This window comes from Mauremys mutica, chromosome 14 (genome assembly GCF_020497125.1).
Source record: "Mauremys mutica isolate MM-2020 ecotype Southern chromosome 14, ASM2049712v1, whole genome shotgun sequence".
Taxonomy (NCBI): Eukaryota; Metazoa; Chordata; order Testudines; family Geoemydidae; genus Mauremys; species Mauremys mutica.
The window spans coordinates 7,499,570-7,639,095 of NC_059085.1; the positions used below are offsets into that span (position 1 = coordinate 7,499,570).

Here is a 139,526-nt window from a genome sequence, read left to right on the forward strand (position 1 = left end):
GGAACGGTGCCGGGACGTCGGTGCCGGCTGCGAAGTCCGAGCAGTGTCGGTACCGGGGCGGCTCGGTGCCACTGGTGTGCTGCGCGCCGAGGACGATTTCGGTGCCGCTGGGGACGGTGCGGGAGGTTGAAGTGCCACCTCCGTAAGGAGCTGCTTCAGGCGAGAGTCCCGCTCCTTTCTGGTGCCCGGCTTAAACGCCGTGCAGATCGGGCACTTATCTGTTCTGTGGGATTCCCCGAGGCAGCGCAGGCAGGAGTCGTGCGGGTCCCCAATGGGCATGTGCCGCTGGCAAGCCACACAGGGCTTAAACCCCGGTGCCTTGGGCATGAGCCCGCACCGGTTGTGGAAGAAAAGGGGCTAAACCCCTCTAATTCCCTTACTATACTATATCTAACTAAACTTATTCAACTAATCTAACAACTAAACTAAGTTAACCAACTATGTACACTGAAGAAATGGAGAAACGCTAGGGCTGTGGAGGTAAAGGAGCACTCCACTGTTCCAACTGGCCATCACGGGCGGTAAGAAGGAACTGAGGAGCGGACGGGCCGGCTGGGGTATATATTCAGCGCCATGGCGGCGCCACTCCAGGGGGCGCCCAGCCGGCCCGCCGGAGTTGCTAGGGTAAAAATGTTCCGAAGAGCCGTGCACGCATGGCGCGCACACCTAACTGGAATGCATAGGAGCAATCACTCGAAGAAGAATAGCTGTTACTACGCAAAAAAGATCTTGGAGTCATTGTGGATAGTCCTCAGAAAACATCCACTCAATGTGCAGCGGCAGCCAAAAAAGCTAAGGGATTGTTAGGAGCCATTAAGAAAGGGATAGATAGTAAGACAGAAAATATCCTAATACCACTATATAAATCCATGGTTCGCCCACAGCTTGAATACTGCCTGCAGTCCTGTTTGCCCCATCTCAAAAAAGATACATCAGACATGGAAAAGGTGCAGAGAAGGGCAACAAAAGATTAAGGGTATGGAACAGCTTCTGTATGAGAAGAGATTAATAAGATTGGAACTTTTCAGCTTGGAAAAGAGAAGACTAAGGGGGGATATGATAGAGGGCTATAAAATCATGACTGGTGCGGAGGAAGTAAATCAGGAAGTGTTATTTACTCCTTCTCAGAACACAAGAACCAGGGGTCAGCCAGTAAAAGTAACAGGCAGCAGGATTAAAAACAAACCAAAGGAAGTATTTCTTCACACAACGCACAGTCAACCTGTGGAACTTGTTGCCAGGGGATGTGGTGAAGGCCAAAACTATAACTGGATTGAAAAGAGAACTAGCTAAGTTCCTGGAGGGTAGGTCCAGCAATGGCCATTAGCCAAGATGGTCAGGAATGCAACCCCATGCTCTGAGTGTCCCTACGCCTCTGCCTACCAGAAGCCAGGTCTGGATCACTGTTATTGCCTGTTCTGTTCATTCCCTCCGAAGCACCTGGCATTGCCGCAGTCAGAAGACAGGCTGCTGGGCTTGATGGGCCATTGGTCTGACCCCGTGTGGCCATTCTTTTAACACATCCCCATGAGATTGAGGCTGAGTGAGGCTCCCCTTCGTCTCCCAGAGACTGGGGAAGCAGCATAGGCCCCTGCGTTACTCATGAGCAGCTGCTGGCCCCTGCTGTGTTAATTTCTATGGAATACATGATACCAGAGAGTCAGTGTTAACATGTCCCCGTCGCGGGCTGGCACACAGGCCTCAGCCTGCTTACTCCCACCGCAAACACACCATTGACAATCCTCTTAACCTTTTATTAAAAGATACAGAAAAGAAGGAAAAGTTAAAGCATTTGCAACGTCAGGCTTTCCTTGTAACAGGCCTCGTTCCTTTTCCTGTTAGCTGGAGAGGGTCTTTAGAAAGATGCCCTCCCCCCCCGGTGTTAAAGATGGTAATTACTGGGGTGGGGAAAGAAGGTATATGTGGCCTCCCAGCACTCTGAAAACTGGCAGGGGCTCAGGCAACATGCTACAATGGTACTGAGCTGTGGCAGGGAACACAGCAACAAGGATGAATGGGCCAGAGAGCAACTCCCCAGCAGGCACCCCAGAGACTGAGAAGGGAGGCTCTATGTGGAGTGAGGGGTCCTGCTAGGCTTAGGTGCGCCAAGCTGCCACAAGGATTGCTTTATGGCACCGTTAAATGCTGGGTGGCTGGAGAGAGCCCAGCCCCACCCCGACCTGGCCTTTTTCTCCTGCCTGCTGGCTCGCATGGTATGGTGCAGTTAAGAGCTTTCCAGATCACACACCTTTTCAGGACCCTAATAACCTAAGTCACTTTTTAAAATGGGATTGAGGCTCTTAAATCATTTAGGCACTTTTGAAAATTCTCCCCCTGGTCCTACTGCCATAGATTTTTCACTGATACTTTTAGCTTCCCTTTTCAATTGTCTGCATTTCTTACCTGCTATGTACTCCATGGTATCAGCTTTCCCATTTTTATATGTATATTTTTGCTGCTTCTTTCACCGCTCCTTTTCACTAGGATTTTTTTTTTTATTGATGAAGCCTTCTTTTGTGATTGCAGACAGTGTCTGTTTATTTTCACATCTAATAAAGCATTCTTAAACCATTCCCAATCATCGTCCACATTTGCATGTTTAAATATATCCTCCCCCTCAGTTTTGCTCTTGGTTGTTTTCACTTTGCGGAAGTTGGCCCTTTTAAAGCATCAAGTATCTATATTCCTGGATTTGACTACATTCTGTTTGGACCTAGTAAATGAAATTGTCATGATCGCTTATACCTATGCAACCACCAAATTTAGTTCTGTGGTGTCCAGACTACGCCCCTTCTACTCCCTGTCATGTGACTCCTCCCACCAGGGGCAGGGGTCAAAATCATAGCCAATTTCTTTTAATAACTGAGTAATTCCTTGTTTATGACCCGGCTTCCAGCACTGAGGGTACCTCCACTGTACACTCCGCTGCCTTACTATATGCAGTGTTTTTACTCCCAGATGACCCACTCGGCCACCCAGCCAAACCCCTTGACTTTCCTCCCACAGACAACGGTCCCCTCTCTGATGTCCGAGCAGAGATGGAGCTGAGATGTAGCACTGAGGGCCTCACTTGTGAGCATTAAAGAGCCTGTGGACACTTGCCTGAGAATTGTGTCAGTTACGCTCCATGTCCGCGAGGGCCGGCTGCGGTTTCCTACGACTGAACACTCGCCCTGCTCTGTATGGCACAGTTGGAATTTTCTGAAATATTTTTTTATAAATTCTATGCGTGCCTCAGTTTCCCTCTGTATTTTGCTACCCAGTGGGTGCCTCCTGCCCAAGTGACCAACTGCAGCACTCAGGTAAAACCCCCCACCTTGGGTTTCAGTGCACAGCTGGTCACCAGTGGGAGAAGGGTAAGGAAGGATGCCCGGCCCTGATCAGCAGCACAGCCTGGCCCAGACAGGTGCACTGAAAGGCCCGAACTCTTCACCAGACTTCACACCCCCTCCCCCACCCATCATGGTTTCCAGCTGGGCTCTGGACTCCCTGTGTAACCTAGCGGCCTTGCTGCTGGAGGGCTGCACCCAGTGCCCCTGCTGGCTGTGGGGAACGGGAAAAGCCCTTGGGCTTGCTGGGGTAACGACCAAACTTCTGTAGCATCACCGGCCCCCAGGGCCAGCAGACAGCGACACCAGGACAGACCCTCTCTCTAGGGCCTGACAGCCTGACTCCTGGGCTCGTTGGAATGGTTCTATGAGCCTCCCCCCAGAACCCACCTCCAGCCCCTCTGCCACGCCAGGCCGGGCTCTGCAGGGAACGGGGGTGGCCTGGAGACGACTTTTCCTGGTGCCACTCAGCACACCCCCTGGCTTGGAGCAGGCACCACTGGAGTAGGTCCCTCCTCACCCTGGCCTCCCCATGCCTTTCGTCTCAGCACCCGCCCTCCCCGCACAACGCCCGCACCAACAACCCCAGGGGCCGAAACGCAGCTGGGCTCAGGGAGAGGGTAGGTGCCGCTGGCGGGCCCCAAACGCAGCCCCTGGGGGATGGGAGCATAGCCAGCGACCCACGGCTCAGAGGGGTGGGACGAGGAGCTCCCTGCACACCGTCGGGCGACCGGAGCTCAGTGAGCCGCTGGCCTTGCACACAGCTGGGATGGGCAGGGCTGGGCTCCTGCCCGGCTGTATTGAACAGAGATGCGCAGAGCAGCAATCAACAGCAGGTGTCTTTATTCAGTCCAATCAGCACCAGCCCCAGTGACTGCCCTGGGACCTTCGTACCCCAGGTGCTGCTGGAGGGTGACTACAGCGCACACAACCCGACTCACCGTACCGGGGGTCAGACTGCACATCCCAGGCAGCCAGCCAGCCCTGCGCTCCCCCAGGGGAGGGGGGCTTCCATGCACTGCTCAGCTAGTGCACACGCAGACCCCGCCCATCACCAGCACCCAGGGAGGACGCAGGTGCCAGCCAGTGCCAGCCACTAGGGAAATGCTACTCACTTCCTAGCGGGACCCTGGAAAGTCTCGGAGAAGCCCTGGAATCCAGTGACCTGAAGGGGAAAGGCAGGAGGGGCGAGAGGCAAACCCAAGGAGATGGAGTCTGCACCCAGGAGCGGCTGTGATGGCAGTGCCATGCAGCCCATCCATGCCCAAGCCCCTGCCGCAGCCAGCGCGTCTCTTTGCAGAGCCCAGCCAAACTAATCCACAGCACACGTCCCACTTGCCAGCTACCCGCAAAGGGATCAAACGCTACAGTGTCCACAGAGCAAATCCACTCGGCGCACGGCCCCACTGCAGGAAAGCACGGGACGGATGGACGGCCCATAGGGAAGGGTGGGGGGGGGGGGGGGGACAGGACGCAGGGAGGCCCATGGTGGGGGTGGGGAGAAGCAGTAGCCACTGTGGCGGGAGTGCCCATCTTGTGGCACCAGCAGGCGAGGCTTCAGAGGGGCTCCCGTGGTGCCAGGAGAGCTGGGCTGCGGCCCCGGGGCTCGGTGCTCCCCAAGCACTGGCCCTGCCCGGCGACTGCCTTCCTCCAGGCTGCAGAGCGCTGGGCTGGGCTGGCCGGACTCCCACTCAGCGCGTTCCTGGCCCCGCTCGCTCTGGGGAGTGGGGCATCGCGGGCTCTAGGCAGGCTCCTTCCGCAGCGGCTCCGCTGGCCATGACAACCGTCACACTTGCATGCCGGGAGCTTGCGCCAGGCCCAGGGCCTGCACCAAGTCATCACTCAGGCCGCTCTTCAGAGTCCGCCTCACTGGGGAGAAAGGCCAGAATTAGGGCTCTGATGCCAGGGAGGGCGGGTCGGCAGGCAGGGCACAGCTCAGCTCTGCTGGGCGGCAAACGGCTCTAGGACCCTGCCTGGGGTCGGCCCTCCCGCTCCGCCCCCGCCATCACGCCTGCTCTGAACAGCCACAGGGGGAGCCTCCATCCAGCCACGGCCACACGCTCAGCCCAGCTGCCAGCCCAGCAAGGCCGAGCTCTGCAGCAGTGGGACAGCTTCCAGCTTGCGCAGCCCCTTAGCACCAGCCAGCCCTGGAGTCTGCTCCCTGCATGCTCCCCCCATGGGCTGGCAGCAGCACCGGGGCAGTGCCCACACCAGGACCTGCACAGCTCCTGGCTCTGCCTCCCACAGCCTTTGCACATGAAGACTCTCTTGGCCCAGCGGGTCAGACCAGACACCATGGCGCCAGTTTCCCAGGAGTCACCTCCTGCCCAGCAATGCCATGGCACGGCTCGGCCCCGGCCCCATGGCAGGCTCTGCCTGCGGATGGCACTTACGGGACTTCCTGCTGACACGTGACCTCTTGCGCTCCTTGGCGGCGCCCGACCGTGGGCCGGTGCTGTGGGTGACGGACTGCACAAGGCGATCCATGATTTCATCCGAGACATCGGCCGGGGAGCCGGAGCTGTCGTCCTGGGGCATGGAGCCTCCGGAGGGGCTTGACCGGCCCACGCCTGCCCAGAGAGCACAGGAGCATCGGCCGAGGGACTGGAGCAGCTGGTGTGGGGCAGCCAGTCCCCCTGCCAAGCTCAGCCCCCTCCCAGCCAACACCTCCAGCTGCCACACCCTTCTGCCACAGCCCCCACTGCCACTCAGCTGCTTCCCTTCCCCCAGCTCCCACCTCCCCCACGGCTGCCCTACTCCCTCCCGTGGGTGCTCTACTGACCCCCACCCACTGCCAAACCCCACAGCAAGCACCTCCTCCCACCACTGCCGAATGCTGGTCATCCCCAAGAGTCCAACAGCTTCTCCTCTGCACCCCGTCAATCCCTCTTGCACCCCAGGCTCCCACCAAATGCCCTGCCGCCGGGGAGTGGGCCGCGTGGTGTCCCCCAGTTCAGGCCAGCACTCTGGAGCCCATGGGGCGTGGAGCCGTACCTGGCTGGGAGCAGCGCTGCAACCCGCCTGCTCCTGAGTGAGCCCCACTGCAGGCTGAGGGAACTGGCCCAGCAGTAAGCGAGCTCCATCTCCCCGATCCCAAGGGGCCCCATGAATGGGGCAGCCCAGCAGTGCTGAGCTGGGCAGCGAGCCAGGGCCCCGGACTTGGCCCCAGAGAGGAAGGGCCGGGCTGGCCGGGCCCCCAGCATCCTGTCCACTAGAAGGTGTGTGGGGGGGTGCGGGATGGCAGGACCCCCAGTGTCACGTCCTCCATTGGAGAGGGGCATTCCGGCAGTTCGTGTCGCAGGGCCTCCGGGGGTCCCTGGCTGCTCACAGACCAGTACCGAGGCGCTGGGGCATGGGCAGGAACGACCCTGAGGCCCCACAAATACAGCAGGGCCGGGGAGCAGCTGCAGCACAGACCGTGCTGGGTCGAGAGCCAGCGGAATGGGCTGGGATCCGTGCCCGCAGCTGGCACGCTCCTATCTGGGGGATGGGGGGGGATGATTCATGCCCGCAGCCCATTGTGCTGCTCCGTGAAGCGCAGGGCCCTGGCACGCTCCTATCTGTGGGGGGGTGGGATTCGTGCCCACAGCCCAGTGTGCTGCTCTGTGCAGCGCAGGGCCCTGGCACGCTCCCAGCTGCGTGGGGTGGGATCCGTGCCCACAGCCCAGTGCGCTGGGGGAGCCGGGCTCTGCTCTGTGCAGCGCAGGGCCCTGGCACGCTCCCAGCTGCGTGGGGTGGGATCTGTGCCCGCAGCCCAGTGCACTGGGGGAGCCAGGTTCTGCTCTGTGCAGCGCGGGGCCCTGGCAGGCTCCCAGCTGTGGGGGGTGGGATCTGTGCGCTGCTCTGTGCAGCGCGGGGCCCTGGCACGCTCCCAGCTGCGGGGGGTGGGATCCGTGCGCTGCTCTGTGCAGCGCAGGGCCTGGCACGCTCCCAGCTGAGCCGTCGCCTGGGGCCTGCGCAGAGCCACCCGTGGAGATGCAGTCAGGGTCATGCCAGCTGCTGCCTGGCGCATGCTCCTACACCACCACGGGGCAAGTGCAGAGTCACCGGGCTGGCCGCGCACCCCTACCTCGGCTGGCCCTGCTGCGCCGGCTCTGGGGCTCCACAGCTGAGCTCAACACGCTCTTCATGGTCTCGTGGCCTGCATCCGCCTGCTGCTCCGGGCAGGCCGAGCCCACAGCTGGAGAGGGGCTTGCCTCAGGGCTGTCGGCCATGCCGGAGAATCGCTCCATCTGCAGAGAGAGAAGGCCAGCGTGAGGGGAGGGGAAGGCATCGGGCTCAGCAGGCCCCCAGGCCAGCCCCGTACCTCCGTGATCATCCGGCCCCGGGTCTTGTTCCTCTCGCGGTGCGCGGCCCGTTTGCGCTGCTGCTGCAGGACACGCTCTCGGCACGTGCGGTACTCCAGGGCGAACTCCCGCAGGAGCCGGCAGAACCCTGTCACCTTCATGTCCCGCGCGGCCGCCGGCGGGTAGCCCAGGAACAGCAGGAAGGAGCGGAACCTGACGACAGATGGAGCAGCTGGCGACGAGGGGAGGACACGGGGGACTCACAACCCAGCCCCAATCCCTCCTGCACCTGGAGCCGCCTCAGGCCGCCCTGACAATCACTGCCAGAAGGGAGGGGGAGTCCTTGAACCAGCCCGGATCCCCCACCCCTCCGCCTTCCCCTCCTGCTCCACCAGCCCCCCACACCACCTCCGCTTCTCTGCCCCCCCAGAGCTGGGAACACTCAACTCCACTGGGAATAAGGAACATTTCCCCTCCCCGCAGTCAAATGCTCCTTCCCACAGTCTTCTACCCTGTCACCCCCATTCACCCCTTCCCCCCTCCCATTCGCCCCACGAGGGCAGCCACAGCAAACCCCGGGGGGTCCGTGCCCAGCAGGCAGACCGACCTGTGGAGTATGCGTCTGTGCACCACCTTCAGAACGTGGATCTTCCGGGAGCTGTCCTTCAGGAAGTCCGTCAGCTTGCTCTTCAGGCCCGGTTTGGTCTCGTGCTTGGCGATGGCCTTCAGGTTGTCCCATGATGCTTTGCACCGTCGCTCCAGCTGGCTCAGGCTTTCCGCCAGCTCGTCAAAGTCAACCTGAGGAAGGAGTGAAGATACACGCATGGCCGTGCTGTGCTTGGGATCCCCTCGCTGCCCTGCATCCCCACATGACCCCGTGTTCCGCCCTGGGCCTGCAGAAGCCACGCAGCTTGCCAGGCTCAGGTGTCGCTCCCCGGGTCCGCAGGGCTGGGGGCAGCGGGGGGGAGCTGGAATATCTGCTGGTTCCAACATGCGTCTTACCTTGGCTGAGCGGGTGATGGCTGCGATCTCCGAGTAGAGGTCGCTGGTTTGGGGGAACCTCTCCACCACCACGTGGCACAGGTGGTGCAGCAGAGACTGCCGGTGCACGGTGTCCTTCACCTCCGAGACCTTCTCCAGGTAACTGAGCTCGAAGCCCCGGCTCTGAAACCCAAACGCAGGCTCAGGCTCAGCCAGGGGAGCCCGGGTCACCCCTCCCCGCTTCCTGGAGTCAACTGCCTTCTCCCAGCAGCTGATTCTGGCCCGTGCCTCTCCAGCCGGGCTCCCACTTGCTCCTGCTGAGTTTCACAGCTGCAATCCCAGGCCCGTGGCCCTCCCTGGCAGGGGTAATGCACCAGCGCCGTCTCCACGCCATCTGCTCCTCTGGAGGCGAAGCTATTTGAGCCAATTAGCCCCTCCCCCGCATCCTTCCAGACATTCTCTGTAGCCCCTTCCCCCCAGCTCAGCTATGGCCCAGCATCTCAGCTGGGGCTGCTCTCAATCGCTCTGACCACCCGCAGCTTGGCACTGCTGCCTTGCACACTGTCTACTCCCACTCTGTTTTCCCTGGACACCAGTGGGCAGAGTGCTGACCTGAGAGCACATCCGGCAACCTGCTGCGTGGCCGTCACCTCTCTGCCTCGGTTTCCCCTCCCACGCCTTGTCTGTTTAACCCCTGAGCTCTTGGGGGCCGGGTTTGCCTCTCACAGTGTGTTCGTACAGCACCTGGCGCAATCCCAGGGGGCCCTAACACCATCATTCCACAGATAGCCATTCCCCTTAGTAGTTTCTGCCAGTCCGACTGAGCGGATTCCACCCTCCGATCTGCTCTCTTACACTTCCCTGCATGGATTTTCACTTGACAAGATCTTGGTATGTTCTGCAGCAACACAGCAGACCAGCCCCCAGCACTAAGCCCTGTCAGCCCACCGGGCGCGACCCTGCAGGCCCCCCTGCTGCCAGGCCCTAGCCCCCTCAGCAGCCAGCCCCCAGCATTTCCCACCCAGCTTGGCACCGTAGCCCCGGGTGCGGCGTTCCTTGTTGCACGCATTGCCTGCTCTCTAATGCACAGCCGCAGGTCTGGGCACACGGCTTCGCTGGCGGCCCGGCCCCGTTCCCCCGGGGAATCTGCATCCCTGTCTGAGCCCAGGCTGGCAGCTCCTTGCCCCCAGGAGCTCTGTGCTGGCAGCTGCAGAAGACCTCCCTCACCTGGGAGCCATTGAGGACGTTCCCCATGGCCAGCAGAGTAGCCAGGATACACTTGAAGGTCTGGTTTTTGGCCAGTTGTTCCATCCCCAATTTCAGGTCAAACAGAGGCTCCGCGATCTCCTGAACAGGGAAAGGTGCAGCTGCTGTGACTGGTAAATCAGCGACGCCCGGCTCCAGCCCCCATACGGACTCACCGCTCCGCCGGGGAGCCAGGGACCTAGCCGCAGCCAGCCCGGGTCCCGCTCCGTCCTGGGACAGGGGGCAGTGCTGCGTGGGCTCACTGACCTTGGATCCAGCATGAAGGACGCGAAACTCACCTGAGCCAGGGGAATCCCTGTGCCTGGGAGGCTAGGCTGCCGGCCCCTGCAGGGCGGGCCTGGGCTCTTGGCCTACAGCTGCTGAGCATGGCTGTACCATGCCCTGCATCCAAACCAACCAGCAGGCAGGGACTGAATTGCCACAGGCATACCCGTATGTGGCTGAGGGTCCCCAGGCATGGCAGGGGGGAGGCAGAGATCCAGGGGAATGCCCAGGGGAATCTGCACTACCAAACCCAAAGGTCAGGGATGTTCGCGGTCTGGTTTGCCGGGGAAACGGTCAGTGGGCTGGGTTTGCTCCATTACCTGCTCCATGCTCTCATAGTCCAGCTTGAACGCCCACAGCTGGAGCCGAGCCGTGAGCTCGCTAATGGAGGAGAGGGTGAGCAGGAACTGCTCGGCTGAGCCCAGGGGGAGGTCGGGATTGGCGAGCTGCGCCTCCTGGATCTTCTGCTTCTCTTCGTCGGTGGGAACCATGGTCAGGATTTTCTGTAAGACACACGGAGCCGCACGGCTGAGGCAGCAGGTCAGGTCTAGCTGCCCAAACAGCGAGTAGTACCAGCAGTACTGTGTCAAGCTGGTCTCAGTGGGAGCCGTAAAGGGTCACACGTGATGGGTCATTGAACTGGCTATGCCTACCAGGGAGAGTCCTGACACCTCCCCCACCCCACACTGGGACTAGCATCGACAGGGCACGAGGCAACCAAACAGCCTTCAGGCCTGCGCGCTTGGCCTCAGCAGAGTAACTCTCGAGTGCCGATACCCTGGGGTGCAGGGGTGCTTTTCTGCTCGCTCTGGCTAGAGGAGAACACAAGGAGCAGCGGAGCCGGGAGCGGGGCTTGGCTGGGAGTGAGCTCTGCTGTGAACAATGGGGATGCAATCTTACAGCACTCTCCAGCCTGCCTTCACAAGGGCTTGCACGCGGGGCTCTCCTTCAGGGGACCGTTCGTTGTTAGTGGGGAACCAGGGAGCGATCAGTCAAGCACCACTCCTGCAAAGCTAAGCCACATGGCCGCAAAGGACAGAGCGGGTGGGGGAAACCAGAGAAACACACCCACTCATCCTCCCCAAACCACAGGCATCCACAGGCCAAGTCTGGGGCAAAACCAAAATGCAACGAGATCTGATGAACTCTGGAGCTGGAGAAGGGCCGGGAGAGACTGCTCTGCCAGCCTGGGGCAGACGCTGTTTGCAAGGAACCCACAAATACCCAGCTATGCCCAGGGCTGCCCACCCAGCATCTAGATGCAGCGACTGTCACACGGGGATGTCAGGAAAGAACAACGCAGGGCCTGTGCTGGAATCTCACTCTCCAGCATAGCAACATCCACAGGCTGGGGAAGACAACGCGCCAGCTCCCACACTCCTAGCAGCAGCTGCTGCTCCCCAGCACTCTCCTCCCGCGTTGGAAATGCACGACGGGGACGCCGAGCTGGGGCCTGGGCCTGGGCGTCACCTTGCCCACGTCCCGAAGGAATGACAGGATAATTATTTAAGGTATTTAAGGCTCCTCTAGCAGAATATTGGATGGGCGGCTTCCTGGGCCAATGAGGAGAAGATTTCTGACACCCAAGGGCTCTTTAGCAGAGCAGATGAAAACTGAAGGAGATCCAGTGGTTGGAAGCTGGCCAACAGAATTCACACCGCAATCAGGTGCGCCTTTTTAGCAGTGAAGAGAATGACGCTTTGGAACAGGTGACCTAGCGCTGGGGCAGATTCCCTGTCACTTGCAGCCTTTAAATCAAAACGGGGCCTCTCTTTCTAAGAGCTGTGCTCCAGGGGGTGCTGGGTCGAGGCAGAACCACGCAGTGAAACGCTCTGGCCTGGGCTGTGCAGGTCAGTCTATGTGATCTAGTTACGCTCTGTAAAAACCCACGTGGCACGCACAGCCCTGGAGCCGGAGTGCTGTCAGGGAACACTGCAGGCTAGGGAGGACGGCTGGCCTCTCCAGTCCAATGTCCGGGCACTAGTCTAGGATTTAGTGGACACGGTTCAACGCCCTGCTCTGCCACAGACGGCCTTGGGCCAGTCCCTTAGCCTCTGTGCACAGCAGGGACAAGAGCCCTGCCACCTGCACAGGGGTGCTGAGGAGAAACCCAGTATGGATTGGGACGCACTTCGGGCAGGGTGACCCTCCGGGGCAGGAGTTCATCTGCTCTTTACTCAGAAATGTTTACTGCCAGAAACGGCTGGTGGGAGGAATCACTGCAGCCTCACCTCAATCCCTTCTTTGTTAATGGCGAACTCGTCGAAGTTGAGAATGGCCGTCTTGATGATGTGAGCGGGCGGCAGCACCGTCAGGCCGATGTTAATGGCATTGCTCCTCTTGGGGTCGAGGACTGCCGTGCACTTCTTCCCGTCAGCAGCTTTCTTTGGGGCGGGGGGAGGGGGGCAATGGGAAACACAAGAAATGGGGCTGAAAGGTAGGTTAGGAGCGCACGGGCTACCCTGAAACAGCCACATTTCCCCGGCAGGCCATTGAGCTATTCAAATCGGTGCCAACACAGAGGATCCGGTGAAGGCAGCTCCACCTCACCACCCTCCCATGCACCCAGGCCATGGAGAAGTAAGGTCCTTCCTGACCCCACAGAACTTGCAGTTTCAGAGCACGGCCTTGCACGCTGGTAGGGGTCGCAGCAGAACTATTGCACTTTCACTACAGCTGGCATCTCCGAGAGTGAGAGCACCTCCTTGGGTTGTCAGAGATGCCACTGGCCATGCCAGGTGCAAGACGAGCTGCGCCTGGAGCGACTGGGCCCCTTCTCTCTCTCTCCAGTGAGGGGACACTAACGCGCCCAGGCTCGCTGGACCCTCTCTCTTCCCTGGGGTCAGTTACCAAGAAATAGCGGCATGCACCCCAAACGGCACCAGCCATGGAGACCGTCTGCTACAGAAACATTGCTTGTAATGGCTCCTGTAGAGCCAGGATCTGGCTGTGCAGGGCAGCCTGGATCCACCAGCTCACTTCCAACAGAGCTGAATTTCATTCTCGACTCTCGTGGTATATTACGCCCCTCCGAGAAGTCACACAATCCTCCCTCCCCGGACCGCATACTCGGCTGGGGCAGCTGTAACACCCTGGGAGAAAACGTGGAATCTCTCTGCTCCTGGGTTTATCTTTTTGCATGTGGCAAACCTGGATTTTGCCCCACCCTCCACCCTGTCTCCCACCCTCAAGCCTGCGCTGCCTTAGCAGTGCAGACCAGCACAGCCCTGGGAAGGCAGCTGGGATGCTACTGGCAGGGGACCATTCACAGACAGGAGGGTTGGGTGAGACCTTCCAGTGGAACTGACAAACTGAATTCACTCCACTTTCCCTGCAAAGGGCTACTAGTCCACAGGCTGCGTGTGCAGCAGGGACTGGATCCATGACCCAGGAGGGTGCTTTCCTACGACGTTCGGCGCGGCAAACCAAGGGAACCACTCCAGGGGTGCAGTGTCTGAGCATTGCTCGGACTGCGGGCCCGGGACTGTGACCCCACCAGGTGCTGGGAAGTCCAGCAGGACCATCCTCCTCTTGACGCTATGAGAAAGGGAATGACAAGGAAAACCCAGCTAATGCAGGGCCTTTGCTCCACACTGGGCCTCCCCTACACACCAGCAATATTCCTCTACGGGCCCGAGACACCCGCCAGTCCCAGGGAGCCCTGCGTGCCACGGCAGCCAGCTCTCAGGCCACACCCCACAGTGCCCCACCACCCACTGCAGGCTGCCAGGACTGGCCCGCTGGCCCCCGACCTGCTGCGTACCTTGGAACTCAGCACTTCCTTCGCTCTGGACTCAAAGAGATGCTCCAGCTTGGCCGCGTCAATCTCTACTCTCTCCAGGGATGCCCACACGGTGCCCCGGCCAAAGCGGCCAGCCCCAGCGTGGGAACTGGGGTGTTTCAGCTCCTTCCAAAAGAGTTTCACCGTCTTCTTCTTCTTGGCAGGGGAACGGCCATCTGGTGCAGGGGGGCCCAGCAACGCAGGAGGGGGTGGGCAGCCAGGAACAGGCGGTGGGGGGGGCGGACAGCCGGGGGGTGGGGGGCAGCTAGGAGGAGGGGGTGGCGGTGGGGGAGCCAGGAGGCCTCCCGCAGTCAGTGCCTCAATGCCAGGAGGGGGTGGGGGAGGCACATGGAACGAGTCATTTCCTACTGCCCCTTGCTCTAAGGCATCAAAATCTTCCTCTTCACCCAGGTCTGAGAAGTCCAGGTCTTTGATCTTCAGCTGCAAGGGGCCGGGCTCCAGACGATCCCACATGAACTCAAAGTCCTTTTTAAATGGGGTCAGGAGGGCCCGCTCCACGTTCTGAGCATTGGCTTCTGCCTCGACGCTGGACTGGGTGCGCGGGAGCCGGGTCTGGGCGCTGGAGACCTGCCCGTCAGGGGCCTGGCGTTGGGGCCTGGCGTTCTCCAGGTCCCGACTGCCTTGCAGCTCTGCCTGGCTCGGCTGGTCCCCAGCCACTCGGTGGCGCTGGGCAGAGGCTGACGCCTCAGGGATGAGCAGGTCCAGCTCTGGCTCCACTTGGCTTTTGGCAAACAGCGCGTCGCGCATCAGCTTCTTGTCTGAGGAGATGGAGCGGCAGGGAGTGGCGCTCTCCTCTGGGGGGGGACAGCGCCCTGTGGAGGAACCAGAGGACAGAGCGTGTCCAGGGCATTCACCCTCCCATGGGTACGGTGCCACTGCCTCCCTGCACCCCAGCACGCTTCACCTCTGCTTCCCTAGACGTCAGGCCACAGCTGCCCTGGCGCCTTTCCCTGCAGGCTGTCCCGGCTCAGAGGCACAGGTCTCCTGCACTGCAAGGCCCCGTGCTGGCCAAGGGGCGGGGGCAGAGATCAGGCCGGACAGTCAACCTCCATGGCAGCCGTTCTGAGTTTGCAAGCTCCACCCTGCATCCAGGGCAGGCTTTAGGAAGTGCGGGGCCCGATTTGAATACCCGGCGGTGGTCTGGGTCTTCAGCGGCAGGTCCTTCAGTCGCTCCGGGTCTTCCGCGGCACTGAGGGACCCGTCGCCGAAGTGCCGCTGGAAACCCGGACCACCGCCGGGTGAGCAAAAATCAAAAAGTTAGACGCTCTTCTTTAGGGCGTGGGGCCCTCTTAGGCCTGGGGCCTGATCCGGGGGAATCGGCCTAAAGCCGGCCCTGCCTGCATCCAGTTCCATTACGCTCCCCCCTGCCCCCCCCGCTCTCACCGACTGCCCCAGCCCCTTCACCCAGCCCCCGGGCAGTGCACTCCTGCTGCAGCAAAGCCCCTCCCCCGGCACTAGAGGCGCCTCTCTGGGGTGGCAGGACAGGCGGCCGCTTGGCACAACTGGGAGGGAACGCGAGAGCCATGGCAAGCGGCAGGGGGCTCCAGGAGGCGCCAGGCGGTTCAAGGAGGTGGGGGGTTGGGTCCCTAGTCACCCAAGCAGGCGCGTTTGGGGGAGGGGGCGCAGGAGGGCCACTGAGGTGGCAGAAGCATCTGGTCCCAGGGCAGGTCCTTGCCTGATGTGCCGCCTCCATTCTCGTCCCTCTGCGGAGCGATCCCGACGGATGGCAGGCGCGGTTCCTGCTCCTTCGCCGTCTCATTCTGCTCCTTCTCCTCGCTCAGCACCAGCCTCCCTGCAGCCCGGACACAGCCGTCGTTAGGCAGCCTGGCGCTGCTGGGCAGGGCAGGGGCAAGGTGGGGAGTGCGGGCTGGCCCCAGGGCCCGCGTCGTCACCCCCCCCACCCCAGGGCGTGTGACGTCCCTGCAATGGTGGGGAGTTTCCCTAGTGGGCGGGTCCCACTCCTCCGGGGGACAGGGGGCTCCCTGCAGCTGGCGGCTGCTCTCTCAGACACGGCTGGAGGTGCCACTGGCCTGGCTGGTACCTGCACAACCAGCCCCGCATCCCATGTGCTGCGTCTGTGCGCGCTCCCACGGGAGCCAGCTGTCCGGAGCCCACCCCCAGGGGACCAGTATGTCCATTGTGGCAGTGAGCCAAGGCCTGCAGCAGGAGTGGAGCTGGATCCCTGCCCCCAGGAGATCACAGGCCCCAGGAGCGAGGGGGCTGAGATGAGACCTTGCAGCCTGGCTCCTGGTCACCCGGGAAGGGGTGGGGGGCTGAACATGACCAGGCAGCGGCAAGATAGCCCTGCCTAGATGTGAGGGGCAGGGTGCCTGCTGGGGGTGGCACACGGGACCTGCGTACCTGCTGGGGGTGGCACACCGCCCCTCTGGGCTGCCTGGCGCGCACCGGGCACACGGGACCTGCGTACCTGCTGGGGGTGGCACACGGGACCTGCGTACCTGCTGGGGGTGGCACACGGGACCTGCGTACCTGCTGGGGGTGGCACACGGGACCTGCGTACCTGCTGGGGGTGGCACACCGCCCCTCTGCGCTGGGGAAGGCCTGCGTACCTGCTGGGGGTGGCACACGGGACCTGCGTACCTGCTGGAGGTGGCTCTGGGCTGAGCTGGCCACCCCCTGGAATGGCTTCGGCGAGGATGTCAAGCCGCTCCTTGGACATCGCAGACAGCCTCTCCTTTTGGGATGAAGCCAGGTTTTCCAAGAAGCGAGCTCTGCAAAAGGGAGTCGAATGTCTGCGACCAGCCGCATGCAGGCAGGGCACAAGGCCACAGTGCACGTGTCTAGCAGAGGCAGCCGTGTCCCGGGACAGCACTGCTTGCATGCCTGGCACTCTCCGCCTCTCAGGTCAGAGCACGCACCCCACCTCACGGTACGTGGAGCCATGTGTGTCTCAGGCCAGCACCCGCCTACAGCCACCCAGGTCCAGCAGCCTTCCCTTCCTGCCGCCGGGATGGCCTGGCCAGACCTCCAAGCGCGCCCTGGTGTCCCCAGCTCCTCCTTCCCACACTGGGGCAGAAAAAACCCAGGAGTCCCGCTCAGCTCTGACACACCCTGGAAATCACCCCACTGCCCCCTCTGACACTCCCGGCCCCATTACGCAATGGGTACCCCCCCCCAAAGCTGCCAACACGTATAGTACAGTCTTCCTGCCTAGGGATTCAAATGGTCCCAGGGCCGGGGTCACACTGCAGTTCGCAGCTAAGGTCCTGCTACCTTTGCTCCCCACCCATGTGTGCAGCACCATGCCAGGCTGCTATGTGCTGCTGGCAGCTGCCACCCACAGCCCAGAGGCGGACGCATTCTGGCCGTGGGGAAAGCAGGCATGCGAGAGGCCAGTGGGGAGACGGGAAGGGCTCCAGAGTTAAGGTGGCCGAGTGTGCTGAAGGTAGTTTAACAGAGCAGGGACTCTCCCTTTGCCTGGTGTCCTGGGTCGACAGCCCCACCTTCTCCGGGGAGGCTGGAGAAGTTACCCAGGAAAATGTTCAACAAGAGGCAGTTCAAAGATGTTAAAAATGGCTCCCCTCAGGTTTCTGGGCTCCCTGGCCATTACATGGGCTTGCTTTAAATCTCAGCCTTGGGGGTAGCTAGGAATGTAACAAAACCCAGGGCACAGGCTAACTGAAAACAAGGGAGCCAGTTCCCATAGGGCCTGCCCATCCTGCAGCCTCAGAACTCGCTGTGAAATGTGCCACTCGCCGCAGAATTATGCTCCAGAAACCCAACTTTCATTTCAGAGGAAGAAGCTGCCCCCAGCCCTAGTGGCCGTGACGTCACCCTGAGACCTGGGAAACAGGAGCAGCTCCATTGCTGTCTCCCCAGTCTGCCTTCAGCCTGAAACAGATGCTCAGCCTGGGGAGACACCCCTTCCCCTCACTGCAGAGCTAACAATTGAACAGTCATCATTAGGGCTCAGAGTTAACGACTTTACTGCTGATCGTATTAGCAAGAGATACCCAGCTAATGTGTGCATCTCTCAGTCCCAAACTGACTCTCTGGTGCCGAAAGTGCCAGCAACCATCGTCTCCAGCTTCCCTGACAACGTCTGGGCCCTAGGCTGTTCGGGCAAACCTCTGCAGCACACTCAGAATGGAAAACGGGGTGGCTAGGCAAAATGAGCAATCTCATCCTGCTTGAGGGCCCGGGGCTGCTGGTCAGACCAAGCGACTCCCTGTCCGAAGTAATTCATGACAATCTGACGTCTGCCGTGGAAAGGAACCCACTGCAATGCTGTGGCTGGCACACAGCAGCATTGAAGGACCCAGGGGCCTCGCCGCAGAGCCTGTGCCTGGCTGGCCTGGGCGCCCGTGCCGGCTCTCCCTCCTATTCAGCAGGTCGGTTTCTGCTCACGCCACGAGAGCTGCCTGATTCGAAGGCAATGCGAAGGGATACAATCTATTCACAGCGCTGTACACCAGCCCTTGCGGTGCGGCTCGCCCCTACAGACGTAGGCGCCTGGCTCCCCAAAGCTCTGGAGTCCCGCCAGGCAAGCATCTGCCCCGGCAGAGACTCTCGCAAACTCTCTGCAACCAGGGGCCCCAGACAGGTAAGGGCCCCTATAGAACTCTGTAGGGTTCTAGCTCCGAAAACCACTGGCTTCTGACACTGCCCAGGGAGCCCGAACACCCAGAAAGGCTGAAACACTAAAAAATCTTCCAGCACACGTTGGGCTTGAAGCTTGCAGCTTCCCAAGCTAAAGTGCTCTGAGGAACTAGGCAGGGCTGGAGGATCCTCCTAGGGCTGGGACCAATGTGTGTCTGTTGCTCGCTGTGGGTTACCCCCAAAGCACGCTGGAGGTAATCAAGGAAACCAATCTCCCCTCTTTCCACAGCCCAACCTCTCTGCTCTGGAGGACACAGCCTCTGCCCTGGCACTGCTCCACCCAAGCCAGGCTCTGACGGGCGCTGTCCCCCAGCTTGGCGGAGGGAAGTGCAGCCACACACGCCTTGGGGAGGCAGATGTGTGGGAGCCAATCAGCCCCCAGCTTCCATGACCCATGTGACATTTACCCTAGAGAACATCCCCCGAGCCCTGCTCTGCTCCGGGGGCGTCCGGGCCTGGCTCCAGCAGGACCCAGGGCACATCTGAAGATGCGCCCACATCTGTACTTACTCAAACTTCCTCAGAACGGGCTTGTCCCCACGCAAAGGGGGGCTCTCCTCTCGCCTGAGAGAAAAGAGCAGTTAGCACCGCTGCCTGGCGGCCCGGCCCATGCTTTCCGCATGCTTTCCACACGGCAGCCGCCTCTCAGCTCCACTCCGCCGGCGCCCTGCGCCAGGGCAGCCCCTGGGGCTCAGCCTGAGCGCAAACGGCACAGCACACCCAGAGCGAACGGCGCCGCCCCCCTGCGCTGCCAGCCCCTGCTCTCCAGGCCAATCCATCTACGGGCACATCTGGGCTGCAGGCGGCAGCTCCACCTCCGGGAGACGTACAGCACCGGTTCTGACCGAGCTAGCGCGCTAGGGGCAGCGTAAGCAGCTTGCTGCACAGGTACGTGTGGAGTATCTGGGCTGGCACTGTACTGGGGCAGGCAGCCCCTCCCGCTGCTCACGGCGACAGGATTTGACCAGGTTCGCCTGATCAGAGCGAGCATGGGGACCTGAGAATCACACACCCAGCGCCAGTGTGGACGTACCCTAAGGGCATGTCTACACTGCAAGGCAAGCCCAGGGTTTGAACTCAGCCTCCAGCTGAAACCGCCCTCCACCTACACACAAACCGAGCAACCCCAGAGCCCATAAGGGGGCAGAGTCCAAGCCAGGACCCGGGGTCCGACCCCTATTGCTTTGCAGGGTAGACGCAGCCCCACTGGACTCGTGCTCTGGGCATCTGCCAAAAATATCCCACAGCCTGACTTTCCTTGTCTGCTTGGCAGTCACGTTTTCCCCGCACTGCACCACGAACAAAGGCTGGGCAGCCTGGGATACGGGTGGCTGGACACGGGCCTGCATGATGCAGTCAAGACACTGGAGCCCCAACTTGGGACCCAACCTCTCCTAACCTGGGGTTACAAACGAGTGTAGACGCTGAAGCCCTAGGCTAGCAAACCCCAGCTCTGCTACGCCGTGTTCTGTGGACCCTGGGCTAACTCACAGTGTAGACACATCCTACACCTGCCACCACAATCGGAGCTCCCCCCTGCCGCTCTGAGCCTCTTGTTCAGCCCAGGGACATTCCCCGGCCGCTGCATGGGGCCCACCTCTGCACGCCAGACTACAGCAGACTGGGAAAATCCCTGCCGTGCAGCAGCCCTGGCCAACCGACAGCCATGCCTGGAGAAGTGAGATCCACTAACTATGGGACCAACCGGCACTTGCACTCAGAGACGAGGGGCTCAGCACCCCGTGTGTGCTCCTCCTGCCCCCCAGGCCAGCCGACAACCCCCTGGGCACAGCGTACACTGGTCACTCGACAGGCTGCCACCATCAGTCCGGTTGTCCCCTCCCTCAGCAGAGGTGCCCCCCCCCACCTAATCGTTACAGGAGCAGCCGTGGCGAAGGTCACTGGGGCAAGGAATGGGGTTCCACGCACGGACCAGTCCTTTGCGAGGGCTTGTGGAGAGGTGGGGGGCTGCCACTCTTCCCACACCCACACCCACCACGCCTCCAGAGGGCGTCCCGGCAGCCATTTTGGAGGGCAGCCATTTTCACACCCAGTTTGGCACCCACCGCACACAAGCTGTCAATTAACACAGCCGGCCTCCAGCCACGCACAGCAGCCTCCGGAACGCGGGTTCTAGTGATGCCCTGGGGCAGGCCCAGCTGCTGAACCCGACGCCCGAACCCCGAAGGGCACCCGGCTATAACCAGTCAGCTCTCCGCTCCCCTCCATCCAGGCGCAGAACACGGGGCCAGCCCAAATGGACAGCACGAGGGACTCTCACAGAGACCCCAACCCCGAGGATGGCGCTGTCAGCCCAGCAGTCAGAGTGCAGCGGCTCAGGCCTCACTCAGGGATGGGCCTGAACCAGGCCGCGCCGCACGCCCCAGCAGCGGGCTAGCCAGTCGCTCGCTGCCTGCTCTGCGCACCATGTCTGGGGTTATGGCTGACTAAGCACCAACATGCTGGCGAGGGGAAGTGGGGCAGGCTGCACGGTGCTCCGCTGGCCCTCAAGGCTGCAGAGAGGACAGGGGCAGAGGGGGGAAGTGCTGCAGAGACAAGCCGGGGGTTTTCCTGCATCGTTGTGGAGGAGCCTGGACAAGCTCAGCACCGAGAGGAGGTCTCTGGCCCCGGACTAGGATAATGCCTCATGTGGCTGGCTCAGGGATCAGGAAAGATGGGACCTTGATTGCCGAGTGGAACGTAGATCCCAGCCCAGTGAAGGAGTCTCAGGAAGTGCTGCCCGGCAACGCGAAGCATGTAATGGGGACAGAATCGTGTGGCCAGCACTCAGAGGAGACCCAGGCCTGGAAGCAGCAGATGCAGCCTCATGCAAGCAAACCCCAGTGCAGTGCCCATGCTCCAGCCTAACGGAGCGCAGGGAGAGGTGGCCTAGACAGAGCAGCCGCAGGCAGGGAGAGGAAACTAGCCAGCAGCACGCGGGAGGAGCATGCCGGGAAGGGTCACATGCACACGCACGCAGCCTCCGTGTCACTTACCAAACAGGGGCAGTTTGGTGAAGTCTGAAAAAGGAAAGAAAGTTTAGGCAGAGGAGAATCAGTGCCGAGAGAAGGAGCAGAGAGCGTGAGAGCTGGAGCTAGAGATGCCACCCATCCACTTGGGGCGAGCCTGCCTGAGCTGAGCCCGAGGGGCACCGCCAGCAGAGGAGTGGGTAGGCCATTCCCATGGCGCTGGCTGGGATCCCAGTATTCGCAGAGACCCCACTCTGCGGGGGGAGGACGCTGGCTGCATGCCAGAGGGCCTTCCCCTTTTCCCCCTTTGGGAGGGTACTGATCACCCACTAGACTCCTCCACCCAGGTGAGCAGGGCACAGGGGCAACAGCTGGGAACCCCGCCCCCGCAGTGTGCTGTCTCTACGGGGTTCGTCAGCATGCCGAGTCCCTCTCACGCGGTGCTGCCCCCTCCTGCCGGCCCATCCGCTGCACAGCCCTCCTGCACACCAGGACAGCTTCCCTCCACACAGCTCCCAAGCAACCCCGCTCCTCCACGGGGAGGCTGGCTCCCGAGCCCTAGGAACCATTCCAGACCCACAACCGGCCTTCCCCGTCACACACAGCCCTTCTTGCGCAGGCCGGGGGCCCAGGCACCCCCAGGAGGATGGGCTGTCGATGGGCTCCCCCTGGACCGACCCACTGCCTGGAACACACCTAGAGCGCCTGAGACCATGGATCGGCCCCAGCTCAGGTCAGTGTGGGGACGTCTACACTGCAAAGGAAACCCCTGGCACCAAGTCTGAGACCCAGCGAGGGGAAAGGGTCTCAGAGCCCGCACGGGAACATCCACACTGCTGGTTTCAGGCCCACAGCACCAGCCTGAGTTACTTGACCTGGGTGCTCAGACTCATTGCTGCGGTGGTTCATTTATTTTGCTGTGTAGACGCATTCTGGCGTATCTCTGCTGAGACAGGGGACGGGACAGGGAGTGGGGAGGGAAGAGGAGTCTCTGCCTCAGTCCCTCTGGCCTCGTGGTGCCCCCTCAGACTCGCGTTCCCTCCGTGTCCTGCCCAGAGCGTCCCCCAGGCCTGTCTCGCACCGTGCCCCAGCAGGAAGGGTTCCCCAGGGCCAGCACACACTCCTCAGTTCCCGCCAAGCTGAGGCAACTCACTTGAAAACGCTCCTCTCCCCCAGGCTGGGGTGCTCCCTCTCCTCCGGGGAGGCCGGCGCAGAGAGCCGCACATTGGACGTGCTGTTGTAAACACTCTCGAAGCAGGGCCTGAAACGGCAGCAGCACAGACTCAACCTACGCCCCACAAGCCAGCCCCCCTTTGCAGCCATGCAGCCAGCAGGGCCTGGCACGCCCCGAGAGGGGCTCTTGCTGTTACATTTCAATGGATCACACACAGCACCCCATCATTCACCTGCAGGGGGCGCACACGGAGACTCGGGGCCTTGCCGCAGACACTTCAGCCAGGGTGCCCACCCAGGCCAAGCGCCCGGACAGGAGCCCTGCAGGTCCAGCCCTGAGGAGTGGGGGATGGAGCAGATCCCTGGCTGGGCACGCCCAGCCCACTGCCCCAGGTCTGCCCCAGCCTCTGCAGTAGCACCCAAACCCTTCATCAGCACAGAACAGTCCTGCCCCAAACACCCAAGGCTTCGCGGTGGGCATTGAACCCCAGCTCTGTTCCCGCACACTGCACACAGCTACTGGCCAGCCTGCCTCTCCCTGCCGAACGCCCAGTACTCACGGAGCTGGGCTGCTCTCCGTCACCGTCTCGGCAGTGGGTTCCCTCGGGGGGCTGGAGGGCTCAGGCAGCTTGTTGTCCTCCACGGCTGGGCTTGGGGAGCTTGCACCGGCTCCAGCATCCACGTTGCCACCCAGGGAGCGCCGGCCCCGCCGGTTCTCGTCTGTTTTCCTCCGCTCCTTGCGCACCCCTGGTGGCAGCTCTTCCACTCCATCTTCGTGTTTGAGCGAGCTCTGCGAAGAGCAGCACATGGGCAGAGCGTGCCTGCCAGCCGCTGTAGGGCCCTGCTACCCCATGCTGTCACGGGGCTCCCTATGCCCACCGGGCTCAGCTGTTGCCTGCCTGCCTTTGCTCACTGACCTATTCCGTCTCCACGGCGTTAAACACACAACAGATTTCTAGCCCTCACGGCTATGGAAATAACCTCCCAGCTTCAAACAAGCGTGAACCAAGGCTGCCTCCTCTGCCTGAACCTGCTGACAGCCTGAACCAACGGCTCCAAGAGGCGTGAACACCCCCAGCACCCATCAGCCGCACTGGGGAGCAACTAACATCTAACGTCACACAGGATGCTGATTGTGACAACAGGGGGGAGTTCAGCTACTGCAGCCTCAGCACAACCCCCCTGTGACCCAGAGACCTTCTCCATCCCCTCCGTGGGCTGGGGAGGGGGGCTGGGATCATGCCCGGCTGGGGGGAGATACAACATTGCTGCTTGGGGCAGTGACCCCAGGCTCACCGGGAAGCAGTGAGATTTCCACCAGGCCGTTCAGGAGCCTAAGCGCTTGGAGGCTTGAACATGCTGGGGGTCGGCAGCGCTAGGCCTGTCCTAACAGCCCAGTGACCTGCCCAGCCCCAGAGAGGCTGGAGCATCTGTCAGTACCTGGCAGGTCCTCACCTCCCGGAGCAACCTCCAGGGCATCTCCCTGCAGGCAGGGTGCTCCCGTAGGTGTGGTCAGGGCGATCCCAGAACCCCTGAGTAAGGGCGGGGAGGTGAGGGAAGTCCTTCCAAGCCCCTGGCCTGCACCCGAGGGCAGGGGAGATGGAGAGGCAGGGGGCTGCGGCCCATGGAGAGGGGAAATGCACTCACTTCGTAGATTGCAAACTGCTGCTTCACGTCAGGATCCAGACCCTTGTTGTGTATGTGGCGCTGCACAATGCGCTCCATCCCCTGCTGCTCCAGGCAGTCTGTCACGTCGTAGAACGAGTCCTGGTCCGGGAGGGCTGCCAGCGTCTGAGCAACACCAAGGGGACGCAGTCAGGCCAGCCCGCGCCACAGGGGCTAGCAGGCCTCTGCCCACACCTCCCAGCCCAGGCACCAGAGCGGGACTACACAGGTGAAGGGCAGGGGTGGGAGGAAGGAGCAACATGGGGGCCACTCCCAGGCACGCACAAAACCTGCTCCATGCCACAGCCGCCAGCTGCTTGTTCTTTGGCCTCTGAGCAGCCGGGGGTCGGTGGGATGTGCCGGGCCGTGGCCGCTCTGCCTCGCGGTACTGACCTTGTTGATAAGTGTCATCGCGAACACCAGCAGCTCCGTGTCAGCCCCATTGCGCTCCTCTAAGATTGCAACCAGGTTGGACCATGGATACGCACCTAGGAAACAGCACCACAAGCCTGGCAAACAGGATCCCTGAGCAGGGCAGGCTTCCTCCTCGTGATCGGTGCCCCCCATCAGCCAGCAGCCAGGCAGATCGGCCCACTTCTGGGCTCCCTCCGCCATCCCTCCCCCGCGAGGAAGCGTCAGAGCCCCCCCACCAGCTCGTTACACTGCACGTCCCATGGAGAGTTTTGCGCCTGAAAGAGGATCCCTACACAACCTTTATTCCCCTCCTCCTCTGTCTTCGCGGCAGAGTTAACCCGGGCTCTGACCGGGGTGTCGCCCCCTCCCATCCCCCTCTCACTCCAGTGTGCTGCTGCTGTAAACCCAGGCTAGCTGGCCTGGCTGTAGCTAGAGCTCAAATTCTGCCTTTGCTGGGGCTGATCACAGGCCCACTTCATAGGGAGGACCCAGGCTAAGCCACGCGACTGCTGACAGTCCTCCACCTTTCCCACAATTCCCCCCAGGTGCCCAGGACAGACACGTTCCCCCACAACTCCTGGGAAGGAACATCTCACTCACTGCAGCACGAGGCAGCCTGGGACGTGCCCCAGAAGTCCCAGTGCCACACAGGTGAGTGCGGCACCAGTGCGGACCGGGTAACTGCAGCCTGGCGGTGCAGTGTGGCGGCTCACGCCATGGCGCCGATCACAGGGCACGCTCATCCCTGGGACATCTGAAGAGGTGGGGTTTTTACCCACGAAAGCTTATGCCCAAATAAATCTGTTAGTCTTTAAGGTGCCACCGGACTCCTTGTTGTTTTTACCACTGGGACAGACCCTTCAATACCCTGACCTGCCACCAGAGGTCGTTGTAGCACCACACGCAGCTCTGGCAGCTTCCTTTCCAGCCTGAGACACTGCCCCTAGCCTGGGGCACCCCTGGCTAGGGGCACCCCTGCCTAGTCACCCTCTGCAGGATGCAGCTGGGCAGCACTTTGATCTCTTCCCACCCACAGGACCATCCCGCCCCCCCTTGGGGGTCACAGTCCTACCCAGAGCCTGGGCACGGCTCGCCAGGGCGGGGGCCAGCTGCTGCAGCAGCATGGGTGCGCGTGCCCGGGGAAGGTGGCGTGCCCCGGGAACAGAGACGGCTCTCATGGCACGCAGGCAGGAGGCTGCAGAGTTACGGTGGCAGGTTTCCTGTCTCGCGGCAGCTATCTTCTAAAAGAAGAACCCAGCCCCCGGCACACCAAGGCTCAGGCTGGATGGGGAGCTCACAGGCCGGGCAGCCAGGGCTGCTGCCCCAAGGGCCGGCTCTGGGCAGAGAGCACACCGAGACAGGGCAGCAGGGCGGGCTGAGGCCGGGGAGGGAATGGTGGGAGGGCAGCAAGTTTCCATCTGAAGCACAGAGCTGCTGCTGAGCCTCCAGAACATCACAGTGCCACGCAGCCGCTGGGCCTCCTCTGCCGGCTCAGCCAGCGTGCAGCCTGATGGGACGTTTATAGCCGAGCCTTCTGAATCGCATGCACCCAAATCCCTGCCGCAGGAGCAGGAGGGTTTGGGTACCAGCAACGCCCCGTGCCCCCGGCCTGCCCTCCAGTGCTGGCCTGCACAGCGTGCAGGGCCCGAGTCTCTCTGATGACAGTGTTACTGTGGAGGGGGCCTGCGGGGGGACTCCCTGAGGGGACCCGTCCAGGGCACCCCTATTTCAATCCCGAGGGTTTGCACACTGCAGCTCACAGCCTGCCAGGCGGCTTCCCCCAGGCACGGGGGGTGGCCACGCTCACCTCTAGCCTGCTCCACCGTGTTGACAGCCTGGATGAGGAGCTGGGCATTGGACTCCGTGTACTCCACGAACACCAGCAGCAGCTTCAGCGCCGTTTTCACCACCAGGCGGTACTGAGGAGGCAGAGGGGCGCATTAAAGGGGTGGCGGATGAGGAGCTCACTGTTCCGCACCCGATTCACAGAAAGCAGAGCCAACAGCAGCTACCTCGGTCCTGGTGCGGACGGGAGAGGTCCGGTCCCAGCACACAATGCTCTGGGTGCCAGACAGGCCGCTGCGGGTCAGGATCAGGGCCACACTTTGGCCAGCAAGCTGTGCCGCACAGAGAACAAACTCCAAGGGCTGGTGCCGGCTGGAGCAGAGGCAGCCCCCAGACCGAACTAGCGCTTCTAGCCCTTGCTGTGTCTCTGTCCTTTGTTAGTCTCTAGGGTGCCACAAGGACTCCTCGTTCTTTTTGCTGATACAGACTAACACGGCTACTCCTCTGAAACCTGCCAGGCGGCTCTGCCAAGTGCCCTGAGGGAGGCCAGCCTTGTTCACAGCCCCCCTCTGCCTGCGGGTGGGCACATTTTGTCCCTGCAGCGTCAAACTCCACTCACAGCAGGAAATGGGGGCATCTCTACAGCTTCTGGTTCAAAGAGAAAGGCCCTAAAGGGACCCCCTTTACCAGGATCCTTTAGGTAGGTAGGAAACGACCAAGTGCCAGCGAGCCCTCCTGGGCACACTGTTCAAACACCCCGAGTCGGGTAATGGAAGTTACTGGCTGAAAGTGGAGGTTCTTCGAGACACGGGGTCCCTATCGGTATCCCACACGTGGGTACGTGAGCGCCACACGCCCGAGTCCGGAATGTCTTCAAAGCCATGGCCGCTGACCCACACTTGTGCAGTAATTCTGCTCGCGCGCCTGACCGCGGGTGCAAGAGGCAGGGCAGGTCAATGCTGCTCCGGGCAGATGCGAAGCAGAGGGGACTAGTGGGGAATACAGACAGGGACCACACTTCTCAAAGAAGCGCCAGTTACGTAAGTAACCACCACTACTACTTGGAGGGCTGGCCCCTAGGTGTATTGCACAAGCAGGGCTCAGACCAAAGGGTGCGAGGAAGCTGGCAGCCGAGGTGCTGCCGCCCCTGTGGCGGCCTCCGCTCTTGCTGACAGTTTGAGCACAGTGCGACGTGAAAGCACGGACAAAACTCCACGTCGCCGCCCTGCAGACGTCTGAGAAGGATGCCAGGGAGGCAGCTTGTGCCCACAAGGAGCGAGTTGTGATACGCCCATGAGGGGGAAGCTTTGCTGTTTTGTAGCATTCTAAGATGCCTCCTGAAAGTGACTTAGAAACCCTTTGTGAGGATACGGCTTGTCCCCACAACCTTTCTGCCATGGATAAATGGCATGTCCACAGTATCAAGCCGAAAACTGCCACCATTTAGCCAGGTAGCAGAGCCTAGTAGAATCCTTCCTGCTTTGGGTCAGGAGTGGAGACTGCAGGTAGGGGAGGAAGATATCCTCTGACGTTACAAAGGTCACCATAGGATCTGGAATCCAAGGAGTTCCAGTAGAAATGCCTGAAGGGCCCGGTTTCTCTGACACAGCCAGACAGTCTTTACATAGACGAGGTGGTACTGACAATGTCCCCTGGACCTGGGTCACAGAGGGGCCGCATAGCCTCCTCCATCAGGAGCTTTTTCAGTCGGAGCTCCAGTTCTGGGCAGGAAGGATTTACACACCCTGCACCTGGTAGAGACACGTGCCTCACCCAGACAGCACAGGCACCAGTGATGCTCGTCGCTGATGGAGAAGGAGCGAGGGCAGGAGATGCAGTTCCTGAATCCCGGGACTCAGGCCCTGCGGCGGTAAGAAGGAACTGGAGAGGCGCTGACCCGCACTGCCTCTTGTACCATCGGTTGGGAGCACGAGGCGAGTTGCTGCGCACGTGCGGGTCTACGGACACTGCTTTGAAGAAATGCCGGATTCGGGTGCATGGCGCATACGTGCCCACGTGTGGAACACACCTAGGGACCATCGCTCAGAGGAGGAATGCTCTGGAACACATGTGCACACAGCCACCACAGCGTGACGTCTGTAAGTATACAGATAATAAGCCCCCAAACATGGCCCAGGGCAGAGCATTGTTTAACCTGCCCTCAGCGAGCATGTGCAGAGCCCAGCTGGACGGGGAGCGAGGCACATGCCTGGCACTGGGGGTGAGCGAGCAGGCAGGTTACCTACGCGGAGAGGATTCAGAGCAGGGAGTGAAGGAGCACTCAGCAGCCCCACCCCCTAGCACGCTCCTCGTGGAAAGTGCAATGCCAGTGCACGGAAAGCCCTGTCCTTGACAGATCCCAGCTGCAATAAAGCAGCAGGGAGTGGAGGCTGGGAGCAGGCAGCAATGGCCCAGTGCAAAGGGGTGCGGCTGCGGCGGGGCGTGCTCGCTGTTTCACTCACCAAGCTCCCGCAGAGCGTGTAGAGCCACTGCACGGTCTCGTTGTGTGCGATCACGCCCAACATCCCGTCCACGAACAGCATGATCTGGCTCAGCGCTGCGAGGGAAAGAGCAGTGTGATGCATGGCTAGAAAGGGTTAAACAGCCTGCACAATAAATAACCCTCAAAAGACACATGGAGAGAGAATGTTTGTGTTTTTGTGTATTTACATAGGTATGAGCAGGGTCAACAACATAATCAACAGTCCCTGTCTATGCTGTAGTCTGATAATTCAGAGGTCAAAGGAACATCCTATCACTTAAATGAATTGTAAACATGGGATATCTCAGTATTCATCTCTCTTTGAAATGTACTGTGAATGGTGGAGGAACAAGCAAATGGCCTTATGTTAATGGCCTAAGTACCAGTGAGGGACCTTCTTCAAAGTCAGCCTAATGATCTTTTGTTCCCTGAGGAACTCCCAACTTGTCAAAAGACACAAAATTATATAAAAGATCCTTGGGTCCTGATTCTGTCATCTCAGATCTGCTTAGACTCCATCAGGGGAAGTTTGAGTCACAAGACTGAGGTCCCAGTTATGCTGGTACGCCCTGAATGTGGTATTTGGACATTGGACTATAACCTATTAACTGAATTCTACAGGAACTCTTTGTAACTACAAAGCTCACCATCTCTGCTGTGAATCTGCACCTCAATGAATTGAACTCGAGTCTGTATGTATAATGATCTTTTAACCATACTCTCTCTTTTCTGTTTTTTAATAAATTTTAGTTCAGTTAATAAGACTTGGCTGTAGCGTGTATTTGGGTAAGATCTGAAACATGCATTAACCTGGGAGGTAACGTGTCCGATCCTTTGGGATTGGTAGAACCTTTTCTATGATGAAATAAGATTTACAGAATTTTTCATCATATTTGACGTGGGTACCTGGATGGAGGCCTGAGGCTGGATCCCTTTAAGGGAACTGTGGTGTTTGGATTTCTGAGTAACCAGTGAGGTAATAAAGAAGCTGTTTGTGCTGGTTTGGTGAATCTAAGTATTGGAATATCCAGCAGCTTTTGGGGGGTTTGGCTGCCCCATTCTTTGCAGTTCACCCTAACTGAGTGACCACAGCTGGCCCCCACTAGGACCCCTGTCACAAGCAGTCAGAGCCAAGGCTCAGCAGAGCTCAGCACCCGCCTTGCCCCGCGGTGCAGGGGGCCGTCCTGCACAGCCCCTGGTCAGAGCCCGGCGCAGAGGCACTGCTCAGAGAGGGGCAGAGCCACCTCCCCCGAGCAGTCCTCCCCCTCCAGCTGGGACTCCCACACCCAGTATGTGTGTGTCTGGGCCACTGGGGGCTCAAGGCCCAAAATCTCTCCTCCCCCCCCAACCAGGGGCTCCAGAATGGCAGGCAAGTGGCTCTGGGCCCTGCCAGGGGGCAGGCCAGAGGGCCAGTCCCGTCACCAACCTCGCAGGATGTAGTTCTGGTAGTTCTGGTCGGCCTCGGCCCCCACTTTGATCAAGCATGTCAGCCCCTCCAAGTTCACGAACTCCGGCACCAGGTCTTTATCCTCCTGCAGCACAAACCAGAGATCCCACTGATCTGCCCGCAGGGGCCCCCACCCCAAAGTCATGGCTTCAGGGGGACACGAGGCCGGAACAGGCCCTAGCCGTAACCCACTAAGGCAGGGATGGGGCAGACAGGGCAAGACTGATAGGGAAGGAGTTGGGGGTCAGGAGAGCCCAAGAGCTGCCCATACCCCACAGCTAGAGGAGGTGTGGTCTGACAAGGGGCCAGTGCCAGCCGTGCCTGTGCTGTACCCGAGGGGGGGGGAGCCGGCTGGGGAGTGAAGGGACCAGTGCCGGCGGTGCCTGTGCTGTACCCGAGGGTGGGGGGAGAAGAGCCAGCTGGGGGTGAAGGGGCCAGTGCCGGCGGTGCCCGTGCTGTACCCGAGGGGGGGAGGCCGGCTGGGGGGGGGCGAAGGGGCCAGTGCCGGCAGTGCCTGTGCTATCCCGGGCGGGGGGGAAAGCCAGCTGGGGGGCGAAGGGGCCAGTGCCGGCGGTGCCTGTGCTGTACCCGAGGGGGGGAGCTGGCTGGGGGGGTGAAGGGGCCAGTGCCGGCAGTGCCTGTGCTGTACCTGGGGGGGGGAAGCCGGCTGGGGGGCTCACGGGGCAGTGCCGGCGGTGCCCGTGCTGTACCTGGGGGGGGGGGGGGAGAGCTGGCTAGAGGGTGAAGGAGCCAGTGCTGGCGGTGCCCGTGCTGTCCCTGGGGGGGGGAGCTGGCTGGAGGGCGAAGGAGCCAGTGCTGGCAGTGCCCGTGCTGTCCCTGGGGGGGGGGGGCCCGTGCTGTACCCGAGGGGGGGAGCCGGCTGGGGGTGAAGGGGCCAGTGCCGGCGGTGCCCGTGCTGTACCTGGGCGGGGGAGCAGGCTGGAGGGCGAAGGAGCCAGTGCCGGCGGTGCCCGTGCTGTCCCTGAGGGGGGAAGCCGGCTGGGGGCGAAGGGGCCAGTGCCGGCGGTGCCCGTGCTGTACCCGAGGGGGGGGATCCAGCTGGGGGTGAAGGGGCCAGTGCCGGTGGTGCCCGTGCTGTCCCTGGGGGGGGGGGGGGGGGGGAAGCCGGCTGGGGGCGAAGGGGCCAGTGCCGGCGGTGCCCATGCTGTACCTGGGGGGGGGAGCAGGCTGGAGGGCGAAGGAGCCTGTGCCGGCGATGCCCGTGCTGTCCTGGGGTGGGGGGGAGCCGGCTGGGGCTGAAGGGGCCAGTGCTGGCCCTGTGCTGTACCTAGGACCCTTTGTTTTCAGTTTTTATTTTATTTAATTTTTCTTAGGAATGTATCCGTGTTTACCATCACCACAACCCAAACAGGGGGAAAATCAGTCCAAAAAACAAAAACAAACAAACTCTCCATTTCTCTGGGTAAATATCAGGGGGTTATTTTGGTTGACGGAAAGACGGGAAAAAAGTATTCAGAAAATTAATGCTCTGAATTCCATTCATCAGTGTGGTTTGCTGCAGAACTAAAACAGAACTCAGAGCACAACACTGCCGCTTCTGAGTTTAGGAAAACAATCTCTCTAATCCCTAAATAAAACTTCTCATCTGAACAAACAGTTTACTGGTGTAGAATTTAAATAATTATAAGCTAATAGTTTTCATTTAGTAATTAGGCGACACCATTTGCAGCGCATACACTCAACTTCACCCTTTTCTCCTGTTTTTTTTTTTTATTTATTATTTTCGAATGCTCCCTTGTGTTCTGCAACGTATCCTGACAGATTTTTGTTTTCTTCCCATTTTCGTGTGTCAAATCTTTAAACCGTTATCTGCTAACAGCTTGAAATATGTACGTGGTGGGCGTGAGATTCAGCAGGACATTCAGATGCGCACGCACTTCAGAGTCTGCCTGTGTGCTTGTTTGTTTATTGTGCGTCTCTTCTAGACTAATACAGAGCTTCACTTCGCCAGGCAGCTTTGCACAGACCCACAGACTAATGTATTATCGTAATTACATTTCATAAGATGTGTTTGTATTTTCCTAATAAAGCAAGTTATTTTTTATATACCGTATTGTTCCGAGTATAGGCCGCTCCTGATTATAAGCCGCACCCTTAAAGTTTGGTGCTATTTTAAAAAAATTAAATTTTTAACTTTTTTTAACTTAAAGAAAATCTCAGCCGGGGCCGGGACTCAGAGGGCTCTGGGCTGTCTGCCGCGGCGGGGAGCCCAGAGCCCTTTCAATCCCAGCCGGGGCGGGGAATCAGAGCGCTCTGGGCTGCCCGCCGCGGCGGGGAGCCCAGTGCGCTTTCAATCCCAGCCGGGGCGGGGAATCAGAGCGCTCTGGGCTGCCCGCCGCGGCGGGGAGCCCAGAGCGCTTTCAATCCCAGCCGCGGCGGGGAATCAGAGGGCTCCGGGCTGCCCGCCGCGGCGGGAAGCCCAGAGCGCTTTAAATCCCAGCCGCGGCGGGGAATCAGAGGGCTCCGGGCTGCCCGCCGCAGCGGGGAGCCCAGAGCCCTTTAAATCCCAGCCGCGGCCGGGACTCAGAGGGCTCTAGGCTGCCCGCTGCGGCGGGGAGCCCAGAGCTCTTTAAATCTCCGCCGCGGCGGGGATTGAAAGTATTTTTATTGGTTTTTTTTTTGCAAGATCCCGCTTATAGGCCGCACCCCTAGTTTAAAGACTTAAATTAGGGGGGAAAAGTGCGGCCTATACTCGGGACAATACGGTATTTGAATGACACAAAAGTAGGGTGAAAATCAGAAAAAAAAAGAATAATACTTTTTGTAAAATGTGGGAATTTTCCTGTAAAAATCAATTTAAACTGAAAACGAAGGGGCTTAGCTATACCCTGGAGGGTGGGGAAGGACCATGCTGGCTGGCCTGTGCTGTACCCCATGGGAAAAGGAGGGGGAGCAGCAGGGGGGAAGGTAGCAGTGCTGGCAGTGCCTGTGCTGTGCTCTATGTGGGGGGGGAGCTGAGGGGGAAAGGGGGCAGTGCCGGCGGTGCCCTATGGGGGAGGGGGGCTGAGGGGAGAAGGGGCAGTGACTGGGCTGTGCCCTATGGTGGGGGGGAGCTGAGGGGGAAAGGGGCAGTGCCTGGGCTGTGCCCTATGGGGGAGGGGGGGGCTGAGGGGAAAGGGGCAGTGACTGGGCTGTGCCCTATGGGGGAGGGGGGCTGAGGGGGAAAGGGGCAGTGCCGGCGGTGCCCTATGTGTGGGGGGGAGCTGAGGGGGAAAGGGGCAGTGCCGGCTGTGCCCTATGGGGGAGGGGGGCTGAGGGGAAAGGGGGCAGTGCCGGCGGTGCCCTATGGGGGAGGGGGGCTGAGGGGGAAAGGGGCAGTGCCGGCTGTGCCCTATGGGGGAGGGGGGCTGAGGGGAAAGGGGGCAGTGCCGGCGGTGCCTGGGCTGTACCCCACTGGTTACTGCTGGGTGAGAAGCCGTGGGACAGCGGGTGCTGCAGAGATTGAGAGGTGGGGCTCAAGGCACCAGCCCAAATCTGCAGCCCCCCGTGGGGCAGGGGCTGGGTTAACAAACCCATACTCCCTCTTCTGGCTTTGGGCCAGAGCCCCCGCTCCCCTGGCGCTGAGCCCTGCAGCTCCCTCAGTGCGGAACTGGGGGCAGCGGGAATCGGGCATGGGGGGGAAGGCAGGATACACGGGAGCTGGGCTGATGGGATCCCCCAGCATTACTTATCGCCACAGGCTCCCCATGACCAGCTGCCCCCCGGGAGCCCTGCACAGCACATGGCCCTGGGCACAGGCCCTGAGGTCACTGGGCTGTGGGGCGAGTCAGGGCCCACAGAGGGGCTGGGGGAACGTACCTGAAAGAGCTGCTTGAGGGAGAAGAGGGAGCGCCTCAGCTCCGGCCCCTGGGAGTTGTACAGCTTCTCTGCAAGGGAAGGAGACACGGCCGCTGCATTAGGGGGGTGGGGGACATGGACCCTGGAGCACCCCCCAGCAATGGGGAAAGCCACGAACCCTCCCCGCTGCCTGGGCTGTGCCCTATGGGGGAGGGGGGCTGAGAGGGAAAGGGGCAGTGCCAGCGGTGCCCTATGGGGGAGGGGGGCTGAGAGGGGAAAGGGGCAGTGCTGGCGGTGCAGAGGGGGCAGAGCGCACGCTGGCCAGGCCCCACACTCAGTGCCAGGGCTCAGCTGGGCTCTCTCCCTTTGCAGAGGGGACAGAGGGGGGCTGGTGCCACAGACGTGACTTTCACCTGGGGGCAGGGATCGAAGCTGGGGATACCCCCCTCCCCTGGAAGGAAAGGGTGTGACAGACAGGCTGGGGCGCTGTGCCTGCCAGGCTGGCTGCCCATACTGATGTGCGGGCCAGTGGCCGCTGCGCTTGGGACTGAACCACCCAGGGCCCGAGGGGCGCCCGTGCCGGAATGAGGCTTCGAGGGCTCCAGCTGGCAGGCTGCCCGGCGCTGCCCGGCTCTGCCCAGCAGGACAGCCCTGCTTCCTGGCCTAGCCCTGCGCCTGCCACCTACCGCAATGGCCGGTTCGGCCCATTTGCCCCCCAGTACAGGGGGACGCTCCTCAGCTGACTCCCAAGGGGTCCCAGACACCCATCTCCTCCCCTCGGAGTGGTGGCAGGAGAAGCCCGCCCGCTGGGACTCCGGGCTGCTGCAGCACAGAGGAGGTGAGGAGGGGTTGGGGCGAGGTTCCTTGGCCTCCCCGTGCTGAGGTCTGCGTGCTGAGGTAACCCCTCATCTTGCGGCCCAGCGGGTTTGTGCTCAGCCTGAACGCTAGGCAGCACCGTGCGCTCCGGGAGGGGTTAGCGCAGAGCTCAAGAACCGTCAAGCAACTGAGCTGGGGCCGGCTTGGAACCAGTTCCCGCCAGGGGAGGCTCCGGATCCCATTCTCTGCCCCACAGCGCTAGGCCTGTGTCCCGCTTCCTGAGCCGGTCAGTTCCCCACGCCCCAGTAAGAGAGGTGCTCTGCTCTCTGCAGGCTGCAGCCCTCGGGAGTCAGGGTGGCACCTGCCATGCTAGAACCCCTGCAGAGTGACACACACTCAGGCCAAGCACCACCACGAGACCACCCACCCTGCTCCTGGGGGCAGCCAGACACGGACGGGATGCCAGCCCGGGGCACAGTTAGACACCATACGTAGGAAATGACCCAATTGTGAAACCAGGGCTAACAAACACTTCCAGCTGCAGCGGATGCTTTGAGGAGACGGATGCAGACACCGCACTCCTGCTGGGGAGCCTGACTGCGCCCCCAGACAGCTTACAGCGTGGCTTGCATGGACAGCGCCCTGCACCCCCCAGCTGAGAGGGTGTGCAAGGAGAAGCTACGCTGTGCTCTTGCCCTGGCAACAACAGCGAGAAAGCGTCCGACATCAGAACCACCTAAGAACTGAATTGTCCCCATAAGCTCCAGAGCCACCACCTCCCCACCCCCCGAGCCCAGCGTTCCCTGTACCTACTCCCTGAGCTCCAGACCCACAGACTGCACCCTGGTACACCTGCTGTTTAATTTGACCTTACTACTGATCACTTCGTTTGAGCCTCTTTTTAAAATTTATTTCTATCAAAAACCTAAGCTGTGAGCAGCTTTTCCATTAAACGTTTTCCAAAAAGCAGTAATTACCCTGACAGATAAATAACTTCAAAGGTACGGTTCAAAGTTCTAAAAGCGATACTTAAGCCGTTTACAACATTTTTTAAACAACTTAATGATTATAATCTTTAGAAACATCTGCACCTTTAAGGCAAAATTGTGGTGCAATTTGTTTTGACGTTCCGTGGGATATACACGACAGCAGTTTGTCATACACAGAATTGCAGCAACGTAAAGCAAGTTTGTTTTTTTTTAATAAAGGCTTTAATACTTAAATTTAAGTGAGGGATAGAAAGAGATTTGATGTCTTTTATAACAGGGGTTGAAGTATATTTTTAACATGCTTTAAAGCAAGATTTGTTATATTCTTTTAGTGGTAAAAATTGTGTCTGAGTTCCGTTTATATAGACAATATGCCAGGGGCGGCCAAACTTACTGACCGCCTGAGCCGCATGTGTCAACCTTCAAAAGTTCAAGAGCTGGGGCACGCCTGCCGGGGCTTGGGACTTCAGCCCCATGGGAGGTGCCAGCCAGGGCTCAGGCAGAAGCCGGAGGCAACATGTGGCGGAGGGGTCACGTGCCTCCCCCCCCGATTTTTGCCAAGGTTTGCTGGTCCTACTTGGTGATGTGGTGTCACGAGGCCTCCTTGCTTTTGCTGCTGCCTCTCCCCATGGAGCTAAAGCAGCAGCCCCGCTCTGCAGCCTTGGGGGGCGTTGACTCAAGCTGTTGGGGGACCCAAACCTTTCAATTGTACCCCCCACTCTCAGCAGGCACCAGTTGTCTCTGGCAGAAGCCCCTAACCCCACCACCCAGCTGCAGGGCAGAACAATAGTCCCACGCAGGGCTCTAAGCCAGAGTGCACGATCCTTCCCCCAGCAGCAAGCTGCACTTGAGCTCTGAATCTGCCCCGTAGGGGTGCACATACTCCCCCCCCCTCCCTTGGCTCCCAACCCGGGACCTGCAGGGCGCTAGGACAAGAGCTCCCTCCCTGCATTCTCAACTGCTGCTTTCAGCTCGGAGTAAGCGTGGAAAAGCCTCCTGGGCTGAAAGGCCCCTGCTCAGTCTCAGTCCTGAGCTGAGTTTGCTCCGTTTGCGAAGCTCCTGGAGCCCCTGGCTGCAGGCAGGCCCTGCTGTGTCTCCTCCCCTGTGCACTAAGAGGAGCCCGTGGCCCCCGGGACCTGCTGTCAGCCTTGGGGTCTGGGGGAAGCAGACACAAGGGCTGGCAGCCAGGGAGCAGCTACAGCCCGGCAATGGCGGGTTATCTGGAACTTGCCAATTTCCTGTTTTCTTTTTGCATAACAATGCTATAAATATCTCCCCTGGCTTCCTACGCAGAGGAGAAACAGGAACTCTGATGAGACCCATGGCCTCTTGCTCTCCCCTGGCCCGCAGCCGGGCTGGCTCCCCCCCCCAGCAGTCCGAGAGGGCGGGCTCTTTCCATCCAGGTGGAAGGTGACACTCCTAGGACACAATGGCAGAATCCCAGGGGACAGCCCATCAGGGCTTAGTGTCTCAGACCGTGCCAGGGGCCAAGCTGCCCAGCACAGCAGCACTAGCACTTTGCCAGCACAGTCTCTGCTGGGCACCCACTCCCGCGGACAGAAGGCACTGCAGAAAATCAAGCACGTCTGCTCTCAACACAGAGAGTCCATGTCATGGTTGCAGGACACAGATGGACAGTGCAGACACCTAAAGCCAGGCAGCACAGGATCCACCACATCACGTCAGACACTGCTCCGTCTGGTCTGCTATACCACCTCCCAGAGCAATCAGCGACTCATGCAGCCGAGAAAGGTGAAAACCTCTCCTGCCGCACCTGGCAAGCTGTACAATTCTGTACATGCGGCAGATTCCTTCCTGACCCTTGGCACAATCAGCTCATGTCCTGCAGCATGAGATCTGATTGCCCCTCTTAGCTCCCAGAGTGATGGATCAGCGGCACAAGGCTCAATGTCTTATGGAGATCAGAGCACAGGAACAGCAGTTAAGGTAATAAAGGTAATAATTGGAGATATACCTATCTCCTAGAACTGGAAGGGACCTTGAAAGGTCATCGAGTCCAGCCCCCTGCCTTCACTAGCAGGACCAATTTTTGCCCCAGATCCCTAAGTGGACCCCTCAAGGATTGACCTCACACCCCTGGGTTTAGCAGGCCAATGCTCAAACCACTGAGCTATCCTTCCCCCCATGCAGATCTGCATGCCCTATGGCGCGAGTCCCTGGACAATCCTTCCTATGCTCCAAGAGGAAGGTGCACTCCCCTTCACCCACCTCTTCTGGAGTCCCTGCAAGAGAGTGCCCCTGGATAGCCCTTCCCGAGCAAGAGCCCTCAGATTCTTACACCCACCCAAGAGGCGGCTTTCCTGCCCCTGGCCCCTTCTCCCTCTGAGACCTGCTGCTGTCATTACACAGCTGAGAGACAAACTAGGGACGTAGGTGAAATGTCTCCTCCCTGCAGTCAGTCAGTGTGGGAGGAACACTGGACACACTGGAGGTTGGGCCAGATGATGGCAGACAGGTATGTCCAAGGTAACATGCATTGGCAGAAAGCATCTACCTCCCCCCTGCACCACACCCAGGGCCACCCTTAGGCATACAAGGCTGGGTAGGGCACCCAAAAATTTGGGGCACCCCTGGGTCTTAGTGTCCACCCTCCTGTCTTTTCCTATCCCTGTTCTGACCCTTCATAGAATCATAGACTATCAGGGTCGGAAGGGACCTCAAGAGGTATCTAGTCCCACCCCCTGCTCAAAGCAGGCCCAATCCCCAGACAGATTTTTACCCCAGTTCCCTAAGTGGCCCCCTCAAGGATTGAACTCACAACCCTGGGTTTAGCAGGACAATGCCCAAGCCACTGAGCTATCCCTCCCCCCCTTCCTATAGGCTCCCACCACAGCTGGCTGCTGCAGCCTCCCTAGTCTTCCTCCAGAGGGGACCTAGTACTTAAAAGTGAAAAAGCCTCCATCCAGCCTGCCAGACCTATTAGCACAACATTGAAACTGTTGAGAGAGCCATTCAAGGGGTAATGGAGCCATAACAGGTTTCAGAGTAGCAGCCGTGTTAGTCTGTATCCACAAAAAAAAACAGGAGTACTTGTGGCACCTTAAAGACTAACAAATTTATTTAAGCATGAGCTTTCGTGAGCTACAGCTCACTTCTTCGGATGCATAGAATGGAACACACAGACAGGGGATATTTATACATACAGAGAACATGAAAAGGTGGAAGTATGCATACCAACAGGCAGAGTCTAATCAATTGAGATGAGTTATCGTTAGCAGGAGGAAAAAAACTTTTTGAAGTGATAATTAAGATGGCCCATAGAAGGTGTGAGGAGAACTTAACATAGGGAAATAGATTCAATTGGTGTAATGACCCAACCATTCCCAGTCTTTGTTTAACCCACAGTTAATAGTATCTAGTTTGCATATTAATTCAAGTTCAGCACTTTCTTTTTGGAGTCTGTTTTTGAAGTTTTTTTGTTGCAAAATTGCCACCTTCAAGTCTGTCACTGAGTGGTTAGAGAGGTTGAAGTGTTCTCCCACTGGTTTTTTAATGTTATGATTCCTGATGTCAGATTTGTGTCCATTTATTCTTTTGCGTAGGGACTGTCCGGTTTGGCCAATGTACATGGCAGAGGCATTTGCCAACCCCCAGGTACAGACTGCCTGAATTTACTGACAAACAGCTGTGCATCATTGTCATGTTTACTCAGAACATGTTAATCTACAGGACCTTAGTTTAAAATTTGTTTTAAAAATATTTCATCAGTGTGTTAGTGAAGATGATAAAATCACATCTCTAAAAAACCCTTGCACAGATTTTTAGATGCACAATCTGAATATTTATCTTTAGCCTTGAATGCTTGGATCTTCAGACATATCGTTTTTAAAATAAATCCTTCAAAAGACCCCCCCTTACCTAAAATACACATGCGAGCCTGGGCTGCACCGGGCATAGGGGCACCAATTTAATAATACTGCAGAGGGCCCCATAAATCCTAAGGACGGTCCTGACCACACCCTGGATGGGCTCAACTTGCAGGGGCCTTACAGGGGAGCAGCACTGCCCTGGGGCACAGGAGGAGTTCAAACAGCACAGGGGGAGCAACAAAGGGGACCAGAAAACAGCCCAAAGCTGTTGACACTGAGAAACAGCCTCACCCCCTGTGCTCTGTAGACCCAGGCCTGCTTCCCTCACACACCCAGCAGAGCGTGAGAGGGGTTAGAGAGCTGGACGGGGTTTACATACAACATCTTGAAGCCGCAACTGCTAAACTGCTAGGCCTGTCGGGCTTGACATGAGTGGAGTCAGAGGGGACTGACCGAGAGGTTCTGCAGGGCCAGTGTCCACAGTGTCCCCCCCATCCCCCACCTATCTCCTGCAGGCCAGGAGCTAATAGAAATGCTGCATTCCCCAGCAGCCTGAGGAGGTGAGGGCCATGCCGTGCCTGCTGATCTAATGGAAAATTTGGAAGCAAGGCAGATGCCAGGGACAATGGTCTGGGGACCCCGAGAAGACAGTCAGGTCATGCTGCTGACCAAGCTGGCAAAATAAAAGTTAACCAAATTTCGGCCACCCCGCCCCACTAATCCAAGAGTTCGCATGTTCTCTCGCCAGGCCCCCTGGGTTAGAGCTGTGGGCAAATCTCATCTCTGCAGGAACGTGAAGGAGGCACTTGGCGTTCAGACACATCCTTCCGCATGCGTCAGGGACAGGAAAAACTAACGCGACTTCCTGTGCCGGCAGCGCCAAGCCTGCTGCAGACACCACGCAAATAACCATTGCTAGCAGCAACCAGAGAAGGCCTATTCAATGGTGTCTCCCCTAGAGCCCGTCTGGTAGGTCTGGGAGAGAGTTTGCGTTTCACAGGCGTCCCCCAAAGAGCAACAAACACGCCACGATATATCCAGGTAAATAAGGTTTCATCAGCAATCTGATTACAGCAGAAGTGCTGCAAAGGCAAGACAGGAAGAGGGCAAGAGTGTGTGACTGAATCACAGTCAGAAAGGAGTTTAGGAGCCCTGCAGCAGCCATGCACAGTCTGCCTGCAGGCAGGCTCCAGCAGTCAGCCCCCCAGCAAGTCTGCGTGCAAAGACGGCAGCCAGCCTAGCTTTTGCTCTGTAAGCAGCCTGACACACCTGGGTCACAAGTCCAGTTTCCAGCTGAAGACAGGAAGATCCTGATGCCCTGACCCTGAAGGTTCTTCTGCAAACAATGGCTGGAGGGAGCAAGGGTCCTAGCTAATGCTCCTCTCCCACTGACCACAAGGATGCCTGCACCAGAGCAGTGCAGCTCACGTGTTTAGTTTGGCCAAGATGAACGTGTCTGCCCGGCGCAGACTGGAATCCTGCACTTGATCGCTGTCAGAGCAGACTTGTGAATGCTGCCGTTTCAATGCACCCATGACATGGTGTCGGGCTGATGTCCTGCAGTATAGTGTATGCAGCTGGGGGTTTTATAGCTGTACTCATAGAATCACAGAAGATTGGGGTTGGAAGAGACCTCAGGAGGTCATCTAGTCCCACCCCCTGCTCAAAGCAGGGCCAATCCCCAACTAAATCATCCCAGCCAGGGCTTGGTCAAGCTGGGCCTTAAACACCTCTAAGGAAGGAGATTCCACCACCTCCCTAGATAACCCATTCCAGTGCTTCACCACCCTCCTAGTGAAATAGGGTTTCCTAATAGCCAACCTAGACCTCCCCCACTGCAACTTGAGACCATTGCTCCTTGTTCTCTCATCTGCCACCACAGAGAACAGCCGAGCTCCGTCCTCTTGGGAACCCCCTTTCAGGTAGCTGAAAGCAGCTATCAAATCCCCCCTCACTCTTCTCTTCTGCAGACTAAACAATCCCAGTTCCCTCAGCCTCTCCTCATAAGTCATGTGCCCCAGCCCCCTAATCATTTTTGTTGCCCTCCGCTGGACTCTCTCCAATTTGTCCACATCCTTTCTGTAGTGTGGGGCCCAAAACTGGACACAGTACTCCAGATGAGGCCTCACCAGTGCCGAATAGAGAGGAATAATCACTTCCCTCAATCTGCTGGCAATGCTCCTACTAATACGGCCCAATATGCCATTGGCCTTCTTGGCAACGAGGGCTCACTGCTGACTCATATCCAGCTTCTCGTCCACTGTAATCCCCAGGTCCTTTTCTGCAGAACTGCTGCTTAGCCAGTTGGTCCGCAGCCTGTAGTGGTGCATGGGATTCTTCCTTCCTAAGTGCTTGCTGAACCTCAGATTTCTTTAGCCCAATCCTCCAATTTGTCTAGGTCACTCTGGACCCTATCCCTACCCTCCAGCATATCTACCTCTCCCCACAGCTTAGTGTCATCTGCAAAGTTGCTGAGGGTGCAATCCATCCCCTCATCCAGATCGTTGATAAAGGCGTTGAACAAAACCAGTCCCAGGACCGACCCCTGGGGCACTCTGCTTGATACCAGCAGCCAACTAGACATCGAGCCGTTGATCGCTACCTGTTGAGCACGACGACCTAGCCAGCTTTCTATCCACCTTATAGTCCAATCATCCAATACATATTTTTTTAACTTGCTGGCAAGTTTCTGCTGGTTTAGTGTTTGGTTTAGGGTTAGTATCTACTGCTGGTTTCCTCTTGATTCCTGCTGTCTGACAGGCAGTTATTAAAGCACAATCCAGCTGATCTCTACTGCATCCTGAGGTGGCTCAGTCAGAAGCTCTAACAAGGCAAGCAGCAGCCTTCCGAGAAGATTTCAAGAATGCTGATTAGGACTTTTGGTTAACTTGCAGTTCAGGTGACCTTTGCCCCCTCCAGCTGCTGGAATGTCTGAGCACCAGAGATACACAGCAGAGCAGACCCTAACCCGGCGAGAGCCTGGGAGGCCCCAGCAGACAGCAGAGCCCTGACCTCAGCCGCTCTGCAGGGAAAGGATTGCAGAATTAGCGGACACTGCACTGAAGCCCAGTCCCTAGGAGACTTGCAGGCACACGGGAAGGGAAAGGGTAGACACTACAGGCACAAAGACAGAGGGGGATGCTCCACCTTCCCAGGCCTGGGCCCACCGTCCAGGTAAAGACTCCTCAGGGGAAGTGAAAGCGCCTCCAGGGTATGTGCAACCCCACTCAACCCTTCTGGGATCTACCAATGGATTGGGAACCACCGTTTGGGAAAGGCTGGTCTAGGCTGACAGAGCTCCTCAGTAACCTACTCAGCGGTTATCACCTGGGCTCCTACTGCACAGAACTGCAAGTCTTCTCAGTGCGGGCCTACCTCCCCCCACCCCCACAGTGCATCCCGGGGCAGCTGCCGCAGCTGGCCACGTGGAAGAGCGATGCAAGGAAAGGACTGACTGCATTTTAGTAGCTGGACCCATGCAGAGTGAGCAGCACCCCCCACATCAGCTCCCCGTGGGCTGCTGGCAGGGGGGCCCCAGGCTGCAGCAAAGGGGCGGCCGCTCTAGATCTCGTTAATACAGCACCCCTGTGCAATACTCGTGCTCCCCCCACCAAGCTCAGGAACGGGGAGACACCCAGTGCCGAGGAGCCATGCTGGTTCCCAGCACTGGGTGCCTGACCCTCCGTCAGGGTTCTTGGCCACGAGAGACAGTTGTTTGTACTTCCCAAGTCTATATTTAGAGCGTGCCTAAGCGACCCAGAATATTTGTAGCATGCAGCATGTTTTCAGGATCACAGGCAAAAATACTGTTGTACTTGGGCTCTTCGTGCCGAAAACAATTAACCCCTTCAGCCCCAAGAGCCACGTGAGGAACAAGGACCCAAGTCAGAGTTTAAGGCCAGGTCTTCCAGCCTGATCCCCTACATAGCACAGCCCACCAGCACCCACACACGGAACCCGGCAACCCAAATATCACAGCCCACAGGAGAGCAGGTTATTACGTGCCACATGGAGAGAACAGGAAGAACCTAGGTGCCCGAGACCCCTGCCATGGCATGAGATATCCCAGATGATCCTGGCAAGTGACCCACACCACACGCTGCAGGGGAAGGTGAAACCTCCCCAGGTCACTGCCAGCCTGACCCAAATTCCTTTCCGACCTCCCACGTGATAGCAACCAGCTAGATGCTGAGCATGTGAGCAGGAACCAGTCAGCCAAGCACCTGAGAGAGAATGTTCCGTGCCACCTCAGAGCCTGCCCCCATCCTCGCCCAGCTGCTCATCTCCAGCTGTGGCAGTGACAGGGGCTGGGAAAACCCAGCCATGGCAGACAGAGACATGAAGCCGGAGAGAACATTGGAGCTCAGAGGATCATGGGAAAGGGAGCCAGGAGCCAGCCCCCAGGAGCACTCAGCAATTAACCCACGGGCCAGATTAGCCAGACCCCACACAGCCCTGTGTCACAGTGCTCCTGGCTCGAGCGGCCTTGGGCAGGTTAAGGGCAAAGGCTCTGAGGAATACAGAAGGGGCCCTTGGCTATCAGGGACTCACCGAGGATGGCATGGACTCGGACAGAGAGCTGCGTGCGCAGGATCAGAGTTGGCCGCCTCCCTTTGCTGGAACGAGAGGAATGCAGGTAAGTCACCGCGAATGTCACCAATAACCTCACTGGCGGGCAGCCAGGGCCTGCTCACAGCACCGCCACTGGGAACCTGCAAGTCAGCAAGGCCCAGACCCATGCTGACCAATGGGCACCAGCCTGCCTCCACGTTCAGCCCCAGAGCCAGAGCTCCAGCCCTAGCACCTCTGCTCCCCTAATGATCTGCCGGCCACCTCCCCCGCAGAATAGCTCCCCGCCCCACCATGCCCCACTTCCATAGGTTACTGACAGCAGCAGCACCCGGCTATTGCTGGAGCCTGCCAGATCATCACAACCACCCTCAGGAAACCAAATCTATGCAGTTACACACACTGGAGGGGAGGGGCAGCTCTTTGGTGCACTGTCCTGGGGCCTCCACGCACCTCTGCCAGCGTACTTCTGTCCTGATCTGTGGTCGCTCCTGCTTCCCAGGCCTGATCTCTCCCCACAGCTCTGCTGAGGAACCTCAAGTCCAAGGTCCCTCACTCCCCAGAGACTGCCCTAGAGTTTGACCCAAACTGGCCTGTCACCAGGCTCTCGGCCCAGGGGCTCAGTTTAACATCCAGGAAGTAGCTGGCAAAGGAGTGAATCCCCCAAGTGACTCTACCAGCCCCAGCCTCAATTCCAGGCATTCATGCTCATGCCCTCATCGGTCTGCTCCATCCTGCTGAGCAGGCAGAAGAGCAGCATGCATCAGTCTCACTCCAGGTGTTTTATAGGAGTGGAACACATGGGGGCATCTGGAGAAGGCAAAGGTGGGTGAAGCAGGGTCATGTCATCTGGCTGGGCAGTCTCCTGAGTGGAGACGGTGACTCACGTCCCACTCACTTGGCTCAGACAGGTATATCTGCGACTCCAGCAACTTACCTGATCTCCTCGTAGAATCCTTCCAGCTCATCCTTCTGCTCCAGCAGGGACAGATCAAGATCCAGGTACTGTCCAGATGGTGAGACCTGCAGCGTACAGTCCGCCAGCTGCAAACACAAGGACCCCCCAGAGATCAGTGATGGTGCTTGCTAATGGGAGGGAGGAATGCATAGCGTGGTTGTGGGGAGAGCAGGGTCAGTTTTAGGCACCCCAATAACTATACTGCCATTGCAGCAAAGAGTCCTGTGGTACCTTATAGACTAACAGACGTATTGGAGCATGAGCTTTTGTAGGTGAATACCCACTTCGTCGGATGCATGTGCATATTCACCCATGAAAGCTCATGCTCCAATACGTTTGTTAGTCTATAAGGTGCCACAGGACTCTTTGCTGCTTTTACAGATCCAGACTAACACGGCTCCCCCTCTGATACTATACTCCCACTGTACACTTGTACAGGACAAATAGCCAGTCAGCAGCAGGGCTGGGAGTAGAACCCAGGAGTCCTGACTCCCAGACCTCCTGCCCCCACCTCTCAACCATGCGACTCCCTAGCCATTCCCTCATGCTCAGCTGCTGCCATCCCCTTTTGTGGGGCGCTAGCACAGCCACGCAGCACCTTGGGAACGGCTCGCTGAGGATTTAACTGAGGCACTTTAGTTCAGCTCTGGGGGCCAGAGTGTAAGTCACCCACAAGTCCAGAAACTCCTTTCCATGTCCCCTCAGCAGCAGCGTTCTGTCCCGTCCCATCCCCGGGCTCGGGGGTTGGGGTTTCACAGGCCACTTCTCCACATTCCTGTCTTCTCTTCCCCTCACCAGGTTCAGAGATTCCAAAGCCAGAAGGGACCATTGAGACCATCTTGTTTGACCCCTTGTATGCACATGCCAGAGACCTGCACCGAAACCATTCCTCAAGCAGATCCTTTAGAAAAACAGCCAGTCCTGATTTAAAAATGGTCAGTGATTGGTAAATTGTTCCAATAGTTAATTGCCCTCATGCTTAAAACTTACGCCTTATTTCAGTCTGAATTTGTCTAGATTCAGCACCCAGCTATCAGATCGAGTTAGACCTTCCTCTGCTAGACTGAGGAGCCCATTATTAACTATTTGTTCCCCATGTAGAAACTCAGACTGGGATCAAGTCACCCCTTATCCTTCTCTTTGTTAAGCTACATAGATAGAGCTCCTTGAGTCTACCACGATAAGGCAGGTTTTCTAATCTTTTAATCATTCTTGGGGCTCTTCCTTGAACCCCCTTCAATTTATCAACATGTGTCTTGAATTATGGACCCCAGAACTTGTCACAGGAGTCCAGCAGTGGTGGGACCAGCACCAAATACAGAGGTAAAATAACCTCTCTACTCCTACTCACCATTCTTATGCATCCCAGGATCACATCACCTCTTTTGATCACAGCATCCCACTGGGAGCTCAGGTTCAGCTGATTATCCATCCTCCCCCGAATCTATTTCAGAGTCACTGCTTCCATTGCTAGATCACGGTCCCGTGGGTGAAATGCACTGGTACCCTCATCTCTGCAGCGCTTGAGCACGGACCTACAGAGCCCACTGACTGAGCTGACAGCAGGTGAGGAAAGAGGCCCAAAAAGGAATCCCCAAGGAGAGGGGGCGGGGAATAAAGACAACCTATAGAGGGGAGCAGTGGGGCAGGGAGAATTCATCAGTGGGGGTGAGGTGAGAGGAGAGGACTCCGTACCAGCACCTAAAGTAGCGACTAGGTGAACATAAGAACGGCCGTACCGGGTCAGACCAAAGGTCCATCTAGCCCAGTATCTGTCTACCGACAGTGGCCTAGCAAGTATCAGATGGGGAGCCGTGTTAGTCTGGATCTGTAAAAAGCGACAGAGTCCTGTGGCACCTTGTAGACTAACAGACGTATTGGAGCATGAGCTTTCGTGGGTGAATACCCATTTCATCAGGTACTAGCAGTTCTCCCCCACCATCCCTCCAACACACACCCTAGAGATGCAGCCAGCTGCAACCGGGAGTCATGGCAGAGGGACACGTGCACACACCCTCGGTACGCACAGGCACTGGTGACTCACCCACCACCATGATCCTGACAAAGCCTGCACGCTGACTCATCGCTGCCTGGCTGCTTCCTGCCAGTCATGAAAACCACAGCCTCCAGGCTGTGCAGCATTCACATCCCAAAATAAAAGGGGTCCAAGCAGGGGAGCACAACCTCAACGGGTTCAGCCATTCCTGAGTCACAATGCAACCACTCCAGGGGATCGGCCACGTGGCCCTGGCCTCAAGCCAGGTCGGCTCTGCCTGCCATCTCTGCGGTGGACAGAGGTAAGATCCCTCCCTCTCTCCTACAAGAGAGGATGCTCCCTTCCAGCAGGGTGATGGGGAGAGTGCCAAGCAAGGACTGGCAATCTCAGCCCTGTGGAGGAAAGTCAGAAAAGCGACCGTAAGGAGGCTCCCTTACTGAACAGCGTGAGGGGAAAGGGCAGCTCCTGGCCAGTTCAGCCTAGAATTAGAGTCGCTTGCCCAAACACTGCCGCTTCCTCTGACTCCCACAGCCCACCTCACTCAGACACGCAGCTGGAATCATCTTCACCCTCGGTCCAGCTTCTTCTCTCACTCTGGTGCTCTGAATTCTGTACCGGAATGTGTGACAGGAACTCTTGCACTGGGGCCAGGGATTGTCACAGAGACCCTCGCTGGGGAGGCAAAGCGTCCCCCAGGCAAAGGGGAGTGTTCAACCCCAGCACTCCACATTGTGACAGACAAGGCACTTCCTTCAGGGATACTGTCAGGAGACCGAGGGGAAGTAGGAGGTAGAACAACTGGGATCTGGCTCCGGCGCACACAGGTAGGCTTGGCAGCATTCGATTTCAACCAGTAACCGGCGGCAAACATCCATTTCAGCTGACACACCAAAATCAATCCATGGGTAACAGGGGAACCAGCAGGGATTGGGTGTCAGATGGAATCCCGGCTCTTTTCGGACAGGAAATCCCCTATCACAGCTCCTTCTCGTGGTCTGGAAGGTTCACTCTGCATTGACATCAGGGAGCAGACTCTCTGCAAGCCCGGCCCCACGTGCTGCAAATCAAGCTACACGCCCTCGCGCTTGGCCTTTGGAAGGCAGGGCTTTACTGGCCTTGGTATCTTGCTAGGCCAAGTCACAAGCCAACAGTGTCATCACTATGAGAAGGACCTGCCAACCGAGTTCACTGGTGCCGCTAAAAAAGCAGACAGTTTTAATACATCTTTTCTAGCCAGTAGTACACAGGAATGAGTTAGGTCTCTCTTCAAATGCTCCGAGAGCCCTCCAGCGGTGCTCTGTGTGGTGGGCAGCACACACCACCAGAACCTAGCCAGAGCAACTCTCAGGCTACGTCTACACTTACCACTTAAAGCACAAAAAGTCTCTTTTTTGCACTAAAACCGTGGGAGCGCCTACACTTGTTAATGACTTTTTGCGGTGAAACTTCTGAGGTTCAAGAAGAAAACCACCTTCACAAGAGGCTTACAGTCCTTTCTGCTGTTTTTTTTGCGCTGTTGTGAAAGCGAAGACACGTTCTACCAGCATAAACACCTTCTGGCCTCCAAAGGATATCCCACAGTTCCAAAAGTGACCACTCTGCCCAGCATCTCCGCTGCTCTGACGCCAAGTAAACAGACGTCCGCCCCTTCCCCTGTAATTTTAAACTCCCTTTCCCTTTGCTTGTAGATGTGGCAGGGAAAGCAGCCGGACAGCAGGGGTTTAAAAAAAAAAAGCCACGAAAGAAACAAGGAAGTAATGGGGCTGCTGGGACATGAAGCAGGGCAATATGGGGCACTGAGCAGGGACCCCCACCTTCCCACACCACCTATCGAGAGAGCTGCACTGTGGGATAGCTGCCCTACAGCGCTGCTCTCATCCGCGATGGAAGTGCTGGTAGTGTAAACACTCTCTGGTGCCTGAGGAACTGAGTGAGGACACAAACCAGCGCTTTACATTCACCGGTGGAACTTACAGCGCAAAAACTCCGTCAGTGTAGACATACCCTAAGTATAGCGCTAGGCCTGGCACGTTTGCTCCAAATGCTATTTTGGGACGCAGTCACGCTCACCTTCTGCCTTCCTATTGGCAGTGTGGCAAAAAGAGCAAAGGTGGGTGCACAACTGGTTGAAAGACCTCACCCAAAGAGTAGTTAGCAATGGTTCACTGTCAAACCAGGAGGATCTATCTAGTGGGGTCCTGCAGGGGTACATCCAGGGTGCAGTACTAGTCAATATTTTCATTTATGACTTGGATAATGGAGTGGAGAGTGTGCTTATAAAATCTGCAGATGGCACCGAGCTGGGAAAGGCTGCTTGCACTTTGGAGGACAGGATCGGAAATCAAAATGACCCTGACAAATGGGAGAATTGGTCTGAATTCTACAAGATGAAAGTCAACAAAGACAAGTACAAAGTACTACACTTAGGAAGGAAAAATAGAATGGGGAATAACTAACTCGGTGATAGTACTGCTTAAAGGATTCAAGGGTCACAGTTAAGGCTAAGTTTTTAGCATAGATATTTTTTAGTAAAAGTCATGCACAAGTCATGGGCAATAAACAAAAATTCACGGAAGCCCGTGACCTGTCCCTGACTTTCACTAAAAATATCCCTAGCAAAAAGGGTAGGTGGGTTCAGCACCCACTGCTGCTGGGGCTCCCGGGTCCCCCCAGCTGCCCACCAGGGACAGTACAGCATTGGCTGGGAGCTGCCTGGGTGGGGCTGGCTGGGAGCTCCAGCCCCAGGGCAGAAAATGTCATGGATTCTGTGACCTCCATGACATAATCATAGCCCGAGTAAGAGTGGATCACAAATTGAGCGAGACAACAATATGATGCAGTTACGAAAAAGGCTAAACACCATTCTGAGGAGTATTAACAGGAGTCTCGTATGCGAGACATGAGAGGTAATTGTCCTGCTCTACGCGGCACTGAGGCCTCAGCTGGAGTACTGCATCCAGTTCTGGGCACCGCGCTTTAGGTAAGAAAGTGGAGAGAGTCCAGGTGAGAGCAACAAAAACGATAAAAGGTTTAGGTAACCAAACCTATGAGGAAAAGTTAAAGACACCGGACATGTTTAGTCTTGAGAAAAGACGACTGAGATGGGACCTAATAACAGTATGTTAAGAACGATTACGAAGAGGACGGTGATCAATTGCTCTCCATGTCCAATGAAGGTAGGACAAGAAGTAATGGGCTTAATTTGCAGCCAGGGTTAGATACTAGGAACAACCATCTAACTCTAAGGGCAATTAAGCGCTGGAATAGGCTTCCAAGGGAGGTTGTGGAGTCCTCGTCATTGGAGGCTTTTAAGAACAGGTTGGAAAAAACATGTCAGGGATGGTCTAAGTTTACTTGGTCCTGTTTCATCGCAGGAGAGAGGTCATCTAGTCCAGCCAAGATCTCATCCAGCCCTCTCTTTCTCTGATTCCATCAACAATGGCTGTTCTTTTCACCACTCTGCCTGAAGTATGTAGCTAGAGTTGGAATCACGGGCCCTCTGCCAAAACATGCCTCCCACAGCGGGGGGGGGAGAGAAGAGAAGCATGGCCTAGTGGATGGGGCACAAGACTAGGAGCCTGGAACTCATGAGTACTGGTCCCCTTCTTTGGAGACTAAGTTCTAACTGGCAGACCCCAACAATATTTGCACACGGGGAGACTCATTCCCCTCTTGGGCTAGGAGTCACATCGGGTAACCTATCAAGAGCAGCCACTGGCTGCAAGCTGTGATGCAGCTGAAAGGAATCAGGATGGGTCAGTACTTGGGGAGGCAACACCAAGGATCACGTGGGCATGGAAGGAAGTGGTGGTGGAGATTCAGAGTCGTTCTCCTCTCCTGTCAACTGACGCACTCATGCAGTGCTAGAGCGATGTAAAAGCTAACCACTGAACACTTCTGGGGTGTTCCCCCAGTATTTCTCAAATTCCGCCGCAAGTGATGGGGCCTTCTGCCAACTTCAACTCCACCAGTTGGTTCAATTGATCTGTTCCAAACTAACCTGCAGTGCTGCCAACTCTGGCTATTTTGTCGCAATCTTTATAATATTTGTTGTTTTAATTAAGCCCCAGCTCCAGGAGTGATTACAGACATGACAACCTTAGTTTTCATTTAAAAATGAAAGGAAGTTCCTAGCCCTCCTCTTTGCAGAGAAAAGCTTGAAAATGTGACTCCAGTGCGACCCAAAGGCTCAAAACCAGAGGCCAGAGAAAGCAAGCCCAAATTGTATCATTTTTTAAAGGCCTTGTGACTTTTAAGCCAATCTCATAATTTCTAAGGCCTGACTAATGGTCTGTGAACATGTGGGGCTGGCAATACTGCTGCGTCACTAATGGGTGCTGATGGGATTCTTATGTGATTTGTAGGCCACATTGCATCCCCAGGGGTCCCCAAATCATTTACAACATGCTATCAGATTGTTACTATTAACCATGTAGCCTTGGCTTTGCTCTGCGTCGGGTATCGAACCCATGGATCACCTGACACACTGAAGTACTGGTGCGACTCACACGACATGCAGATTCTGCAGAACCTCAGCTTTCACTTAACGAGGCCCATTTCTATCCCTTCCTGGTTACACAGAAAGCATATAGACTCCTTCAAATGGGAACCCAGCGTAGCCAATGTCGTACTGTCTGCCTGAGTGGTAACTCTCATGTGTAGAGAGGACCTATTAAATGTCCACAATAATTAGTTCTTGGCTGATCAAGTTAGCGGAGAAGGGAATGGAGAAGGGGTTGGAAGTGAAACCCAGGGTTGTAGGGAGGGGTGCAAATTGGGAGCTGCTGCAGACACAAAGCCAGGGCAGAGGGAGGGTAACTGAGAAAGGCGGGATGAGGAGGAGGGCCGAAGAGAAACAGAGCACAGAAATAGCGGGTCACCCTAAGTCAAGCATTTCCCACTGACCAATGCAGAACGTGACAATGAGGTGCTGAGCAGAGACATGCCGATGAAGAGATTTATTTCCTACATAAAGGCCATATTCGACTCTCGATCTCTGTGCAAACCTCTCCCTGTCACTATGGGAGTTGTACTGGAGACTGTGGGGTATACGCAGCTCCAGGTTCGCATCCCAGCCCATGTGCTGTAACTAAACACGGAACTCATCCCTCTCCCAGGAGTTGTCTGATGCAGGGGAAGCTCCCCCACACACACTTTTCCCAGGAGTGCTCAAGCCTCGCTAGCAACCCCGCAGTGTGTTAACTGCTAAATCACAGGCAGGTCAGCATCAATGTCCATGCCTGCTTCAGGGGGCCTAATTACATGAGCCAGCCTACTGGGGAGGCCAAGCCCTCCTGGCTGCTGCAGGAACTCGGATGCCAGTTTCTCATGTAAGCGTGGCAGGAATGCAGCTCCACCCGCAGCGTTCGTGGTTTGGATTCTACCCCAGGCACATGTTGTCTCCTAGTGCTAACCCTTGGGGACAGAGACATGTTGTTCCAGTCAGCTCACGAGCTGCATTGTCCTGGGAACTCTTTAAAGGCAGTTCCCATAACAGGGAATTCCTGCATGAGAGGGCAGTGAAAACGGCAGGGTCTAGGTTTGGTTCCTTTCTTTCCACCCAAACAAGGCTCTGGGACACACTCGCAGAAGAAGCCCTGACCAGAAATACTGAAGTCCAGGTGCTGCTGTAACATTGCTGGAGGCAGTCAGTTGAGGGCCAACCACTGCTGTAACGGGGAGAGGTGTCCGGGGTACAGAACCATGTCTCTACTCTGAGTCAGTGTGAGAGCTCAGTTTAAATCTGTCAAGAACTCACCTGTGAAATAATCTTAAAATGGCCTGTCACTTTTACCATGGATTCAAGGGAATGCTGAACTGGCTACAGATTAACACCTAAAGCCAGGAACAATTAACATTACAAAGGGCGTCTGCAAACTAGAACAGGAGTCAGCCATGAAGGGGTGGCAGGGATGGGACATCCAATCCCTGTGTACGAAGATGCGTCCTTGCACCGAGACACCCACTATGTGGATAGACATCCAAAAGAACACGGAAAATGTTTAATCATTCCAATATGAAAGGATTACAGAAAACATACATGAAACAGACATGGGGGAGAGGCCTGCAAAAGCCGTGAGCAGGATTGCACATGACTGCAAAGTAACCTAGAAAGTGCAAGTGGGACAGCTCCAGGGGGATTTGGCACCAGATACCATGAAGGATCGCTGACAAACTGCCCTGATAAGGGCTTGGGGAGGCCAGGACCGGATGGAGCAATCCCACACTGGTATCTACTTAGGTTAGCTTCCAAGGTGCATCAGACTAGCTCTGTGATGGGGACTCTTCAGTAATAGGACTCTCTCGTTCTTCACAAACCTTGTTTCTAACACGGCCTTCCGAGTCTTACATTGCTTTTGAGGCACTCTCACAGTCACACATCCTGGCAGGGGAATTACCAGCTAACCTCTTCTAAGAGGCAGATAGGTCACTGATCTGGCACACTAGACTAAGGTGATATCCAAAGATGTTCACACACACCCAGATACAGGCTACAGTCAGCAGGGGCCTGGGAACAGTTGGCTGATCGTGAGAGCTGGGAGACCAAAGGTTACAGTCAGCTGCAACAGAGATGGAGCTAAAGGGCTCGAAGCCCTCATGGTATGGATAGTAACAAGCGAAGCAGCTCAGTGCAGGATGGAGAGGCCTCCTCTCCCAGCCAGCCCATATGCCCTGTCTTCCCACAGCAGCTGCAGATGGAACTCCAGTTGGCCACGAGTGGAAGGTTTCAGAACTTAACAAAGCTATTCGCCCTGCCTGTTACTGCTGCAGAGACGAACGCAGACCTCACTCCAGCGTGTGCACAGACAGGACGCTGCATGTTAAACCCAGCCAAGCTACAGGGAATACAAGAACTTCCCTGCTTGTTTTAAACCCCAGTTCTTCACCCCAATAGCTGAAACCTGACACTTAGGGTATGGCTACACTTACAAATCTGCAGCGCTGGTAGTTGCAGCGCTGGTCGTCCAGCTGTGCAGGGCCAGCGCTGGTGTGTGGCCACACTCACAGCTACCAGCGCTGGTGTGTGGCCACATTTGCAGCATTTGCAGCGCTGTTGGGAGCAGTGCATTATGGGCAGCTATCCCAGCATTCAAGTGGCAGCAACGTGCTTTTCAAAAGAGGGGGGTGGGGTGGGGCGTAGTGTGACAGGGAGCGTGGGGGAGAGAGAGAGAGTGGATTTTTGGAGCCAACACTGTGTGTTACCTTCCTGCCTTGAAAAATCAGAACATGTTCCCGATCCCTTACCCTTAACGCTTAACTGCAAACAGCCTGCAGCCAATGGACTCCCTCTCTCCCCTCTGCCCCGTTTCTGTCAAGCAAACACTCACTCCCTGCCTGCCTCATTATCTCATTTGATTGTTCACAGACTGATCACAGCAAACAGGAGCTGTGTTTGTAGATAAGCGAGCTACGGAGCTCCAAGTTCACAACAAAACAAAGAGTAATTTATAAAAGCATTTTGGGATATCTGCTAATACTCTGGAGGCCAAAAACAGCGCTGGTGTGTGGCCACACTTGATGACCAGCGCTGCAATCTTTATTCCCCATGCTGAGCCAGGTGTACAGTCAGCGCTGCAGCCAGGGAGTTGCAACGCTGGATGTGCCCTGCAGGTGTGGACACTTACTAATTGCAGCGCTGGAAAGCCTCCACCAGCGCTGCAACTCGCAAGTGTAGCCATACCCTCAGGGTATGGGGACCACACAGACCCTGCCAAGCGATGCAAACGGGAAGGTCAGTCCTAGGCCCGAAGCTCTGACCACGGCCTTTTTTACCAGTCTGACAGGATGGCCTGGGGGGCAGTTTAAAGTGATGATATCCATTTGGGGAGGAAGCTAACACTTTGCAAGCACACAGGTGTCTTACTAGGGAGAGCGATAGTACAGATTATGGGGTTCAAATGTCCCCAATTGTCCCTGGAAACTCCACGGTGGACAATGGTGCTGCCTTCTCCCACCAGGAAGCTCTAAGTGGCTGGGGCAGGCATTTCCACACACGCTTTTGCTAACTGTAAAACTCTGAAAGGAAATATTGCATATAAGCTAAACTAAAATCAGCCACTCTTAAACTGAATTAAGAGTGACCATACAGGGGCTAGCACCAGTTTAACTAAATCTGTTTAAAGCGCACGCACACACACTTAAACTGGTGCAACTTTCTCTAGTATACAAGCCCCCAAATCTGAAAAAACGTCATTTTATTCTCTCCCCAGTTAATCAGTGCTGTGAAGGGGAGAGTTATATGGGACACAGAAATTGAGGCATAACTTCTCTACACAGTCCCAAACAACAAGGGAGTTTTTAGCCCCCGTGTTTGCTCTTTGCCCTGTTTCGGTGGCCCAGGAGGAAAGGCTAACAGTTCGTGCCCAACGATGGTGATGTACAGTGACTGCAGTCCATTGGGCAGACCCCAGTGTTCCAGGCTGGATGCTGTCCTGATGTAATGTATGCCTAATTCTGCTCTTTTTCCTTTCCCCAAATAAACCTGGAACCATGTGTGTGAGGGATCTGAATAAGCTTCTTACGAGTATCAGGGGTATATAGTGGAATCTAGGAACAGAAACCTCAGGAGGATAGTTATTTTAGACAGCAATCTGGGACATGATTTGCCTTTCACAAATGCAAGCTGACTCATACCTATTAGCTTGTACTTTTCCAAATGTAGCCGTAAGCTACAATATCCCAAGTATTTAAAAACCTTTTCCTAATACAGGTGTTCCTACAGCCTCTTACTGAACACTGGAACAAGAGTCACTGTTTTCTGAGCACCAGGTACTTTTTCATTACCAAAACTTATTAAAGGTTCACCCATTTACTCCTCCTAGCACCAAGAGCATCACCTTGTCTTTACCCTCTGCCTAGCTCACTTCTGTCTAGATACTGGCTTTCCACCATAATTCTGGTCTCCTTTGGCTTGTCCTCTATCACACAAAGGCACACTCCTTGGACATGCCATTAATATTCCTTTTATCCAGCACAGGTGTGAAGAAGTCACTTCCACTTCCTGTGATTTGTTTCAGTAACTAGCAATAATTTCCAGCTCTTCTGTGCTATTAATGACCCCACCAATACTCTTATTTTTCAACCCACATGGTGCATTTAAAGAAACTCTGACATATCACTTGATACATCCCCAAGGTTTGCCATGCCGTGATTGGAGAGTAGCAATGCCCAAGATGCCTGAGTGCCCACAAGCACTTGGCTCGCAGGACAGAGACAAAGAACACAACCTTTGCTCCACGTCTGAGGTGCCTGGCCACCCCAGCTGGTTCTGAAGAAAATCCTGCACCCAAGTGGATGTTTCTGCTATGGCCATCAACCACAAAATGGTTTAAAATATTGACATTTAAGCTGTCATTATTAGGTTTCAGAATTCACTCCCTGCCGAGATGAATGGGTTGGCTGTGGCTTTGTTTTATTCTGTGCACCTGCAGAGTCAGAAGGCACTGCATTGGTTAGGTCACAGTGGTTTTCTACCCACCCAGAAAGGCTAGCCATTTGTTTTGTAAAACGAAGGCTGGAAATGCCAGACAACAGCAGAGAGCTCCTAAGATTGCCACACTGGTGCATCTCCACGGTGTTTATTTCTGGCATCACTAGTTATTGTAACCTATCCTTTGCTGTCTGACAGATGGGAACAAGTGGTGGTGTTGACAAGATGCTTGCATTTGCTGAATCAGAATGACAGACCTGCTTGTATACTTCAGTCTAAATACACAGGACCCTTATTTGGTACCCAGTTTATATTTGTGATTTATAAACAGGCCCTAGCTTGGCTTCTGTTTTGAAGACACAAGCACCTAAACCTCCAAGCTGCGCCAGCTGCCTCCCCAACAGCAGTCTCTGAAAGAGGATAAATACAACCTGGACTACATTTTGGTGAAAAGAGAGTACCACAATACTTGTGCTGGGGGGCTGGATAGCCCAGTTCTGCTGCAATGCAGAAGATGAATGCTTAGTGTTTTCCCCAGGGACGCCTATGGGAAACTTAATCTGATAAATTATCCAAGTGAACCTCACTTTACACTGGTGCTGAGAGTCCACGTTAGGGTAAAGATATTGACGTAATGACACCACTGCAAGTTTCTCTAATGCAGACAGGCTCTTAAAGGAGATCCAGAAATTTGGCTGTGAATAAGTTAAACAGGCTTAGTCTACTGGAGGTTTCACTACTCCTTGCTCAGAGGGGTTGTGTTGCACCCAGAATGGTATTAAAGATAAGACCAAAACCAGCACTTTAGAACGCTGGTTGTCCTGCAAGGCAAGGTGGAGGGTGCCCCAGGGCCACCCTCTCCCTGCTGCTTTCTTGCCAAAAGATGCCACTCTACAAATTATGGCTCTTCCAGGCCAAATCTGTGGCCCTCTAAGGACTCAAAGATCTCAAGTGACAGAATAATGGCAGCTAGTAGGGCTCACGAGTCCACCCTGGGCTTACAAACTCCAGCAGGCACACCGAGAAGACTGGAGTACGTGAAGGCAGCATATGGTAAAAAAAGGGGGTTGCAATCTGTGACGGGGAATGCAAACCCCACACTGGTCAACAACGGGCTGTAAGGAGCTGCTCTGGGCTGAGCCAGGCCCACCCCGCCACACCGGCACAGGCAGGCACAGGCTGGGTGGGGCGGGGGAGGTAAAAGGGGAGAAGAACAGCTGACATGGGCAGAGCAGAAAAGAACAGACCGTCAGCCCCTGAGGAAAGGGCCGAGGGAAGGCAGGAGCTTCCCAGACACCTACTGCCTGGGAGGGAGGGCCATATCCCCATATGCCCCGAGAGGGAGGGAGGCATACCCCTCTCTCCCTTGCTAACTCTGGTTATTTGGGTTAACTCCCCTTGCTTTTTGATCAGACGCTGCCCAGAAAGGGAGAGGCTTTCAAGTGACCCGGCTGAAGAGCCGTGGCACAGGAAGAGGCAGGCTGCCGCAGAGGTGGAGCGGCCACCTGCAGGAGACCCCAACAGAGAGAGCGAGCTGCCATGCCTGGCCATGAGGAGGCGCCAGCGAGTTGACCCCTTCATGCAATCATGGAGCAGAGTCCTACCGCCCTTCACAGAGTTTGCTAAGGACAATGGACTATTGCACATGAAACTGAAAACCCTGGAAGACAGCTCAACAGTGACAACATTTCAGGTTATGTGACAAAGGAAGAGTATCACTGCCAGGGTCCTGTGGGATATTTTTCTAAAAAAGCCTAATGGGCCTTGACAGACTCCCAAGTCTTCCTTACCCCACTTAGATTTACATCCCTTCTCGAAATCTCTCCTGCCACACTCGTTATAACATCCCCTCCAGTCCAACATAAAAGATCTTATTACACACAGAGTCCGGCTCAGAGAGGAAAACCCTTGCCAGAGATCTGTTTGCTTCGTTAGGCATCGCTTTTGTTGTTTGTTCCCAAATTAACTCCACTTAGTCACCCTTGAAAAAATAACTCATGACATGACACTGGTTCAGTCCAAGAAAAATGAAGCTGTGGATGAAAGGGCACGTGTCTGGTTCAGAGGAAGGTTTAACAACAAGTTCTGTTATCCACACACGCCAAGGCTCCCAAGCTCATGTGGGAGTCAAATGTATCTGGCCCGTGTTTCCTGCCTGCCTACTCCACCCTCCTGCACTGAGACGCTCCCCTCGCCTCTACTGCTGGCTGCTACAGTGGTGGGCAGCAGGCCGAGTCCTCTTCTCCTTTGGAGCAACTGACGGAGCGCATCCTGCTCTGCCTCTGCTCCTCCCCGGCACTCCTCCCACACTAGGCCTGGCTGGAAGGCAGGCAGAAGCTGGAGGAGCACTGCTCCATCATGGGGTGGGAGAAGAGTATCATCTGGCCCCCTAGACTAGAGCCACAGGGGAAGGCAATCCAGTCCTCCAGGGGAAACAAAAATAACCAGCAATAGGAATTTGAGTGGAAGGAGAGAGAAAAGGAAACCTTTGAGGGGGAAGAGATGGTGGAAGTGCCACAAAAACAGTGGAGAGTAGGCTTGCTGTCCACTCACATGAGATTGGAGGTGAGTGAAAACCCATGCTTCTCCCCCAACCCCCTTTCCAAGGTAAAAAGTGTGGGGGAAGCCAAACTCTGCTGGAATAGGTCCAGGCATTATAGGGAAAGAAGAGGAATGGCCATCCAGCTTGACTGAGGGATGGAGCTTCAAATACAATTCAGATAAGTATTTAAAACCTGGGTGTTTATCTGAATTGATCCCCAAATCTGCACCTTCCAAGGTTTCCCTCCCCCTCCCACCTCAATGGTTTTTATGTGCATTTTGCTATTCTACTGCTGCTTGAGCGTTTGGCTGGTTTTTGAACAATGCATCATTGTGATGCATTCCCTTGTACTTACCCAATGTCACATTGCAATGGGGCAGTTTGCTCTCATCTCCAGTCATGAACCATTGCCCACAAATAAAATGGGTGGTGTCCAGAAAAAGAGGACTGAGATCTCCCTCCAGCCTCTAACTGGGATGCCAATTCACTGCTAGTTATGGCAGCAGGAAGCTGTTCTGGTTGCCCATCGGACCTTTGCAAGTTTAGAATCACCAGTAGATGAGCAGTGTATCGTTTTGTGCTGGATTCCATTAACTCCCCTGTTTTCCATCCCTCACTTATTTACTCTTCCCAGTATTATTTCTTTAGTTCTCCTCTCAGATTTCATGAGGATTTATGGGATGTTTTACTGAATGTGTTTTTTCATCTTCACCCTAGAGTTTTGAATACGTTGGTAAGACACAGCAATGACATTTAGAAGACATGGTACAATCATCCATCCCAAGGAAGGATTCCTCACAAAAGCATGGTGGTACCAGTGCGGATGGGACACCTTAAAGCCAGCAGACACTTAATGCCGTCTCTGCCTTTCTGTGCTCTGGATCAGACAACTGTACGCGTCTCCCCAACAAGTAAAGGCAATACAGTGCAGACGAGGCGCTCCCCGCTTAGCTGTTCACTGCCCTAGGAAAAGCAGGTTGTTGGTTAATAAGTTTCACCTGGATAGCTATTTCTGCTGGCCTCACAAAGTAGTTTCTTTGTTAACAGAAGGTAAACAGCTCCCTGCTGCCAAGTGGGGCAGCACAGAATAGGACAGCGTAAGTGGTCTCCGTTTTGAGTTACAGAGTTCTCTATTCACACTACCTCAACCTGCATGTTAACCCCCTTCCATGCCCTATGCGTAAGGCATTTACCAAAAACGTCCCAGGTTTTACAAAGGCTATGGGTACGTCTACATCGTCCAGTTTGTACTGATTGTCACTGGAATTTTGATCCGCTTAAATACAAAACGAAGTGCCTGAACTCCCCAAATCCAGCTCCCCACTTTGGAAGGAGACAGTAGCTCACTAATCTAAGCCATCCAGGTTACCAAGCTGGGGAAGGGGAGGGATAGCTCAGTGGTTTGAGCATTGTCCTACTAAACCCAGGATTGTGAATTCAATCCTTGAGGAGGGCACTTAAGGATCTGGGGCAAAATCAGTACTTGGCCCTGCTAGTGAAGGCAGGGGGCTGGACTCAATGACCTTTCAGGGTCCCTTCCAGTTCTATGAGATATGGAGATATACCTATCATCTCATCTTCCAGAGCTGGGTCAGAAGTATTCTTATATTTCTCTACTTCTTGTTGTGTTTTCTGTCCTCCTGTCCCCCAATATTTACCCAGAATACTGCGAAGTTCTTTTTTGAACCAATTTTCACCCATTTTAAATTTCTTTTTAAAACAAACCGATAAATTCTCAGGAAATTTTAAAATAAAACCTGAAAACAAAGGGCCTTACCTAGGTGCTCCCAGCAGGCTGTTAAGCAACACTGCCTCAGGGGCTTCAGCACTGCAGCCATTAAGCCTTTGTGTTACACCTTTGTTTCCCCTGAATAGACACTTGTATGCAATAGATTTAAAAACTCTATTAAGATGATGTTTAGAAAAAGTGACCACCACAGAGTTTAAGGATAGAAGTTTCTTCTTATGAGGGAATAACATACAGATTATCAAGGGGGGCAAAATTCGGTTTAAAATCAAATGGCATAAGAAATACATAATCTGCAATATCCCCGACTGGGAGTAAAAGGTTAATGGGTCAAAGTGCAGACATTGAGATACGAGGGTATGCTGTTCATAGAATGGCTATGTTCAGGTGTAGAGTATGAGTGGATACTATGAGGAGGATGGGTTGACCCTGTGAAAGTAGAATGAATTATATTGTAAAAATAAGAATGGATTAAAGAAATGTTGTATGTACCTTTAAGCAGAAATAAGAAATGTTGAAATACAGGTGCCAGGAAAAGAAACATTAGGCATAAACAATGGTGCTAATGGCGAAACATTAACAGAAGATCGGTAATAGTTAGTAAGGAAATAAGATATGCATGCCTAGTCCAGGTAAACGTATCTGATTCTGCTTCCTTTGTTATCTTGTTAAGTTCTCATCCTTTTATCTGTATAAATAAGATAGTTTGTTTTATTAGCACAGCGCTCTGCTAATAACACCCAGATAATGTGAGCACTATGCAAGACACAGAGTGGTCTGACAAACTGTGAGTCCTGAGTCTAACTTTGACAACCCTTATCTGGTGAGATTTAATGTTTAGTGAGTTTATGGTTCCAGTTCATACCGTCCAATGGATAAAGTCTCTCAGTCCCTTTCTCATAGTTGAAGTACGGTGTCGCTTTGGATTACACGTTTGCCATCTTTCCACTACAGCCAGCTTTCCCTAGATTTCCTTCCACACTCTGACCTATGGAAAATTAAAGTTCTTTCATTCTTACCTATTTGATTTCTCTCTAAATCAGCAGACACACAAGGCAGGGTAGCACACCACGTCACATGCCATGATGTGCCCCAATAGAATACTACATCATCCAGGCCCAGACGAGGCAGACCGAAGATCAGAATTAGTCAAATTATACAGATACCATGGGACATGGAAATGATGGTGTGCTGGACAATTTGAGATTCCAGCAGCTCATTCCCATAGACCAGCCATAGGCCTGTTTACAGAAGGTCAGACTAGAATGATTCCTTCTGGCTTTGGAATCTCTGAATAGTGCCGGACTGAGTAACTGCACACTAAAAGCACAAAGCCTTCTGCCATGTTCAGGGCCCTGCTCCCACTGAAGTAGAGAACATTCCAAGTGCCTGTTCACTTCCTCCCAGATAACCCACTTAAGAGTGCCGGGAAGGAAACCAGACAATTTCCAGTTAATTTTAGCCTGCCTTGCAGAAGGGCCCAGATAGTCATTCCAGAAACCTCTGAAGCCTCAATGTGCACACATATGCCAGTCACTGTTAGCTTGCAGATCTGCTTATCCCCAACTCCACCTCTGACAACAGGCTCAACCAGGCCTTCAGCACCTCTTGCCTTATCTACTTACGGCCACTCCCCCACATAGCATTCCAGCTCTCCAGAATGCTGCTGCCATTTCCTCATACATTCAAAGCATGACCACATCAAACCCATCCTCAGACACTTAGACTGGTCCCTGTAAGGAATGGGAACCAGCAGAAGTCAAAGTTTGCATTGATTTACAAACCCTCCATAGAAGACTTCATAAACCTCCTCTCTTCTCTCCACCCAGATCCTTCCCCTTTGCACCAGCCTGCTCTGTGACCACACACAACCTTGTCGATGCTGGTCCAAGAGCTCCTCCTTTGCAGCTCCTGTCTGCTCTGACTGCCTTACTGTATCCCTCTGCCATTTCTGAAGCTGTGCCTCTACTTTTTGCCTATCCTCTTAATTTCTTGTCTCATCTAGCTCTGGACCATTTTGGGATGCACTTTGTAAGAAACATACCATAGAATACATAGGTTATTCAAAGAAAAATGCAATCCTTTGTCGAGCTATCTACATGTGGAGAGTTAACACTCATGCCCCATTAGCCAGCAGTTCAGGGGTTTTGTCACCCCATCAACAGGATAGAAACTCCAGATGAGGCAGCTAAGGCACCAACATGGCCAAGGTTGCATATGAAAAAACAGAGGAGCTGATGCTCATCTTCACAGCTGACACTGAAGAACAGTCAAAGGGTGCTGCACTGTGAGAAGTAGGATCATTCCAGAGAGTTTCCTCCCACTTGTGCCCAGGGGGAAAGCTAACAATTGCAGGCCACTATTCAAGAGTGTGAAGACAGTCCAGAAGTCCTGCTCGATCTTGCTCTTCATTAAACCAGTTCTGATTTTTCAGACTGTGTAAGAGCTATTGTGGCACCCTGAATGGCTGACACTTTTGCCAGTTAACAGAATCCTCAGTGTACAAGAAGCGTTATATAAACTCCAGATGGTGCAGGAAGCAATGCTGGTGACTCAGAAGACATCACTGTTTCCTTCAAGTCAGTTCTCAGTCTATGCATCATTTTGGTGTTGGGGGCCCTGTGCTACTGGAGATGACATTTCAGAATACAGATAAAACTGTGGTTAAACCAAGAACACGCTGCTAGAGGAATATTTATGCTACACAGGAATAGCGGACACAGGCCCTAACCAGCAAGCTACAGGCTATGTTTAAATACAAGACCTTATGCCAACCGTTTCCATTCTTTGTGTGCATAGGGGGGTTTATCAAATGGGTTTGAGCTTGGATGCTGAGGAGCAATGTCTCCCAGTTGCAAGTCTACCAGTACAGTTGCCTGATGCTGCCAGGTCTCCCTGGGAAATGAGAAATCCAGTCTGAATGGATTTCACCTGACTAAAGGTTTCAAACCAACCAAAGGACAAGCCAACCAACTCCTCCATGAATGACAAGACAGCTACTAGAGGTCAGGGCAGAAATCCTGCCAGCCCATCCTCACTAACCCAGCCCCTGGTCCCTCCTCGGTACTGCCCAAACAATTCACTGTAATGGCTCAGCTCCAGGGCCTGCTCCTACCAAAAGCCTATGCCCAAGGTACAAACCTGCACCAGCCTAGTGAAGCAGGGATGGGGAAAATGTACGCAGGCCAGTGAGTTCTACACACTCTGTTAAAGTATCAGGGGGTACCCATGTTAGTTTGTGCCCACAAACACAACGAGGAGTCCAGTAGCACCTTAAAGATTAACAGATATATTTGGGCATAAGCATTTGTCGGTAAAAAACCCACTTCCTCAGATGCATGGAGCGTTGAGACAGCCAGGGGGCTGCACAAGATCGGGATGTCCACACCCAACAAGCCCAGCCCATTCATAGGCCCTGCCCTAAACCCCCCCCCCCCCGCCCCGCCCCAACCATGCAGGCCCCATCACCACCCTGCTTCCTCCAGCCCAGCATCCCCTGATCCTTTGCAGGCTCCCCACACCATCTCACTTCCTCCTGCCCTGCCCTCCTCACCAAGCCCACACGGGCCCTGCCACCACCCCACTTCCTCCTGCCCAGCTCCCCAACCTCATGGGGATCCCACCACCCCAGCCCCAGTAAAGGCTAGTCTATCCCCCCCTTCCTCCAGCCCAGCCCCCCTGGACCCATTGCAGGCCCCCTCACCACCCCGCTTCCTCCAGCCCAGCCCAGCCCAGCCTCCGTGGACCCACTGCAGGCCCCCTCACCACCCCCCTTCCTCCAGCCCAGCCCCCTGGACCCATTGCAGGCCCCTCACCACCCCACTTCCTCCAGCCCAGCCCCCCAACCTCATGGGGACCCCACCACCCCAGCCCTGGTACAGGCCCTATCTCCTGCTTCCTCCAACCCAGCCCCGCCCCCCTGGACCCATTGCAGGCTCCCTCACCACCCCCCTTCCTCCAGCCCAGCCCCGCCCCCCTGGACCCATTGCAGGCTCCCTCACCACCCCCCTTCCTCCAGCCCCGCCCCCCTGGACCCATTGCAGGCCCCCTCACCACCCCCCTTCCTCCAGCCCCGCCCCGCCCCCCTGGACCCATTGCAGGCCCCCTCACCACCCCACTTCCTCCAGCCCAGCCCCGCCCCCCTGGACCCATTGCAGGCCCCGCCCCCCACCGCCGCACGGACCCCACCCAGCGCTGGCCCCGCTCACCGGCAGGGGCGCGCCCAGCAGGCGGTGCAGGGCGGGCAGCTGGGCGCCCAGCGGCAGCGCCTCCGGCAGCGGGTGGACGGGCGCGCGGCGCGGCTCCGGGAAGCTGGCGCACGAGAAGGGGTCGCTGTCGTCCAGGTACTGCAGGCGGCAGAGCGCGGCGCCGGGCCCGGCCGCCATGGGCGCAGCGCTGCTCCCCGCGCGCCCACCCGGCGCAACTGCCCGCGCGCCGCCCGCCTCAGGGCAAGGCCGAGCCCGCGCCCCGCCCCGCCCCGCCCCGCCGCCTGGCCCGGCCTGGGGCGGGGCTACGGCTCCCCAGCCAATCGCTCGCCGGTAACCGGGGCAACCGGCCACTACAGAGCAGCCGATTGGCCAGCGCTGCCGGCTGCGGCTAACGGGCCCCGCGGAGCAGCCGCCCCGGGACCGTGGGGCCCAGCGCACCCCAGCGGCCGGAGCAGGCTGTCCCCGCCGCGGGCCGGGCCGGGCCGGGCGAGCTACGTGCGGCTGCTGCTGCTGCAGGTAGGGGGCAGCTGCACCACGTGCCCGGGGGCGCGCGGCAGGGGGACAGTGGGAGGGGGCGCAAGAGTGAGGAGGGGAAGGGGGCGCAGGGGGCTCGGGAAGGAGAGCAGGGGGGCGGGGTGCAGGGGGAAGGGGAGGAGGGGTGCAGGGGGAAGGGACGGGGAGGGTGCCCAGGAGGGGGTGCAGGGGGAAGGGGGCACAGGGGGCTCGGGAAGGAGTGCAGGGGTATGGGGTGCAGGGGGAAGGGGAGGAGGGGTGCAGGGGGGCGGGGAAGGGAAGGGGAGGGGGCCCAGGAGGGGGTGCAGGGGTCGGGGGTGCAGGGGAGGAGGAGACGCAGGGGGAAGGAGGCACAGGGGGCTCAGGAAGGAGTGCAGGGGTATGGGGTGCAGGGGGAAGGGGAGGAGGGGTGCAGGGGGGCAGGGAGGGGGCCCAGGAGGGGGTGCAGGGGGAAGGGGGCACAGGGGGCTCGGGAAGGAGTGCAGGGGTATGGGGTGCAGGGGGGCGGGGAGGAGGGGTGCAGGGGGGCGGGGAAGGGAAGGGGCCCAGGAGGGGGCGCAGGGGAGGAGGAGACGCAGGGGGAAGGGGGTGCAGGGGGCTCAGGAAGGAGTGCAGGGGTGCGGGGAGGAGGGGGCCCAGGAGGGGGTGCAGGGAGGAGGGGGGCTGGGAAGGGGAGGGGGCCCAGGAGGGCATACAGGGGGAAGGGGAGGAGATGGGGCACAGGAGGGGGTGCAGGGGAAGGGGGCGCAGGGGAGGAGGAGACGCAGGGGGAAGGGGGCACAGGGGGCTCGGGAAGGAGTGCAGGGGTATGGGGTGCAGGGGGCGGGGAGGAGGGGTGCAGGGGGGCGGGGAAGGGAAGGGGGCGCAGGGGAGGAGGAGACGCAGGGGGAAGGAGGCACAGGGGGCTCAGGAAGGGGTGCGGGGAGGAGGGGGCCCAGGAGGGGTGCAGGGAGGAGGGGGGCTGGGAAGGGGAGGGGGCCCAGGAGGGCGTACAGGGGGAAGGGGAGGAGATGGGGCACAGGAGGGGGCGCAGGGGAGGAGGAGACGCAGGGGGAAGGGGGCACAGGGGGCTCGGGAAGGAGTGCAGGGGGAAGGGGAGGAGGGGGTGCAGGGGGGCTGGGAAGGGAAGGGGAGGGGGCCCAGGAGGGCGTACAGGGGGAAGGGGAGGAGATGGGGCACAGGAGGGGGTGCAGGGGATGGGGGCGCAGGGGAGGAGGAGACGCAGGGGGAAGGAGGCACAGGGGGCTCAGGAAGGAGTGCAGGGGTGCGGGGAGGAGGGGGCCCAGGAGGGGGTGCAGGGAGGAGGGGGGCTGGGCAGGGGAGGGTCCCAGGAGGGCGTACAGGAGGAAGGGGAGGAGATGGGGCACAGGAGGGAGGCACAGGTGTTTGCAGAGAAGGGGATACATGAGCATCACCATAGGCACTAGGAGGGTAAGGGGTGCACAAGCGGGGTCATGTGATGGAGCATACATGACACGTGCTAGCTGTTGTACGGATCTGTGCCATGAGGGACTGTGCGGGCGGTTAGCTCAGGATGGAGCTGTTGTCTTCCCCAGACCCCTTGTCTGCCGTGCGCCACTGGCTCTGCTCAGGTTCCCTCACCCGTGTGCAGGGCTAAGCCCTGGCAGAACCGAGTCACCAGCCTGGGGCCTGGCCCTTCCCAGCACTAGGAGAGAAAGGACACCTGGGGCTCAGGCTCTCAGTAAAGTTGCTAATCACCAGATGTGCCCACTAGAGGGTGTTTGGAATCCCTGGCCCGCGGTTCTTTGATGAGCCAGCGTGCTAGCTGCACAGCGGTGGCTCTTGCGAGGCCTGGCTGAACATGGCACTGACACACCCACAGGGCACTGCTCAGGCCACTCACATGGTCAGTGCTGTCCTGGAGCCTTTGGCGCACATGGGGCTGATTTCTGCCCCTTGGCTGTTGACGACCTTTGACCCTGACACAACTGAAAGACCTCCTAGGGCCCCACGTGTCAGCAAGCACACCCCGGCACTCACATGTGCTCAGCTCCATGGACCTGGGGAGTCCCAGGCTGGAGTCCCAGCAGAGGAGTCTGGCAATGCACATTTTTCACAGTTGCTGATGAAATGATGGCCCCTGTCACTCACACATGGATTGCAAATTACTGTGGCCAGCTTTTATTTGACCCTGTTCTGTTCTGTAACAATCTTTTCTCTTCATTGAACAGATCACTGGGATGGCGAAGGAGTAACTCAGGGAGGTACAACTCTCTAGTGCCAGTTCCACAGCCAGTTGGAACCGCCATGTGCCTCTGTGCTGCACACAACAGACTTAGAGTGCTTCACAGCTGTGGCTGGGGCAGAATCCCCATCACCTGCACCAAAGCACAGGGCCCCGATGCCTGAGCTAATGGAGAATCTCTGCTATCTGTTAGCAGTGCAGGGCCCATGACAGCCAGGGAACTATGAGAGGTACATGCATATACACACCAGGCTGTTCATTACACACTTGCCTATATAGACAAAGCTTGCCTCAGAACCAGCTGTTCAAATCTTCCTTTTGACATCAACATAAGAAATCTCTGTGCACCAAGTGCTTCCATCCCGTAACTTCCAGTCTTTGCGTGGGCTTGTCTGAGATGGTTGGGACATTGTATAAAAAGAAAGACGACCCTGTTTACACTAAGGTATCACCATTCATGCACAATTGTGATAAATCTTATACAAGTATGTCTTGTAAGGTATCCATGAAAGTGTTATGAGCTGCTAAGTATTATTTTCCTATTTAAATCCATATATCATCATTGTATCTGAAGTTATGAAGATTTGCTGTGTGTTTGTATCTCAAATGTGTTGTGTTCCTGGATATCACCCACAAGACAAATTTGCATCAAGGCTAGTCAGCCATGTGTTGATGGCCAATAAGGAGAATCAACTCTTCAGTGAGCCCTCCTGAGTACTCTCAGAAGGCATGCTGACACTAGATGACCCATGACTCAGCAATGGCATGTAAGGACAGGTGATCCAAGACTTTGTTTGTGCCAGTAACTTTCCATGCTCATAGTCTGAGGATATAAAAGTGGAGACTGTGACATCACTTCTTAGCCTCTTTCCTGCTCAACATCTCTGGATTATGATTTCTAACAAGAGTTTAGAACAATGGACTGAGGGCCCCAATATTTGGGATGAACCAGAGCCACTTATTACAAACTGGCAGATTTAACATCATTGCTATTAACCTGATCTACAAACTCTGAAACCACCTGTAATGTATATGATTCATTTAAACCTCTTAACTCTTCCTTTTTTGTATATTAATAAACCTTTAGGTTTTACTTACTAAAGGATTGGCTACCAGCATGGGTCTGGATGAAATCTAAAGTATATTTTGACCTGGAGTGTGTGTCTGGTTCTTTGGAACCAGAAGAACCTAATATATGTGATTCTTGGTTTAAATAATCATTTATCACAAGTCTGGATGGTGCATGAGGGGCTAGAGGGCCTGAAGGAGATTCTGTGGCTTTCTGGGATCATTAATAGTTCTGCCAACTTTCTTTAGAAAATTTCAGGTGCACTGGTAATCCTCAAAAGTAAACTCTCCCTAAGGGTGTGATAAATTGAGTTAGTTTAGCACTTTCTGTGATTTTAAAGGAATTTGCCAGAATCCCTTTGAGGCATCCAGCGTGGAGAATACTGTATCTCATTTCACTTTGAGGAGCAAGTCAGCCCGTGTCAAGAGCATTTTTTCCCCACAACTACTTCTTTTGTCTTTTTAAGATCCACACGGATTCATATTTTTCCATTTTTCATTATAACTGGTATCACTGAGGCACAGCATGCTTTTGGCTCAGCAATTTTCTTGATTATGCCAATCATTCTATTCTCTTCAATGCAGTTTCCACTTTATGAAGTAGTGGGATAGGAATCATGCGAGATGTATGTACACTATACGGTGCAGCATTGTCTCTTAAGGTTATTTGTACTGGATCTCCTGTCAAAAGTCCAATATCACCAAATATGCCATTGAGTTCTTCCACCTTTCTCACTAGGCCCATCATAGGGTGTTGGTTTGTGGTCCTTTGATCACATACAATCTGAACACAAAGCTTTTGTCTTTGTAAGCAAATGCATGCAGAGCTCTTATAAAACATTCAACACTTCCTCATGGTTCTTGAATTCTTTGGTGAAAACATGCTCTTTCATCAAATCACATTTCTCTGAGGTATAAAGTATGCATCAAACATAGCCAGAGCCCTTTAATAGTTGTCTTTGTGGCTGTCTTCAGTAAAGTCAAAGGATTTAAAGATATGCTCTGCCTTGCTTCCCCATAGCATAAACTAAATACCTGTATATCTCCAGGGTTTTTTTGTGGAATTTAATTGCAATTCAAAAACTTTCAAAATACTGCTTCCAGCCTGTCTATTGTGATGGTTTGTGAAAGCTGACATTTTCTGGGGTATTGAGGAGTGGCATGTTGATGAGATCCTGCATTATGTTCCTTCTGTCTGTAATCTTTGCTGTTTTCCATATGTTTCTGTTCTTAATTAACTTCTGACACCTGGCATGCTCCTCTACCAGCTGTGGACTGGCTACAGAGCTTGCTTATACACTCCACCTGTGTTCATACATTCCTTTAATGTTCTGCCAGGTGTGGGTGAGGTTCATTTAAATCAGATATTGTGCACAAAGTGTCACCTAGTGGCTGAATAATGTAATACAGATTGGCTTAGCCGCTGTAATGGAATGCTAGAGTCTGCTTGGACAGAACTCAAAGTGGAACAGACGTAGCAATCAGCCCTCAAAAGCAGTGTGATCAATAGGGTGACCAGACAGCAAATGTGAAAAATCGGGCCAGGGTGGGAGGTAATAGGAGCCTATATAAGAAAAAGACCCAAAAATCAGGACTGTCTGTATAAAATCGGGACATCTGGTCACCCTAGTGATCAAGGAAAACAGAAGGGTGCTGAGTAAATAGAGCTGCTAGAGAATCAGGATCTATGAGAAAATGCTGAGGTTAGTTGGACTAAGGAATGACAAGGATCCTGTATGGCCTTTCTGGAAGGATGCCTGGAGTTCTGTCCCCAAAAGATAAGGGAATAATATAGTTGTATCTCTTGTAAACCTTCATGAGGGCAGGTCTTCACTACCCCCCAATCCGGCGGGTAGAGATCGCTCTATCAGGGATCGATTTATCGCGTCTCATCTAGACGCGGCTAAAGCCATCCCTGAACGTGCTCCCCATTGACTCTGGAACTCCACGAGAGGCGGAAACGGAGTCGATGGGCGAGCAGCAGTGGTTGACTCACCACTGTCCTCATGGCCAGGTAAGTCGACCTAAGATACGCCGACTTCATCTACGCTATTTGCCTAGCTGAAGTTGCGTATCTTAAGTCGACCGCTCTCCCAGTGTGGACCAGGGCTAAGTCAGGGTGTGAGCTGCTCAGCGCCAGCATCAGGAAGAAGTCTCCCCAAACAGTCTGATGCTGAATGGAGTCATTAGAGAGGTTTCCACTTTCCCCTAGCACTTCCAACATGGGCAACAAGCTACCTAACCACGTACGCTATTGGTCTGTTCCACTGCAGCAGTTCTTGCACATTCAGTCCCCTGCTAATGCAGGCCAGTAGGGTGTACTATTCAGCTAAAGTATTCACTTGGAATATTCTAGAAATATTTGAAAATATTCAGTGTTTGGGTATTACAGCAGAGCAGCAGTACTCCTCCCATATAGGTTTCTATGCCCCTTTCCATGCCCCCCACCATCAGGGATCTGGGGGCCTTGCTGTTCTCATGGTCTGTTCCCCTCCTCCCAATATGAGCAGGTATCAGTGGGCCCCTGTTGTTCTGAGATTATCTGAGCCCTCTCCCTTCCCCCTGGGTGTGTGCCTCTAGGGGTGTCTAAGCCACTTTCCCTGACCACCCCTCAATGTGGGATCTGATCCCCTGTCCCCCCTGGGGGGGTGTAAGCCCTTTTCGCGGTGTGCCAGGATTTGAGGGTCCTCTTCCTTCTGAAAGTGTCTGAGCCTGTCCCCCATGTGATCTGGCAAAAGGGGAAGCCCTTCCTCTCTGCATGGGGAGCTGAGAACAGGTATGCAGGGAACATGCACCAAGAACACACTGCTGAGACTGAGGTCAGAAGATGTAGGACAAGCATATCACAGGCTTTCAAGCACTGGCCCCAAGGGGTGGGGTCAATAAGGACACCCACTGAGATTAATGGAGCAGCTCACCTATCAGAGCTCTTTCAGGCTGTATTCCTCTCCCCCTGTTCCCATTCAAGGGAGACCATGCCATTGAGATGTATGGGCCACTTCACACCTCCCAGAGCCTCTTGTGCTTTCAGGATTGGCAGGGATCTCAGGAGGTATCTAGTCCAAACCCCTGCTCAAAGCAGGCCCAATCCCCAGACAGATTTTTACCCCAGTTCCCTAAATGGCCCCCTCAAGGATTGAACTCACAACACTAGATTTAGCAGGCCAATGCTCAAACCGCTGAGCTATCCCTCCTCCCAGTACAGCCCTTGCTGATGATTAATTTAATATAATATTATAGCGGAGTACCAGCTCTGATATAGTTAAGATTGAGAAGACTTTTCTGTTTAAAGGTCGATTCTTCTAAAATTGGCATGCTTCCTCAGCTGATCTTGAAATCTGCTATGGTTCATAGGGGTACAGGGTAGGGTTAGTGATCCAAATTTGGGGCTATTTGAGTGAGATGGTCCCGGAATATAGCCCCACAAATAAAACAGCTTTCCCTGGGGGGCCATGTGCCAAAGGTTGCCAATCCCTGGGATAGACAATGGCCCATCAGCTTCGATAACATGTGGCTGGACTTGTCCTTTGTCTTTGAGAACAGGTTCACCCACTTCCTAGACCTGTCTCGTAAACACACCTCAGTCATGGTTTCAGCTTATGTTCATAAATTCACATATAATGTTGTTAGATACATTTCACCATGATGTAACTGACCAGCAAGTTATTAGTTTTCAAATGATACCTCCCAAGGTGTACTTTGTACAACGATGATTATAATAGCATGAGAATACAGGGATACATTCCATCATAGAAGCCCAGAAGGTGGGTGGTAGAGCAGCCCAAGTGGGATGAAAGAACTCTTTGTGGGGTTAGACTTTTGTTATTCCAGATGGGGGGGACGTTTTAATTATTGACTTGGCTGGAAGGCTAAGCCACAGGTGGATATAGCCTCCTGAGTCAATGAGTGCCACATTAGAGGTCAGGATAAGGACCCAAGGACTGGAACCCAGGTGTACAGAGCTTGGGGCAGCTGATATCCCCACAGTGCTACCAAGAGGCTATGCAGAGGCACACCCAGGGAGCACTGTGGAAAGTAGGTGCCACAGGAAGTACCTGCCAAGAGACCCAGAGTGACAGTATCCTGCTGCCCTCTGATTGGCCAAGTGCCCCTACTTAACCCCAGGGGTTGCCCGAGGAAGTTGTCTGGGCAGCCACACAGACGTGCCCTGCTGCAATGCCAGACTTCCCAGCCTGACTTCAACATCAATTCTAGCCCAGTGCTGCCTCTGAGCTCCTGTCTCTGACCCCAGCCTGACTCTGACTCTTGTTTATGGGACCTGGCCTGGCAATTCCTTCTACTCTGGCCCAGTGACAATTGTCCCCAGTGGGCAGACCTTAGCCCAGTGGTGACTGCTAGGCCAAACTGCCTATGTCCTGGCCCTTACAGTCAGAGCAGGCCCAGGCCTGCGGGATTGCTGCCCTCGCTGCAGTGATGAGGGGGATTTGCCCTGTGCACAACTGAGGGTAGGGCCTGTGCCGAGTGCTGCCTCTCTCCGAGCTCTAGCCTTGCTGCCAATGGAAGGGGTCGCTCTGGCCCCACTCCGACGGGGGAGTTAATGGCCCCCAGGAGCAGCCTCGAAAGATGTAGGGATGATTATAGTGACCAGAGGCCTGGGCCAGTGCCACTGAATACGGGGGAATGAAGCAGCACCTCGTTGCTAGGGACAAGGAGTAGAGGAGATAAATGACCTATCAACTGAGGCCTATGGCAGGTGAACAAGCCCACAGCCCTGCACCTTTGTACATTACAAAGGTAACTAGATGCTTCCACGCACCTTTGTGTCCTGCTTTGTCTGCAGAGACCAGGTGTGTCTTGCTGCTGCTGGGCAGGGAGCCAACAGCCTTAGGCGAGTAGGCAACACAACAGCCTCGGAGACAGAGAATGGAGCTCAGCGACTGCCCTTCTCCCCCTGCAAAGAATCCTCTGCAAATGAATCCCCTCGCACAGGAAACACACACACAGCCTTGCTGGGATCCTGGCTGGCTGGTCACCGGGGGGCTGTGACATGCCACTGGAAAGATTCACAAGACTTATTGCGAGGCTCCCCACCCCAGCCCAGGAGGAGGGTCCTGTTGTACAGATGACTGCGGTAATAGTGTGACAGCAGAGAGGAGTGGCTGCATTCCACGGCTCGGCATGCACAGCCCTACTATCCATTTATCTGCAGTGTTCGTCATTCAGCCTTGGCCTGTTCGTCCCCAAACAGCTCTTCCTCCTTGAGCTGTCTCTGTTAAATAATGAGCGGTGCAGTCGTGTTGGTGCTGTGTTGGTCCCCAGGATATTGGAGAGACAAAGTGGGGGAGGAGATATCTTTGTGATGGTGCTGCCCGTGGGAGCCAGCTGAGGTCACTCAATCAGGGTGAACTGCAAACCAAACGGGGCAAACAAACCCCAAATGCTGGTGGTTATTCCAATACTTAAATTTACCAAGCCAGCACAGAACAGCTTCTACAATACCTCACTGGTTACTCAGAGTCCAAACAACGCAGTTCCCTTAAAGTGCCCAGCCTCAGGCCTCCATCCAGACACACCTGTCAGATATGATGATGATTCCTGAAAATCTTACTTCATCATATAAAAGAAAAAGTTCTTCCAATCCCAAAGGATCAGCCACATACCCAGGTCCAATTATAACTTAGATCTTACCCAAAATATATGCTACAGCCAATTCTTATTAACTAAGCTAAAATTTATTTAAAAAGAAAAGAGAGAGAGTGTTGGTTAAAAGATCAATATACAAACAGACTTGAATTCAATTATTGAGGTTCAGATGCATAGCAGAGGTGATCTTGTAGTTGCCAAAAGTCCTTTCAGATATAGTTCATAGGTTATAGTCCAATGTCTATATTCAGGGTGACTCCAGTCAATGACTGGGGATCTCAATCCTTGTGGCTTAAGGTTTCCCCCTCTTGAAACCCAAAACAGATCTGAGATGATGTAGGATTGTGTCCCAGGGTTCTTATACATTTCCAGCAGCCTTTCGGCCTGAGAAAACAATAGGCTTAACTCCTTCTCCCAAACATCCTGGTAATTAGCACAGAGTAATTTATCCATTAAACAGTTCAGATACAGGTTATCACAACCTTCAAAGAGACACATAGACAATAATACTATTTCACTCAAGTGTCTTCATAAATGTTAATATTCCTTTTTTGATCTTTGAATTAAAACTATAGCAATAGACAAGACTTGTTTGCTTACATCACAAGACTTGAGCAAACATCTACCCTTCTACCTCTAACAATGCAGACTGCATTTCAAAGCTCTATTCATTTACATATCTTTCTAACCAGTCCTTAAGGTTCACCCATGGGTTAGGTCAGTCTGAGTTAATTAACTCTTTCTGGCCCTGTCACCTTCCAATGAAATATTATATTGCACTCATAACGTCACAATCTTCTACTGGACCAAATTCTGTTGGTGAGAGAACAAGCTTTGGCGCTTACACAGAGCTCTTCTTCAGGTCTGGGAAATGGAGCAGCTACAGTTTAGGTTTCATCCTAGGTGAGAGTAGCCTGAAGACTGAGGGCAGAGCATTGTGAGGTTGTATCTCACATACTCTGGAGGGCTTTCTAGCTCCATATTGGCCCATGGGCGGGGCGGGGGGGCAGACACTTTAAGCATACTCCATATCCCAGCGCTCATCTTCCTTGTGCCTGAGGGTTGGGCATGTGCTGCCTGAGCGGAGTTCTTACTTCTACTCCAAGAAGGGTCTTTGTAGCAGTGGCAGTGTGGAACTCCGTGCTTTGCTGGGTCCCCTGTGCTCGGTGTGCCGGTGGGAAGATGGGGGTCGGACAACCAGCCCTGCAAACTCAGCTTGGGGTCTGTGGGCCTGTTTCACCCTCAGGCCAGTGCAGAGCCAGTTACTGAGTGAGCCGGCATCTCCCTCACTCTGAGGTTGCTGGGGCCCTGTCTCAGTTACCCTGTGACAGGCCCTCTTCACTCTGGTCCTAGTTAGGTTAGCCTGGCTGCAGTGGTCATTCCTTGGGGCCTGTAGCGGGATGGTCACCCCGCTCCTGCCCGGAGGGGGAAGCAGCCACAGCTGAGGCCACGCCCCCAATCAGGCCACAGCTGGCCCTATAAAAGGGCCGTGAGCCAGGAGCCCAAGAGGAGATACTGTCTAGCTTCATTGAGAGGGAAGGACCTGGCTGCCTGGGAAGCCGAGAAGGGTACCTAGGGTGGAGCAGGGCTGGGGAAGGGCAGAGGGAGCTGGGGAGCTCTGGCCTAGCAAAGCCCCAGGCTGCAGGCCTAGATAAGGGCCCACAAAAGGGTACCGGGGCAGCCCAGAGATAGGCAGAGGCAGCTGGTCCAACCCCCCTTGCCGATGATGAGTGGTTTATAGACTGCAGTCTGTCCCAGGCAGGGCCGGCTCCAGCGTTTTTGCCGCCCCAAGTGGCAAAAAAAAAAAAAAGGCCGCGATCGGCAGCACTTCGGCGGCAGCTCTACCGCCGCCGCTTTATTTTTCAGCAGCAATTCAGCGGTGGGTCCTTTCCTCCGAGAGGGACTGAGGGACCCGCCGCCGAAGAGCTGGACGTGCCGCCCCTTTCCGTTGGCTGCCCCAAGCACCTGCTTGGTGTGCTGGTGCCTGGAGCCGGCCCTGGAAGCGGGGGCTAGATGGTGACTGGCTGTAGCCACTGAGGCAAGGGGAGGATAGAGGATTGGGGGCTCCCCTGGGTGGGGAGACCCAGAATGTGGGGAGGGTACTGCAGAGGGCAGAACCACCAGAGAAAGGGCACTGGGTCCAGGAGGGACATGGGGGCCAGTGGCAGGCCAGACATCAGCAGACAGAGGGTGCTCCCGAGCTGGAGAAGAGCTAATTCCCTGGACGACCAGCAGGAGGCGCCGTGCCGGTGAGTCGTCGCCCCGCCGCAGGGGCCTCACAGGCTTTGTTTTGTAATCCGCTATTCCATGTAGTGTCAAACAGTAGCATCCTCTGCTCTCCTGGCATTCCTCAAACTACTGCCATGGCTGCTTGGGCATCACTGTCCACCTCCCTTTCCCAGATTAGAACCAGTTCCTTCCTGCACGATATAAACACCAGAGCCCATCACTAAGAATAAGCCACCTCTCTTTCAGGCCAGCTGCAGAGACCAACCAAGGGAGAGGTTTGGTGGCGCCTGGCTGGGGAAGACCCAGAATCTGATTTTCAGAGATGCGGCTGCCCACAGCTCCTGTTGATGGCACTGGCCACTCAGCATCTCTGGAAACGTGGCCATGCCCTGTATGGAGCCCAATGTGCCAACTCATTAGCGCTAGCATGTCACAGGGCAAAGCTACTTTCCCCTGAACTGCTGTCAAGGTTTCAGAGAGAAATCCCTCCTCCGCCAGTGCTTTCCAAGCCATGGTCCGCGCCCACCAGCAGCTGGCAGATGAGGATTGGCTGATCTGCCAACCAAGCAATTCTTTAAAGAATGAGGGCTGCTGCTGCTTTGTTAAAAGTAGAGACCAGCTGATTAGTACAGGGTTTTTGTTTGTTTTTCCAGGGCAGAAAAGGTGAAATATTGAAACCTGCGCATCCCATGACAGGCACCCTGGCACTACTCCACAGCTGCTGAGCACGTCTGTCACTGCTGCAGAGGAAGCTTGCAGCGCCATGGCTCAGTGAGTCCATAGAGCAGGGAGGCACATCTGTCACTGCTGCAGGGGAAGCTCACAGCAGAATCCTTTCAGTGCTACCAGAGAGCCACTGACCACTTCTGCAGAGGAAATTTGCAGTGCTATGTGCTTCAGCACTACCATGGAGCTGCAGGCAGCTGTGCAACTGCTATGGAGGAAACTCGCAGTGCTGGGTGTATAAAACACTCTGTAAAATCTGCCTGTATTTTTGGCAATGACAATTCAAAAGCTTTGGAAGCATCTTCTCTAGGCTGTGAAAGCAGGTTTTGCCGGCTAAGGACATGACGTCAGTAATGTTGGGAGAAAAGGCAACAATAATTTGACCTTCTTCCTTTATTAATAATGGGCCTTTTCACAGAACACAAAAGAACATTAGAAAACATCAAACCAGTCAAGGCTAGAACAAGATGTAGCCACTTCTTTGCTCTGCCGTTAGATGAGTGCCTGGGGTGCAGAATGTTGCCAAGTGGTTGACGTATGTAAGGTATGAGTGTGACAGTGCAGTCGATTTCTTATTGTGGAATCTTTGCCACTTGAATCTCTGCAGATGTTTAAATCTTTGAAAACAGTCTGTTGAGAAGCGTGGCATTGATTGGGCGTGCTGTGCCAGAGCCCCTGACAGTCATTGCTTGAGCGCAAGGGATACTCTGCATTGGTTGCCATCAAAACCAAATAAAGATATAAGCCAACCACACCTATGGTTCAAACTGTTATAGGGTGACCAGACGTCTTGATAAAATTGAGACTGTCCCGATTTTGAGGAGTTTGTCCCGCGTCCCGACCAGAGTACGGTTGGGATGCCATTTGTCCCGATATTTTGTTTCCTGGTCTTCGGCGGCAATTTGGCGGAGAGTCCTTCAGTCATGGACGGTCTTCGGCGGTATTTTGGCAGCGAGTGCTTCTGTCTTTGGTGGCAAGGTTTATTCCCACCGCTGAAGACCGTCCATGACTGAAGGGTTCTCCGCCGAATTGCCGCCTAACTCCCGGATGGGTGAGTGTGTTTAAAAAAACAAAAACACCCACGGTGGTCCCGATATTTTCCCCTTAACATCTGGTCACCCTAAACTGTTATCAGTCAGTCTTACCATTTCAACATACCCTCTGCAAAACAGCTAAAAAGTGACAAGTTTTTAAAGTGTTTATATACCAATGCTAGGAGTCTAAATAATAAGATGGGTGAACTAGAGTGCCTCATATTAAAGGAGGATAGGATATTGATATAGTAGGCATCGCAGAACCTTGGGGGAATGAGGATAATCAATGGGACACAGTAATACCAGAGTACAAAAATATATCAGAAGGACAGAATCGGTCGTGCTGGTGGGGGAGTGGCATTATATGTGAAAGAAAGCATAGAATCGAATGAAGTAAAACTCTCAAGTGACCCAACTGTACCATGGAATCTCTATGGATAGTAATTCAGTACTCTAATAATAAGAATATAGCAGTAGGGATATATTACCAACCACCTGAGCAGGATGGTGATAGTGACTGTGAAATGCTCAGGGATATTAGAGAGGCTATTAAAATAAAAATCTCAATAATAATGGGGGATTTCAACTATTCCCATATTGACTGGTGTGACAAAGTTCCTCCTCTACCTTGGTGGGTCCTGCGCTTATTGCCAGATTTGCTTGCCTCACAGATTCACCCTGTGGGTCGGGAAACAGCCCAGAGACCTTCCCCTTTGGTAGAAGCCACAGTCCAGGTCAATTCCTCCTGGGTTTGATCCGGAGTTGGGAGGTTTGTGGGGAACCCAGGCCCATCCTCTACTCTGGGTTCCAGCCCAGGGCCCTGTGGACTGCAGCTGTCTAGAGTGCCTCCTGGTTCAGCTGTGCGACAGCTACAACTCCCTGGGCTACTTCCCCATGGCCTCCTCCCAACACCTTCTTTGTCCTCACCACCAGACCTTCCTCCCAATGTCTGGTAACGCTTGTACTTCTCAGTCCTCCAGCAGGATGCTACTCACTCTCAGCTTCTTGCACGCCTCTTGCTCCCGGTTCCTCACACACACTTCCTCTCCTCTGACTCCCCCTGGCCTGCTTGGAGTGAGCCCTTTTATAGCATCAGAGGGGCCTTAATTAGAGTCAGGTGCTTAACAGCCTCACCTGACTCTTAGCAGGTTAATTGGAATCAGGTGTTCTCATTAGCCTGGCTGCCCTGGTCACTCAGGGAACAGAAAACTGCTTATCCAGTGGCCAGTATATCTCCCTTCTACTACTCTGCTCTTCCCAACTGGCCTGGGTCTATCACACTGGGTACATGTCACCTCAGGACAGGATGCAGCGATAAAGTTTCTTCACACCTTAAATGGCTGCTTCTTGGAGCAGCTAGTCCTGGAGCCCACAAGTGAAGACGCAATTCTTGATTTAGTCCTAAGTGGAGCACAGGATCAGATCCAAGAGGTGAATAGAGCTGGACCGCTTGGTAATAGTGACCATAATATAATTAAATTTAACATCCCTGGGGTGAGGAAAACACCACAGTAGCCCAACACTGTAGCATTTAATTTCAGAAAGGGGGACTACATAAAAATGAGGAAGTTAGCTAAACAGAACTTAAAAGGTACAGCACAAAAAGTGAAATCCCTGCAAGCTGCATGGAAACTTTTTAAAGACACCATAATAGAGGTTCAACTTAAATGTACCCCCCATATTAAAAAACATAGTAAGAGAAACCAAAAAAGTGCCACCGTGGCTAAACAACCAAGTAAAAGAAGCAGCGAGAGGCAAAAAGGCATCCTTTAAAAAGCAGAAGTTAAATCCTAGTGAGGAAAATAGAAAGGAGCATAAACTCTGGCAAATGAAATGTAAAAATTATAATTAGGAAGGCCAAAAAAGAATTTGAAGAACAGCTAGCCAAAGACTCAAAAAGTAATAGCAAAAACATTTTTAAGTACATCAGAAGCAGGAAGCCTGTTAAACAACCAGTGGGGCCACCGGACGATCGAGGTGCTAAAGGAGCACTCAAAGACGATAAGACCACTGCATTGCGGAGAAACTACATGAATTCTCTGCATCGGCCTTCATGGCTGAGGATGTGAAGGAGATTCTCAATCCTGAGCCATTCTTTTTAGGTGACAAATCTGAGGAACTGTCACAGATTAAGATGTCATTAGAGTAGGTTTTGGAACAAATTGATAAATTAAACAGTAATAAGTCACCAGGACCAGATGGTATTCACCCAAGAGTTAATGTGAAATTGCAGAACTACTAACTGTAGTCTGTAACCTATCATTTAAATCAGCTTCTGTACCAAATGACTGGAGGATAGCTAATGTGATGCCAATATTTAAAAAGGGCTCCAGATGTGATCACAGCAACTACAGGTGGATAAGCCTGACTTCAGTACCGGGCAAACTGATTGAAACTATAATAAAGAACAATATTGTCAGACATATAGATGAACCTAATTTGTTGAGGAAGAGTCAACATATTTTTTGTAAAGGGAAATCATGCCTCACCAATCTACTAGAATTCTTTGAGGGGGTCAATAAGTATGTGGACTAAGGGGATCCAGTGGATGTAGTGTGCTTAAATTTTCAGAAAGCCTTTGACAAAGTCCCTCACCAAAGGCTCTTACGCAAAATAAGCTGCCACAGGATAAGAGGGAAGGTGGTCTCATAGATCGGTAACTGGTTAAAAGATAGAAAACAAAGGGTAGGAATAAACGGTCAGTTTTCCGACTGGAGAGAGGTAAATAGTGGTGTCCCCCAGGGGTCTGTACTGGGACCTGTGCTGTTCAACATATTCATAAATGATCTGGAGAAAGGGGTAAACATGAGGTGGCAAAATTTTGATGATACAAAACTACTCAAGATAGTTAAGACCCATGCAGACTGCGAAGAGCTACAAAAGGCTCTCTCAAAACTAGGTGACTGGGCGAGGAAATGGCAGATGAAATTCAATGTTGATAAATGCAAAGTAATGCACATTGGAAAGCATAATCCCAACCATACGTATAAAATGATGGGGTCTGAAGTAGCTATTACCACTCAAGAAAGATCTTGGCGTCATTCTGGATAGTTCTCTGAAAACATCCACTTAATGTGCAGCGGCAGCCAAAAAAGTGAACAGAATGTTGGGCATCATTAAGAAAGGGATAGAAAATAGGACAGAAAATATCATATTGCCTTAGGGTGACCAAATCGCAAGAATGAAATATCAGGGCACATTGGGCGAGCAGGGGTGGGGGGAAGAGCCACAGGTGCACAGCCCCGACCGGAGCCATGAGGGGGGACACACAGCCCTAGGAAGCTGCAAGCGGGGTGTACGGCCCCTGCTGCAGCCCGCACCACATGCCATGGGGCAAAGACTCAAGGACTCATGGCTCCAGCTCCAGCCCCCAGCAGAAGCCCCGGGGCCAGGGGCACAGGACTCTGGCTCCAGCTCCAGCCCCAGCCCCCAGCAGAAGCCACGGGGCCAGGGGCACAGGGCTCCGGCTCCAGCCCCCGGCCGAAGCCGCAGGACGGGCGCAGGATCCTGGTTGCAAAGTCAGACCCAGTTGCAGGGCAGGGGAGCGAAGGGTCGCAGTTCTAGCCCTGGCTCCAGCCGCAGTCCCAGAGGGGAGGCCCCCAGTCCTGCCTTCAGACCTGAGCTAGAGTTACTATGGTGCGGTGTGCAGTTACTGGTGAGAATATGCTTCAGGTTGGCAGGTTGTCTGTGGGCGAGGACTGGCCTGCCACCCAAGGCCTCTAACTCAGGAACCAATCCATGCAACAAACCTCGATGCCAACTCTGCCCACAGAGGCACAGGACTCTGGCTCCAGCTCCAGCCCCAGCCCCCAGCAGAAGCCACGGGGCCAGGGGCACAGGGCTCCGGCTCCAGCCCCCGGCCGAAGCCGCAGGACGGGCGCAGGATCCTGGTTGCAAAGTCCGACCCAGTTGCAGGGCAGGGGAGCGAAGGACTTCACATATCTACACCAGCGACACCATCACAGGACCTAACCAGATCAGCCACACCATCACCGGTTCATTCACCTGCACGTCCACCAATGTAATATATGCCATCATATGCCAGCAATGCCCCTCTGCTATGTACATCGGCCAAACTGGACAGTCTCTAAGGAAAAGGATAAATGGACACAAATCAGACATTAGGAATGGCAATATACAAAAACCTGTAGGAGAACACTTCAACCTCCCTGGCCACACAATAGCAGATCTTAAGGTGGCCGTCCTGCAGCAAAAAAACTTCAGGACCAGACTTCAAAGAGAAACTGCTGAGCTCCAGTTCATCTGCAAATTTGACACCATCAGCTCAGGATTAAACAAAGACTGTGAATGGCTTGCCAACTACAGAACCAGTTTCTCCTCCCTTGGTTTTCACTCAACTGCTAGAACAGGGCCTCATCCTCCCTGATTGAACTAACCTCGTTATCTCTAGCTTGCTTCTTGCTTGCATATATAAACCTGCCCCTGGAAATTTCCACTACTTGCATCCGAAGAAGTGGGTATTCACCCACGAAAGCTCATGCTACAAAACGTCTGTTAGTCTATAAGGTGCCACAGGATTCTTTGCTGCTTCTACAGAACCAGACTAACACGGCTACCCCTCTGATACTTAATTCTCAGAGTATTTATTATGGCATACACTTCACATGCTGTCATACTCTCATTTTCCAAACAGAGCACAGTATCATTGAAGATTTTCAGGACATTCTTGAGGAAAAACAGATGAACCCCTCACCTTGTTCACCATTTTCCATGTCCGAGAACAGCATCCATAGCAGGGGTCGGTAACCTTTCAGAAGTGGTGTGCCGAGTCTTCATTTATTCACTCTTCATTTATTCACTTTCGCGTGCCGGTAATACATTTTAACGTTTTTAGAAGGTCTCTTTCTATAAGTCTGTAATATAGAACTAAACTATTGTTGTATGTAAAGTAAATAAGGTTTTAAAAATGTTTAAGAAGCTTCATTTAAAATTAAATTAAAATGCAGAGCCCCCCGGAGCGGTGGCCAGGACCCAGGCAGTGTGAGTGCCACTGAAAATCAGCTCGCGTGCCGCCTTCGGCACACGTGCCATAGGTTGCCTACCTCAGATCCATAGAGATGTTGGGCACTTCTCACTGCCCAAAGAAACAAAGTAGCACTTAACAGCCTGCGATGCATTTACAAGCCTGTTTACAGCTGGGAAAAGACTCAACCAGCGCGTCGGAACGTGACGCAGTAAAGTGGCATACTCCATATCCACAAAGTCAAACATATCCTTCAATGCTGCTACTCTCTTAGCAGAACTGCTGAAATGATTGAACGTCTTAATCACCAGAGTTTCCATGTCAACTTGTAGGGTATTGCTACCATGTTTCATGGCATTGTGCACAACATGGGTGGGCAGTTTGCAGGCAAGATATTTTTGTTTTGTTTTTTTAAATTCTGGTACACTGATTGTTGCTTTCCATAATTCACGTTTGCATTATGAGCACAGTAGGAAGACACTTTGTTTAGGTCTAGTTTGTGTGTTGCAAGTTTTCCAGGTAATGTGTTGCTTATTGCCTCTGCGGTCTCTTCGCTTTGCTCATAGAAGTCTAACAGTTTATCTTGGATCCCATGTTCAGGTCTCCTGTATCTCAGCGATAAGGGGAAAGTTTTCACATTGCCCTTGTTAGATGCATCTGTGGCAACTGAGAAATAGGGACCGTCTGGCTTGCTGAGGTCAAAATTCTGTTGAGAGGTGACAGCACATTTTTGATCAATACCTCTGCTTTAGTCCGGCCACAGCTGACATGCTTTGCAATCGTTGAATCTGGATACAAAGTAGGTGCCAGTTTAAGTTCACAGTCACACGAGCGATAGGAGTGTTGATGGACAACTGTGTGGTAAACTTGAGTTAGCTCAACAGCGATAACCTTGTTACTGAAGGATTCATTTGGCCGGCTGAAAAAATGTGAGACTAGGGTATTGCTCTTGTGAGTCTTGGCGTTTTGTTCATGATTTTTTGAATCAGCAGGATGCTTAATGTCAGACTTCCTGCCATGGCAAATGTTAAATTCCTTCTTGCATACTTCACAAAAGGCTTTTGAATCACCCTTGTAGGATTTCCGAATCCAGGTGTAAGTGGCTTCCCATTCTGTCCTGTATCAGAACTGTCTTTGTTGGATTTTGGTAGTTGGTTCCTCCCTTGCTGTTGCCATTTTGGGTGGGGTTTTCGGCTGAAGATCATTAGCTAGCTACCTAGCTAGCCACTGAAAAGAACCGCGCAGTCTCTGTGCTTCTTACGTGTTATTATGTGTCCACTGTAGTTTGCCCTACGGTATGCACTGTGGTTCAGAACTGTAAACGACAGATCCCTACCGTAAACTGTGTTACACCTGAAAACAACCTGAAAAACCAAAATTGCCAGTAGATAACAGATCCCAATTGGGTTTCACGGGACATTCCCAATCCACTAATTTTCTATTTCACTACTAAATTTTAAATTTTACCTATCAGGACAAATGGTGCCCCGATTGTACATCGGGCAGATGTACACTGCCAGGTGCAATCCCTGCTTGCCAATGTGGGTAAGTGAGTGACCTGGGCAGCAGCTTAGCAGCGCTCAGCCCGGGCCTGCCCTGGGTGGAATCAGCATGTGCAGAGGCAGGTGCCTCCTTTCCTTGGCTCTGCCATGAGCTAGGTGGCCCAGTCTGCACACACTCTGCTGGGGGTGGGCCCATGCTGTGCCACACAGCTCCCCTGCCCAGTGCCCCCTGGATCCAGTATGCCCAGAGCCCCCCCACAATCCCCTCACATTTCCACCACAAATGCACAGTGCTGTGCACAACCCCCCTGCCCAGCACTCCCCACACCCACAGCTGCCCAGCACCGCGTACAGAACCCCCCACTCGCTAGTGTCCCAATACGCACAGATTTCTCCTCCCTCCCTCCATGTGCCCTTCCCCACAGCCCCACCACCACAACTACACAATGCCCCACACAGACCCCCCCTGCCTAGTGCCCTGACACACACAGATCTCCCCCACTGCCTGGCACCCCCCCAACAGGCCCCCACTGCCTGGCACCCCAAAACACACAAACCTCCCCCAGCGCCCTCCACACCCTCACAGCTCAGCAGCCCACACACACCTCCCAGGGCTGGTCTACACTAGGGGAGGGTGTTGATCTAAGATACGCAACTTCAGCTACGTGAATAGCGTAGCTGAAGTCGAAGTATCTTAGATCGATTTACCTCGGGTCCTCACGGCGCGGGATCGACGTCCGTGGCTCCCCCGTCGACTCTGCTACCGCCGCTCGCTCCGGCGGAGTTCCGGAGTCGACGGGAGCGCGTTCGGGGATCGATATATCGCGTCTAGATGAGACGCGATATATTGATCCCGATATATCAATCCCAATAAACTGATCGCTACCTGCTGATAGGGCGGGTAGTCTGGATGTACCGTCAGACACTCACTCCATCACACCCTGCCCCTTTCCCTGGCCGCACTCACCAGCCCTGCTGGGAGGTCTCTGGCTCTTAGGGTCAGAGCGGCAAGGGGGGTCTCCAGACTCTCCACGTGCTGCGCCCGCCACAAGCACAAGCTCTGTGGCTCCCGTTGGCTGGGAAAAGCGCCAATGGCAGCTGCCGGAGCCGCGGAGCGGGGCTTGCAGGTGCCGGCAGCGCACAGAGAGCCACCTGCCCCCATAGGCGGCAGGTTTGTAAAATTTGTGGTGGGGCCCAAAATGGTGGTGCCCCCCCCACTCCCGCCCTGTAAGCCGATATAAAATGAAGCTACAGCCGCGGCTGAGATTTAAAGGGCTCTGGGCTCCCCGCTGCTTCCGGCAGCCCAGAGCCCTCTGATTCCCAGCCGCGGCTGAGATTTAAAGGGCTCTGGGCTCCCCGCTGCTGCCGGCAGCCCAGAGCCCTCTGATTCCCAGCCGCAGCTGGGATTTAAAGGGCTCTGGGCTCCCTGCCGCAGCGGGCAGCCCAGAGCCCTCTGATTCCCGGCCGCGGCTGGGATTTAAAGGGCTCTGGGCTCCCTGCGGTTGCAGGCAGCCCAGAGCCCTCTGATTCCCAGCCGCGGCTGAGAATTAAAGGGCTCTGGGCTCCCTTCGGTTGCAGGCAGCCCAGAGCCCTCTGATTCCCGGCCGCGGCTGGGATTTAAAGGGCTCTGGGCTCCCCGCGGTTGCAGGCAGCCCAGAGCCCTCTGATTCCCAGCCGCGGCTGACATTTAAAGGGCTCTGGGCTCCCCGCTGCTTCCGGCAGCCCAGAGCCCTCTCATTCCTGGCCGCGGCTGGGATTTAAAGGGCTCTGGGCTCCCTGCGGTTGCAGGCAGCCCAGAGCCCTCTGATTCCCGGCCGCGGCTGGGATTTAAAAGGCTCTGGGCTCCCCGCAACAGCGGGCAACCCAGAGCCCTCTGATTCCCGGCCGCGGCTGGGATTTAAAAGGCTCTGGGCTCCCCGCAACAGCGGGCAACCCAGAGCCCTCTGATTCCCGGCCGTGGCTGGGATTTAAAGGGCTCTGGGCTCCCCGCGGTTGCAGGCAGCCCAGAGCCCTCTGGTTCCCAGCCGTGGCTGAGATTTAAAGGGCTCTGGGCTCCCCGCTGCTTCCGGCAGCCCAGAGCCCTCTGATTCCCGGCCGCGGCTGGGATTTAAAGGGGCGAAACCTAGCTCCAAATATTGGTGGAGCAGGGCCCCTGATTTTGAATATTCCTGGGGCTTTAGCTCCACGAGCCCATATAAGTTGGCGCCCATGCCTGCCCCCCCGCCCTGACCCTAAGAGCCAGAGGGACCTGCAGGGGGGCGAGGCGGGGAGACCCGGTGGTGCTTACCTGGGGCGGCTCCCGGGAAGCATCCTGCAGGTCCCTCTGGCTCCTAGGGTCAGGTAGGGAGGGTAGGAGGGGGCGGAGGGCTCTGCCTGTTGCCGGCGCCTGCAAGCTCTGCCCCTGCAGCTCTGATTGGGCAGGAGGGAGCCAGTGCAACACACAGAGACCCTCTCCGCCTCTGTGCCTAGGGGCCGCCCACACTGCAGGTTCCTGCCGACGGGCGGGTGCGCCGCCAGGAGCTGTCCCAGAAAGCGCCGCCACGCCAGCCCCAGGACTTGGGCGGTGACTCATGGTGAGCGGTCTCCAATATCAGGACAAAGGGCGTCCCGACCAATGTGAGACATTTAAGACAAATGTCTTAAAATCAGGACTGTCTTGATAATATCGGGACGTCTGGTCACTCTATATTGCCTCCATATAAACCCATGGTACGCCCACTTCTTGAACACTGTGTGCAGATGTGGTTGCTCTTCTCAAAAAAGATATATTGGAATTGGAAAAGGTTCAGAAAAAGGCAACAAAAATGATTAGGCGTATGGAACAGCTTCTGTATGAAGAGAGATTAATAAGACTGGGACTTTTCAGCTTGGAAAAGAGACGACTAAGGGGGGATATGATAGAGGTCTGTAAAATCATGACTGATGCGGAGAAAGTAATTAAGGAAGTGTTATTTACTCCTTCTCATAACACAAGAACTAGGGGTCACCAAATGAAACTAACAGGCAGCCAGTTTAAAACAAACAAAAGGAAGTATTTTTTCACACACACACAGTCAACCTGTGGAACTCTTTGCCAGAGGATGTTGTGAAGGCCAAGACTATAACAGAGTTCAAAAAAAGCTAGATAAGTTCATGGAGGCTAGGTCCATCAATGGCTATTAGCCGGGATGGGTAGGGATGGTGTCCTTAGCCTCTGTTTGCCTGAAGCTGGGAATGAGCGACAGGGAAAGGCTCACTTGATAATAACCTGTTCTGTTCATTGGCCACTGTTGGAAGACAGGATATTGGGCTAGATGGACCTTTGGTCTGACCCAGTATGGCCATTCTTATGTTCCTGAGAGCCCAAGAGGAAGACGGTTGAGCTGGGGAGAAGATAGACAGACGTGGCGAGCTTAGGGTGAAAGGGGGGTGAGGAGGAGTGATAGGGTGGGTGGTGGTACCACCATGCTCTGCTACCCTAAGGCACTGGAATAGTTCTGAAGGTCACATGCTGAGAAAGGCCGGATAGCAGGGCTTGGCCACGCTGCCTGGGAAAGGGGCCAGTGACAGCCATCAGCAGAGCCCTTTGTCTGGGGGCGGGTGTGAGGATTCACAGGGAGCAGATGTGGGGGGTAGGAAAGGTCAGGCGATGGGAATTCAGGGGACCAGGTGGGGATTCGGGGGCAGGAATGGTTTAGGGGGCAGGGTGGAGCTGAAGGGGCAGGTGGGGGTCCAGGGCTGGCGGGGGTCTGGGAATTGGAGAGGTTGAGGGGCAGATGTGGAGCTAGGGGGGTTTAGAGGCAGGTGGGGTGTCTGGGGGTTCGGGGCAGAGGTGGGGCTGGGGGACATTCAGGGATAGGTGAAGGTTGGGGGAAGTTCAGGGGCAGGTGTGGGGCCAGGAGGGTTGAGAGGCAGGTCTGGAGCTTGGGCTGGGCTGGGCTGGGGGAGGGGGGGTTCAGGGGCAGGTGGGGTGTCTGGGGGCGGAGGGGGTTTGGGAGCAGGTGTGGGGCTGGGGGGATTTAGGGGCGGGTGGGATGTCTGGGGGGGTTCGGGGTGGGTGTGGAGCGGGGGGTGGTGGTTCCCGGGCGGGTGTAGGGTTGGGGGATGATTTAGGGGCAGGTGTGGGTCTGGGGGGGTTCGGGGTCTGGGGGCCCGGTGGGGGCAGGGGCAGAGGGGGTTCGGGGGCGGGTGTGCAGCTGGGGGGTTCGGGGGCTGGGGGCCCGGCGGGGGCGGGGGTGGGGGGTTCGGGGGCTCGGGCAGAGGGGGTTAAGGATCAGGTGTGGGGCTGGGTGGGTTCGGGGGCGGGGGCAGAGGGGGTTTAGGATCAGGTGTGGGGCTGGGGGGGGGTCCCGGGTGGGTGTGGGGCTGGGGGGTTCGGGGCCCGGTGGGGGCTGGGGGGGGTTGGGGGCGGGGACAGAGGGGGTTCAGGAGCGGGTGTGGGGCTGGGGGCGGGGGCGTGCCTGCCCCACGTGCACGTGACGCTCCCTCCCGCGCTCTCCCGGGGCCGGGGGAAGCCGCAGCCCGGCGGAGCGCGGCGAGCGGAGCGGATCGGAGCGGGCGCGATGCAGCCCCCGACGGGCCCCGCGCTGGCCTCTGCCCCCGAGAGCCCGCCGGGGGCGGCCCCGGGCTCGCCGCTGCTCCGCTGGCAGTGGCGGGAGGTGCAGTTGCCCTGCCTGGTGGCGGGCTGGATCCTGGTGGCCAGTCTGGCCAAGATCGGTGAGTCCCGCCCCCCCCGGCACCCCCACCCCGGGAACCGGCCGCTTCTCTCCTGCGGCCTCGCCCCGGCCACCCCCCTGCACCCTCCCGGGGGCCCAGCCACCCCCCCCCCCGGAGCGCCAGGGCTCCGCGCCTGGCCGAGCAAGGACCCAGGTGTCCGGGGAGGGGGCACCGGGAAGTGTAACCCTCGCCGGAGGGCCCCCACCCCGCACTCCCGGTGCCTCTCGCCGCCCCCAGCCGGCGGAGCTCGGCAGGCACCCAGGGGGCACCGGGCCACTGGGCAGGTGCGAAAGGGTAATGCACGAAGGGGATGGAGCTGGGCTTCCCGCCCGGGGGGGACCCGCAGCTGGCGGGCGCTTGCAAGCCCATTGTGGGGGGAGGGAGGCCCCCCCACTGTTTTCTCCCCACGTGGGGTGAGGGATTGGAAAAGGAGGAGCTGGAGAATAATCCTGCCTCGCTCATCATGCCACGATACAGGCAGTGCCCTGCCCTCTCTCCTCTGGCACAGCCTGTGCTCCGGCTACGAGCTGGTCAGGCCAGGGCTGTGTCTTCCTGTCAGGGCCAAGCACATGGTGGTGCTCCCCGGGCACCACCGGTAACCTCCAGCAGTTCTGGTCACCTTGCCTCCGAGAGGGTACGGCAGACTAGAAGGGCCCGGAGAAGGGCAGTAAACGTGGTTAGTAGAACCCAGTGCGGGTACAAAATCTGTATCCGCATCCGATCCGCATACATGGTCTGCAGGTATCCGCAGATCTGCAGGACTCTAGCGATTAGTGGCATATAAAGACTTCTGCGGGAAGGGAGATTAAATTGATTAGGGCAGTAGAGTTCAGAGGAGAGAGGAATAAAACGGCCTATGACTGGTCTGTACTCAGAGTCACGAATGACCGTCCTAGAGGAGTTTCAGTGGCAGCCGTGTTAGTCTGTATCTCTAAGGTGCCACAAGGACTCCTCATTTTTTTTTGACCTAGAGGAGGTCTCTCAGGTGGTCCTATTCACCCTAGAACAAATCACCCAATGAAATTCAGAGGCACCAAATTAAAGCTGTTAAATTTGTACACAGTTCCCAGCTGTGGAACTCATTGCCACAAGATGTCATTGAGGCCGAGAACATTGCGGGATTCAAAGAGGGTTAATGAGAACATCCACAATGACATGAGATAGGATAGAAATATCTGAGCGATATAAACCTTGATGCCTCACGCCATAAAGCAGGCTCTTCCTGGTGGAAGGAAGACTCTTCCCTGGTGGACTCTGGCTGGCGTGGAAGGGAGAGCGCCACGTGCCTGCTCCTGGGTGAGGACTAGAGCCCTTGGCACAGCAGAGAAATTCTGTAGAGCCATGAGGATGAGGAGGGTGAGTGTGAGACAAGAAGGTCATGGAGGGACACGAGAAGGTGGTGACCAGAGCTGGTTGAAGCTCAGAATTTCTGTTCTGATATTCTGAAATTTCCTTTTGTCCTGAATCAGAAATATTCAAATGACCAAATTAAAACCCTCTCAGAAGTTCTTATAAAAAAATTAGACAACATTGATCCATATGGATCATTGCCTGGGTGTTTTTCCGGTGGAGAGAGGTTCCACTGGAAACGTTCCAGCGGCTGTAGTGGTGACGTGGCTGGAGAGTGGGAGAGGACGGGCATTCTTACAGCCACGTTCTGCATAGAATGACTGAGGGGGAGGCGAGAAGCAGAGTGACCTGAGAGACGAAGGTCATGATAATCCAGGCAAGAGGTGACCCAGGCTCGCACAGAGGAATTGGTTGAGGGGAGGCGCTTGCTGCACTGGGTGAGGAGGAGGAGGAGCTGAGGGTCCCAACTCCTTGGGAATGGTAAGAGAGGGGGAGGTGTTGGTGATACAGGCCCTCGGGTAGGGTAACAATGATCTGGGGCACATCTGGAGGGTGAGTGTGGGGCTGCTAGATCAGTTTCTCCCAGACTGTATGTAAGGACGTGGTTTTGTTTTTGTGGCACCAGGGAAATGACAGTAGGTTCTGTTCTCTTAAGCAGTGGTGGAGCCCAGGTGTGCCCTGGGCCAGCAGAGCGCAAACGCACTTAGCCAGGGAAAAGCTCATCGGGCTATTGCTTCATGGAAGGCGAAGTCGCCATACAGGCGTGGGAGCTAGGGCGACCCCTTGCTGTGTCTCTGGGGTCCAATGAATGGTTCCTGTGTGACTGTGTTCTGCTCCATGGGGGAGGGCTCGCACAGCTCCTCCAGGGACTAAACCCTGTGTCTGGTGATTAAGGCAAAACAGCCAGGTTGTAACCCACCCGGAAGGTACCACCTTCCTGGACGGGCTCCCGTACTGGTTCACACTGGATTCTCCAGAGGCCAACGGACAAAGAAAGGACTTTTGGATCGATAACCCGAGTTTAAACTGACTCAGGACCTGCTTCTGATCCCGTGACCGGACAGGACCTTCTGTCCAAGGGGGCCCCAGTTCTTGGGGCAGGATCGGAAGGCCCTGGCTTACTAGGACCCCACAGGACTGCAGGGTGACCTCTGGTAAGCTTTTAGCATGCTTGTCAGTTCTTGTATTCTTTGTCTATGGTTTCTCTGTAATGCTTTCACCTGAAGAGTAGATGTGTTTGCTGAGAAGGGGCTGGCAATACGCTGCTTGTAGTCCTCCGAGAGACAGCAAAGCGTCTGTTTGGGCAGTCTGGCTTGCTGGGGATATCGCAGTGTAATGCAGGGAACGGTGCAGCCTTAAAACCCCTGCGGGTCTCTGCCCAAGAGAGGGGGCAGCTGGGGGGCTGGAAACCTGAAGTGGCTGCCCTCAAGGGACCCCAGATGGGGAATACAGGTGCAGCGGCCCTGAAATTGTGACACCAGGCTCTACGGAGTCTTCCCTGTCCCTGGTCTGAGTCCTGTTTCTGCCTGACTGAGGTGGAATGAGAGAGAAGCTAGAAGGAGCCCGAGTGTCTCTGGATGGGGCAGCTGCCTCTGGAGGGGGTTGATGCTGCCTGCATGCGCTAGCAGCTGTTGTCAGCTGGGTGGATACAGTTGTGGCCCATTTAGCTCTGCTAGCAGGGAGGCCTTCCTGATGCTCAGGAGGGGTGGCCGCAGGGCAGCACCGGAGTCATGACGAACACCCTTACCCGGCTGCTGGCTCTCGCGTACCCGCAGAATTTGAGCTCTGCTAACCGGGGAGAGAACTGGATCCCTTGGCCGTGTGTTTGTCAGGCATGTGTCTGGGGGTTAAATCCCCTAAGGGAGACGTGTGAGCAAACAGCCAACTAGTTCTTCTGCTCTCCCTCGGTGGGGGAAGAAGGAATTCTGAGCTGACAGAAGGTTGCTGAGTCCCCCCAGCTGATGATGTCCAGTTAGCTATGCGAGGGTTCAACGCCCACCATGGCTGGTGGAGAGGGAGAGTCCTGTTTTCAGAAGTACTCGACCCGAGACTCTGTAAAGGGGCCCCCTGGCCTGGTGTGTGATGGCTGGAGTGCTGCTGACAGCGAGAGGTCTTCTCCCCAAACACTTAGCTATTGCAGTGGGTAGAGCCCACACGGATCCCTGCTCCCCTAGCCGCAGGCCCGTTTCACAAGCACCGGGATACACGGAAAGGCAGTACACCAGCGTCTAGCCACGGACCCTGCCTGTCTTCTTACTTCTCGGTCCATAAGCGAGCTCCTCGCTGGTGACCACTTGGGAAATTTCTGAGGCCCATTCAGGGACCTCTTCTCATTGCCATTTTCGTGGGATGCTTAAAATTGTACAGGGAAAAGAATGGACCGAAATCTGTGAGGGGAAGGGTCATCCTTGTCAGGACAGCCAGCCTTGTGTCCAGTGGAGAATTTTCATCCTGTTCCAACACTTCGTTGGAGGTGCCAGAGCTCAGGCTGAAGCCAGGGCTCCATTTGGAGGCTTTTAAGTGGCAGGCGTGCCACTTGTCCGAAGTTTTCTGGGAGCGATGCATTTGTGCACTCTAATTGTCGTGCCTGTCTGCAGTGGCGGATCGGAATTATTTCTGTAGCAAGGTTGCACAAAATCAAAGGGTTTTTCACAATGAATAAACATTCTCCTGGTTGTCCTGTCCTTCATCTCCGAAGGGCAGCTTTCCGTGCAAGGCCAGCCAGTCATACATGGGCATTTGGGCATGTCGCTGACTAGGTTGGCACTCCTTATTTCCTGGGTATAGGAGTTTTTCAGAGGTTTTTCTGTGGTTTCATGTCAGCAACGTTCTCCTTTTTTAACCACCAGTGTATCAGAGCAGTGTTTGCCTCTGAGCTCTCATAGCAACTGCAAATCAGCCTTGCTGCACGGTATTTTGGATGCTATCTGTGGTGCTTAGGCGCTGAAGTTAATTCACGGGTGGCCAAGTTACAGTTGCTGTGGGAACCTTAATTTCTCAAATTCCTGCTTTTTATGTGTAAAATTAGAGCTCCCCGCCCTCCCCCCGATCGCTGCACCATGACTACAAAGGAGTTTGCATTTCTGCATTGGTTTGTACAGGTTGCGGGTGGTTTTGTGGCACTTGTGGAGTGAGTATCCAGCCACATGGCACACAGCAGGGGTGGGCAAACTTTTTGGCCTGACGGCCACATTGGGGTATGGAAATTCAATGGCGGGCCAAGAGTGCTCATGAAATTGGGGGTTGGGGTGTGGGAGGGGCTGAGGGCTCCGGCTGGAGGTGCAGGTTCGGGGGTGGGGGGCAGAAATGAGGAGTTCAGGGTGCGGGAAGGGGCTCCGGGCTGGGGCAGGAGTGCAGGGGCGAGGTGAGGGCTCTGGCTGGGGGTACAGGCTCTGGGGTGGGGCTGGGGATGAGGGGTTGGGGGTGCAGGAGGGTGCTCTGGGATGGGACCGAGGGGTTCGGAGAGCGGGAGGGGGATCAGGGCAGAGGGTTGGGGTGTGAGAGGGGGTTAGGGATGCAGGCTCCAGGTGGCACTTACCTCAAGCAACTCCCAGAAGCAGCGGCATGTCCTCCCTCCGGCTCCTATGCGGAGGTACAGCCAGGTGGCTCGGCACCCTGCCCCGTCTGCAGGTGCCGCCCCTGCAGCTCCCATTGGCCATGCGGAGCTGCGGAGCCCCTTGGCTGACCCTGTGCATAGGAGCCGGAGTGGGGACATGCCGCTGCTTCTGGGAGCTGCGTGGAGCCACAGCACATGTGGAGCAGGGCAAGCCCGTGGCTGGAGTGCCAGAGCGGGGCAAGCCCCGGACCCCACTCCCCCACAGGAGCTCAAGGGCTGGATTAAAACATCTGAAGGGCCAGATGTGGCCCCTGGGCTGTAGTTTGCCGACCCCTGTGTTAAGGCAACAACCGTTCACGTGCTTGAGGAGCTGGTACCCAGTTCCTCCCCCACTGAGGAGAGCGACAAAGAGGACATGGTCTGCCACCACAGCCTGTGTGATTCCTGCAGGCTACTCTGTGGGAAGGCGAGCACCGGCCCTGCGAGCAGCATACACATGTTAGGGCTTTGTCAGTAGTAGCCAGCACCCAGAAGCTCCCTGGCAGCGCAGCCAGCCGCACTCAGGAGGTGGGCACCCCAGTCTGCATTAGCGGAAGCTGCTGTGCCAGGGAGAGCCCACGACAGCTGTGGCAGTCACAGGAGGAAGGGCTGTCTCCTGGCCAGAGCTGCTCTCTGGGGAGCCAGATGCAGAAATGTATCTCCCAGGAGCCCAGAGCAGAGCCCCAGGCAGAGAGGGCTGGGTGCCCTGGGCTGCAGGGAGCTGTCACGTTCTTCCACTTGATGCTGGTAGCTTTTTGCTTGGCCTTTTCCAACTCTGCTGTGGCCTTGCCCGGGCCTCTCTAGATGCGCTTGTGTCTGCCCTGCGACTAAACTCCCCCTGTCCAGAGACAACCCACTCCAGCCCTGGCCCATGGCACTCTTTGGGCCTGACTTGTATGACTGCAAAGCCCCTGGGCTCTAGAAGTTGGGGAGAGCCTGGCTGTCGTCCCTGTCCCCTCTCTGAGTGCTCTGTGCCTGCTGCTGGTGCTTTGTCCATGCCGGAGGTGAGTAATGCCATGTGTTCCTCTCTTGAACTTGGCTTGCGCGTTTGCTCCGGGGCGCGGAGCCAAGCCAGTGCCGGGCTTGTGCCAGGACCTCCCGGGGATGCTGACCCTGGCCCAGGGAAATGGAGGAGGGGAGAAGGCAGAGGAGGGGCTCAGGGATGGAAGGGAAGGAGCCGAGATGGAGAGAGGGCTGGGAAGGAAATGGAGCAAAGGCAGGGAACCCTGTGTGCAGGAGAGAGAGAACAGCAGTCGTGGAGACAGGGGCCGTAGCAGGGGCAGGAGAAGTGGGTGTGGGGGAGAAAGGGGTAAAAAAGCAAGACAAGGCCGGTGGTGGGTTTGGTCTGTTCCAGCCGGCGCGATCCCCAAATAACCGGCGCCCTCCCCGCCTGTCACGTTGCTGCTGCAGCCCCCGCGCAGCTCCGCGGGAACTGCTCCTCCCGGGTGAGTGGGTGGCCTTTGCTCTCGGTTCCTGGCTGCTCTGAGCTATTCTCAGCTAGAGAGAATGAGCCAGTGCCTCTCGAATGTGTCCAGAACCCACCGCTCCTCTGCCGCTCCTCCCCTGCAGCCTTCCTGACGCCCCCCTCGGTTCCTCCCGCCAGCCCGCTGACCTGACTGTGGCACTGCCCCCAGGCCTCCTCAGGGCAGTGGCGGTTACCGCATGGGCTCACGGGGCCTGTGCCCAGGGGCCCTGGCCAATTTGGGCCCCCCAGAAAAATCTCCGCCTGCCGGGGCCCCTTGGGGCTGGAAGAGCTCTGGCTCCCTGCCGGGGCCCCCCGGGGCTCTGGTGGGGGCATAGAGTTTCTCTGGTCTTGGGGCTGCAGCGGTGGCGGGGTGGTGGTGGTGGAAAGGAGCAAGTGAAGGGCGGGGCTGCAGGGAAGGAGCGGAACTGGGCGGGGCTGTGAGCAGAATGGGGGCGGGGCCACAGAGCTAGGAGTGAAACAGGGGTGGGGCCATGGGGGCGGGGCCACAGGGGAAAGGATGGAACAGGAGTGGGGCCATGGGGGAAGGGGTGGAAGGGGGGTGGCCATGGAGGAAGGGGTGGAACGGGGCCGGGCCACAGGCAGAAGGGGTGGGATGGGGGCGTGGACACGGGGGAAGGGGTGGAACGGGGGCCGGGCCGCAGGCAGAAGGGGTGGGATGGGGGTGGGAGGGGGCGGGGACCCGGGGGAAGGGATGGAACCGGGCCGGGCCACAGGCAGAAGGGGTGGGACGGGGGCGGGGACACGGGGGAAGGGGTGGAACGGGGCCGGGCCGCAGGCAGAAGGGGTGGGACGGGGGCGGGGACACGGGGGAAGGGGTGGAACGGGGCCGGGCCGCAGGCAGAAGGGGTGGGACGGGGGCGGGGACACGGGGGAGGGGGTGGACCGGGGCCGGGCCGCAGGCAGAAGGGGGGGGCGGGGGCGGGGACACGGGGGAAGGGGTGGAACAGGGCCGGGCCGCAGGCAGAAGGGGTGGGATGGGGGTGGGACGGGGGCGGGGACACGGGGGAAGGGGTGGGACGGGGGCGGGGACACGGGGGAAGGGACGGAACGGGGCCAGGCCGTAGGCAGAAGGGGTGGGGTAGGGCCACAGTTCTGGCCCCGGGGGCCCCAGGAGAACTTAATCCACCTCTGATTCAAGGTCAAGCTTTTCATCCTCCCCTTGTGGGCCCTGCCCACCTTTGCTCCTCCCTACTTCTCCCCTTTGTCTCTTACCAGGTGGCCTGGGACCTGTCCAGTAATACTAGCCCCAGACACCCACTTGTTCACCTCTCCCACAAGCGTCTTTGCTCGTTCTTTCATGCCCCCCCACCACCCCCGGTCAGGCCACACCCTCCCCGGGCTAGTTCATGGCACCCAGGTCTCCCCATCACAGCCCTCCTCAGCCCCACACCCGCCGGGCTCCTCCAAAAAATCAGCAGCCTGCAGCTGGCGAGAGCGGCTCCGACTGTCCCCCTGCTCCCCTGCCCCTTCTTTAGCCATCCCGACGGTGCCGGGCGGCTTTAGCTGCTGTGCCGCCTTGCCCAGCATCCCCACCGTGAGCAAGCGCCGCTGTTCCTAACACCCTGCAACAAGAAACAACAGCTCAGGGGAGAGTGACATCGAAGGATGCGGGGAACAAACATCTCCCCATAGGTGAGGGATTGCGCTTCTGGGAGGACGGGGCGTGACCAGGAACTGCGGGAGGAAGAGAGAGGCCCTGTAGGGTTGGGCTGTACAAGCTAAATGAGGCTCGGCCGGGTCGGTAATTGCATGGAAGACCGAAGGAAGGCCCCGGAGTAGCTTTTACTCTACGTAGCAGGTGGCACCTCAGAGAAGGCTACATTTTGGGTGCAGTGGGGTGGTGGCAGGGGCGGCTCCAGGCCCCAGCACACCAAGCGCGTGCTTGGGGCGGCATGCCGTGGGGGGCGCTCTGCCGCTCGCCAGGAGGGCGGCAGGTAGGCAGGCTTCGGCGGCATGCCTGCGGAGGGGCCGCTGGTCCCGCAGGACCGGTGGAGTGCCCCCCCCCCCGTGGCATGCCGCCTTGCTTGGAGCGGCGAAATGTCTAGAGCCGCCCCTGGGTGGTGGTGACGTGTCTTTAATCAGTTGATAAAGCTGGATGACAGTGGGAGGAGTGTGGCCTCTGTAGAGCACGGTTCTGGGCCTCAGGAGACCTCAGTTCTGTTCCCGGTTCTGCCACTAGCCTAGGGTGACCAGATAGCAAGTATGAAAAATCGGGACAAAGGGTGCGGAGTAATAGGTGTCTTTATAAAACAAAGCCCTGAATTTTGGGACTGGTCTTATAAAATCGGGACATCTGGTCACCCTACACCGGGCTGTGGGTGACCGTGGGCAAATAGCTTCGCCCGTCCGTGCCTCAGTTTCCCCCATCTGTAAAATGAAGATAATCAGCCTGACCTCCTTTGTGAAGTGCCCGGAGATCTATGGATGAGTTAGATCTTCACCGTTGCCATTACGTGTTTGTTACGAGGCCGAGCACATGGCTGGGGCTCACCAGATAGTAAAGAAAAAGCTAGAGTGGAATGTGTGAGGCAAGTCTCGACTTTTTGGGTGAGCGAGCGTGCTGGGGATAAAAATATCCGTGAACGGGTGTGCAACGTGTAGCCGTGTGACACTGCATTGCACACGGCATTCTACAACCCACTACGAATACGCTAGCACTTCATGTGAGATTTTTTACACCTTGGTTCTCTCTCAGCACCATGGCTAGTTTGCTGTAGGCACATTACACATTGGTAAACTGAGGCACAGATGTGCACTAGCCAGCTCCTTGCACCTGCGTCAGGCCCCGAGGACGTGGGAATATGCAGACAAATCAGAACTGTGCCCAGGACTGGGAAAATGCCTGGCGTGGCAGGAGGTAATGGAGTCTCCCTCGCCTCCAAAGGCAGCTACAGGACCGTCTGCGTTGTTAATCAGAGTGCTTCCTAATGGCGTCCCGGTCCCGTCAGCCAGGTGGCGATGAGCTGTGCTGAGCAGCTTGTGTGGCCTGGCGGGCTCGGCTCAGCTTAGCCGGGGGGCTCAGCCTGCGGGCCCCTCGCAGCATCCTCAAGCCTTGGAATGTGCTTGCCCTACTCTCCTGAGCCAGCTGCGACACCTGTCCCTAGGGAGCGAATGGAGGCTTCTGGGTGTGCAGCGTGTCTGGTTCAGGGCCACGGCACCTGTGTTCCCCCTCCCTGGGCCCGCAAGGGCACCCACTCTAGGCTCCGGGCTCCTCAGCTGCCACCTCGGGGTCTGGCTGACCACCATACTGGGGTTGGGAAGGAATTTCCCCCGGGTCAGATTGGCAGTGACCTGGGGAGGTTTCACCTTCCCTTGCAGCGCGGGGTGCGGGTCATTTGCCAGGATCATCTGGGACATCTGGAAAAATCATGGAGCAGGTCCTCAAGGAATCAATTCTGAACCACTTAAAGGAGAGGAAAGTGATCAGTAACAGTCAGCATGGATTCACCAAGGGCAAGTCATGCCTGACTAACCTAATTGCCTTCTACGATGAGATAACTGGCTCTGTGGATGAGGGGAAAGAAGTGGATGTGTTATTCCTTGACTTTAGCAAAGCTTTTGATACGATCTCCCACAGTATTCTTGCCAGCAAGTTAAAGAAGTATGGGCTGGATGAATGGACTATAAAGTGGATAGAAAGCTGGCTAGATCGTCGGGCTCAATGGGTAGTGATCAACGGCTCCATGTCTAGTTGGCAGCCGGTTTCAAGCGGGGTGCCCCAAGAGTTGGTCCTGGGGCCGGTTTTGTTCAAGATCTTCATTAATGATCTGGAGGATGGCGTGAACGACACCAAACTGGGAGGAGTGATAGATACGCCAGAGGGTAGGGATAGGATACAGAGGGACCTTGACAAATTAGAGGACTGGGCCAAAAGAAATCTGATGAGGTTCAACAAGGACAAGTGCAGAGTCCTGCACTTAGGACGGAAGAATCCCATGCACTGCTACAGACTAGGGACCGAATGGCTAAGCAGCAGTTCTGCAGAAAAGGACCTAGGGGTTACAGTGGATGAGAAGCTGGATATGAGTCAACAGTGTGCCCTTGTTGCCAAGAAGGCTAACGGCATTTTGGGCTGTATACGTAGGGGCATTGCCAGGAGATCGAGGGATGTGATCATTCTCCTCTATTCAGCATTGGTGAGGCCTCATCTGGAGTACTGTGTCCAGTTTTGGGCCCCACACTACAAGAAGGATGTGGAAAAATTGGAAAGAGTCCAGCGGAGGGCAACAAAAATGATCGTGGGGCTGGAGCACATGACTTATGAGGAGAGGCTGAGGGAACTAGGTTATTTAGTCTGCAGAAGAGAAGAATGAGAGGGAATTTGATAGCTGCTTTCAACTAGCTGAAAGGGAGTTCCAAAGAGGATGGAGCTAGACTGTTCTCAGTGGTACCTGATGACAGAACAAGGAGTAATGGTCTCAAGTTGCAGTGGGGGAGGTTTAGGTTGGATATTAGGAAAAACTTTTTCACTCAGAGAGTGGTGAAGCACTGGAATGGGTTCCCTAGGGAGGTGGTAGAATCTCCTTCCTTAGAGGTTTTTAAGCTCAGGCTTGACAAAGCCCTGGCTGGGATGATTTAGTTGGGAATTGGTCCTGCTTTGAGCAGAGGGTTGGACTAGATGACCTCCTGAGGTCCCTTCCAAGCCTGATATTCTATGATCTCACTTCATCCTTTCCAGGCATCTCGGTCCCCCCTTTTCGCTGCCTGAGGCACATAACATGACACCAGGATAAGGGGGACAGGGAAGGCAGGAGATGGCACGGAATGAACCCTGAACAGAGTAGAGCTCTCTGCTAAGGTTAGCACTTTATGGCCCGTGGGCAGATACAGTGTCTGCCCCAGGAGGGGAAGCCGTGTCCTGTTAGCAGCAGCATTTCCTGCTCCCTGATGCGTAGGTGGGATGGGACTCCTGGGATGGCTGTGAGGACTAGAGGTGGGGAGGGGTGTAGGTCTTCAGGGGGAGCCGGGGGGAGCTAGATTTCCCATCGCTCTGATCCCCAGGCACGCCCCAGAGTTTGCTTCCTGTGGGAAGCAGATTCTGTCTCCTGCAGTGAGCTGAGTACGGCGCCTTCCCCAGGGCTGTGTCTCTCATGCACACGGGCCCCTTTGGCCAGTCTGGGTGTTGGAGCTAGTGGAAGCTACCTGCAGGCATGGGGCTGACGGGGCGAAATGGCCCCTTCACCTGGGCTGTGTGTGGCTGAGCCTGAGGGCTGCTGTTTCAGCAGTGAAATCCCTCTCCGCTTTCAGACTGCGGACTGCGGACTGGCCTGGCGGCCCAGCTCCGCCCCATGCAAACCGCTAGCCTGTTCTCCACCTCGGGAGCCGGGGGTGCCAGTGGGGATGGAGGAGGAGGGTGCACATGAAAAAAATGGAAAATGCAGGTTGTGTTCCCCCGGGGAACGTGGCTCTTTGCACGGGGTTTGCGCCCTGGGTGCAAAGGGCTCTAGATACCGATCCTGTGGGTGTTCAGTGGAAGGGCTGGCTGGGGCCTTCATCTTTCTCCTTCTTCTCAGAGCTTGTGCTGGTAACGTCAGGACTGGGCCACATGCCCCTCGTGTCTCTCCCTGGGGCTGCTCCCAGGGCCCAGCTGCAGGGTGTGCTCTGAGCCCGAGGCCCGGGCGTGACCAGCCTGGCACACCCTTTCCTCCACAACAGCTTTGGTTTGCGCTCCGCTTTCTGAGATGTCTAAGGCCCAGCCTTCCTGTCGTGCTTGCTGTGAGGGGACAATCTGCAGCCCTCCGTGGAATTGCCATGGGCTCTCCAGGGCCATTGGAGTCGCCTACCTGGCGTTGCAGAGTTGGCAGGAAATGGCCCGCGAGCCCTCATGCTGGGGTCAGTTTTTCCTCCTGGCTCTGTCTGCAGAAGGGCCAGTCCCGTTCTAAGTCCTGGCACCGCACCCAGCGAGGCGAATGCCCGTTTACCTGAGAGGAGAGGACTGAGCGGGGACAGGCGAGCCGTGTGCAGAGCCCCGGTTAACTCTCGCTCACCATTCACGGCACTTCGTACTTCCCAGTGCCAGGACCTGACTGTACAGTCAGAGGCAGGTCACCCCCACACCCCCAAAAGCATCCAAGGGCATTTCAGACGTGCTGCCCTGAGGGGGCAGTGGCCCAGTGCAGAGAGGTAGTGAGAGCGGGGCCGGAGACGCCGCAGGGAGATCATGCGGCCCCTCAGCCAGGCCAGCGCACAGCATGGGGGTGCTGGATCGTTCTGTGGGTATAAATACATGTCTGACTCACTCCTTGGGGGTGTTGCTGCAGAGGAGGGTTTCTGGGAGAGATGCAGGTGCAGGCAGGGTGATGGCCGGGCATGCCAGCTGTGTGAGAGACAGCGTGAGGGGCACACCCAGCATTGGCAGGGGAGGCGATGGGCCAGCATTAGTCAGGGCTTTGAAGGTGAGGATGAGAAGCTGATGGTTGATTTGGTGACGTAGGGGAAACCATTCAGAGGAGGCTGGTGTCAGATTGACAGGCCAGGAGGATTCGAGCACCTGCATTTGGGGCAGGTTGTCACGAGGTGGGGGTGAGAATTAGACACATTGTGGAGGAAAAGTGTAAAGATCTTGACCTGCCCTAGACGTGTGGGGCGAGGGAGAGGGAGGAGTCAGCTGTGGTGAGACCTCCGGGGGGAGATAGGTCACGAATGGAAAAATAGATGTGTGTGTGCCATCAGCATGGACATGGTAGCTGAGGCTGGATGAAGGGGTGAGACCCCCTAGGGAAAAGGTTTGAGGGAAGAAAAGGAGAGAGCCCTGCGGGGACCCCAGAGGGGACAAAAGGCACCCAATGAAACAGAGAGGAAACACATTTAAAACTGATGCAAGGAAGTAACCTTTTCACGTAACACACATTCAGCCTGCGGAACTCACTGCCACAAGATGTCAGCGAGGTCACGAGCTTTGTAGGATTTTCAAGCAGCTTGGATAATCAGAATAGGTCTGGTGACTAGCAGCGGCCTGCATCACCCTCAGCATTGGGTCCTGCTTGCCCTCGGGACCCAGCTTAGATGCAATGCCCCTTGGCAGCGCTTACAGTTCAGAGGTGTCTGGGAAAGACACCCCCATGCTGACAGGCCCTGGGTGCTGTCTGGGGCATAGGCCGAGTCTTTGTCTAAGCATCTCTTGCTGTGATTAATTCAGTGAAGACAACTATGGCCTCTCATGAAAGCTGCAGGGAGGAGTTAGATGAACAGAATTGAATTGCTCCGGTTGGAATTTAGCCAGGACTGTGAGGTTAGTAGCCCCAGTCTTAGGAAACGGGCTACAAGGTCCTGAAGATGACTCAGTTTTATGTCTCTTCCAAAAGCCTGCACCTCTGGCAGCACGATCCCGCAGGTATGTGCTGGGGCATTGGGGTCAGCACTGACTGAAGGGGAGAGCGCCCCCTGCTGAGCCCCCACCCCACTGCCTGCAGCATAGCGCCCTCTAGCACCATGCTGGGGCACTGGGGTCAGCACTGACTGCAGGGGAGAGCGCCCCCTGCTGAGTCACCAACACCAAAACCCCAACAATTGCCAAGTGGGGAGGGAAATCTATGGGGTTCCAGCAGGGCCTGCAGAGGGGGCCCTGGAGAGGGGGAAGAGGCCATGTGCCCTGAGCCCATCTGAGAGTGACAGTCACACAGCCTGAGTGCTGATGGTTTGGTTTCCCATGCCGCAGAGTGTTTCCCCGTGCGTTCCCGTGATCTCATGGGGGTGGGCGCTCAGCAGACAGAGGGCACAGTCTTATAGACTCATAGATTTTAAGGTCAGAAGGGACCATTATGGTCATCTAGTCTGACCTCCTGCACAACGCAGGCCACAGAATCTCACCCACCCACTCCTGTAACAAACCCCTAACCTATGTCTGAGCTATTGAAGTCCTCAAATCGTGGTTTGAAGACCTCAAGCTGCAGAGAACCCTCCAGCAAGTGACCTGTGCCCCACGCTGCAGAGGAAGGCGAAAAACCTCCAGGGCCTCTGCTGACCTGCCCTGGAGGAAAATTCCTTCCTGACCCCAAATCTGGCGATCAGCTAAACCCTGAGCATGTGGGCAAGACTCACCAGCCAGCACCCAGGAAAGAATTCTCTGTAGTAACTCAGATCCTCCCCATCTAACATCCCATCATAGACTTTGTGCCTGCATTTCAGGGTGGCACTGGTGATCGACCTGAAGCCAGGAGACGGTTTCCCAGCAGCGATTGGTAATGGGGAGACCACTGTGTTGGCACGTGTGTGTGCGGGAAGGTGCCATGTTACCAGAGAGACGCCCGTGCCAGGGGCAGCGAATCCCATCCCACCCGCAGGGCCAAGGCAGCTGAGACTGGCTGATGGGCAGTGCTCGCTCCATGTGCTCACTGAGGATGACTCCGCTCGCTCAGTGATCCTGTTACTACCGACTGCTGCAAGCCCTTCTCCAGCGCCCAGCCGGGGCCAGTGCTGGGGGCTAGGGATCCTCATGCCAGTGCGAGCAGACCAAAGCCACGGAGCTCAAAGGCTTTGGAGCTACCCTGGAGCTGTGGGCAAAGCTCAGTGATCCCTGCCCAGCATCATGCCAAGCCTGGGACGTGCTGGGCATCTCGGTGAGCCGAACAGTGGACGTCTGCTGCAAGGTTTTCAAGTGTTGATCAGTAACGTGCTCCCAGACCGGGGGAGGATCGTACTTGGCCACGGCTCCAGGCCTCCTAGTTTTTAAGCTCAAAGAAAACACCTAAAAGCTCCCAACACCCAAACAACATGGCCCCGGTAGCACCCCAGACTGAGACCTCTAGGGCACTCACTATCAGGCCGGGTACCGATCCCTTGGGCAGAAGTCACTGTCTGTGCCTGTTCGCTTGGCGGCTTCTTGGGGAAGATCATGGCTGGTCTTCACTAGGCTGGCCAGGGGGACCCTGTGCTGCAATGTAGTTTCCAGGGGAGATCGTCTTTGATGGCAGAGGGTATGACAAGGCCAGCAGCATACTGCAAGGTTATGTGCTGCAGAAGGAGTCCGGGCTTGGGGTCTGACAGTGGCCGAGGGTAGGCAGGTCCCAGATGGGCCTGCTAGAAAGGGGACGCCGAGGGGACCCTTCTGTCCTGCCCGGCGTTGCTGTGTGCACGCTGTTTGCCCTTGTCACACAGCTGGCGGATTGGCGTTGCACTATGAGCCGTTTGCCCAACAGTCCCGTTTGGTAGCCGTTTAAGATTCAGTCCCAGACCCTAAATGGAATAAATCACTTAGAAATACCCTCTCAGTCCAGTGCCACTCTGGCATCTTTTTTGCATGTTGTATTTTTTGCACATAAGTCACTCTGGGGGAAGCTGTGCGCTGCTGTCTGAGGATTTGAGAGTGTGTGTTCTGCAGCTGTTGGTCAGACGTGGCCTCTTTGCTGGCTGAGGCTGCCGCACAGAAGGCTCTTGCGGCTGTTTGAGAGCCGTTCTGTTCTCTGCGAAGGGGGCGTTAGTCCCGCTGACCGTTCCTCGGGGAAGCGTCTGGGCTGCAGGACTGGGGTGAACAGAGGGCTGCCTGCAGGACAACCAGGAAGACTGATCAATTGAGTCTTCAGTTTCTGTACAATACCAAAGGTGACAATTTGGAAGAAAATAACAGAAAATGAATTACTTGGTGTTAACAGGAAATAGATAGAACCTAGGAGTCAGATAATAAACTAACCGCTGAACCTCAGCACGGCAGACAAGGGCCTGAAAGAACAGAGGGACTTAAATGTCTCTGCTTCTTTAGAGCATGAACTAGGAGTGCCCTATAGCCAGCTGCATAGAGTGCCAGGACACCTGTGCCCAGCTGGGCCATGGGGCAGCTGGGATGTCCTGGGTCACCAGTGCCCAGCTGGCCTGTGCGTACATGGACATGGGGCAGCTGGGATGTCCTGGGACACCGGTGCCCAGCTGGGCCATGTGTACATGGCCATGGGGCAGGCTAGGATGTTCCCTCATTCCCCTGGACCCCACGTAGTCCTTTGAGGAAGCCCTGTTGCAGTGTCAGTGCACTGAGGATGGTGGCACGCTCCCAGAGTGTTGCAGGCTGGGGCTTGGGGCCCCGCAGTGATCCCCTGTTCCCTGTCTGCACTGCAGTGTTCCAGCTGTCCAAGAAGGTGACGTCCGTGGTCCCAGAGAGTTGCCTCCTCATCCTGCTGGGGCTGGGCCTCGGGGGCATTGTTCTGGCCATCGCTAAGAGAGCCGAGTACCAGCTGGAGCCAAGCATGTTCTTCCTCTTCCTCCTGCCCCCCATCGTCCTGGACTCGGGCTATTTCATGCCTAGCCGGCTGTTCTTTGACAATCTCGGGGCAATCCTGACCTACGCGGTCATTGGCACGCTGTGGAATTCCTTCGCCACCGGAGCCGCCCTCTGGGGCGTGAAGCAAGCGGGGCTGATGGGTAAGTGATTTGGGCCCCAGGATATCTGCCCCTCTCACAACATGTGGGGCCGGTGGCAGGGCAGCCGGAGTTGGATGGTAACTGAACTGGCCATGCCACTGGCCATCCAAATCATGCCAGGGAGGCCTGGAATGATCTGGGGGTTCATTAAACAACATGCTGGGATGACAAAAGAATAAAAAAACCCCACGAGCGAGTCTGTAGTGAGCTGCGCACACACCTACGCTGCGTTCTCGACCCCCATGCTTCCCAAGCGTGCCACTGAGGTGTGTTGACACCATTAATATGTTCATGAATCAGATGTATGGTTTTGTGGGCCACTTCTGGTGCTGAAGCTCTGCTGATGGGTAGGCGTAAGAGTCTGTATCTTCCAAACTATATGCATAGTTTTGATCTTTCTTCAGTTAATTTTAGCTGCCAGAATCCCGAAGAGGCAGCCAATGTGCTGAAATATTGAGCCATAATCGCTTCTCTGGTTGGCAGTTTGAAATGTTCTCTCTTTTTTTTTCACCTTGTTGAAGTCTCGCTGATCTAAGCACGTGTGTAGCTGGCCGTTGCTTTTCTCCACAATGACTAGGGAGCTCACGCGTTCCGTTGGCGCCTCCATTTTTGGTATTACTTGCATTGCTCTCAGCCTTGAGTTTATCACGGAGTGCAAACGGCACCTCTCTAGATGGATGGAAACTGGAGGGGCCTGCTTGTTTATCCGGATTGTATGTTCACCCCGCAACAATCCAACCCTTGGAACAGATCATGATATTCCCAAAAGAGTGCCCCATAGCCAGGGTCAGTATGATCTTGGAGTGAGAGCACCTGTTTTACCAGATTGAGTTTTTCCGAGGCAGCCCAGCTTAAAACTGATGTCACATCCTTTGGCACTGCAGTGAATGGGAGCATGTACATGTTGTTTTTATGGTTGGTGCAAGCAATTCACCTCCCCTTCGCTGGTCTATTTGTTCCAGTTTTGGTCTTATCTTCAGTCTCTCATAATCCTGTTCAGACAGAACAGTGACCTGAGCTCCTGTGTCCAGTTTCAGTGGAATTGTTTCATTCGCTGTCATGGGCAGTATCCAGTCCCTCTCATCAGGCTTGCTAGATCCCAGCACGTGTGTGTAAAAGTCCTCAACTAGGTTGTCTTCAACTTAACGCACGTCACTTTTCTGCTTTTGGGACCTGCAGCATTTTGCAAAATGATTGTTTTTCCTACGTTTATGACAGTTTCCCAAAGACAATGCACCGTTTGGGGCCATGCTGTGACTCACAACTTTCCATGTAGCTGTCTGCACCCAGTGTCCCCAGCAGTGGTTTTCATAGTGAGTGGTTCCACGCTTTGATTTTGCCTTTTCTGGCTATATTCTTACTACACGGATAACCCCTTCTGGTGAATTCAGCTCTTTGGCTTGTGCTTTCCAAGTTTCTGCTGCCCTGCCTATCTGGAGAGCTGCTTTTTCTAAAGTTAAATCTTCACAGAACTCTCTCTCTCTTAACACACAGACTCATTTGTGGCATTGCAGACAATCTCTGACCAGAGACTCACCAAAGACACACGTTTTAGTGATGCTCCTTAATTCTGTGACGTTGCTCTCTGGTGTCGTCAGCTTTTCATGCATGTACAAAATCCGTCTGTCTCAAAGGTCTCACTCCTTTTCGGCATGCAGTATGTGACGGGATCCCCGGGGTGTAGCCTGGGACTGTGGGACTGCTGTGCCCCCTTAACTCTCCAGCCTGGGCTGTCTCTCGCAGTGCTTTGCTAGTGACCAGCAGCAAACCCCTCCAGGCGCTGTGATCACTCAGCACAACCGGGTGTGAAGCCCTACACCCAGCTAGACTGCATGAATGCTCCCAGAGCCCACTCATGAGTCACACTGAGAAAGGCACCAGCCCAATTCCCTCCAGCTCCCTGGCTTGCACCTTCTAGCTGTACCGTCTTGCACTGCTCAAGACGAGGAGTGCAAGTTTATTAATTGGTTCACCACTTCATCAATGGAAAGTGGACATACGCCAGCCTTTGTAAAACCTGAGCAGATTTACCAACACTTCAGGCAACTCATTGGTAAAGATAAACAATAAAACAAATGTATTGACTACAAAAGATAGATTTTAAGGGATTATAAGTGATAGGCAAAAAGTCAGTGTGGTTACCAAAAGAAAAGAGAATATAAGCACTCCGTCTAAACTCTCAACCCTATTAGACTGGGCAACATTTAGATTAAGCAGTTTTTCTCACCCCCCTGGATATTGCATTTCATGCCTGAAACCTGGGCCAGTCTCCTCTGTTGGAGTCTTCAGTGTTTTCAGTGTCCTTGTTGCTTGCAGCGTAGGTGGGAGGGGGAGAGAGGAAAAGATGCAGGGCTGCTGTGTTCTGTTTTATACCCTTAGTCCATGTGCTTGGAAAACATGTCCGGGGGATTGCTGAGTCCCCAGGCAAGGTTGAGCAATTCCCCTGGGGTGGCCTCATGCAGGTGAGTCATCGCATTGTAGCTCCCTTGCTGGACAATGGCTGTTGCTGATTGTTTGACATCCCACCCGGGTGTTGGTTATTTTCCTTGCTGTTGCCTCTGGGGAGCTAATATCTGGCCGATTCCCCAACTTACAGCATGTTTTAGTGACAACCATACGACACAATCTCTTAACTTTATATGCACTAATGATCTACATATTTAGCTAGAACAAGGACTTTCAGCAGATCATAAACTTACCCCTGATACCTCCCATGGCATACAATTATATATAAATGCGGAATATGAGAGTTACCGAGTGCTCCCCCAAGGTATAGAATGTCACACAGTGCTCCTCAAATTGTGAGTCTTTTACTTCATGCTTTCATCTTCTTCAAATTTAAAGTTGTTATAAATATCCAACAATATGCAAAAAGATTGCTGATTTCACTTTTATCATTTTTCTGCTCTTCCCCTGTGGCTGCTAAATACAATTCAAACCGCTGTCGGAATTTTTTCCAGTTGTCTGCGATGTTGCCTGGCAATTGCAGACTGGATGGAGCTTGCAAATCATCCATGTTTGGCTTTTTCCCCTTCTTAAGCTTGTCAAGCTTCGACTGTGCTCACAAGATACATACAAAGGCCTTTGCTCGTCTCTGTTTGCTGCTCCATGTGCTTCCCTTGCCTCTGCTTTTCATTGCAAGCCCAGGAGTTAACCTCAGACTGACCACAGGCTCCCTCTCGCTCAGCACCTCTGACACTGTGAAGTGATCTGGGGGTTCATCAAACAACGAACCAGGGAACTGGGCCAGGGCAGGGGTGCTGCAGGGCAGGGGTGCTGCATACTCCTGGCATGGTCCTGCAGCCAGAGGCTCCGCGAGGTCCAGGGAGGGTTCACACCCACCATTGGGGAGCTCAGGGATTTTAGTGGAGAAGTTCCTCTTATCTGACCCCTCATCCCCATGTGCCCCTGAGCTCTTGGGTAGCCACCGACTGTGCTGTGCCCGTTACAGCCCCGGCAGCTGCAGCACATCCCAGACATGGCTGATGCATTGGCTGGCAGTCACTGCTCAGACTGAGCCATCACCGTCCCAGAGCTAATCCTCCCCCACTCCCTGCTACTCACCCCTTTCCCCCAAGGGGCTGCTTGGTGACTCTTAGAGGCTGCTGCTCCCTCAGGACCAGCCCAGTGCCACTCCCTGGACCCCAGGGCAAGGTTTTCACATGTGCATTCTCTCTCCCTCAGCCCACAACCTCCTCACCACCCCCTCCTCTGGTATCCTCCCCAGGCTGCAGGGAACTGGTGGGGTCCCAGCACTGCTAGCAGAACCCCATCTAGGCTCCAGCACCTCGGCACACTTGGGTGGGCAGACAAGGGGGATGGTGATGTCAAGGACAGCTCCTAGCAGCTCTGCCAGGGTGTTACCCTGAAATTTAGGCTCTGGGGTGCCCTAAAATAACCACCCTATTGTCCCCTCAATCTGCTCTTCCTGGGGTCTGGGTCTCCAGAGTTGTTAAGGAAACACTTGAAGGACACGGATCTAACCTTCCGATAGAGTGATTGACACAGGAGTATTCTTGTAACTAATAATCCCTAATACAATATAATCTAAAGTCCTAAATAAGACACACATCCCTTATTGCAAGTTAAAAGAGCATTCAAACCACAACAGCATACAATTTAAATGATTCTAAGCGAAGCACTTTTCTACAAATGGCCAGTCTGTAACCAATCATTGACAGTAGTTCTTCAATTATACTTTAGATTTTACATAAATAAATGTCAATTAATAACAATATTCTATGCATTCTTATTAGTGCGCGCACACACACTAATACTTATAATAAAACTAACGTATTTTGTAAATCCTTTGGCATCTTTCTTTAGTTGCTGCTGCTTGCTGCTGAAGCAGCTTCTCCCAGAAGGGTTCTCCTCAGGATTTTAAGCTGTCACTCTCTCTTCACAACTTTGTAGCTGCTGTTAGTGTTCCAAATTCACTCTTCCTCAGCTCCGTTTCGCTGTTCATAGTTGTTGCCACTTGGTTCTCTTGGTGGATTCTCTCACTCTGCTACAAAATTTCTTCAGTGGCTCCTCTGTCTGCTCTCCGATCTCTCTTTCCCAGCAGCCACTCTTCTAACTCCTTTCCAGCAGTTCTTCTTGCTGGCTCCTCCCTCTTACTCCGTCTTCTCCCGATCGCTCTCCTCGCCGGCTCCTGACTGACTGGCTGCCCATCAGCACAGTAGTATTTATACTGTTCTAACCCACATCACCTCATCTTCAGCTACCAGAAGAAGCAGCCCCAAACTGGCCCATGTCAGTTCAGGCTGAGGCTGTTAACCTTTCTGTCACCCCTTTCATTCTGCAAATGCTCACAGTTGCTGTTGACTTCAGCATTATGATTCTGCCGATCCTCTCACCTACTGGGCCTTTTGCCAGGGTACCATCTTAGCACTCCTGGGCAGTCTGCCAATTAACTGAACTTTTCACCCTATGTTAGCGCTCAGCGTACTCAAGATCTGCATATTTCCTCTTGGAGTGGCCTGGCTCCTGCTTATTCAGAATTGAGACCAAGCAGACAAAATTAAGACTTGAGAATTTCTCTAGGAACAGGGGAGGGTCCTCTGGCATAGCTGCTGCCGACAACAGGGGCCCCGCGTTGTGCTCTGTCTGCTGTGATGTGCAGAGACAGAAACGTGGTATCTCCTGCCCACTCCATGGTCACCACTGAGCAGACACGAGGCTTGTTGTTTATCAGGGCCTGCTAGGCCGGCCTTGCTCTGTGTGCTGTGATAACGGCCTCCCCAGCGCAGGCATCTGCCCCAGCTCTGTGCAGGGCGGGTGGGGTCCCTCCTTCGCTTCTCTCGCTCCCCGGTGTGTCTGGCTGGGCCCTTGGGGCGTGGAGCCTGGTCTGCTTCCCATGGGCAGTGTGAGGCGGGTGCTGCTGGAGATACAGGAGGCTGAAGCTCAGTCCATGCCCCCTTCCGAGGTGCCCTGAGCGGTGTGTTTCTGTCCTGGCAGACGAGGGCGTGGAAGCTGGCCTGATGGACTTCCTGCTCTTCGGCAGCCTCATCTCGGCTGTGGATCCTGTGGCGGTGCTGGCTGTCTTCGAGGAAGTCCACATCAACGAGACCCTCTTCATCATCGTGTTCGGGGAGTCCCTGCTGAACGACGCTGTCACCGTGGTGAGTACGGCCCAGGGCTCTGTGCTTGGGGGGAGTCTTGCCCTCTTTGGCTGGAGGCCTGAGACATCCGTGCTGCAGCTGCCAGATAGCGGGAGCTTCTCCTCTGGTCCTAGAGCTGCCGATTGGAGCGGAAAGTCCCTGGCCCCAAGGCCCAGACCGGACAGGCTCCTCCCACCCTCCGTGGTCTCTACCGTCTGCGTGTCCAGAGCCCTCTCCTCAGTGGGACATCCTGTCCTCCAGGGCATAGGACTGCGCCCAGCTCGGGGGTTTGCAGTCTCAGTGATAGCCCTGCCCTGCTGTGGGGATGGAGCAGTCTCCAAGGTGCCAGGAGATGGAGCAGGGTGGGTAACGGGCCAGCGGTCACCCGAACAACGTGGCTTCACAGCTGGATCAAGCGACGAGCCAAAGGGGTTTGCACACCACACACCACCCCCTGGTACTTCAGTGTGTGCTCGGGAGAGCCCAGCACAGGACTAGCTGGGGAAACGCCCTAGGCAGATCCAGAGCAGGTGGTGGCAGGAGACGTACACTCCCACTCTGGAGTCCCTTCGCCCGGGAAGCCCCGCACCCGGAGAGCCTAGAGTCTGCCGCCTCCCTGCTTCTCACCCGCCCAAGAGGCAGGGTCTGCAGGGCAGGCATCACATGCCCGAAAGGAGAAACACATCCTCACGCTGCCCAGGACAGCGCAGGCTAGAGTCGAGAAGGGGCTGTTGGTCCATCGGGCCCAGGCGTCGGGCTGACCCCGTTGCTTTGCCTTGCAGGTGCTGTACAAAGTCTTTAACTCCTTTGTGGAGATGGGCCCTGCGCACGTCCAGGCCACAGACTACCTGAAGGGTGTCGGTGAGTGTCTCTCCAGCCCCTCTCTGCTAGCCACGCGGTCCCCGGGCCTGCTTCCTCTGCTGGAGGGTGTGTCGAGCGGGCGTGGCTGCCAGCTCCCCCTGCTGGGGAGACCAGACTGGCTGACTGCGTGAAGGCAAGTGCCCTCCATACAGCCCTGGGCCGGTGACAGGAGGGTGGCCTGTGTCACGCGTGCATGGTGGGCCATACAGGACGACGTCCCCTCCAGGGCTTTGTAAAGGACTCACCCGCCTGCCCTGCCCCGTACAACCCACTGGGCAGCTCGCTGGGGTGCCGGGCCATGCACACAGCCGGTCTCCAGGGTCAAATGCTTGAAGATCCCAAGTCCTTAAGAGAACGTGACAGGCTTAGAAAGGACCTGACATTCCCAACTCGCTGTGGGTCTGGGGGGGAGCAGGCCGTGAGGAGAGGGGACGGGCAGGCGGGTGAGCCGGGCAGATGCCGTGCCACTGGAAGGGACTGCGGTGGACTGGCTTCCCAGGGGAGGTGCTGGAAGTCCCATCGCTTGGGACGTGTAAACTGGACGGGACCACGTACTCTGAACAGCCGTGGCCGGCTGGCAGAGACAGGGGAGGTGTGACCCAGGAGCTCTCTCCCAGCTCTCGTGGCTGGGTGAGTCGAGTGAGTCTAAATGGAGGCTGTAGAAGCGGATCTCAGGTGCCAGGGTGCAGCTTCTAACCGTTTGCTTTGTGCATAGACCTGGCCAGATGTGCGTGCTGGCTGTCTGTCTGACAGCGTCCCTGGTGTGCAGGCCGCTTGCCCCATAGGCAGCCCTGCCCCCGAGGAGCTCTGTGGACGGACAGACAGATGGGGTAGGGACCAAAAGCCAGGGGAACTTCCTAACTGGAATAAATTGCCTAAGGCGGTTGTGGAATCTCCATCTTTGGAGGTTTTTACGAGCCGGTTGGACACACGCCTGTCAGGGATGGTCTAGAGCAGTGCTTCTCAAGCTAGCTGATGTGGGGGACCGGCAATTTTTTTCCCAATGTGCCAGGGACCGTTGCCATATCATTATCCTATTCAATGCTCCTATGAGGAAACTCGCTGCGGACCGGCAGCCGATGGCTCGCGGACTGGCACCGGTCCACGGACCACTGCTTTGAGAAGCACTGGTCTAGATAATCCTTAGTCCTGCCAGGAGTGCAGGGAGCTGGACTAGACGACCTCTCGAGGTCCCTCCCAGTCCTACGATTCTATGATTTTATACAAGCCCAATACACCTTAACCATGGCCAAGGGCTCTGGTCAGGAGATGAGCCGGCTGAGGTTACGAGGCCAGTCCCAACCTGCCCCGAGCATCTGGCTGCGAGGGGCCAGCTTGTAGCACAGGGGTGAGCAAACTGCCAGCGGCTTGGGCCCACTGCAGCCTGCACCCCCCCCCCCCCGAGCCATCACCCCCTCCCGCACCGCAACCCCAATTTTGTGAGCATTCATGGCCCGCCATACAATGTCTATTCCCCGATGTGGCCCTTGGGCCAAAAAGTTTGCCCACCCCTGTTGTAGCATGTGCCCATGTCCCGTTTCACAGATCATACAGAGCAAACATCAGCCTCTGGTCTCCAGCCATAGGTGGAGGCTTGTTTTGGTTGATTGGTGTGACGGGTTGGACCCCGCTTCTGGGTGCCACCTGATGTGCTGGGGTTTCACTGAGCCTCCCCTGCTCAGTCAGCCTGGGCTCCCTCTCCCTGCTTTGCTGGATTAGGCTCGCCGGCCTCTCGACTGACACCCACCCACACCCTGCTGCAGACGCAGACCGAAGTCAGCTCCGTGTGAGGGGTTCCCCCAGCACTCACGTGCACACCCCTTTTGGGAGACAAACCCGAAATAACCCTGTCTTGCGCTGTATAGAAATATTTGTACAGCGCAAGCTCGTAAAATTCGCCCCCTCCCTCAATGTGAAGCGAGATGTGCATGACTTCTCCCCCTCCCCCCGTTAGAAATGATAGAAACTGGGGTTATATTATAAACAAGAAATAAGTTTAGTAACTACAAAAGGTGAATTGTAAGTGAATATAAGAGAGAACAGACAGAACCAAGCAGATTACTGACCAAATAAACCAAAATACGCAAGCTAAGCTCAATAGACTTCAGAAACAGGTTACACAATGTAAATTCTCACCCTCAATGTTATTTTAGGCAGGTTGCAAAGTTTCTGTGGTTCAGAGTTCCGGTTATATTCCGTTTCAGACTGGACCCTGTCTCCGTCTGGAGTCCCCCTCGCCTTCCCTTCAGGTGGCTTTACCAGTCTTTCTTCTTGGGCAGACAGGCCATGGAGAGGAGGAGGAGGAGACCCGTTTGCCTTCCTCCCCACCCTTAAATAGGATTTACACAAAGCGGGAATCCTTTGTTCCCCAAACTTGATCCCCCTTCCCTTCCAGTGGAAAGTCACAAGAAGTCCCCGGTAATGTTTAGTGTCAGGTAACAAGACCCCCTGACTCTGTAGGGTCACAGCGTCCATGAGTCAGGGGCAGTATGGCGCGTCCCCAGGAAGGCCAAGCTTTTCACAGTCCATTGTTCTTGCTGATGGGTCATCCGCCCTGTCTGGTTTTTCCATTGTTGTACCTGAAGTGTTAGTAGGCGTCACCCAAAGTAGCATAGTTGAAATCCCCTGTCCAATCCTGTAATTCTTGGGGTATTTATTTATAGATGCAATCCCACTGATTTTTGCTGCCCCCAGATGTTCGGTTTGCCCCGGTGGGCTGTCTGTGTAGCTGCTCTGGGGGGCGAGTGGGAGGTTTGGCAGCTAGGGGATGGAGTGGGGCTGGAGGCTGCAGGGGGTGGCCCCCAGGAAGCGCACAGGAGAAGGTTTTGCTTTTTGTTCCCCGGGGCCTGGTGGCTGCCTTTGATCCTGGGGAGGGGCCGCAGCTCCCCTTTGCCTGCCCCTGTGGGCAGAGGCGGCGGCGTTTGGAATCAGGAGCTGAACGCCTCACTCCCAGTGGACTGTCCCATCTCTCCCGCTCTGCCACGCCAGGCAGCGCCAAGACGTTCCCAGAGGGGCTCCTTTGTCTCCGCTGGAGGCCTCCTCATCAGACGCTGCCGCGCCTCAGGTCTGTGTCCCTTGAGCAGGCCCAGGCCTCGCTCTGTCCTGAGAGAGCTGCTCCCTGCCCCCTATTTCCCTGTGCTGCGTGCGCCGGCTTGTCATATCTGTGCCGGGCCGGCGCCGCGGTACGTGCACGGGCCAGAGTGGGAGCGTCAGAGACACAGGTGCTGACTTTTAGTTTTCCCTGGGGATGCTCCACCCCGAGGGCAACACCCTCCCCCCTCCTCTCCCTGCCCCTGCTCCACCCCCTCCCCCAAGCCCCCGCCCTCCCCCCTCCTCTCCCTGCCCCTGCTCCGCCCCCTCCCCCAAACCCCCGCCCTCCCCCCTCCTCTCCCTGCCCCTGCTCCGCCCCCTCCCCCAACTCCCGCCCTCCCCCCTCCTCTCCCTGCCCCTGCTCCACCCCCTTCCCTAAGGCCCCTCCTCTCCCTGCCCCTGCCCTGCCCCCTCCCCCAAGGCCCTGCCCTCGCCCCACCTCTCCCTGCCCCTGCCCTGGCCCCTCCCCCCAACCCCCGCCCTCCCCCCTCCTCTCCCTGCCCCTGCCCTGCCCCCTCCCCCAAACCCCCGCCCTCCCCCCTCCTCTCCCTGCCCCTGCTCTGCCCCCCCCAAACCCCTGCCTTCACCCCGCCTCTCCCTGCCCCTGCTCCGCCCCTCCCCTAAACCCCCACCCTTGCTCTGCCTCTCCCTGCCCCTGCTCCGCCCCCTCCCCCAAGCCCCTGCCCTCGCCCCTCCTCTCCCTGCCCCTGCTCCGCCCCTCCCCTAAACCCCCTGCTTTTCTCTGCCTCTCCCTGCCCCTGCTCCGCCCCCTCCCCCAAGCCCCTGCCCTCGCCCCTCCTCTCCCTGCCCCTGCTCTGCCCCCCCCCAATCCCCACCCTTGCTCTGCCTCTTCCTGTCCCTTATCCGCCCCCTTCCCCAAGGCCCCGCCCTCGCCCCGCCTCTGTCACTGCATTTTTAACGGGCACGTCGCCGGGCTTTCCTCCGAAGGGGGTTTATTCGACAAGCGACATGCCCGTTAAAACTGCAGTGACCGAGGCAGAGCGAGGGCGGGGCCTTGGGGAAGGGGGCGGAGCAGGGTCAGCGGTTTGGGCATTGGCCTGCTAAACCCAGGGTTGTGAGTTCAATCCTGGAGGGGGCCACTTAGGGATCTGGGGCAAAATCAGTACCTGGCCCTGCTAGTGAAGGGAGGGGCTGGACTCGCTGACCTTTCGAGGTCCCTTCCAGCTCTACGAGATAGGCGCGTCTCCATATTCGTCAGTAAGGAAGAAAGAGCAGCCCCTGTGCGGCGCGTCCCGACCTCTGCACTTAGCCGGGTTCACTGCTTTTGGGGTGCAGCCGTCCTCAGTAGAGGCCTCTCCAGGGCAGGCTCAGCGGGCAGATCTCCGGGCGAGGGAGAGAGGCTCCCTCCGGCGGTAGATACAAGCTGCCTTCTGCAGGGCTCGCGGCTGGGAAGCAAACGGCCGCCGAGAGCCGAGGCTGCAGCCAGCAAGACTCACTCCGTGGGGATCTGCTCTTGTGCCCCCCAGCTTCCTTCTTCGTGGTGAGCCTCGGGGGGGCGGCCGTGGGGCTGCTCTTCGCCTTCCTGCTGGCGCTGATCACCAGGTTCACCAAGCGCGTGCGCATCATCGAGCCGCTCTTCGTCTTCCTGCTGGCGTACATGGCGTACCTGGCCGCCGAGATGGTCTCGCTCTCCTCCATCCTGGCGTGAGTACCGCGCGCCTGGGCTCTTCCCGGGGCGAGAGCCGGCCTGCCCCGGCCGGGGTGGGAGGGACGCTGGGCCCCGCGGGACGGGCGCGGCGCCTCCGTGTGGGGGCAGGTTCCCCGCAGCCCCTGCCCTCCCCTTCACGCCGCGCCTCGAGCCCCACCCGCGGCCCCCTCCCCTTCGCTCCTCGCGCCCCACCCGCAGGTCCCTCCCCTTCGCTCCTCGCGCCCCACCCGCAGCCCCCTCCCCTTCGCATCGCTCCTCGCGCCCCACCCGCGGCCCCCTCCCCGTGCGCTGCGCCTCGCGCCCCACCCGCAGGTCCCCCCCCTTCGCACCGCGCGCCTCACCCGCAGCCCCCTCCCCTTCACGTCGCTCCTCGCGCTCCACCCGCGGCCCCCTCCCCTTTGCTCCTCGCGCCTTGCGCCCCACCCGCAGCCCCCTCCCCTTCGCATCGCTCCTCGCGCCCCACCCGCGGCCCCCTCCCCTTCCTGCCGCGCCTCGAGCCCCACCCGCGGCCCCCTCCCCTTCGCTCCTCGCGCCCCACCCGCAGCCCCCTCCCCTTCGCATCGCTCCTCGCGCCCCACCCGCGGCCCCCTCCCCGTGCGCTGCGCCTCGCGCCCCACCCCCAGGTCCCTCCCCTTCGCACCGCGCGCCTCACCCGCAGCCCCCTCCCCTTCGCATCGCTCCTCGCGCCTCACCCGCGGCCCCCTCCCCTTCGCGCCGCCCCTCCCCCCGCCCCACCCGCGGCCCCTCCCCTTCGCGTCGCTCCTCGCGCCCCACCCGCGGCCCCCTCCCCGTGCGCTGCGCCTCGAGCCCCACCCGCAGCCCCCTCCCCTTGCGCCGCCCCTCGCGCCCCACCCGCGGCCCCCTGCCCTTCGCGTGGCTCCTCGCGCCCCACCCGCAGCCCCCTCCCCGTCGCGCCGCCCCTCGCGCCCCACCCGCGGCCCCCTCCCTTTCGCGCCGCCCCTCGAGCCCCACCCCCGGCCCCCTCCCCTTCGCGCCGCCCCTCGAGCCCCGCCCGCGGCCCCCTCCCCGTCGCGCCGCGCCTCGCGCCCCACCCGTGCCCCCCTCCCCTTCGCGCCGCGCCTCGCGCCCCACCCGCGGCCCCTCCCCGTCGCGCCGCCCCTCGCGCCCCACCCGCGACCCCCTCCCCGTCGCGCCGCTCCTCGCGCCCCACCCGCGGCCCCCTCCCCGTGCGCTGCGCCTCGCGCCCCACCCCCAGGTCCCTCCCCTTCGCACCGCGCGCCTCACCCGCAGCCCCCTCCCCTTCGCATCGCTCCTCGCGCCTCACCCGCGGCCCCCTCCCCTTCGCGCCGCCCCTCGAGCCCCACCCGCGGCCCCCTCCCCTTCGCACCGCGCCTTGCGCCCCACCCGCAGGTCCCTCCCCTTCGCGCCGCGCCTCGAGCCCCTCCCGTGGCCCCCTCCCCTTCGCGCCGCCCCTCGAGCCCCACCCGCGGCCCCCTCCCCTTCGCGTCGCTCCTCGCGCCCCACCCGCGGCCCCCTCCCCTTCGCGTCGCTCCTCGCGCCCCACCCGCGGCCCCCTCCCCTTCGCGCCGCGCCTCGAGCCCCACCCGCGGCCCACTGCCCTTCGCGTGTATCCTCGTGACTGTACCGCAGACGTGTGCCCGTCGCGCTGCCCCTCGCGCCCCACCCGCAGCCCCCTCCACTCGGCGCCGCCCCTCGCGCCCCACCCGCAGCCCCCTCCCATTCGCGTCGCTCCTCGAGCCCCACCTGCGGCCCCCTCCCCTTCACTCCTCGAGCCCCATCCGCAGCCCCTGCCCCCCCCTTCGGCGGTGCCTCGCGCCCCACCCGCAGCCCCCTCCCCTTCGCTCCTGGAGCCCCACCCCCGGCCCCCTCCCCTTCGCTCCTCGCGCCCCACCCGCGGCCCCTGCCATCGCTCTGCGCCTCGCGCCCCACCCGCGGCCCCCTCCCCTTCGCTCCTCGAGCCCCACCCCCGGCCCCCTCCCTTTCGCTCCTCGAGCCCCATCCGCAGCCCCTGCCCCCCCCTTCGCGCCGCGCCTCGCGCCCCACCCGCGGCCCCCTCCCCTTCGCTCCTCGCGCCCCACCCGCAGCCCCCTCCCCTTCGCGCCTCGAGCCCCACCCGCGGCCCCTGCCCTCGCACTGCGCCTCGCGCCCCACCCGCGGCCCCCTCCCCTTCGCGCCTCGCGCCCCACCCGCAGCCCCTGCCCCCCCTTCGCGCCACGCCTCGCACCCCACCCGCAGCCCCTGCCCATCGCGCCTCGCCCCCCCCCGCGGCCCCCTCCCCTTCGCTCCTCGCCCCCACCCGTGGCCCCCTCCCCTCGCGCTGTGCCTCGATCCGCGGCCCCCTCCCCTCCTCTTCGCTCCTCGAGCCCCACCCGCAGCCCCCTCCCCTCGCGCCGCGCCTCGCGCCCCACCCGCGGCCCCCTCCCCTTCGCTCCTCGCGCCCCACCCGCAGCGCCTGCCCCCCCCTTCGCGTCGCGCCTTGCGCCCCCCCCGCAGCCCCTGGCCCCCCCCTTCGCGCCACGCCTCGCGCCCCACCCGCGGCCCCTGCCCTCGCACTGCGCCTTGCGCCCCACCCGCGTCCCCCTCCCCTTCGCGTCGCTCCTCGCGCCCCATCCGCGGCCCCCTCCCCTTCGCGCCGCGCCTCGCGCCCCACCCGCAGCCCCCCCCCTTCACATCGCCAGACAATGGCCCTGCCCCAGTCACCCAACAGAGGGGTTAATTGCTTGTGAGGGGATCTCCAGGGTTCGCCCCCCAGCAAGGTTCTTTGCTCATTCCAGGAGCTGATCTCCAGCTCTCAGACCCCTCACTCGCTTTCCCACCTGAGGTGCTGACTGTCTCCAGGCCCTGGCTGCTCTGCTACCAGAGCTCAGGGCTCTCCCCCCGAGGCCCCGGGGGTGGGGGAGACCCTGCTCTCTAGCAACGGCCCTTGAAAACCTTGAGCTCAGCTTGCTCTAGGTCTGACACAGCAGCCAGCGGGAGCAAAGAAACTTCAGCCCCCTCCCATCACCACAGAACCTCCCGGCTCCCACCAAGGAGGCCCACGAGATTGTAAACGGACCAGTCAGCGGCAAGGAAATAGTCACCCTGGGCGAATTCCAGATGGCACCTCTCCCCACGCCCCAGCCAACGACTGCTCTGGGGGGGAACCCCCCTACCCCGTAGGGGCCTGGCCTGAGACAGCGACACCCTGAACCGAGAGGAGACGCTGGGACTCCCAGGCTCCCTTTGCATTCAGTGTCTCCTCCTCTCTCCGGCCCCCGCGTGCTCCGTCTGAGACTCCCGGGCCCCGGTCGAGTCGCTGGGGCCCTTTCCTAGGAACTGAGCTGGGGGTGCCCGGCCCGTTCTCCCCAGGAGCTGCTGCTACACATGGGCTGCAAAGCCAGTGCCCTGGAGCCGGGCGTTGCATCGCATACGTTATACTGTGATCTCCTGGTCGCCGGGTGGGTTCTGAGCCCAGACTGGTTTGATTTTGTAGGTTCAGCAGCTAGATTCCTGTCACTCGGGAAAGGGCCTTTCCCGGGGACTCTCTGTCCCGGGGACTTGACCGAAGGAGCAGAAATGGCAGCATTGGGACAAAGCTTCCCCCCCATAGTGGCAGGCTCCCTCCTCCCCCTCTGGGAGCCTCTCAGCGCCTCCCCAGCGGGACAGAGGAGAGGCTGTGGGGGAGAGACGCCAGGGCAAGGGCAGCCAGCCGGGGCCAGGCTGGAGCTCCTGAGAGGTGCTGACGCTGTTCCTGTCTGCGGGTAAATTGCCTGGCATGCTGTCCCAGGAGAGCTCCGTCCCTGGGCGATCCACCCCCCCGGCGGCGTTTCGACGAGCAGCCCAAGGCGGTGACAATTTCAGCGCAGAGATCGCTGGCGTCCGGGCTCGCTCGGAGACGTTGGTCTGCGCCCGCATTGACCAGCTCAGACCCAACGGAACCTCCCTGAACCCAGAGACTTGCCTGTGGGAGGCACTGCCCGGGGCGCTGCCGTCCGCGAGGGGCTCCGTGCACGGTGGTCTCTTGCCTCCTCCCGCCCTGGCCTGTTGCCCCAGCCCATGTCAGGGAACATCCTGTAGCCGGGTGCCCCAGGGTCTGATCCGGCCGCTTCCCTCTCGCTTTGTTCAGTCACTGGCCGCGAGCAGTAACTCCGGGGCCCAGGCCACGCGTAGGAAGAGCCACGTAAGGGCCCTGGCAGAGCCTGGAGAAAGCTGCGACTGAATGAGGAAGGGCCGTTTGTGGCTGGTACTGAAGTGCTGCTCTAAGCAGGAGCGCTGGCCCTTCGGGGGCTAGGAGGGGCTCTCCCCGGGCCAGGGCAGGGCAGGGCAGGCAGTGCTCCTGGGGAAGCAGGGGGGCTTTAGGAAGAAGCCATTTCTGCCCAGCCTGGCTTTAGGGCCTGAGGGCGGGCAGAGGGTGGTGGTGGGTGAGGCTGACTGTCCATTCTCAGAGCCCAGAGAGCAGAGCAGCCGTGGTAGCTGGTGTGCCTGGCGCACGGTATGTGGAGAACCACAGGCAGTTTGCGAACCCCGGTGTGCTGGTGGGCTCTGGCTGTCCTTCTCTCAGGGCGTGGGCCTCTGAGCTCTGCAGCGGCCGCCTGGTGAGTTGCTGACGCTGTCTGTGACACGCTGCAGGTGCTGTATGCCCTGTCTCTAGATCCCATGGCCGAGCCTTTGTCTGCCGGGGCACGTAGGCAGCCACACGATGCCGGACGGCAGCACCTTGGAGCTGGACGTGAGACGGGCGTGACTATCACATGGCACAGGGCTCTGCAGGCTGCCACATGGGGTGGGAGCACCGCCCGAGCGACGGCTGGGGCCGCCCAGTGAGGAAGGGCTGGTCCCCCTGCTGCACACGCAGACTCGGCCCCTCTGGCTCAGCTGAGTGAGAGCAGCGGGCAGGGGACCCGGGAGAGGGGGATCCCACTGTGATGAGCGTGCAGGGCTCCTGGCACTTGCTGGCCAGTGCAAAGGGAGTGGGGAGGGGGCAGTGTGGCCCTACCCACGTCTATCCCGAGCTCTTGCTGCCTTCTAGGGTCACCTTCTGTGGGATCTGCTGTAAGAAATATGTGGAAGCCAACATCTCACGGAAATCCCGCACCACTGTCAAGTACACCATGAAAACGCTGGCGAGCAGCTCCGAGACCGTCATCTTCATGTTCCTGGGTATCTCCGCCGTGGACACCTCCAAGTGGGCGTGGGACACGGCGCTGGTGCTGGGCACCCTGCTCTTCATCTTGCTCTTCCGGGCTGTGGGTCAGTCGCTCTCCTGTCCCGTGCCGTCTGCAGCTCTCAGCCTCTGGCTGGGGGCTGTCCGGTCCCCAGGATGCCCAGAGCCCCCTCCTGGCTCGTGGGGCAAACTGCCAGGGGTGGGACCGGGGGGCTCTTGCAGAGGGTTTGTAAGAGCCCTGTCCCTGGCTGCATCCTGCAGAGCACACAACCAGGCCAGGCCCTCATCCGCATCCCTCCCCTTCTCCCCTAGGTGTCATCCTCCAGACCTGGGTGCTCAACCACTTCCGCCTCACGCCGCTGGACCGCATCGACCAGGTGGTGATGTCGTACGGGGGTCTGCGGGGGGCCGTCGCCTTTGCTCTGGTCATCCTGCTGGATGGAGCCAAGGTGCGAGCCAAGGACTACTTCGTGGCAACGACCATCGTGGTGGTCTTCTTCACCGTCCTCGTGCAGGTCAGCATGGCAGGGCCCGGCCGTCCCCAACCACACCAGACCTCCAGCCTGGCTCTGTGCCGGAGCGCAGGGCTAGCTGTGGTGCTCCGGCCCGGCTGCAGGGGGCAGCTCATGGCGAGGTACAAGGCCTGGGTTGGAGGAGGCTGGAGGTAGCACTGCAGGACTCCAATCCTCTGGGGCGGCAGGACTGGAGTGGGGGGTGCTGGGATATGGGCAGACAGCCCTGCCCCCTCTGGGGCATCGCAGGGCCCATAGCAATTCTCTGGGTGGGGCAGCTGCATCTCTCTCTTAGACAAAGCATGCCTTAGAGAGACGGGGCTGGGCGCTCCGCTCCTGCCTGCTCTACCTGGCACCAGCCGGCTCCCCCCGCTGGTCCTGGCACGCAGGCTGGGCACACGCACTAGGCCTGGGGCACAGAGCCAGAGCGCAGCAGGAGAGAGAGAGCAAAAGACGTTCGGCTACTAAAGGGGAGCTGGCACCTCCCCCCCGTGTTCCCTCCCCCTCGCTCTGCTCCTGGTGCCTGTCACACCCAGTTCAGCCTAAGGAGAAGCTGCTCCAAGGTTGCCAGGTAGGGTTGCCAACGGGGGACTGTTTTCTTAGCACACTCCCCCCACCCCCTCAGTATTATAATCATCAGGAATAATCAGCAGGACTCACCTACATTCGCCAGGGGATGTTGGCAGAGACTGCGAGCGGGGAGGCTACCCCCCGGAAGTGCTGACCCCCCTGCCAGACAGAGCCCCTCCCTCCCCCTGCCCCTTCAGGGCAGCTCCGGGCTGCACGGCCCCGTCCATGTGCCCTGCCAGACAGAGCCTGCACAGAGCCAGGGGCGGGAGGGGAATGGAGAGATGCACCTGTGAGTCCTGGCCCCCCTGCTGGCCACGGCCCCGTCTGCTTTCCCTGCGCAGGCTCTGGCCCCCGCCCAGTGCCAGTGCAGCACAGGGCGAGTCCGCGGGGCCCTGCCTCCCGCCCAGACGGTCGGTGGGCAGCCGTGCTCACAGGGTGCCAGCGGTGCCTCCCCTTGTGCTGCTCGTGAGTACTAGTGAGCGGCCCTCGTTCTCCGGCTGTGGGGCCTGCGCCTCGGAGTTGGGTGTCAGACCCTGCAGCTCGGGCAGGCGTCGCCGGCACTCGCGTGTGATGTAGTTTGGGTTAGTTGTGAGCAGGCCACACTAGAGCCCATCCACCTGCACGGGCAGACAGCAGCAACATAGGCCCCTGGGCTTGTGCCCCCCATGGTCCCCAGGGTGAGACTCAGGCGTGGCCACTAGGTGGCACTGTGACCTCGCTAAAATTCTGGTGGGGCGAAGTCCCTGGGCAGGCCGGGTGTGAGCCCTGCCCTGTGCTGCTCTCTGCCCGCCCCAGCCGTGCCAGGCCGGGTGTGAGCCCTGCCCTGTGCTGCTCTCTGCCTGCTCCTGCCGTGCCAGGCCGGGTGTGAGCCCTGCCCTGTGCTGCTCTCTGCCTGCCCCAGCCGTGCCAGGCCGGGTGTGAGCCCTGCCCTGTGCTGCTCTCTGCCCGCCCCAGCCGTGCCAGGCCGGGTGTGAGCCCTGCCCTGTGCTGCTCTCTGCCCCCCCCAGCCATGCCAGGCCGGGTGTGAGCCCTGCCCTGTGCTGCTCTCTGCCTGCCCCAGCCGTGCCAGGCCAGGTGTGAGCCCTGCCCTGTGCTGCTCTCTGCCTGCCCCAGCCGTGCCAGGCCGGGTGTGAGCCCTGCCCTGTGCTGCTCTCTGCCAGCCCCCAGCCGTGCCAGGCCGGGTGTGAGCCCTCCCCTGTGCTGCTCTCTGCCTGCCCCAGCCGTGCCAGGCCGGGTGTGAGCCCTGCCCTGTGCTGCTCTCTGCCTGCCCCAGCCGTGCCAGGCCGGGTGTGAGCCCTGCCCTGTGCTGCTCTCTGCCTGCCCCAGCCGTGCCAGGCCGGGTGTGAGCCCTGCCCTGTGCTGCTCTCTGCCCCCCCACAGCTGTGCCAGGCCGGGTGTGAGCCCTGCAGTCTCCTGAAGGCCGCACAGGGGCAGCCTGCCTGCTCCACCTACAGTTAAGGGCGGCGCCTGCCCCACAGAGATCCCGTCCCTCGTGGAGATAGGGCACGTGGCCTGTCAGAAGAAGCTCCGCTCCAAAGCCAGCAGCCGAGCCTGGCTGGCGAGACTGGGGTTCTTTATAAACCCGCTCACTGCTGCGGTTCTGTGATCCCTGCGCAGACTGGTCCTCGTCGCATCGACGTCAATAGGTCAAGCCACCCCCGTGTGACTCTGCTGCCTTTGCTGGAACTGCCCCCGAGGTGGATTCAGTCCCAGCGTGTTTTGTGATTCATGTTTGTTCCATCATGTCTGGCCATATGGGGGTTTCCCCTTCTTCTATGTGCCCTGGCCTCTGCTTCCTCTGCGCTTCTCCGGGATTTTATTCTCCCAATGACTGGGTGGTTCACCGCGCCGGCTGGTGGCTAACCGCCTGGCTGGGGGCTGCCGGTCCCAAGCGTCCCCTCCCCTGCACTGCACCAGCAGCCGCTCTACCAAAGGCTTCTTCCCTGCCCAAGAAACCAGGCGTCTGTCAGCTTTGCCTGTAGCGGGCAGCGTCTAAGGACCTCAGCCCATACTGAGGTCCCAATTTTAACACCTCCCTGCCCCGGTGTCACTGGGACGGCACCGGAGCCACTTCTGATCGACACCAGCGTGCAAGAGGCATGGAGGCCCTGGTACGCTGTAGGCACATATCTCCTGGTGCCAAGGCCTTGGGGCAGCACCTCCTTTCTTGTGCTGCATCTTGGCCCTGGCTGCCTGTGTACTGGGGCGGAGGGCTCGGCGGGCTCCCCCAGGGAAGCGCTCAGAAGAGGGGAGAGCGGAGCGGCCAAGGCCCAGGGTAGATGCTGCCCAGGCTGGGGCAGCTGGGCCAGCCTCCCCTTGCTGGGGGGAGTTGGGGCTGGCTCGGTGCCCACAGAGCCCTGCTGGGGACGCTCCCCTGCTGACAGCCCTGCTCTGCCCTTTCAGGGTCTGACCATCAAGCCGCTGGTGAAGTGGCTGAAGGTGAAGCGGAGTGACCATCACAAGCCAACGCTGAACGAGGAACTGCACGAGCACGTAGGTAGCGGGGCCAAGCCGGGCCGGCCGGCGTCTCCCCGGCCCTGCCTGCCACGGGCCCTGCCCCGGCTCTCCGTTTGACAGGGGCACTTCCCAGCAGGGATGGGGCGCCAGTTCAGACTCTGCCCCAGGCCCCCCCCAGCACTCACTCACTGTGTTTTCTCTTTCCAAGGCCTTTGACCACATTCTGGCAGCGGTGGAGGATGTGGTCGGTCACCACGGTTACCGGTACTGGCGAGACAAGTGAGTGCCCACGTGTGCTGGGGGCCTCTGCCCCCCCCTCGCCTGCTCCTGACCCCCCGCCACGGCTGCCTCTCCCGTCGCGCTCTGGCCCTGTGTGTTCCCTGGGCCCGTGCCAGCTGTGGGGCACTGAGTGGGGACCCTGGGGCCCTACAGGGGCTTGGAAGGGGACCCCTCGCTCTGCAGGCCTGAGAGGATCAGCGTGAGGCTGGTGTGGGGCTGGCAGGCCCAGTGTTGCTCTCTGCCCCAGGACCCCGCCACAGGCCCGGCTCCCTGGGACTGTGAACGGTGCGTCCCAGCGGGTCTCGGGCCTTCTGGTCCCTGCGATCGCATCCCGGAGCCAACGGCACCTGTCTAGGGGGGCTCACCCCCACTCACCCCAGCCCCCTCACATCACTCAACCACCTCATCTCCCCATCCCTCTGAACCTGACCCCAATGCCTCTCTGCCCACCCCACCCCCTTCATCACCTCAGCTGCAACCTCCTCCTCTCCCCACACAACCCCGACACCCTCATCTCCCTGACTACCCCACCCCTGCCCCAACCCCCGATACCCTCATCGCTCCACCCATGCCCACCCCAGCACCGACCCCCTCATCTCCCCATCCGCTCTGAACCTGACCCTGAACTGCTCGCCTCTCTGCCCACCCCGCCCTAGTCCCAACCTCTTCATCACCCCCACTCCAACCACCTCCTCTCTCCGACCCAACCCGACACCCTCATTTCCCCACCCACCCCCACCACAACTTCCTCATCTCTCTACCCACCGTGGTCCCAGCCTCAACCCTGACACCCGCCCTGACCTCCCAGCTTCTTGGACTGTGATCTTGGGGCCGGGAAGATGCAAGATGGGATTGCTCAGCACACTTTTAAATCCGTGGTGCCCTCCTCTCTCAGCCCCTGCTCAGCACCAGGCCCGGCCAGTTGTGGTGGGTTCGGTTACAGAGACCCACTTGGGACTGTCACCTGATGTGCTGAGATTGCCTCTGAGCCCATTTTCCCTGCCAGTTTGGGACTCCAGAATCCTGCCTTGTTGAGCCAGACACGCTAGCCTGCTGCAACACAGACGCAGGTCTGGTCCACACCCCCAAAGCTGCAGACTTTAACCGAAAACTGCTCAGCAGGTCACCTAGCTCCAGCACCCAAACACCCAGCTCCCAATGGGGTCCAGACCCCAGATAAATCCGTTTTACCCTGTATAAAGCTTAAATTGTCTGTCCTCCATACCACTGTCTGTCCTCTATAACACTGATAGAGAGATAGGCACAGCTGTTTGCTCCCCCAGGTATGAATCACTTACTCTAGGTATACTAATAAACAAAAGTGACTTTATTAAGTATAAAAAGTAGGATTTAAGGGGTTCCAAGTAATAACAGACAGAACAAAGTAAGTTACCAAGCAAAGTAAAACAAAACACACAAGTCTAAGCCTAATACATTAAGAAACTGAATACAGATAATATCTCTCCCTCAGAGATGTTCCAATAAGCTTCTTTCACAGACTAGACTCCTTCCTAGTCTGGGCCCAACCCTTTCCCCGGTACAGCCCTTGTTAGCTCCAGCAGGCATCTTAGGTGAAAAGCAGGGGTTTTCTCATGGCTGGAACCCCCTTGTCCTGCTCCACCCCCTTTTATCGCTTTGGCACAAGGCGGGAATCTTGTGTCTCTCGGGGTTCCCACCCCTCCTTCTAAGTGGAAAAGCACCAGGTTTAAGATGGATTCCAGTATCATGTGACATGGTCACATGTCTGTAAGACCCCCATTTTCCATTACCCACAGGCAGGCTTGCAGGTAAACAGAGCCATGTACAGTCAATTGTCCTGGTTAATGGGAGCCATCAAGATTCTAAACCACCATTAATGGCCCCCACTTTGCATAATTACAATAAACCCTCAGAGTTATATTTCATATTTCTAGTTTCAGATACAGAAGTGGTACATTTATACGAGTAGGATGATCACACGCAGTAGATTATAAGCTTTGTAATGACACCTTACAAGAGACCTTTTGCATGAAGCATATTCCAGTTACATCATATTCACACTTAGAAACATATTTTTAGAAAGTGTACAGCGTGCACCATCACCCCAGTCTTGGGCCTCTGCCATGCTCTGTGAGAGTCCACGATGTGCCGTGGCAGCTTGGCCACGGGGAGAGACCGCGGGGCTCCGTGGGAGATGGAGTCCAGCCAGGCACGAGCCCCCTGGATGACGTGGGGCACAAGGGTGCTGGAGCTCCAGCTCCCATGAGGCACCACAGCCCTGACTCCATTTCCTGATGGGGAGGGGTTCCAGCTCGGGAGAGCCTTCTCTGCCCTGCTCGCCCACCGCAGTCCCTGTGGGGTCCCCTCCTGCCGCCCGCCCCCTCCCACAGGACGCTCTCCCTGCCCTCCCGCCCCTCGGCACCCTGCCTTCCTACGGAGCCGTGGTGCTCTCAGCACGGGGGGCCGCTCCCCCTCAGCTCCCAGCCAGCTTCACGCGCTAGCGGCCAGATCTTTCTCCCCCAGTGGCTGCACAGCTGCTTCCTCGTACCAGCGACTGCCGGGCCTGTGTAAGGAATGCTCCCACCCCACCCCCTCCCCTCACTGCCCCTGAATGAGCATTGCCCCCACCCCCGTGGAATTGTCCTCCCCCAGCGCCACTGGGAATCGCAGCTCGATTGCTGCTGTACCTGTCTCTGGGGCATGTGGCTGAACATTAGAGGAGACGCCTTGTTAACCTGCCCCTTCGGCTGGACTCCCAGGTGTGCCGGGGCGAGGGGGCTGCCCGGAGATCCCTGTGCACGGGAGCTCACCACCTCCTCCTCCCTCTTGTGCCAGATGGGAGCAGTTTGACAAGAGGTACCTGAGCCAGCTCCTGATGCGGAAATCGGCCTATCGGCTCAAAGACGAAATCTGGGACGTTTACTGCAAGCTGAATATCCGCGATGCCATCAGCTTTGTAGATCAGGTACCGGTGCAGCCCCCAGCAGCTACCGCACGCCCTGCCCGGCGGCAGCTAGATCGCAGCTCGGCTGGGGAACGGCGGGGCCTGACCCCTGCAGCTCTCCTGGATGAACCGACCCTGCGGGGGGCACTTCCCCGCCAGGCACAGGGACCAGCTCTGCCCCGGCTCCCAGGCCAACCAGTCCTCCCGTGCTGGCAGCCCACCCCCAGCCAGGGCCCTGGCAGACGCAGCTTGTCAGGCCAGAGCAGTTCCCCTAGGGACAGCTGGCAGCCCCGTAGAGCCAGGGGCAGAAAGCGGGGCCAGTGGGACTCCCCATGCGCTGCCTCCCAGCTGGGCCCCCCTGAGCGCTGCCCCCCGGCTGGGCCCCCCGAGTGCTTCCCCCCACCCGCCCGGACGGGGGCCCCGGGCGCTGCCCCTGAGTGGCCCATCAATAGTAAAAAAACACAAACTGCCAAATATCTCTGAGGGCACCTAGCAATTGCTCCTGGCAGCCAGCTCCGCCCAGCCCCCAGGTGGGGTCATCGGGGGGCTGATCCCCCGGCAGCCAGCTCCGCCCAGCCCCCAGGTGGGGTCAGTGGGGGCTGATCCCCCGGCAGCCAGCTCCGCCCAGCCCCCAGGTGGGGTCAGTGGGGGCTGATCCCCCGGCAGCCAGCTCCGCCCAGCCCCCAGGTGGAGTCAGTGGGGGCTGATCCCCCCAGCAGACAGCTCCGCCCAGCCCCAGGTGGGGTCAGTGGGGGCTGATCCCCCAGCAGACAGCTCTGCCCAGCCCCCAGGTGGGGTCAGTAGGGGGGCTGATCCCCCCAGCAGACAGCTCCGCCCAGCCCCCAGGTGGGGTCAGTGGGGGCTGATCCCCCAGCAGACAGCTCCGCCCAGCCCCCAGGTGGGGTCAGTGGGGGGCTGATCCCCCCAGCAGACAGCTCCGCCCAGCCCCCAGGTGGAGTCAGTGGGGGCTGATCCCCCGGCAGCCGGCCCCGCCCAGCCCCCAGGTGGTGCCAGCAGAGGGTAGCTGGTGGCTGGTGAGGGACACAAGGTGCCAGCAGAACCCTGGCACCTCCCATCTCAGCTCTGCGGGGGGGATCTGCCTGAGCGCAGGTGGGGGCTTTGACGCTGCTCTGGTCTCTTGCTCCCTTTAGGGTGGTCACGTGCTCTCCGCCTCGAGGCTCACGCTGCCCTCCATGCCCAGCCGGAGCTCCATGTCGGAGTCGTCGGTCACAAACCTCCTGTGAGTGCGCTGCCCCCGGGATAGGTCCTGCCCTGGGAGCTCCCGGTCCTCCCGCCCCCGGCTCTGCAGAGGGGTGGCTGCTGGGAGGAATGGCGCCCTCCCTAACCTCCTATGCACCTGCAAACAGTCCAGGCTGCGGCTGACGGGTCCTGCCCGGCTGGCAGATCTGCTGCCGCCTCTGGGGCATTGGGTGCTGCGGTGACCGCAGGCCATGCATTAGGATTTGTCGTTCTCTTCACTCCATCGCTTACTGCTCCAACGCCTCTGCCCTCCAAAACCCCAGGGCTCATGCACGCTCTGGCTGCTCTGCTCCACCGCCAGCTAGCTCCCTCCCGCACTCCACCTACCGCCGCAGCGTTAGTGGCACAGGGAGAAGGGGGGGGCTGGAGTTCTGGGTGGGTTTCTCCTGCGCTGTGTCCCATGGCCGCTGCCATACGTTGGAAGCGAGTGAGTGTGGCTGGGGGTCAGGCCCGTGAGCCGAGGCTGGTGCGGGTGAAGCTGCCGTTACTGGTGACTTCCGGGTGGTTTAGTGTGCTGCAAGGGTGGGAAATGGGAGCATCTCTAAGCTAACAACGTTTTTTGGCGTGTGAATCCCCAAGGTGTTTTGAGGAAGTGTAGACAGTGTGTTCACGCTGTCAGCCAGTGCTGACATCTGCTACGCCCCCACGGCTCCTCGCGCAGGCCCGCTCCATTCCCGGCTCCTCTGCGCTCCTCGGTGGTGACAGATCTTTCCCTGGAAAAGGGGCCGAGACAAAGGACGGGGGGAGATGTGTTCAGTGGGGCTGTGGGAGAGGTGTGGGGCAGGGGGATGAGGGGCGACTGGGGAGGGAAGGGGAGCATGGGAGAAGCAGGGCTCCAGCTGGAGCAAGGTTGGGCTCGGACAAGGTTCAGCAGAGCAGTGTCGCTCTCTGCCCCCCATCTGCCCCTAGAGTCTGTGTGGGAGGAGGGGTGGGGCTGGGGGACAGCAGCGGGGACTGCTCCCTGCACTGCGAGGGACGGGGCAGGCTGGGTGGTGTCAGAGAGGGCAAGGAGCTGGCGTATGGGGCAAGTTGTCGGCTGGCCTTGGCAGATGTGAGCTGGGTACCCGTGAGTCGGGGAATTGCTTCTCTCTGGGAGGAGTGTCCAGGCTGTCCCTGAGTGTGTAGGAGCCGTGCCGTGCCCCGGCTGTGTGCACAGGCGTGCACCCCGGCACACATACGCACACCTGCTTTCTCCCTGCGGAAGGGCTGAGCCGAACGCTGAGCGCTGGCCAGAGGGGGCGCTGGAGAGCAGAGCGCGGGGATCCAGCGAGCTCTGCCGATGCCCCAGGCCGTGTGCTGTGATGGCTCTGGCCTGGAGGCGCACAGAGCTCACCCACTACCTTGGCGCTGGCAGACTGACCGTGCGCCGCCCGCGCGCTGGCTCTGCCCCAGCGGGGGGCGCTGAGCGCTCTGCCCGTGTCTCCCTCGCAGGAGGGAAAGCGGCAGCGGCGCATGTCTGGATCTGCAGGTGATCGACACCGTGAGGAGCAGGAGGGATAAGGAAGATGCCGTGATGCACCATGTGTTACGCGGGAGCCTCTACAAACCCCGCCGGAGGGTGAGCATCCCTGGGCCCCATCACCACCTCGCTGCAGCACCGATAGGAGTCGTAATGAGCCGTAGGAAACACTGGGGGGGGCATAGAAACCAGCCCTCCCCACTCCCGGTATCTCTCACCAGAGCAGGGTGCAGGCCCAGTGCTGGCCGAGCATTCGCTGTATGCAGCAGCCTGGCCCCTGGACGTGTCCTTTCCCAGGGTCGTGGTGAGCAGAACTATTGGGAATCGCCTGGTCCCGGAGCCCTGGGAGTTTGCTTAGCACTGAGCTGGACCGGGCTTCATGCCCACAGCTCGTGTCTCTGTGCCCAGGAGGATGGTGCAGCATTGAGTTAAACGGGCAAGGGAGGCTGAGTAGCCATCAGGCCGGTATCCCTGGGACCGGGGAAATAGAGCAAAACCTAAAACAGGGAGAGGCCCTGTGTAGTGCCCGGAGCGGCCACATCGGCCTGGGGCAGGGGACAAGGGGAGGGATCGGGACCGACGCAGAAGCCTGTCCGTAGCTGGCCCCATCCTAAACAGGAGCGGTTGTGTCAGTCCCACCTGCTGGTCGTTCTTAAGGGCCTCTGAACCCAGTACAGTCGCTAGGCCCCTGGTTCGATTTTCCGGGGGCTTTCTCCCAACCAGCATCTCCCAAACCCCTCTGAGCCGTGGGCTCCTTGTCCAGGGAGCAACTTGCTGCTGCTGACAGGGGTTGGGGGGCGAGGTCTGGGGCTGCCCCTTCCCCAGGGGCCTAGGCCAGCCGTGTGTCCAGCCGTTTCCAACGTTACGGCCAGCGTTTGGCCCCCTTTGGCCCCGCTCCCCCCACGTTCCCCTCTGCTGCGTTAGCCGGGGGCGCAGGTGCCGCTGCTCTGACGGGCGTTGGTAGAGGTCGGTACGGCGGGGTGGTGGCCCGCTCCCAGCTGCGGGGGCGCGGCTCCAAAGAGCCGTCCGGTCCCGTCCAATTCCCGCTTTGGGCCCTGCAGATTGTGGCTCTGACTAGAAACCCAGCCCCAGTCTGCACAGTCCTGTCTGCACACTGCCCGGCCCCACGCGCGGTGAGCACAGGTCCCGGCTGCTGGTCCGACCCAAGCGGCAGCGTCCACACGGCTCCTCTTGGTGCGCTAGCTCGTGTGAGTCCGTGTACCCCGGCTGGGGGGCTCGCCCCACTCCCCCCCCCAAGTCATGCCGTGTAGACAGATGCCCACAGTCACCGTGCTCCGGAGGGAGGAATGCCCAGCACAGCCAGCCCTTAGGCATCGCAGAGTATTGCAGGCAGTGCCACACCATGACAGGACATTGGGCTAAAGCGCATGCCCAGACAGATGCAAACACCCCCACACCCCACTGCTAGCAGCCTATGGCGCCCGCATGCACAGCCCCCTCCCCCCCGCTGCCAGCAGCCTATGGCGCCCGCATGCACAGCTCCCTCCCCCCTGCTGCCAGCAGCCTATGGCGCCCGCATGCACAGCCCCCTCCCCTCCCGCTGCCAGCAGCCTATGGCGCCCGCATGCACAGCCCCCTCCCCCCCCGCTGCCAGCAGCCTATGGCGCCCGCATGCACAGCCCCCTCCGCCCCTCCCCACCAGCAGGCGATGGTTCCTGTACACGCCCACATGCCCCCGCTGTCACTGCCCGTCCCCTCCCGGGTGGCATCGTGGACACAAAACCAGCGTGGTGCATCTCGGGGGCCCTGCCCACTCTCAGCCACGCAAGCTCTCCCCGGGCTGCTGGGCGAAGGCCCCGCTGCAGCCAAGGTGCAGGAACTTTGCCCCAACTTTAAGAACGTGCCTGAGAACTGATGACATCAACGGCTGAGGGTTTCAAAGCTGCCAAGGGGGTTTAGGCACCCAGCACCCACTGAAACAGGTGGGGATGGTTTGTCTTTGGCCATCTCATCCTGTGGGGCGCGAACACCCAGAGCAGGGCAGCCTGAGGAGCTGCTTGTGTCCTCGCCTCTCCTCCGTCACTGGGACGGTGCCGTGCGGCCGGGTGGAGGCCATGGGCCGGGCTCGAGGGGCACGCGGCGCTAGGCCTGTGGAGAAGCCAGCCACTGCGGGCAGACACCTGGAGGTGGGTGGGGAGGGACCAGCGGTTCATGGCCCCGGAATGAATCACTCACCCCACCTCCCCAGAGGCTCCATCTGTGTTTCTTTGCCTCCTCCCTCGGCTAGTACAAGGCCAGCTACAGCCGCCACTTCATCTCCCCGAGTACACAAGAGCGGCAGGACAAGGAGATATTCCAGCAGAACATGAAGAGGCGGCTGGAAACCTTCAAGTCCACGAAGCACAACGTCTGCTCGGCCAAGAGCAAGGCCAGGCTGAAGAAAGACGGCAGGAAAAAGGTGAGTTCCCCGGGGGTGGCGCTGCCCGACCTGCCTTGCCCGTCTTGCGTGGGCCAACCTCCCTCTGCTGGCTGGAGCCCCACCAGCCACTGTCCCCTGGCTGGAAGCAGAGTGGAAACCAGCCTCGTGTTAGCCAGAGCACACGGGACAGTGGGAACCTGCCAACATGGCAGACAGGCCCTGGGGACAGCCCAGCATGGCAGGGGATCCTGGCTCAGGTGCTTTGAGCCGTGCATTTAGACAGTACCAGGCGTGAGCGGCTCCGTCCGTGATTCTGGCCTTCGACTAGGAGAGTTATATGTCACCAATGGTTTCCTACGGTGACCTTATGGGACCCCTTCTTCAAATGTCCAGCGCCCCTAGTCCCAGGAAATCCGTTCCGATTGACCAGGAAGCGGATGGTGCATCTGTGGCAATGAGATCCATGCACAAAGCCAGCCAGCCTGGAAAGACCCTCCCGGTGGTGTTACACTGAAGCAAACTCCTGTGCTGAGTGTGTACTGGGCAATTCCTGTCCCTCCTGTAAGGCTCCAAGTCTGTTACGCATCCCCTCTGCGGAAACAGCCCTCGAAGTGACCCAGATAAGCTGCTGCCCCCTACCCTTCGCACACTCCAGCATGGCATCATCTTCCTTTCGGCCTCAGGGCTGCCTGGAGGAGAGAGGCACAGTCCAAGCAGGGCTCTCTTCTCCAGTGTTTGTATTACATGCTCTTGCTGTCAGAAACCACGATGGAGATGGTCTGGCCTAGTGGTCAGAGCCGGAATCAGGAGTCCCGAGTAGGACTGGAACAAGGCCGGAGTGAAAGCAAGGCTGGAGGAGGACTAGGAACGGAGCAGGAGCAGGAGCAGGCTCTGGCTTGTAGAGTCTGTGCCACAGTCGGGCAGGGGCGAGTTCCAAGCCATGCAGTGAAGTGGATCAGACTGAGCTGCTGTGTCTCCTGTGAGGCTTATATATGTGCCCTGAGAGTCCCCAGACTAGCTCTGGGATGGTGGATTGGCTGGAGCCTAGCTCAGGAATGACTCATCAATGCACGGAGCATAATCAGGCTCTAGTTCAGGGATGACACATGACCTTACAGTCGCATGTACTCAGGGGCGCTGGAACAATTTGTATAGTGGGGGAGCTGAGAGCCATTGAACCAGACTGTAAACCCTGGATATGATGGAAACCTCTTCAAGCCAGGGGGTGCGGCAGTGCCCCCAGCACCCTTAGTTCCAGCACTGTGCATGTAACCCTCCAGTAATAGCAGCTCTCAGCCCTTTAAACAAACCCGCATCAGGTGGGCAGTGCCACAGTCGCTGGGTGTGATGCAGTTGTTACGTCGTTATCACCTGCAATTTGCTTTGGCGACCCCTAAATGGCTTTGAATTTTGCAATGACTCCGTTCAGAATGGCACAGAGAGTCCACTTTGCCTGCCACAGACGCTTTTGGAAACAGCGGGACTGCCAGGTACAATCCCGACCAGTGAGGGGTTTGTGTCCCCCCTGCCCTGTCGCCTGGGGTGCCTTGCAATGCCTCACTGGTACAGCTCCCAGCCTGGGCTGCTCACAAGCAGCCTGCCAGCATTCAGGTCACTCCCGGATGTGTCTGGGTGTAACTGCAGCCTGCCAGTCACACCCTGTCTCTCACCAGCCTTGGTTCTACTGCAGGGTGACCCCAGCTCACTCCCAGTCCCAGACTTTCCCCCAGAAATGCATGTCCTGTACTGCCCAGCCCCCTCCCGGACAGTCCAGATATAGCAAGGTCATTATTCCCTAAAGGGACTAATATATCCACTTATTCCTTAAATGGAGTTATCAAGATACTTCAATTTAACCACACTGGTTTAGATAAAACAATAAAACAAGTGAATTGACTACAAAGAGAGTGATTCTGAGTGAGTACAAGCAATGAGGCGTAAAAGCCGAAATGGTTACGAGAAAAAATAAAGATAAAACTCTTCCTAGTGCCTAACTGAACAAACGACATTAGATTCAGGCAAAGTTTCTCACCACGTGCTTCCCACAGCAATACTGACCCAACTCCTTGGGTCAGGCCCCCTCCCCCGGAGTCCAGCAGGCGGCTCCCTTTGTCTTCGCAGGGACAGCGAATGAGATGGGCAGGGCGAGAGAGGGGAGCCTGGGGGGTTTGCCCCTCCTTTTTAGAGGTGTTTAGTCCCTCATTGAAAAGCATTTCGAGCTGAGCACCAGGAGACAGTCTGGATGCAAGGATGTTCCCTGCTGCTTGTTGTCACCTGTTTGAGCTGCCTTTGTCTTCCCTTTCTGCTTGATGACCCTGTTTACGGCTTAAATGCAAATTAAGGCAAGCCCACATTCCCTTGTTTAGGATAGACCTGTTTGTCGACTTCTGCCTGGGCTGGAACGTGTGCTAATAGCACCATACAGGGGATCTTACCCCTTTACATACAGTCTCACCACACACATTTTATTAGGACAATGCTGACCAGCAAATCATGAGTTTTCAGATGATGTTTTATGATTGTTACAACAGCATGTGGGGTGTGAACACGGGTGTATTCCATCACAGCCAATTAAACCGCCTTTCCAGCCTGTTTACATCACTGGAGCATGGCAAAGGGGCTAGAGTGCTGCTGAGAATCTGACCCCTAAGGGCTAAACGTGTGTGTCAGGGTTCCCTCCCCACTCTGAACTCTGGGGTACAGATGTGGGGACCCGCATGAAAGACCCCCTAAGCTTATATTTCACCAGCTTAGGTTAAAAACTTCCCCAAGGCACAAATTCTTTCCCTTGTCCTTGGATGGTATTGCTGCCACCACCAAGTGATTTACACAAAAATTCAGGAAAGGGGTCACTTGGAATCCCTGTTCCCCCAAAATATTCCCCCAAGCCCCTTCCCCCCCTTTCCTGGGGAGGCTGGAGAATAATGTGAGTACCGACCAGACCCTTTGTCTCTAGGACGCTGAAAATCAAACAGGTTCTTAAAGGAAGAACTTTATTTAAAGAAAAAGTAAAAGAATCACACCTGCAAAATCAGGATGGAAGGTAACTCTACAGGGTAATAAAAAGATTTCAACACAGAGGATTTCCTCTCTAGGCTCAGCTTCAAAGTTACAAAAAACAGGAATAAAACTCCCTCTTAGCATAGGGAAAATTCACAAGCTAAACTAAAAGATAATCTAACGCATGTCCTTGACCTTACTTACAATTTATGTAATTTTAGAGAGCTCATTTCAGGTCTGTTTTCAGGAGATGTTTTACCCGCCTGGTCTCTCTCTCCATCCAGAGAGGGAACAACAAAAAGAGCACAAACCAAACCTCCCCCCCAGATTGGAAAGCATCATATTTCCTTATTGGTCCTTTTGGTCAGGTGCCAAACAGGTTATTTGAGCTTCTTAACCCCCTCAGTACATCTGGCCAGGAGGGATTTGATGCTACTGCATACGTAAGGGTTGTTACCCTTCCCTTGATATTTATGATAGTGTGGGTGTGTTCGCGCACCAGGACGCGAGCGCTGTCTGTGTGTGCGTGCGTGCATACACCTGAGCGTTTGGAGGGGGGAGTGCTGGAGCATTGTGTTTGCTCTAGAGCAGACACTTGGGAGTGGTGCCACTGGCGAGTTGCTGAGCGCCGCATGGGCAGCACGGCTCTGCAGTATTTCAGGGAATGGGGGATTCAGCCCAGGCTCCGGAGCAGGGATCTGACCCAAGGCCTTTTCTCGTCACTAGCAGAAGAAGAGTGCCGCGAATGCCGAGCTGCCCAACGGAAAGCCACCCAGAAGCGTTACCTGGCAGCAGACGGGTAAGGCCCAGGGGCAGCAGGGGGGCATGGGAGAGCCAGGCATGGGGAGGGCAGTGGGCTTTTTGTGCTCCTGGAACGTGGTGCCTGTGGCTTTCTGCACAGTGTGTTCCCAGGAGGAAGGGCCTTAAGGGACCGGTAAGAATAGGAGCCTACAGGAAAGCAACATGCCCCCTTCCCTGCTCTCCCTGCAGCCTCCCGCCCCCACACAGCCTCCCGCCAGCTCCGGTCTCTGGAGAGAAGCCTGGCGCAGCACAAGCTGGGAGGGAGCAGTGGGCAGGAGGCTGTGCTGCTCCCCTGGAGGGTGGGGCTCATTGGAATCTGGTCCTGGGACACCTGCCTCACTGGACATTTCCAGTGGCTGGAGGCGGCGCCGTCCCATCCCGTCTAGGGCAGGGGGAGGGGTGTAGGCCCCCCAAATCCCAGCCAGAAGGTGCCGGGGGTGTGCAGTCAGGTGTGGCCCTGGCACCCTTGGCACTGTGCTGCTTTTAACCAGGCTGCAGCTACAGCAGAGCCTGTGCCCCTCCAAGCCCAGTGGGTGGCAGCTTCACAGGGAGGAGCTTCAGGAAGCCCAGGATCTGGGGGGAAGGTTGGGAGAGCCACGGAGCAGCTGGAAATGGTCCCTGGGATGGGCTTGGGCGGGTGGGGGCTGGGCTGGGCCAGGCCAGCCCTGGCATCCCCTGGAGGCTGCAGCGGCAGGCAGGGTGTGTAGGTGCACTGACCATGTAGGGAAGCTGAGGCCTGCACCCACCGCGCTTCCCCGTCTTCTCTCCCGGCAGCTGCCGTTCTAGTGGCGGTCGACTCCGACGACGAGGAGAGTGACAGCTCCGAGACAGA

General features: G+C 57.1%; 2 protein-coding genes and 1 long non-coding RNA gene across 6 annotated transcripts in view; 2 read left to right on the plus strand and 1 right to left on the minus strand.

Annotated features, from left to right (window-relative positions):
* Positions 1–1,740: 1,740 nt before the first annotated feature.
* FHOD1 (formin homology 2 domain containing 1) lies at positions 1,741–65,576 on the minus strand. 3 transcript variants are annotated; one of them, XM_044987010.1, is made up of 25 exons: positions 65,367–65,576; positions 45,423–45,529; positions 44,468–44,532; positions 34,303–34,370; positions 30,463–30,568; positions 29,017–29,111; positions 26,577–26,688; positions 24,749–24,843; positions 24,338–24,481; positions 23,251–23,480; positions 22,671–22,778; positions 21,545–21,568; positions 19,059–19,112; positions 16,530–16,660; positions 15,604–15,720; positions 13,890–14,740; positions 12,358–12,510; positions 10,447–10,629; positions 9,824–9,943; positions 8,618–8,779; positions 8,223–8,413; positions 7,636–7,828; positions 7,399–7,561; positions 5,723–5,899; positions 1,741–5,198 (listed from the first exon to the last, which is right to left on the minus strand). In XM_044987010.1, exons 1-25 carry the CDS (start codon positions 65,541–65,543, stop codon positions 5,116–5,118), a joined length of 3,909 nt encoding a protein of 1,302 aa, XP_044842945.1. In that variant the 5' UTR covers positions 65,544–65,576; the 3' UTR covers positions 1,741–5,115. The 3 variants fall into 3 exon arrangements, with proteins under 3 accessions (XP_044842945.1, XP_044842947.1, XP_044842946.1); XM_044987012.1 differs by lacking the exon at positions 65,367–65,576 and adding an exon at positions 62,024–62,146; XM_044987011.1 differs by lacking the exons at positions 19,059–19,112; positions 21,545–21,568.
* A 180-nt stretch (positions 65,577–65,756) lies between these two features.
* On the plus strand, positions 65,757–78,576 carry LOC123349175. The gene is made up of 3 exons (XR_006573403.1): positions 65,757–65,882; positions 68,072–68,530; positions 77,640–78,576. It is a non-coding gene; the product is annotated as an uncharacterized LOC123349175 (long non-coding RNA).
* An 11,177-nt stretch (positions 78,577–89,753) lies between these two features.
* SLC9A5 (solute carrier family 9 member A5) overlaps positions 89,754–139,526 on the plus strand; it is a 52,624-nt gene continuing 2,851 nt past the window's right edge. The window contains exons 1-15 of one of the 2 annotated variants that reach the window (XM_044987091.1): positions 89,754–89,927; positions 106,406–106,708; positions 112,166–112,329; positions 113,091–113,169; positions 117,747–117,924; positions 122,919–123,139; positions 123,366–123,568; positions 126,539–126,628; positions 126,801–126,871; positions 129,686–129,815; positions 130,946–131,034; positions 132,486–132,612; positions 134,762–134,932; positions 138,620–138,692; positions 139,469–139,526. The exon at positions 139,469–139,526 is cut by the window's right edge and continues 74 nt beyond it. In XM_044987091.1, the coding sequence (XP_044843026.1) occupies positions 89,774–89,927; positions 106,406–106,708; positions 112,166–112,329; positions 113,091–113,169; positions 117,747–117,924; positions 122,919–123,139; positions 123,366–123,568; positions 126,539–126,628; positions 126,801–126,871; positions 129,686–129,815; positions 130,946–131,034; positions 132,486–132,612; positions 134,762–134,932; positions 138,620–138,692; positions 139,469–139,526 (2,111 nt within the window). In that variant the 5' untranslated portion in view covers positions 89,754–89,773. The remainder of the gene's footprint in view (positions 89,928–106,405; positions 106,709–112,165; positions 112,330–113,090; positions 113,170–117,746; positions 117,925–122,918; positions 123,140–123,365; positions 123,569–126,538; positions 126,629–126,800; positions 126,872–129,685; positions 129,816–130,945; positions 131,035–132,485; positions 132,613–134,761; positions 134,933–138,619; positions 138,693–139,468) is intronic. The other variant, XM_044987092.1, reaches the window with a different exon arrangement.

Bases quoted from the DNA above. Each gene is read 5' to 3' on its own strand.
- FHOD1 (XM_044987010.1), bottom strand. From the start codon at position 65,543: ATGGCGGCCGGGCCCGGCGCCGCGCTCTGCCGCCTGCAGTACCTGGAC. The intron at 23,481-24,337 runs GTGAGTGCATTT...TGCTCTTCGCAG, and splicing joins AGCAGTTTGCAATCTACGAA to AGCTCGCTCAAACACGAAGA. The intron at 8,414-8,617 runs GTAAGACGCATG...CTCCTTCCTCAG, and splicing joins CCATCACCCGCTCAGCCAAG to GTTGACTTTGACGAGCTGGC.